A 144,179-nucleotide genomic window follows, 5' to 3' on the forward strand; every position below is an offset into this window, starting at 1 on the left:
TGGACATGCTCCAGCACCTCAATGTCTTTCTTGTAGCGAACGGCCCAACACTGAACACAGTATTCCAGGTGCGGCCTCACCAGTTCTGAGTACAGGGGGACAATCACCTCCCTGCTCCTGCTGGCCACACTATTCCTGATACAAGCCGGGATGCTGTTGGCCTTCTTGGCCACCTGGGCACACTGCTGGCTCATGTTCAGCCGGCTGTCTACCAACACCCCCAGATCCTTTTTGGCCAGGCAGCTTTCCAGCCACTCTTCCCCAAGCCTGTAGCGTTGCATGGGGTTGTTGTGCCCGAAGTGCAGGACCTGGCACTTGGCCTTGTTGAACCTCATACAGTTGGCCTTGGCCCGTCAATCCAGCCTGTCCAGATCCCTCTGCATGGCCTTCCTGCCCTCGAGCAGATCAACACTCCCACCCAATTTCACGTCATCTGCAAACTTACTGAGGGTGCACTCAATCCCCTCTCATTGATAAAGATATTAAACAAGACTTAGAATGAGGCTTGTAGCTTCTCAACAAACCTAGACCCCTCACCATGTTAAATTAAGTCCTTTTAATCAGACGCTAAAAGTTCTGAAAAGTTCCTGTAAATTTAATTGACATGAAAAAAGATGTTGCAAAATTGAGTTGTGGATGCTCCATCCCTGGAAACATTCAAGGTCAGGTTGGATGCAGCTTTGAGCAACCTGGTCTAATGAAGCATGTCCCTGCCTATGGCTGGTGGGCTGGACTAGATGACCTTTGAAGGTCCCTTCCAACCCAAATCATTCTGTGATTCTGTGATTAAACACAGAATACTTATACATTGGCCTTCCCTTGACACAAGTCTCCTCTATGTTGACTTATGCCAGCAGGGATATTAAAGATTCTATTTTTTAGAAGCAGAACAGCCCAAGCAACAAAAAATTTATTATTAACCCATTCTTTGCTGCCTCATACCTACAGGACAGTCACCCAGGCCCTCATAGTGTGACTGTCACAGATTTATAGCACTGGGTTCAGTTAAGGATGAATATATTTTGAATAACAAATCTGTTACTTTTTAAGAAACCAATTTTGGGGATTCCTTTTAAGCAGAGGTTGTTCAGATCAGCCTACCATAATACCAAATTACTGCTCAGAATAGATTATGTTGGTTTTGTTCTGTTTTGTTCTCCAGAACACCAATTTTACCCTGACCCTGGTCTTCTCAGACTTCATTGACCAAGCAGGCTTGTTCCAGTATGAGAGGTGGATGGCAGACTATGGCGCTAAGAAACACGTGGACCAGGATGTGGCACCATTTTATGTCACTGTGGTTATTCCTACCGGCAAGGCCACATGCCCTGGGATACGTGAAATTCCAGAAAAGATATAAATCTGAATGTTTTTGTCCGCAGAGTAATAGCCACATTTCAGACCGGATGATTATATTCTGCCTCCACCTCCATATCCTTTCAGCAGCTTGAAACACACAGAGTTCTCCCCTTTTAATACTAGACAGCTGCAAAAGTTGCTTCATGGTTTTACACATTTGGTGTGTTTTGATCCGTAACCGGCTGCCTTTTAGTGTAAGCGTTGACATAGCTAGAGTATGCAAACTACTTCAAATGAAAAAGATCATTTTCATCTGAAGTTGCCATTGCTATGATTGTTTCTTATATCCTCACACTGTTATTCTTGTGTTAAGTAGTCACAGGAAATAACCAGTCTTCTCCTGTCACAGCTGGGATAGAACAATATTATTTTGGTATTTGATGGTCTAAAATGGGGAGGCATTTAACTTCTCCCACCAATAAGCACATTTCTTCCCAGTAAAAAGGAAGTTCCAATCTGTAACCAAGAAAAAACATATTTTTCTGAAGGAGCTTTCCAATGTTCATAGCGGAAGAAGGATTTTTGATTTTTTTTTTTCTTTCTGTAGTGAGTTGACAGGTTTTACACCTGTGAAAAATATGAGTCACAGCTCATGAAGGCATGAGCATTTTTTTCTTATGTTACTGCTGTACAAGTTTTTCTTTCTGTCTCCCAAAGAGCTTTGGCTTCTGCTTGCAGATTGACAGCTCTGGCAATAGATTCTGTTTGTAAAAGCAGCAGCTGTAAAAAGAGGCTCTGCTTGATTTACCCATCCCTCTCTGATGCTCCTCCAGTTGTAAGGTGTCCACGAGTAAGTCCCTTACAACCCAGTCAGTCACTAGAACTTGCACAGTGAAGTGTCAACCCATCGTCTGTGGTGTTCTGGGTGAGGTACCTGTCCATACAGATACTTATACAACGGAGAAATCACTTACTGCCTACAAGCTGCCAGAGAGTATACTAGAGCTCTTGTTCATACCTTAATATTCTCATTGTGAATGCCAGAGTTGGAGATAGCCTGGAATCGTGTGGCCTTATAGCTGATTTCTGCAGTCAGGTGCTGGATGATTTTCTGCACCTCCTCCACTGCTTTGGAAACCAGATAATGTCGCCGTTCTACCTGTCAGTTCCAAGAAAGACACTTCATATTACAAGTAACTGCACTCTTTGTCTCCAGTGGAAAACAGACAATTGACTTAAAGCATCCTGAAACATTTGTGCCTGTGCTGCACTGGGAATAAAACTTATCATTCACTGTATGTTACAATCAGCTTACCATGAAGCAGAGCTCTTGCTTGTGAACACCAAAGGGCCAATGCTCAAGACTGTCGAGCATTAATTGATATTTCCATGCCAGCACCATTGGATGGAAGGGAAGGAGTTCATTTCATGGATAAATTTGATATCAACCAGCTACAGTCTCATTCTTTACCCATTTTGATGCAGAATACCCAGCTATTCCCCTGCATATACATGCCTTTCTCAGAGTCAGAATATGTTTCATTCAAAGAGCTGACAAGACTTTAAGAATTACAGATACCCTGTGCATTAGCGTTTAGATGCCTAGATAATACGTTGAAAGTCATACTGTCTTCATATCTGAAGTACAGATAAGAGTCCATTCCTAGATGGTTGGCAGGTATCTTTCCACAGGTAGTCCCACTGGGGACTTGGTGTTTGTGTGACTTGATGGATGGTCCTTCAATTCAAGCAGTAGAAGCATAATTATTTATTAAAAATTATTTCAGTGGAAGGTCTAGTCTTGGAAGGACTGAGATGAAGTATGGACAACTCAGAAAAATACAGATGAACCTGCACCTTCACATACTACTAAAAACCACTAAACCCCCTTATAAGGGGATGGTCAACATCTGAACAGGAAGATTCAACAGGAGGAACATGGAGGAACCATGTTAGTCAAGAACATTTAAATATTTCCCAAAGATCCTTACATATTTACAAAAGTGAGGAGGAAATTCAGCTACCATTAATGACATTCATGAAAATATTCCTCATTAGTTATTTGTCCAGGATTACCCATGTGGGTGAGATATGAAAACCGTTTACTGTGCTTTTTTGCATACTAATGCTTTATCTCATTTGGTTGAAATTCTTTCATTAACTGCTTCTTGTTTTTTCTTTTTCCTCATCATATTCTACTAAATCTCACTGTTTGGAGGCAAGAACAAAATTCAGAAACAGATGAGAGGTTTGAAAGGACTAGATCAGAAAATGAAAACCCACCTGAAGCTAGAACTAAAACCCCAGTTGGGCTACGTGCAGGCATGAAACAAGAGCATTTAGATCATTAACAGCATGGCTAAAATGAATCATTAAGCATAATTGCCACAGTCAAACATAATTGCTACAGTCTTTTGTTATTATCAAAGACCAAAGCGAAAGGAAGCAAAAGTGTAAGAAAAATTTTTTACAATGAGGGTGGTGAGACACTGGAACAGGTTACCCAGAGAAATTGTGGATGTCCCATCCCTGGAAGTATTCAAAGTCAGATTGGATGGGGCTCTGAGAAATGTGATCCAGTGAAAGATGTCCCTGCCCATGGCAGAGGGGTTGGACTAGGTGATCTTTAAAAGTCTCTTCCAACCCAAACCGTTCTGTGATTCTGTTCTAAAACTCCTGTGTCCTGCTTGCTTAGCATCTGCTTCAGCATCCAACCAACACTCTTCTCCCTTTTAGAAAATACCACTGACAAGCACTTCATTAAAAGTCTATTTGGACCCCTTTATGTCAAATGCTGAACTGTCAGACAAAACTCTCAAGTGTGTTGAAATGTGTCCCCAAGCCCTGGGAGGTGACAAATAGCTGCACTTCTTCACCACAACAGACCATACAATGGATTAAAAAGGACTAGTGCTTGCCTAAAATCAATTAGCCAACGAAGAGCAATTGACTACCACTGAACATGAAGATGAGCGGAGTTTGAATACCTCCCCCCAGCTAACAAAGTTAATGGTATTTTTACTAAGCCTGAATAGTTTCTGCAAATGGAAAATACATCAGACAGCAGTATCATATTCCCTTTGCTGGGCTCTCATCTACCTTTGACATCCTGATTCCTTGCTATGTTAACAACACATAGTTCCTTATGATATATATAATAGCCTTTAATATTCCTAGTAATTCACCCTCCTCCGCATTCCAATTCATCCTTGTTCTCCAAGACCAGTTTTAGCTAGCTTACATGTATCATGTACTTTTTTTTTTTTTAAAAGAAAATTTATACTGAAAAATTTTAGCCCACGTTCATTTTCACCTCCTCATCTCAACTTTTATTTATGGCACTTCTCCATCTGTAGCTATAGCTATTTTCTCTGCCATGCTTTTGCTCATCCAGAAGAATTCCTTAGAGCAGTCCAATAAGCTTGACTTGCTCAGCAAGACACCTAATGGTTTCTCAAACAAGCAAATGGTATGAGTGGTAGAGAAAGCTGTCCACCTGTAAGAGCTTTTAGACACAAACCCCAGACTTTTTCTGTTGAAATTATACAATCACTGTGGATCAGCTCAAATGGAGGTCTAAGAGTGCCCCTGTATGCATTGCTTATGCTATGTTGTCTCTAAGGGACACCTGCTAGAAACACTTTCTGCCATATCCAGTATCCTTGGAGAATCCATCCAACTCAGCCTGGCCTCACTGAATTGTGCCTTCATCACCTGCTGCCTAGGCTATAGCAGTTGTCATGAAATCTGTAAGAGTGTATAGACTCTCAAAAAAACTGTTAAGGGAGGTATCAACTAAACACCTCTTTCTGCATGTACTCCTCTCATCACTGGGGCAGGGATAAAAGAACAAAGGGCATGTGACAGATGGTGCTAACTGTGGCTAACCACAATGAGCTCCCTAATCATGCTATTGGTAGATATAACCTTCCTACAGAAGGGAAGGCATAAAAATCAGAAGATAGGACAGGAGCAAATGAATGCAGCTTCTGAAGAGCCAAGGCATTTATCTAAGATGCTTTTAGCACCAGCATGGACATGTTGTGAGAAGAGACAAAATAAGCTCTTTGTTGAACAGCCACTTCTACCACCTACTGGCATTCCCCTTACCAGGTCTTAACTTTGGAAATCAAGCCAAAACGAATGCACAAAAACAGAACAACAAGGTTGATTAAGGTTTTATTATGGAGGAAGGAAATAGGAATGAGATTTACTGAGGATTGTTAAGAACATCTAGGTTTGTTCTTATTTACCCAGTCACAGCCACTCCATATGCACTTGAGTTTTTCCTTTGCTGAGTAGCTTAAGGAAGAAATCTTTGGTATCACAGAGATTCATTGCACCAGGTGGTTGACCTCTTTTCAAAAACAGGCAGCATTTTACCAGCAGAACTGTGGCTGCCTGAAGGTTAGGCAGCCTCACTTGGACAGGAGACTCAGGAGCAAGCAGAAACTGGGAATCCATCAGAGCTGGAGGGCTGCTAAAAACCAGACTTCCAGTAGAACCTAAAATATTGGCAACTATGAGCCTCACTTAGCTACACTCTGCTGCTGTTCCCTGTACTTATGGCAGTCATATGAGCATCTTCCTGTGCATGGCTTCTCTCTGTTCCCTCCTTTGTAGCTCTTCTGCTTTATAAATCTTCAGACAAGTGTTCACTATTACAGCTCACTGAGCAGATTCTGATGGAATGATTTTCTGGTGCACAACACTGCATGGCTGAAAATGAAAGTTCTCACAGAAATACACCTTCTTGTCACCAAAATATTTCCATAGAGAAAACAAACCTTTCTTACCAGCCCCTTCATGGTACTAGAATATTTCATCCTTTACAGAAAAGAAAGCCTTACAGTTTTCATTTTGAAATGATTTTTCACTCTGGTGTCTTGCATTTTGTTGGGGAAAGCAGACTATAAAATAGGAACTAGCTAAGTACTGTGATGAAATACGTCAGCTTTAAAAAAGGTTATGGCTCACTCACAGTTACTTTTATTAAACAGTATTGTTTCATTGATGATTTTATTCTATTTTACTTCATAATGGGAAAAAAAACAGAGTGCTGGAATATCTCATAAAATAGAAAACATAGTTGCAGCCTGCATGTACTAATGAGGCATGTTATTTTAATCACGGTACATAGAGAAATATACTTAGCTGAGGTGACAGACCAATGGGTGAATTCTAACAATATCTCTGTGTGTCTCTAGTTCCTACATGCATCTTTCTTAGAGGCAACCCCTGGTGTGGTTTCGGTCTTGTTTCTGTCAAGCCAAGACCACTGGACAAGGAGAGAGGCAAGGACCTTTCCTTAGATTAAATGCTGGCAATTATAGCTAGCCTCACATATCTAGAATTCCAGATCGGGAGCAAAAATTCAGGACATCTGAAGAAGACAACAAGCACCTTGAAAAATTAGGCTACCAGCTGAGATCCCTGATAACATTCTGCAACAGAAACCTAGAAAACTCATTAGAAATACAGTTCTCATGAAACTTCACCCAGTCTTGTCTTAGAAATGAAGACAGCAGGCAAGCAACTAACTGTCAAGTTTGGCACCCTTCAGAATCAACACCTACTGTGGGAGAGAGAAAATCTGGACAGATAAAGCCTTACCTTGCTCTGGATGTAGATTTCTACATCTTCATCTGTGAATGGTTTCATGGCAAGATGGTCTTCGCTGCTCTCTAAAGTGTGAATTCGCTTTTCACTCATTCACCTGCCTCTGGAAGTAGAGGGACACTCAGAGCGAGTTGCTCAGAACCTTCTTGCCCTGTGAAGCTCAGGTCACCTAATTCCTCTGTGGATGAAGAAGAAGAGAGAGAAGCAAGGAAGTATGCCTATTTTTCCAAAATTATTTTCTGGTCTGAGTTACAATGGTGACATCCAGCTGCTTCGGAAAACTAGCTCCAATTATTATTTTCTAAGTTCAATCGCTATTATTCATCTTATTACTTTTAAATGGTGGGTCTTGCATACAGGCACACAAAAATATCCCAGCTACTGCTCTGTCTCAAGGCAGATCTGGAAGTGCCTTTCAGATTGCACTGCAGATTCAGTATGCTCATGCACAGCATTATTATTCTGTATGCCACAAGTACTTCCCTGCTTCACTAGCCCTTCACTAAACCACTTGTTAAACACTCTCAGCTATCCCTTGTTGACTTCAATCCACCCACTTTCTGTCTGAAACTGCATGGGTATTTTTAAACTCAGATCATTCATTTGGGTTGCAGTCTGCAGCCTCTGCTCTCCTCTCCTCCCCTCTCCTCATATCTCCTCTCTCCGGCTGTATTGACAGTAAATATCCTACAGCCTGTCCCCTCCTGTAGTTTGCTTTGCTTTCTTTACAGTAAACAGACAGAAAGCTGTCTCTCCTTTTCTGCCAGCAGCTCAGCTAACAACCCCATATGGATAATTCAGAGGGAAAAACAATTGATCAGGCCTCATTGATCCAGTGAGGATGGTGGCTTTTAGAAAAAAGGGTTCATCAGCACGTGGAAGGGAGTGACAGAGTATAGAGATGAGATCCTATGCTGCTAAGTGCCCCTTATTAAGGGAGGCACACTCCACTTTTGAGTAAAATCATTATTTCCCCCTGGAAACTGAACTTTGATGCCCCTTGACTGATTTATTACCTCTACAGTAGCTGGCAAAAGGCAGCACTAGGGTAGGCACTGGGTGCTACCTCATGGCAGGCACTGTTGCTAGTTATCCTTCATGATGTTCCTTATTAACAGTCAAATACTAAATACATTAATGGAGTACCAATACCTGCAGGACATCTGATTCCCCAGAATCTACAAATCAAACCTTTCTCTGTGCTTCCCAGGCATCTGCCTTCAACTTTTTGCTGAGGGATTTGGGGACTCCTTCACAAAGACATGTAGTCATTTACTTCCCAAACCAGCTTCCATGGGAGTTGGGCACTGAAAAAGATGAGCCCCCCAATTTTTAGGGAACCATACCTCATCCTTGCTCACTTCAAGACTTACTGGCTATCTTTCAGTGTATGCGAGCTGTGATGGGGAAGCCAGACCAAAGGCAGGATCTGAAAGAAGGTGAGTGGAACAATAGGTGACGAAGGACTTGTAGGGGGAGGTTGGATGGGATTAAGTCCAAGCAGAGTGTGCAAGGGAGGAGAATGAGCCTTTTGAATGGTCAGATTCTGTTAAAAGTGTGTTCCGAAAACATTAACTCCCTTGTGCCCCCTCAGGCAGCTAGCTGTACGTACAGAAGACAACTTCCTTAACACTACCATACATTAATACGCAGAACCTCAGACGCGTATTAGGAAGCAAGGAGAGGTTAAGGGTCTCACTTTCTTGTACCTGTAAGGTCTATCCTCATGACAGCTGTCCAGAGTCAAAGCTGCTGGCAGACAAATGAAGAATGTGGGTTTGGTAATTTTTCTTGTATACAATAACACACCTTATGTTTATAGCCCTTTTTTATTGGGAAGCACTTCTCCAAGAGGGTCTGGATGTCCCCGGCTCCCCCTCCTCATAATGAGGAAAGGTGGCATAAAGTCTTGGACGATGACTGTCTTTTTGGTTTATGTTCAAGCATATTTAAGTTCAAGTCCAAGTTTATACTGAAGTCCAAAGATCTGAGCAACACTTCCTGCCTGTTCCTGCCATCTGAAGAGAATAAATAACTCTCCCTTACCATCACTGTTAAGGACGTACTAGGGGAGATGGCTGAGGGAAAAGCAACAAGAAATCCAGTATCAAATGTAACATCAAACACAGGTTTTTCTCAACTCCAAAAGCTCCTTGCTCCAGCTGTAAGAAATTGCTGCTTCATAATTTCCTTGGACTTCAATGAATCCAAAGAAAGGAGAAGAGCAGTTACAAGCATTGGATGCAGGAGATCAAAGAAGATGAACAACTTGCACCAAGTGCCTGTGGATTTTATTACACTACTTATAGGATGAGAAGAGTGCTATTTGACTGACAGAAAATACTGCAACTGATAAAGGCCCTTACAGCAACAGCAAAATACAGTACAGGTTAGAGTAGCAATAGGCCCTTCTGTAAAGGGAAAAGCAGCATGGTGGTGTGGGAGACAGCAGCCAGTCTCGACCTCACTGAGGAAAACAGACATCACAACAACTCTCATTTGTTAACATGATGACCAGATAGCACAGAACACAGGAGAAAAGTAGAGGCAGATTGCCATGTGCGAAGAGGGAATATTACTGTGGGAAAAACCTGCATCAGAAGGGAGAAAGAGAAAGGGGAGTGCGGAAAGAAACATCTGCAGAGGACATAGACCCAAAGTGGGAAGAATCTGGGCTCCTCCAGTGAGATCTGAACTGATGCAGTGTTGTTGCAGCAAAACCTTCATCTGTCTTCAGCCAGTAGTCATGGCTTTTGCAGCTCACCCCTTCAAAACTCAGGATTTCTAGCTTGCCTTATTTTTTTTCCTCCAGTTAACCATCAAAACTACAGAAGCAAACCCATGCTTCCAGGCTGGTCCTTCTTAGGGAGCATCTATTGTGACAGTGCTTGTGGAAAGTAAGATTACAAACAGAGAAAACCTGAGATGGATCCAAGCTCCAAAGGCTAATGAACACAATCTCCTGAGAAAACAATTCCTCTGAACCTACAACAACTTAATGCCCCAGGCACACCAGCAAGAGGGAGTGAAGAAAGGCTATTTCTTGTTCCTTACTCTTCAAGAAGCACAGAAGGAAAGAACACCCCTCTTGTCACTTAGACTCTCCTCCTTTCTCCAGGACCAGGAAGGAGAATGCTTGTTAACTGTTGCTTTTTGAGCAGCTTACTCACTGCTAACACTCCCTGAGCAGGGGAGGCGATGGCCTGCCACAGAAATGTGTCTTCACAGAGTATCCGCCAGGACCACGTGTTCCCATCCAGCTCTCCCCAGTGTCAGCCTGACGGCTGAGCCAGCCATGGACTGAACGGACAGGAAAAGCTCACAACTGCTTCACAGAGATACAAAGCACCCCGCTGAAGCCAGGCAATGACGTGAAGATGCAAACAGAAAAGGCCTCTTCAGTTCTAGTTCACTCACAATCCATCAGACATCATGGACCTGAGCTCTGCAAAGAGCTTTTGAGCTTTGTTAATTTAATGAAGTAAATTTCTGAGTATACTTGTTTCTAAGGAGATTCCCATCTGCACTGAGAATGGCTACCTTTCTGGCACCTCTGAATCCCTTTCTTTTCTCTTTATTTTTGAAAGAGGCTTAAGCCCCCATTGGGGTCTGGGCATATTTCTGAGAGTGAGGCTCACCCTCAGACAGTTCTTGGTGAGGGCACTGCAACCTTCCCTCTTATGTATCCCTCAGGAGGTTATGAGCATCACTTACATAGCTAGCTGACCACAGACAGTCCCCAAAATTCTGCTTGATGAGCATCCTTTGATTTATCCAGCTGTTCTCAAGAATTTTCGAGCCATGCTTCAATATCTTGGTCTTCTCAAGTCATAGTTCCCTGCCTGCTGATCTGCACAAGTTCATCTGAAATGCATCAGCTATATTACATCCCCCCATTTCTTTTATTTCAGTGCTCACCTCACAGCAGCTTGCAATGGAGTTCAGTTGGTGGCTAATTTCCTTTGTACCTATATCTTCATTTGCTTATTGGTATTCTAAGAGGATTTAGGGATTTCCTAATATCTGCAAAAAACTGAATCTATGATATATCATCTTCATTCATGCCTTTGGCAATATCCAGAACGGAATATGATTGTGTATCTGTGAAACCCACATAAAAGTATTCTGTGAATATATACCTTGAATTGGCTCTTGTATCTTCTGAAGCTGCCAATTACTGATGCTTTCCATGCTTGCCTGGCTTGCCTTTCTTCACTCTTCAGTTTCACAGGTATGACAAATATATTTCAAACCTGCAATCAAAAATCATCTGAACTGTGAACTGTACAACAATAAAAAAATCTCCAGCATCATGTAAATAAGAGTAGTAGTATTAACCATATGGGGAAGTCCAATATCGTGGCATTTTCTGTTTGGCAACTATTTAGAAAAACTACTCGTACGGAACAGTAAGCATGTATTAAAAAGCCTCTACTAAATCACACAAATGAGTCAGTCCAATGTACCACTTGTGATTCACAGATGATCTGCAGTGGCAACAAATAAGCTGAGTTGAAGATGCTGCCTTCCAGATGAAATACAACCCTTAATTTGCAGTTGCTAAGGATGACCCATCACTTCTTGCTCTAATTACCAGAGGCATTAAGTCTGTTGCATTAGCTGAAGCATGTACTTGGGTCAAGAGAGACTATCAAAACAAATCATCCCAGTAGATTTAATAATCTCTGACAGTTCCCTTGCCTTCTTAAACTGTTGCCCCATTTCTCCCCATTAGTGGATTAAGTGACTGTACAAAATGAGTAATTGTAGCTTGAATCCCCTATAACATTTAAGCTGTAGCAGTCTTTAGCAGTGATGGTTCAGTACTGTTCAGAGTCTCCATTCAGAGATACCAGCATAACATAATCAGGCTTTTTTGGGGTCACAAGTTCTGTGAATTTATTCAGGTTTTTTCACTTTGTCTTTTAACAAATAGATACGGGCAAAGGGGATGGATGCTTCAATGATAAAAGCCTGGGATGGACTACAGGGAAAAGAAAGCACTGCTAATTCACTGTGACAGCATCAGAATCACATATGGATGCCAAATTGAAATGCTTCTCCACTCATTCCCACCCCTCACCGATCAATACTTGGCAGGCTCAAAAATGCTCCAAATACCTATGCTGCTTGTTCTCACTGCCACACGTTCTCACATTAGCCTTAGGTCTGCACTTCATATCAAGTAAGTTAAAGGTTTATATCCTTTCCAAACTAAGCATAGCATTGGATCACATCCAGTGGTTTATCAAGCCTGATACCTTCTTTCCATTTGTGGCCAGACCGGACATGTCAGAAAAAGGCAGATAGCTTTTGCTAGAAATGAGTTCTCTCAATCTGGGAAGAGTTTTGAAATCCAAAATTATTTATAACCCGAATCTTTTCAGGCTGCAGCGTAGCATTTTCAAAGAAAGCAATCACTCCATTATCACTAGCTGAGGATGCAGGAAATTCTGAAAAATGCTGAGATTATGAGGCTACTACCTACCACTGACTAGCTTCAACTAGCAAATTCACAAGAATCCAGTCAGTTTTGCAGCTGTTGTTAAGAAGCAAGCCACTGGATAGCAAACATAAATCATATAGCAGGGCTTCTAGTATTGCCAAGATCACTGGCACCCAGTGTAGTGAGCTATTCAGAGACCCTGGAAATTTCCAAGTTCGTAACGGTCAGCTGAGAGGGTGGCATGGGGGCAAGGAACCTGGGAGCCCTGGCTGCATCAGCTCTGAAGCTCCCAGGAGAGCTGTCTGAGATATTGGGCAGGAAAACTGGCATTTTGAGTTCTAAATCCATGTATTGTCCTCTGGAAGTTCACTGAAATAGTACAAATTCAATGCATCATGATTTGAACATAAAATACTTCATTAGACCATTTCCAAGCATCTGCAAAGTATATTTTTCCTCTATCACTATGTTTTATCCATCACTAAACTACAGCCACTGATCTATTGTTTCAATCAGGATATCCCACCATCTTGAAAAACTACCTGTGGCCAACATTCATAAAAACAAGAGCCTTCCAGCACTTTAATTTATATGCCTAGGCAAATGGCCTGAATGCCAAAAAGGAAATACTCAATACCAAGAAGCTCTCACTGATTTAAACACATGGTTAGAAGAACAGCATCTGGAGAAAACATGATGTTTGGCAGAGCACAGTGCAACTGGAAAAACATTTAGCACTGGAAGTCTTGGCAGGTGAGAAAAAGCTGCCTCATTTTTGATCTCAGCACAGGTTTGCTCAGCTCTTGGTAGACTGAATATTTTCAGCTGTCAAAAAAAGGACTTTAAATCTAGTCTTCTAAAAATAAGAAGCATGATAACTCTGGGCCAGACAGACCACAGCCGAGACTTAGAAGAGCCAAAACAAGGAGCATGCTTGCAATGATGCTCTGTATGAGGGGCTGAATCAGACTGGACCACAGCATTTCCAGGAGGTGGTATTTTTTTCCATGGCTGTCCTCCAGAACACAGACAATGTTAGCTTTTATTATTTTTACAGTTTGCTGTTGTGTCCAAATTGACCCAGTTCAGAACTTATTGCTTGAGTCTATGGCAGTTTGAAGCAAATTAAATAAATCACCAGTGCTAAGTGAGAATAGTCACTTCAATATAAACTCACTTGGGAGAGAGAGAAGACTCAGACTGGCATCCCTGTTTATGTGCTTCATCCAGTGACTGACTAGTAAAAAATGTACAAGTGTTCATTGGAGCCAGAACTAGAAACTAGGTCTCATATCTCACAGGCCAATGACAGCTACATACCCATAAGATCTATTGCTTTCTCCTGATGAAAATATAATTATTGTAGAACAAACAGGCTTCAGCAAGCAGTTGAGAAGGGCCTCCAGACCCAAAGAGCCTGGTCCTTGGGAGCTAGCTCTGAGTGCTGGGAGATATATTTTTATGGGAGGGGAGTGGGATTAAAAAAACCAAAAAAAAAACCAAAGTGAAGAGGTCTGGACAACCACATTCTGCAAGAGCCTGAACCACATTAAAGCAGCTGTGATTTTGTACAATCTTCGTTAGAGGTATGGCCAATCTACTGTAAAAGCTGTCTGATCAAACATCTCAGTTTGTGTCATCTCATGCACACAGGTAATAGGTTTCAAACTTAAAACTAATAGGTGATCCCTAGGATGTGTCAGCTTGGGTGCTGTGTTGTGTTCTGAGGCTAACAGGGCATTGAGGAGGGGATGGAAAGGAGAAGCTGAGGAAGCAATCAGGATAAAGGAAGATTTTGTCAGTATGTCTGTAGAAGCATCTGGAGAAAAGCACAGGGAAAGGGCCAGACAACTGCATGCTTTGGGCAGGAACAAAGGAGGGGAGGAGAGAATCATTGAGACTCTAGTGCAAGGGGCCTGGGGGAAGAAATTGCCACGAGGGAACAATTACTAACAGACGAGAATGAGAGCACCAGCAGAAGTGAGAAAAGAGATGCTCTTTATTAGAAGTATATGTACCACAAAGCAGATCAAGAGATTTAGCAGACAAACTAGTGAGAACCAGCCTTGTCTGAGACAGAATCTCAACAGAGGCTTCAGTCAAGTTTTTTTTCAGAGAATTTCTAGACAGATCAGATCATGACCTGCATTGCTACACACTCCAGCTTCAGTCACTGGAAAATGAGCTAACAGCCTCCAGTCCAAGCTGTGTCTGACAAATATGTATGCTATTCTTTTAGTCAGCAACTTCTAAAAACTTGTCATCATCAAGAGCAGGCAGCAGGAGAAAGGAGGAGGAATGCAATTACATTCTTCAAGCGAACACTTCCTCCTCTATCTTAGACCATAAAACTATACAGCTTCAAGCTAATCCCCATAATCAGCTGCCCAGCCCTTTCCACTTTATTGGGTGTTTTGTGCAGTCAAAGCCAAATTGCCGAAGGCAGAGGGTCAATCATTTGCGCTGCATCTGCTCCAGGCAGTGACAGGACACAGGATAGATATTTAGGGCTAGAACTAGTTAAATGCAGATTCAGGGCACTGAAAGCAGGAGCTGGGGAGGAGAAACAATCCCAGAATAAAAGCACTGGGAACATACAGAACAAGTCACTTGGCCAGGCTAGTGCATGAAAGGAGCAAGCCATCTCCTTGCTCCTTGGGCTTTCATGGAGGGACGGGAGGGCAGGCAGACGTGTGTGTGCACGCATATTTAGGAGGGGAAACAAGGTGAATAACGCTACCAGTTGTCTGGTAGGAGAGGGCAGGACTGCTTCTCTACCATGCTGAGTTTGGGTCAGAAGGGAAGAGGAAGCAGAACAGCATTCATAGGAGCACAGGGTCATTCAGTCCAGTTCCCGCTATCAGGGACAATAAAGATCTCATCTGAGTGAACTTCTACTTCATTCACTGCTCTGTAACAGACCAAAGGCTAGCAGAGAAAAAGACCAAATGGCCACAGCTGTAATTCAAAATTTTAGAGAAGATAACAGACCCTCAATTCAAACCCAGTATGCCTGAGAAAAGGCCACTATGCAAGTACTGCTTTCTCCTGCCCTTGGTGTATACTGTTTCTGAAAGCCACACCACCCCAAAAGCTCACCCTCCCTATGTACCATACAAGGAACATTAAAAATTAATTTCCTAGTGATTTTGTTTCTCTATGACATCTTCACACCAACTTTAAAAGATTTACACCCTTCACAGAATCATCATTATAAACACTAATGGAATATAACCTGTGATCTGGCAAACTCATGCTGGCTCCATTTTATAGATGGGAGTTGGGGTGAAGGGTTCAAGAAAGCAACAAACTTTGGTGAGAAAAAGGGACTTACCCAGAGCTAGTGCCAATTTCAGCTGTAGTATTCAAAGGTTCTGTCCTAATCACTGCATCAGTAGTGCATGCGTTGACAGGGCTTGCAGAGGCTTGAGAGGATTTTTCTCCACTTCCTTCAACAAGGTGTTAATCAAACATTTCAAAGTGAATATCAAACAAACCAGAAAGAGAGCTTAACCCAAACAGAATAGGGCCTGTGCAAGCACAAGGCTCCCACTACTATTTGAGAACAAATATACAGCAGGGTGGGCATTTGGTACCCACTGCAAATGTATCCATGGGTCAGGATATGCAACACAGCTAGTTTCATGCAGGTTTAAAATCACAGGGAAAAAAACCAGTATACGAAGTACAAGTAGCCACTTCCACTATTACAGAAAAACAAGGGTGACTGCAGAGCCGGAAACAAGCACCATAGAAGAAAGAAGGCAGCATTGCAGACTCAAGCTGGCAGGGCAGATCTTCACAAAGGGCACTTACAGGCATGCTGAAGGATGGAACCCTGCTGCCCTCCTGTCACACAAGGGAGCTCTGCACTCACCCGCATTTGGCTCCTTCATGTAACTGTAGACAGAATACTTCCTCTAACAGATTCTATTTTACTGGAGCCCAGAGTTTGGAAGATAGCACCTCATATTTGGGGCAGAGGGAGAAACTGTCAGTCAATTGCAAGGACTTGTGCAGAGCTGGTCTCTGCTATTTGGTGTACCCACCATCCAAAATGAGGTAGAGAGTTTCTACCAAATCCAAGTGCTACTAATAGCTTTGGGAGGTGACAAAGCTTTGCAGGGTCTCTTGGAAGAAGCAGCAGTTGATCAAGAGAGGAATTACCCTAACCTGAACAACCTCCTTTATCAGTAGCTTTTACTTGCACAGAGTGCCTGCATACTGTTTATGCTTGTTTCTCTGCTTATGTGAAGCAGACAGCTCCATCATGACATTAGTAAAGGCATCACCTTGCCCTGGCATGGCTGGTAAGCAGAGCAGCTGGAAGACAGGTCAGGGATCAGGAGTCTTATACTGCAAGATGCAGCATCTAAGAGCTAACAACAATCCTAAAAAAATAATAAATACCCCCCCACACACACATTAGAACACTCCAGCTCCGGTCCAGTCCATAGCTCAAACCATAGCTGAATCAAAATAAAGCTAAACTAGTTTTTTAATTGTTTCTGAACTTGCAAACTTCCAAGTGATCCCATCTGCACGGGTCAGTCAGCCTTCCCTTCAATGAGTCCTCACGACATTCCCCTTTGTAGTTTGGTCAAGCTACTGCATGGATTATACAAAGTGCAGAGGGATGAACAAAATCACCCACTTTCAGCTGCAGAACAAATTGCAGGATTGTCCTATCTTAGGTACCTTTCAGTTGCAGAAGTGCAGAAGGGAAAATGAGATCAAAAGGAATATTACAATTTTTCTGGTGCATATTACCTCCTCCCTCACCAAGACAGAGGTAAATCTGATCAGTTGCATCTTTGTCATCTTTACTAGAAAAAGAAATGGCAAGAATAAGTCACCCAAGAACCGCTTTTCCAAGTATGACATTATATTACCCACTGTTACCAAGTTTGATCAATAAGTTGAAGTTCCACTCTGCTCCCTGCAGCAAGGGCTGGTCATTGAAGGTGCTCTTAAGTAAGTAACAGATGAGGATCAGAGACCATTATTCACCAACAGAGAGAGAATTTGACCCTAAGTATTTGTGTTGTCTCTGTGTAACCAACAGATGCAAGATACAAGATGATAATGCCAGAAAAAAAGCAGAGTTGTGTCTCTCAGAAGTGCACTGCTTGGAAATAGTCTATGAGTCCAGTACAAGTAAGGTAACTTTAGTTAAATTTCAGCCTGGTGCAGTTTGGAAGAACCGAGTAATTTTGCCTAGTAGCTGCTTGGCAGCTAGTAGGCAATGCTTACTACTGCCATCTCAACACCAGTACTGGCTGTTATTGGCAAGCGACAAGCACATTTCTCAAAACGTCCCTGCTTTCCAGGGATGGCACTTTAGTTCCACACCTCCTGTTTGATGACTTCCAGAGGCATCTTCCTCTTGTCAGTGTGAAAAATTACTGACCACAGAAGCATCAACACAAAGCAAAGATTAGAGCTACACTGACCAAAAACAAAACAAAAGAATCACAGCCACATGAACCACAGTCCTTCCCATATGTAATTTGTGGCCCCTTCCCCCATTCTTGGTCTCTCATCCTGTTTTTCCTTATCTTGGCCCAACAGAGAGTACAACACAATGGCTTCGTAGTCAAACAGGCTCCAGTTACAGCAAGATGCAGCCAGTTCCCAGAGAAAGCATAGGCAAGCAAAGCTACATTTAAGAGCAGCCCAAGTTAAGGAAGTTTCGAAAGAAGGGTGTGTCAATGCAAATCAGCCCTTGGGTACAGCAGATCATACTGTCATACCCAGTGGCTGCTCACAGAAGTACTCCTTATCCTCACGTAGATGACAACCAACAAAGTCTTTCAGGCCCACAGTTCCCCACAGCATGCAGTTGAAACATATTAGAGAGGAGGGAACAACAAATTTGAATGGCTATGGGTGGAACTATGCTGAGCACATAACTAGAGACATCTGAAAAACTGGGCCTTCAATCATCACCTCCATGGTGAAACAGCAGCAAAAGTGAAAACAAAAGTAAAATCCTAAGTATCTCAAGTACCAGAAATAAGAGTAAGGCTCACAGGAATTGGAAATAACAAGGACAAAAGATGGCCTTTGTCTAGAACTTTAGATCAAGGGATGAACAATACAAGTGATTTTGGATGCTGGTGTATGCTTCATATATTCTAATTACTCATTCTAGAAAGGCTGCTGATGAAAACACTTGGAGTTCAAAAGACTTCAAAATACCTTGTTTAAAGCTTCAGGAGATTCTAGAAACCATATGATATTTAATCAGGAAAGATACTTAAGATGGTTGCATTTTTCTTTTGCAGTAAGCAACACAAGAGCAAAGGATGACTTTTGCAGTGGTCTGTGCCCAGGAAGCATGAATAGGGAGTCTGGCTGGATTATTGTTCTTAGCTCCATGTTGAGGAAGAGTAAAAAGCAACGTAACACAAGGTCTGGTAATACTACCTATCAAGTAGACCACCTGTCATCTTTAGTATGTATACTTTAAAATAATGATAGATGAGGTGCTTTGTTATCTGCTCAAGGGACCAGCTATGGAAGGAGAATCTTTTTTTTTTTTTAAGCATATACAGAGGTATGAAAGCTCTGGTGCAGTTTAAAATAGAGCACTGATCCCTATTTCCCACAGTCACTTTTTTTCAGATTCAGACAATATTTTCTTTGTCACTGGACAGGAAATGCAGTCAAGCTCTTTATCACCTCATTTCCAGGTAATGAAGGCAAATTCAAATTCTGCCATTCCCCACCAAGCTTTTAGGCACAGGGGCTATGTTTTTGTGCATTTGCATAGCACTTTAAAGAAGTGGTGTTAAGTGCCAACTAGTGTTCCTGGGAACTCCCCCAGTTCAAGTGTTAGTAACACCACCACAGACATTTTGCTATGCTAAAACCCCCCAAAGTGCTTCCAGTCTTTCAACATCAATCAGCACAACTGAAGCCAGTAGTAAATTGATTCTCACATTCTACTGGTGCCAGTTTTTGTTAGAAATGATTTGTGATAGATATGGTGGAATATATTGATTAGTACTGACAGTCCCAGTTTCCCAGGCGTTTTGTAGCACTGCCATTCCAAAATGACCTGCTTTCCACCTTGTCAATTTTCTTCTGCAGAGTCTGTTATAAATATCTATTCTATTCTGAGAGCTTCAGCCCCCTCCAGAAAAACAAAACAAAAGGGTCAGACAAGTAAAAAAAAAATCAGTACAATAAAATAGGTTTGTAGTGTTGCAAAAGAGCTTGTTTTTATTGAGAGATTTTCTGTCAGGGGAAGAAAAGGCACAAAATAAGTTACAAAGACATTATATGAACTGTATGAGTCAGAGGCAGTATCAGAGCTGTTACAAATCACCTAAAAGTTGGCTTACTAGATTAGCCTCTACACAAATCTTAAAAAGAAAAAAATATATTTCAAATGATCAAAATCATTCAGAAATTAAGTGAGAATGTAAAGACCACCAGTATTAACTTTTGACTGAATTCACTTGGGCTTACCACCATCATCCTCTCTTAGAAGACAGATATCACTGGAAAATATGTAGTATTTCAGAATTATTTTTATAACTAATTTACATTTTATAAATTCAGAACCTGATATTTACCTTTCATACCTCCAGTGAACTACAGTACATACAGGTAAGGCAGTATGCATAGGAAATACATTAAGAAAACAGAACAGATAAGTGCAATTATTCTGAATATTTCAACATTTGTTATGGTCCCTCACCTATGGCAAAGAACATCTTAAAAAGATGGATCCAACAGCTGTTCACAGAACATATGAATATACTACCATAAAAGGTCTATTGTGGAAAAACTTATGCTGTCTTTAGTTATGACTTCTCAGATCAAGTATTCTAAAAACAGACTTTTCAGCAGTACAACTCTGAGTTAACAGCACACTAATAGAGTTAAAGAAGAGAAAGTACTTCTGAAATATATCAGTCCTCATTTTAATGTGGGAAGGCTCATAACACTCAGTATTCAAGTAATCCAAATTAAATATTTAAAAATACACACACCAACTATATACAACTTTATTTTTGTTGGAAGCAGTGAATCTATTTCCCCTATTCCTACTTTTGTGTTACTCAACTCTAAACTGGCAAGGACTTTTGATTGTTGGTTCAAATTAAACTGGCATGAGGAAACAATACAAAGTCTACAGGATATAGAGACCATACAAACATTTGTTTTCATGATGATGATGGGTTGAGCAGAAAAAGTAGTTTACCCCTTTGGCTGCTCCTCTGGTCAAGTGGAGATCTAAGTTCTGTCTTCTGAAATCAGCAGGGATGCAAATGCAACCAGACACAGAACTTGGCTATAAATGTCTGATTATGTCCTTAGGAGTTTCATTTACTTGACCCAAGACAACAGTAACACAGAAAGGGCATACAGTACCAACTACCACTCACAAAAGACTGTCAGCCCAAACTGTAAGGACTTGATTTGCAAGAAAACCCTGTACAGTCATGTATTGAGCATAACTGTCAGGATTTTGGTAGTGAGGGGGCTGCAGGGTGTCTTGTGTGGAAAAAGGCCAGGGACTGCTCTGTGCTGGTCCCAGCCAGGTCAGCCACAGGCAGCACAGAAATCACAGAATGGCTGAGGTTGGAAGGGACCTCTCAAGGCCATCTGGTCCAATCCCCCTGCTCAAGCAGGACCACCTACTAAAGCAGGCTACCTAGGACAGTGTCCAGATGGCTTCTGAATATCTCCACACATGGAGACTCCACAACCTCTCCAGGCAACCTGTGCCAGTGCTTGGTCACCCTCACAATAGACAAGTTGCTTCCCTATGTTCAGACGGATCCTCCTGTGTTTCAGTGTCCATTGACTCTTGGGTGCAGTGGGCACCTACCCACTGCACTCCAACACTCCAGAGGAGCTTCTGGCACTTCTGCAAAAGCATGTTTAAGAAAGGGCAGTAAATGCCAAGAAAGAGAGAATACAGTGTTATAGCAGTAGGAGGGGAAAAAAGGATAAGACCATGCCAGCACAAGAGGAGCAGAAAGGAGACAGCTGAGCAGGAGAAATGCCAAAGGAAAATCATAGCCTAGCAGACAGAGGCTGAGAGTAGACTCAGAAGGAGCTACAACTCTGAAGGGACCGCGGCTGGTGAAGAAACCCACATGAGAGAAGTTGAGGAAGAAACAAGGAGCAGTGAAAGAACAGCAAGCACAACAGACTGATCCCAATCTCCTGTGCTGCCTGTTGCCTTGCTGAAGGGACTGAGCATAACACACAGGCAAGGAACTGGAGACCACCATGGGGTGGGGGATGGCATGGTGGGAGAGAGGGAAGAATGGTGTCTGGAAGAAAGCAGCAGTATTTTCCCTAAATGTTTTATTTATTTTTTTCTTTCAATACCAAACCCAGTAACTAAAAGCTCTTTAACTGGCAATAAATTAAATTTACTAAAACTCCAACTCAAAACTTTATTGCCCCCGAAAAGTCATGTCCTCAGCTGAGGTTAGTATAAAATTAAGGGCCTTCTGGCCCTTCTAAAAGCAAAGAATACACACAGGAGAACCCATGTTTTAAGTGTCATTATTCTGCTCCTTCAAAAGCTTAAGTCTTTTAACTAAATTTAAAAGGCCTTTAAGAAAAACTTGCAACACAAGGAGGACTTGTGGTCCTTAAGTCATACATTCCGACATAAATAAAAAAGGAAATATTTTGTAGTTTCCAAAAAAATCAATTAAATACACAATTGACAAAAAAGCTCAACATAAAGAGGTAGCTTAAAAAAATCAATTAGATTCAGGAAGGAAAGGTAGTGCAATAAAAGTATCCATATGATAAATATACTTCCAATTTCTACATGACTTAAATTTTACCAAGAACAAAATAAAACTTGCGTTAGATTTTGGGGAGTGACAAGGATCAAATACTCAAACCTGGTCTTTTAGAGGCATACTTGAAATCATAGCAAACACAATAAATTCTTTTATCACAAATCAGCCAGCAGTTGTCTGCTCTATAACAATTTTCATCACTATGCAACACTTTTTTTTCCTCCTACAAACCAACATCAGAAATGCCTGTCTCCCAATCAAGTCTGCATCATTTAGAAACATTTTGTTTGAACACAGATGTGCCAGATATATTTACTTAAAGATGTCCCATGAAAAGCAACTTTCAATATTGGCAAAGGTTTTCTTACTGCCATACTTTTTATCTGCCTCCTGATAATGCAGGTATAATATGAGCACCTCAGGCATGTTGGTGGGAAGCAGTAACATGCATGCTAAAGACCCATTTCCTCTACAAACCTTTTGTAAAGGAGGGTGGGCAAGTACTTTAAACATCTCCATTCTATAAGCTTGCTGTATACGAGAGGACCCTGACACTCCATGGTCCCACTTTATTCTGCATACACGCTGGAGAAAGCAGATTATTTCTTCTAAACCATTCTTCTGTGGGCAGCCAGCTCTTGCTGTAAACTTTTAGCCACCTGCCTATTTACTGACAAATAAGCAGCCATGACAGCACTGACTTGCAGCGAATTTTAGTTGCAATAGGGATTTAAACTCTAGACATTATTATCTAGCAATGCCTCAGACTGCATTTTATAGAAATCTGCTAGATCCTATGAAGCTCCAGGCAAGCTGTTATTAGTAATGCTGACTTGTAAGGCTGATGAACTAACAAATTCCAATGTGCGGCTTTTAACCGGGTTTTATCAGTCTTAGAGTAAGCTTTGACATTTGCAACTCAGAAGCGAACACACTGCAGATTTCTCTATAATGGCTACATGGTACAAATTCTGCACACTCTACAAAACCTACGCTTTATCTTAAATCCTTCATTTAATTTCTTTGGTTTCTCAGAAACAAAAGCTACTTAAGTGAACTGAGCAATGAAAGACAAGCCAACAAAGGTAACACTCTTTCTGTCCCCTAAAGCTCCAGAGTTGCTTGTAAATACCAGTTTTAGCAGGCTGCATGGAAAAAATTCCAAATGAATGCAGCTAGAACTAGTTTTGGACCATTGCTTTCCAGCAAAAACTGTCTTTGGCACTTACATAATCCAATTCTATGATGTTACTTTACACACAGTCCCATATCAAGTTGACTGAGGAAATTAAAGACGACTTTTATAAAACAGGCACTTCAGATTAGAACAGAAAAATCTGCTCCCCATTAGGCAATACAGGAGCTTTTTTCAGAATGACAGAAATGGCAAGTAGTACCAAAAATAAGATGAGAGAGTTCAGTAAATTCATACTGTCAAGGTGAAAGTTTTACCTAACCCTATTAAACAACAGTAGCACCTGGAATATCTGAAGGCTACAATAGACTGGATAACGCATTAAAAATACAGAGCATGCAAAAATTCTGTATAAATTTGTTCACCCTCTAATTCTACGTTTATATCTGTCACATAGGTTCTCTTATGTAGGTATCTTTCTTCCACTTAATACATCTTGTAGTAAGATACAAGCAATGAGACTCAAAATACAACTATGCCCTAAGTCTCCTGTCTGGTAAACAGCTAAATATAGACATTTCTGACACAGGCATTAAGTGTGTCAGGCCAGACTAACTTCCACCACCAAATGACAGCATTGCTCTTGGGCTTTTCTGACATATTTACTGGAAGGCTCACAACTTGCATGCACAGATGCTTAGATTCAGCTGTGCCAAAGAGCATGATCAAAGAAGCTCTAACAGGATGGGAAAAGGTATACATAGCACACCATCCTTCAGCTAAAACAAAATAATACTAACCAAATCTGCAGTCAGTGATTGTGCAGAAGACTCGGGAACAACAGTTTTAGCTGAAATGTTTCCATTAACACACTCCAGGAAAAGTAAGTTTCTTCCTCACTTTGCCCTTTTCCTCAGCACAACAAAAAGCATTCTCTTGCAAACTGCTTTTATATGCTCAGGTGAAATAGGCTGGAAAATGTACAGCTCAACTGCATTCCCCATGGTTCTGCAAAGGATATTCTGCTAACCTCAGTACATCCATGCAGTCTCAAAACCCTGGCATGCATTGTGCACTGTGAGCAGAGGAACATGTGGCTGCACTCCTGCAAAGCCTTGACCATAACAAAGGTGGCAACAAGCTACAACCTGCTCCATGTTAATTAGGTGTCTCTGGAGAGGTGTGGACATGGTCTTTGCTCAGCACCCTGACCTGAACACCAAGTCACCTGTGGCCCTCCTTTAACACAGAGCTTCTAAGCTTCTAGTGTGTCAGGGAGTCTCTGAACAGCACTTTTCCAATCCCTAAATGGAGAGCACTAGCTTTGTTTCCAGGGGACATAGTTTAAAAAATAAATTTGTCAAATCACTTCCCTATTCTATTCAGCCTATCAAAAATAGGCAGGTAGTAAAATCCTTTTAGAAGGCTGAAGGATCACTTCACAAAAAGTTGTGTGACAAAAATGCATCAAGTAATTCTAATCTTCCAATCTTTCTAAAGGCAGGCTGGCAAATTAAGCAATGACCAGTTATACAGCATTCTCCAAAAGAGGACTTTACAAGTTTTAATGATTTTAGTGACATGCCGTTTCATAGAAAAGCTGAGTCCAAAAGAAAACTGAAGCATGACACATTTTATATTGATCAAAAGAAATGTTTCATCACTAAAGTAGTAGTGCTGAACAAAGTTGATATCAAAAAGGAAATGATGGAACTGGAGTACCCAATAGGACATCCTGGAACCAATGCTAGCTCTAAAAGGAGAAGCTTCAAGTCAACACAAGGAGCAAGAAGGGTACTTCCACCCAATGACTACTATTTTGTGTTTTCACTTATCCTTGCCCTGAAGTATTTCTGTTGAAGCCTCTATTCTTTCAACTCCCTCCAGCTAATTCTCCTCCATGCTGTCTCACATGACCCATCACTCTCCTTCACTCCTAGCTGTATTAAAGTATCACTTGTGAGGTCTCCAGACAGCAGAATCCCAAATGTACCTCACCTGAGACAGTATTAAGATCTGACTAATCAGCACCATGGGAAAGCCCCTCTCATCTCCAGCACAATCCCACTAAGTGAGCTGGCTGAAAAAAAATGACAACTACAAAACCAAAGGAATCCAGCAAAGGAATTCCCATCTTGGGGGTAGGTATCCTAGTGCCTGCAAAACACAAAAAACAGTTAATAGTGCAGGCTGCTTAGTATACAAAACTACTCTAGCAAAAAGTGTCAGATAAGGTTTGTCATACTTCACTCAACTATAGCAAGGATATTGGGTCTCAGACTCTTAGCATTATAATATGTCATAAACTGTGATATAGCCAGTGCTGTATCAGCCTCTGCTCTCCAGTAGCTCCGCAGGGCAAACTTACTGCCCAAACACCAAGATTTATTAATTGGGCCTATGCAGACTGCTTACATATAACTTCAAAGTCACAAGTTCTCTCTGACCTTCTGACTTTGGCTTTCAAGTAACACAGTTGCGAGACCCATAACAGCAGGCACTGTTCAGCTGAAGAACTGCTTAGCAATAATGTTCCATCTAGATACACAAAATGCTGACCACACAGGCTACGAAACACTATGCAGCATCTCTCCCCAGTGAATGCTACATATAGCACAAGTATCTCAATATTATAAAGCATTACACTCTATGGGTAAGAAAAAAGTGATCCTACAGGTTTCTGTACCAGAGGACCAGTTCTTATAAAACAAACCTCTCTGAAAAGAAACTCAGTGCACCTAACAGATTTGGACTTCAGAACACAAAGGGGGAGAGCAAGTAATTGTAAGAAGTCTGATACTACATTGCTGAGCTCCTCCTGGAGGGATTCTCTCCTATAAAACTTCTGAATTAACTGGCCAGGGAAAGTAACAATAGAGAGTTCCTATGGTTGACAAAAAAACCAGATTGCTGCCCTTTATAATTCCAAAGGTGCAAACACGGGACAGATAGAAGATTAAAAGAAGAGCAGCAACTTTTATGGAAAAAATTGCTGATGTTTTCTTCACTATTGTTTTTGCAATTTTACGTATGTATACTCATGATTCTATGATATAAAAGTGCATGAGTGGAGAGGTAAGTTTAATTGTAAGTTGAGGACTGTCACAAAATCCAGCTCAGATCCTGCATAGTGATCTCCTCCACCTGAACCATCCTACTGTTCTAAGGACAATTATGTTGAGGTGTCCCATGGCATGAACAGGGTTTCCAGTAGCAGATAATGACAGTAAAACTATGGAGGGAGGAAGGCTAACAGTTCCTGTCTGCCTCAGGTGACTACTCCACCTGCCATCCAAAGAGGGACAAAGGCAGCAAACACCTAAAAACACCTGTTGGGTCTTGGCAGCCTGTTAATACCACCAGGCTTACCACTGTTTGCTTCTAAGTGAGCAGGTTTTACCCATCTAGAACCCATCAGCAACAAAAAAGTCATTTTTTCAGCTGTCCGTAATTCAAAGTGTGAATGCAAAACTAAATTCTTTGAGCAAAGATTCACCCTTTCCAAGTACCTTATTTGGCCCTTTTGTATGCAAGAAGATTGCTCCAAATACAGCAGAAAGACTATCCAGCTGGGTTTAAGAGTGCCCTGACACATCTACAACAACTGTTCAACAGTCTGGAAAAAACAAAGTGAAGACTGCAGGCTGGAATTCTTCTAGTGAAGCTCGTAACACAGGCAGAAAAATCACAACAGTACTGACACATTGTCCATAGGGACTGAAGTTCCCAACTTTGCTCACAGTCAATGCTTGGATCAAGTTCAGGCCAAGTGGGAGTACTGCATGCATGAATCTGCATTCTCTGGGCTGCCCTCTGCACCAACCAGGGTAGTTGAACTTTGCTCAGCATTACAGTTCCCAGTAAACAAAATTCAAGCAGCTAGCTGCAAACTTCAGATGCTGGTTACTTCTACTTCCTTTCAGAGTAAAGGAGCTTCCCAGTTTAACCAGAAAATATTCAGCAGTCAGCTTTTCAATTTTAATTCAATTTTTTTTTTTAGTCTAACATCCACAAAAATGGCTAGCAAGCCTGGCAATATATTTGCCACCATTGTGTGGCACTTTGCTAGGAACTCCAAGTATAAAGACCAACAAACATTTTATGGAAATCAATCAATAAATAGAAAGCCACAGGTTAGAGGATGAAGATGACAATGTAATCAAGAAAACAGAATCCTTGTAAAGCCTCATTTTTGTAGTCGGAACATTTCATATTTCAAGATTTCACATCCCTCTAATGAAGCATTTACAGAAAGTTCAGTGTAAACAGGAGAGTGAAGTTGTCTTCCTCAATAAGGTCAAGTAACCAAGTGCTTGAGCAAGCACCTGATTAAGAAACAACATCAAGTAACCAAACGCTGCCTCAAAGAGATTTGCCCCAATTTTTTTTTAAAATGAGAACTTTATCTACACACAAGAATTTTAAATAAATACTAGCAGCTTCCTGGTAATAATCCCCAAAATGTAACAGCAACCCATAGTTCCTCTTACCATTTCAGAGTTAAGTTTCTTCCAGAAAGACAGATAGAATATATAGCTTATTTTTGTGGACCTAACACACACCTCGCACACACAGTATGTGACAAATACCTCACCTATGTCCCACCCATGAGATTACACCCTTCACAGAATTATTTCACTGCACAGAGAAGTTGCTGAGCCTCACTATTTATGGCAAAGTGAGGACAAGGTAGAAGTAGGCAAAGCTATGAACAGCAGTGCTGAGATGTGGGGAACATGTAGCAAATGTATGCATTAGACAGCCCAAGAAAATTCTCAGTTGATGAAAAGAAGGAAAAAACCCAATCAGTAACATCCTTTTGGTCTGCAGGCTTTATGGTTGCTCTCTTCTGTAGTCCTTCCTCCTGGCCTTTCATTATCACTAAGTTAACACACAGCTCAACAGCTGCACCCTGTAACTCTATACAGGTGTCTGTGTGCAGAGAGAGAAACCTTATGTTCACAGTTGCTTCTCCCCCATTTAGTATGCAAAAGCCATTTTAACATACAATTTCAGGAATATGTTCCCATTGGAGTAGCACAGAGCACATTCTGTGACCACTTTCACTCTACAGAAAAACAAACAGTGGGTGTTTTCCAGTTTATCAATTTATACTGAATCAAAATCAACCGCCTTGAAAATAAAATACAAACATGTGCATTGATGATCTGTCTAAATCTGTCTAAGCCTAGGTATTTCTCAAGCCTAGGAAATTACATGATCCCACCCTTGCTGTCTCACCTAGCTTCAAATGTATTCCGTGCACTGTCATTCTGAACCACAAGAATTTGAATGGCTGTCTGTTATGGAGAGCATCAGTGGTGTAATTAGTCTGAACAGTACTCAAATCCCTCTCCTAGTCGGAAGAAACACAGGCACTTGCCCAATTACATTCCCTGACAGGTGAGGTCCCCAATACTAGTCTTACAGCTGGACTGACTGGACAAGTAAGAAAAGGCATAAAATAGGCTAGTGTTTCTTCTTTTCATTACTTGATCATATGAGTCTCTTCATCAGCGTCATAAAACTCCTCATCTTCACTTCCACTCCCTGCAGAACTGTCTTTGTCTCCAGACTAGAAACAGAAATGAAGTCACTGGTTAGTGCAGAAGCCACTAAATCAATCTCAAGATACATAAGCACAAACCATTACACCTCTGTTGGAACACTTGTGGAGAAAAAGTAAGAAAAGACAGGTCAAATCACTGTATTAAAACTTTGCAAAAAAACATTGTGTGAATTAAGATTTCTTTGTGTCCTTGGTGCTTCAAAGTCTGTTTAAAGAGATAAGCTTTTAGTGGATGTACACTAGAGAATACATGCAGGAGAGACTGGCTAGAAAGGTTCTGAAGTGATAATCTACTCAGCTTTCTTTAAATTAAGGCTAAGGTCCTCACTCTGTGGTGAGCTACTGGAAACAGGCTCAGAACACACAGATCACTTGAGTACGTAAAAGCCTCTCCATCCTGAATTATTACTCCTCCATGTGTAGCATGGACATTTTCCTATGCAAGTTTCATTAAAAAGATCTCCCTGCAATACCAACTAAATGTGTTACGGAAAAGGGAAAAAACATTACCACTTCATATGTTCAGGAAGAAAACTCCCTATTATAAGCATACCTACTCCAGCCAGAGTCCTTTTAACAACGTAATTTATATCATATACCAAAACTAAAGTCAGCTATGACACCTAATTGATTTTTACTTGGCCAGTGTAGCATTTTTCCATGGAATTCATACAAATTATTCCAGTTTAAAAGATATTCTCTTGCTAGTATAAACTCCATCTAGTTTGAGTACTTAGGATTTTTTTTTCCCAGTATGCTTGCATCCACCCTAAGACTTCTGCCTGCCTAGTCATATGCGAAGAAGGGAGAGACAGAGGGTAAAAAAACAGAGAAATGGAAATCATGTTCCTGACTGACAGTACCATGCAAGCAAAATCTGTAGCTTTAGATATGTCTTCAGAGGAGTTTTGCTACAGCAATGTGGGTTATAACTGCAAAGGAATTTCAAACAGTTTGAGCACTAAGACCTGTCAGAACATATAGAGGGAATCATGTTATGCTTTTTTCTGGATTTCTAAAATTATTTGAGGAAAGTCAGGCTATCACTGGATGCTGTCCAACTTGAATATCACATTCATATGTTAACAGGGACAAAACCTCCACTCTGGGCAACCAGAATGCATGTTATCCTGAAAGTGGTACAAAAGGACAATGGATTCCACAGGAGGAATTCAGGGTATGCCAAATAAATTCTACATCTTTCTTACAGCAGCTTCGTAAGACCTCTCCATGGCCTTGTCAAATAGGGTTAATGTTTAACAGCTTTCCATTTTGTCAGCACTTTCTTTGTGAGCTTTAAAATAGACCCTTAATGTATCACAGACATTCCAAATATAACTTCACTGAAGTTACAGGATTACTTAGGCCTGAACCAGTGACTTTTTTTTCATTTGGATTCAATAACTTTAATCCATCTGGGGGAAAGTATTGCCTTTTGTGGAACCTGTTCAGGTTGGGATTTTTAAGAAGCCTGCAGAAGTACAGGAAGGAAAAAAAACCTGAGAAGACTGCATGATATAAGTGAACCAAGTTGCGCAAATACTGATACAGACAATACTTGTCACCCCAAAGGGCAATACTGACATTACCTGGTTAGAAAGGAAAATAAAAACATGACTTTCCCCCCTCTAAGTTGTAACACCTGCAGTGTTTGCTAGAATTGTTTTTTGTTAGTAAGCCATCTGCACAGTTAAGATGTAATAATGACATAATTACCAAAATAACATATGATGGATTTGTGTAGCCAGCAAGAATGTGGTGCCATAACACATTATCCAGTATGGTTAAAAATGTTTATAAAATGTGCATGTAAAGTAGCTAATGTATAAAATTAATTGTTACAGGGCTGATTATTTCAAGCTTTCATGAAGGGTGCTTTTGTCACTAAACTGTGTTGCCCTGCCAAAAATAATTACAGCTAAAATTGGTAAACAAGGCAACATGTTGAAGCCTTTGAAAGGAAGCAACTGTTTCATTCTAGAAATAAATGTTACTCTGCCTCCTGATTTCTATAAGTTTATGACTACCTGTGAATCTCAGACTGCTTGGCCAAAAATTAATCAAACAAAAGTAAAGGTGTTACAAGGATCCTGTTTCATCTCAGCCTAATGGGACAACTAACATTTTTTGTTATGAGTTGCCCTTCAAGTCTTCTGACCACTTAGTCAATTGTTACTAGTGCATTGATACTTAAAATTTGGGACCAGAATTTAAACATTAAAATCTTACCCAAATTCAAACACCCGTTTCCAGCTTCCTAGCTACTTCTCTCTAATCCCACTCCATTCACAGAGGAGCAGCCGCATAAAAAAAAATCTCCACACAACTGGAAGATGTACACACCTCAAGAGATGTCCATGAATTTGACAAAATGAAGTATAAAGTGATATGAAAAAACAACATTTAAGGAAACCTCACTGAAAAACATCCTGCTGCCACATTTATTTATGCTTATGCCTGGCAGTTTTGTAGTTCCAATGTTTTCAACAAGTCTCATTTCCCATTCTGGGAAATGGGACAGATCTCAGAGGTTAGTCTAGCTTTAACCCACTTAAAGACTTTCTAGGATAGACCTAACAATTGACATTGCAGAACAGCCAGTGCAGGTGAGAGCAGAAGTACAGCGTGGCTGCCTTTGAGAAAAGCCTTTCACAAACAGGCTTCTGTTTTCTTTAATATCTAAGGCTTCCCAAACTTCAATGGCAAGCTTTGCATGAAGCATGCTGCAGCAATCCATCTTACAGATTAGAGAAGCACAGACACTACTGCATCCTTTATCCCAAAGGAAAAGATTGTAAGCTTTTGGCCTTGAAGGGATGAATTAACCCAGCTATGTTTCAGCCTGCATTTCCAGACAGCATTTCAGACATGATGGTAAGGTTAGTAAACTATCTTCTGTAACTGCTTGGGGCCTATCCTCCACAGCCCAAGAATCACTATCCTAATCTATTTAGAGTGGCATATTCAAGCTGACAGCTGAAATAAACACAACAGAAAAGTACTGGGAAAAAAGGAATATACCTGTGAGCCATCTAGGGCTTGCAGTGACATGGCTTCATCACCCAGCCTCCAGTACGAGCATACCTGCAGGTCTGAAATAGTTTCTAGCAAAGGGCTGTTTAAGGTCTCTGGCAACAATAAACTTAAGAGCCCAGACAAAAGACCAGTTGCTCCAAACACAATGTAAGGCAGAGACCACTGTACAGATTTCTGGGAAAAAAAAAAAACAGAAAGCATTAGGTTGAGATTGGTTCCACCTAGTTCATACTGCATATTAAAGCACTTAACCAACCATTCCATCTGGCAAGTGTTCTTATTCAGCATAAAAGTTACCAATCCTACTTTTTTTTTTTTTAAACCAATATTGACAATTGTATCTTAGCAATACTATTAGATCCACACAGATTTTGGAATGGACATTAAAAAAAAGCCTGCTGAATTTATATTCAATTTTTGTCCATAACATGTACTTTTTAACAAAGGCAACATCACTTTGTAGTAGGGAAGAAAGATCACAGACATGCTGGTTGGAAGAGATCTCCTGAGGTCATCTAGGCCAGTCGCCTACTCTAAGCACAACTACAGCTAACACTAGACCAGGTCAATCATAGCTTTGTGTAACCAAATATTGATAAAACTCCAGGGATGGAGATTCCCCCTCTGAGTAGACTGTTCCAGGGCTGCATTAAGCCTCTCAAAAAGAGTATTTTTCCAAATTTCTTATCTAACCCCCAAGCCAAAACTTCTGGCCAGTGACCCCTGCTGAACTGTTCCACACTGCTGGGAAGATCAAAGGTGCAATAGTCCCTCAAGCTTCATCAGAAGCCATGTGCTCCATGCCCCTGATGATCTTAGTTACCCTCCACTGGACCCACCCCATATTTTTCAATGTCCCTCTAGAACTGGGAGGGAACTTAACCTGTGTGACACATGCTGAATTGGGCCTGATGCAGCTCAGCATGAAGTTTGCCTGTTTGTGATGAGGACACTGCTAGCTCCCATTTAACTTGTCATCCATTATCATACCTGGGTCTCTTCTAGCAAGGCTGTTAGCCAGCCAGCTGGTTCCCAGCCTGTACTGACCATGTAATTAGTCCACACCAGAAATTTATTCTCCTTGTTGGCCTTTATGGATTTCTGTTGGTCCAAAAGGTCCCACTGGACTCAAGATCTACCATTTGGTGTGTCAATCACTCCTTATTTTGCACCCTCTAAAAATGAGGATATATTCTGTCTAACCCTCCACTTGTCACCAGCCACCAAATACTGAGCCTGTCACTATCCCTTTGAGCCTGGTGGTCCATGCAACATCCAAATCTAATTTTCATCCAGGACACTTCCTCAGCTTCCAAACAAGAATGCTGCGGGACAGTGTCAAATGCCTTACAAAAGCCTTTCCTGCTCTCCTCCTTTCCCTCATTCATATTACCTTCTGTGATGAAATGGCTGACTATCAAACCAAGCTGGCTGAGAATGAATTGTCCTTAGTAAATCCATGTTCACTGATCCCGATTACCTTCTTGGCCTTCACATGCTCAGAAACAGACTCTGAGAGGTCATGTCACATGATCTTCCCAGAGACCAAGTTTGAGCTGCTCAGCCGGTAACTCCCTGGATCCACTTTCTGATCTTAAAGATGCATACAGTATTAGCTTTTTTCCACCCCTCCACAGTTATCAGTGACCTTTCTCTACAACAATGGTTTATCACAGATGATGGACACTTGCCTCTCTATCACAGCCAGCTCTTTCATCACCTCTTAGGGAATCTTATCCCATGGAATGGAAAGCTTTCAGCTTTAAGTGTTCTTGAACCTATTGCTCCTCTTTTACTTTAGTTTACTGGCTCTCTGCTTCCTCAACTGTGCTGATATGCAGAGTCTTAGGGTCAAGCTTTGCCTATGAGGACTAAAGCAAAAGTGTTAAGTATTTCAGGTAATTCCATCTAATCCACAAATAGAATGCCCATCCCATTCAACAATGGGCTAAACATTTTCACTAAATTTCCTTTAGCTGATGGAATCCGTCTTTATGCTCCTTGCTAGTTTTAGCTTCAACTGAGCTTTGGCCTTCCTGTTATCACCCCTGACAACCTATGTTTATACTCTTCCTCTGATGCCTGTTCCTGTTTTTACATGGCTTGTTAGAAGCCAAACTACAGTGGGGAAAAGTGTGTGCAAAAATATGAGTCATCTACAATACAGCTCCAGAATGTGTACGTTCACTTTCAGACAACCAGTAAAGCAGGCTCATGTAAAAAAAGGCAAGAGTTTAGCTGTTTGTTTCAAAAACTCCCTTTGTATAATAAAGAACAATTCTAAATTGAGAAAACAACAGGCTGTGATCAAACACAAGAGCTACATTTCATCTCTTATCTCAGCAATTAACTTTTCCCATTCCCAACCTTATTATAAGATCCCCAGACAAAAGATACTGAGAATCCATTAAAATAGCTGAAGAAATTCCAAACCACAAAACTACTTAATTCTTTCCTCAAATCAATGTTCATTTGTTATTTAAAGAGCTATTTTCACTTTCATGGGACCCCTTCAAACACGATGATCCAAGATTTGTGTCTCCTGCAGTGCCAAATCTCTGCTAGATACAACATAATGGATACCCCAACTGCTACATAGAAGCTGCCTATTAAATCTACCTGGGAGACCTGCACCAGTCTCAGCTTTGCCTGTTGTACCCTGGAGGTGCTTGCCCTCTCACCTAGCCAATGTTTCATTCTGCAGATTAAAAGGCTCACTGTGCTCATCTGCCCTTTTGCTGGCCCTCTGCCTGACATAACAAGATGGCAAATAGCAGAGAGGAAAGTTATTCCAGATGAAATCTGTCACATAAAGGAATTGTCACTTGCCCTCAGCAAGCAGTTTGTGTGGAAAAACTGGCACACTTTTACCTGCATAAGACTATGAACACAGAGAAAAACAGTATCATCCCCATGTTTCATTCTTCAGAGTTGTTCTTTGTTGTGACAGACTGCTGTGAAGTTTGTGCTCAAAAGCCTCGCCTGTATATCAGGTCTCCACATCATCTTCATTCAGTGAAAGATAAACCACTTTGCTGATAATTATAATCCATGGGTATTCAATGAAGTGCACTGACAGTAAAACTAATTTATTCTCAGAAATATGAGTTATTGAGCCCATATACTTTATCTTGATGCAGTAGATCTTTTGGGTTTTTCCTATTGCTCGCTTAGGGTTTATAATTGGGTATCACCATCTTGGTATTCTGAAATTACTATATTGCTAAAGTCCACTAGTTAAGTCACAAAATTCTTACAGGGCTAAAATACACCTTCTGAACTAAATAATGTTGAGTTTTTGTCTAATTGCACAGATTATATCACAATGCCTTTGGCCTACCATGATACTGTTAAGACATGCAATTTACATATCTCAGTTTATATATATAAATTTATCCAAAATATTCCCACCTCTGTAAGCTTTGATACATCAGAGTCCCAAAACAAAAATATACATAATAGTGAGAAGTTCAGACAAACCAATGAAGGGACGAAAGGAGCAATGATTCCACCAACACGGGAAAACATGGAGCAGGCACCCATTCCAACATTCCTAAGAAAACAAGAATCATTAATCAGTGACATTTGCGTAGGAGAAATTATGACTTGAAAAGTGCCATTGAGCAAGGAAAAAAGTCTCAGTCATGATCCTGACCACATTAACTGGCAAGGAAAAGTCAAATGTAACTGAACACATCCCAAGACAGGAATTAAAACATATGCTTTGTGCTTAGAGAAGCAAAAATCCCCTGCACGTTCAGAATTCTAACATACATACACAGATAGGCAAAAAAGTGTGATTTCAGTTAATGCATCTTGTCTCTGACTGAAACTTTGGCTAAATTCCTTTAATCAAATCTTATTTATCAGCAGATTTGCCCACACATGAAAAACACCACAGTATAGTTTCACTGGTGGCTGATCATCAACAATAATACCTGGTTAAAATACCTACTAAAAATTGCACCCATATAACAGATGCCTTTGTCTGCTCTGTCAGCACAAGCACAGAGTACTTTTGCCTCTAGTGAGTGAGACCTTACTGTTGCTTACATGTGGCCTACGAAGCATCAAGTTACTTTTACAAAGCTTATTGACAAGTCATCTTCAGTGTTGCTGGTTAAGTATGAATGTTTTAAGAGTTGTCTTGTTTATAAAGCTCTGAAAAAGTTACAGATACCACTCATTAAAGAATTATCAGCAATACTATTGTTGTCTTCATTAGTGGAGAGAGGGCTGTGAGCATACTGAGCAGCCAAAAGGACTGTTGTAGTGTTATATAAAGAATACGGTTAATCTGAAGAGAACACTGCAAATTTGAGGGAAGACAAAGTGAGAAGAGTATAAGGGAAGAAGCTGAGCATATAAAACTACAGATAATCATTATATATAACTGAAAATCTCAAATGAAAAGCTATAGTTAATAGAAAAAAGTAATAGAGAAGTAAAAGGTGATCAGGTAAGAAAACCAGAAAAATGAAGACCTTAAAATTAACCTGTGTTACCTGATCACTGTGGGATAAAGTTCTGATGTGTAGATGTAGACAATGTTAAATGCAGCACTGATTGTCAGTTTCCCCAGCAAAGACAGAGAGCGACTATTCACCACCGCAAACACTCCAGTATCTGATAGAGAAAATGTGACCCTTGTAAGGCTTTCAAGCACTCAAATACATCTCCATAATCATTTCAGTCACACAACAGTATGGAGTGAAAAGGAATCTACTGAAGAATCTGCTATGACAGCCAAGCATTTTTCTATTAAAGGACAGTATTTGTCAGAGGTGATCTGCACCTTCATGAGAACTCTCAAAACCCAAGAGAATCTAAGGAGCCTTCTTTTAGGCAGCAATGGCAGAAATCATCCAACATAATTTATATTCTGTGTCTACAGATTTATTACCTTTATTTGTGCAATCAAATTTATACAAAGAAGAAAACTCTCCATGTAACATACTGAAAAAATAACTGAAAAAATGGATATTAAATTCATGGCAGACTTGCTACTAGCCCAAAATTGTTTCCACTCTGTTAAATATAATCCAATAGAAAAATACTGGGTTAAATGACTGAACAGTCCTAGACACTACAGTTTGGAACTATTGCCCAATACCAGAAAAAGGAGAAAATGAGTTTTCCTTTCCTTGTCTTCAGTGTTACAATAAGTGACATCTTTAAAGCATTAAAATCCTGCATTAATGCTCTACTAGTACATTCTTCACTGTGCAATTTTGTTTCTATCATTTTGAAAAACATCCAAAAGATGAAGAAACAAACATTAGTGTGTCTTTACAAAAAAGACATTTAATTTCACATTTCTTAAAGATCCTTTGCTTCAGAAGATTTTCAGAATGCTCTTTAAACTAACTCTTTAAGCTATATGGCCACATTACTAGTACCACAATCACACCAGTCTTGAACATTAGAACAGTGAGAAAAGATGGAAACTTGCTCCAAGATTTGATTCTTAGGATCTTCTGACATTGGCTTCTCACTTGGAGAGATACAAACATGTTGCATGGATACTACTTACACACTGACCTATCACTTGGCTGTGATAGATACCCCAAGAAACATCATTCTGGAAAGGAGTGACTGATGTGATCAGAAGGGCAGACTCCAAAGACAAAAGTTCAAATCCAAGCCTTTCTAACAAACTTTCCTTAAGGTCTTAGGAAGGTTGCTGCTTACCCTTTTTGCAAGTTAGCTTCTCTGGCTTCAAAAGTTGAGACTTGCATGTGGTATAAGCCTAATCTACTGGCAACCAAAGTCTTAGGCTGTAAGGATGCTGTGTTTACAGCTGCTTATTACATACTCCAGAAACAAAAGGAAATATTTACCTTTCTTTTTAGGAAGAAACATGACAATAAGACAAGCCAATCCACCCAGGAACAGAAATGCACTCAATGTTCGCTTCCGACCAAACCTGATGTGCAAGGATAACAAAGCTTTATTCTGTATTAGATCTGTAGTTTGCAGAGCAATGAGTCCTCTAAATTCATGTTGCCTCTTTATTTGCAGTTGAAAATTCTGAATGCCATCTCACAAACACTTCCTCTCATACTGTTTTTAAACAAGCTTCTACTGCACTCTTAACAAAATGAGCATCAAGTCTTTATGCAGTGGCTGACAATTTCTAGGATTTTGATTGGCTTCCCATTGTGTGTGCACATTTGCAAAACTCCTCAGGAGACATGTAGAGAAGAGACTGGGAGGTGAATTCTACAAAAAGTGAAAGACATCGTCCAGAGTGTCACGGCTCAGGAAAAGTCTAAATATCTGAATCAACAGCTCTGCTCACATACTAGTGCACACAGCAGCTATTACGTGAAACCACACAACAGCTTCGGTTGAGTTTAGTTGCAATAGCTTTAACACAACAGTGAGAACAGGGATTACAAGACAGAGGTGGGAAGAATGCCATCTTGTGTTAGCATGGAGTCAGCACAGCTACATTCAACTGATCTACAAGATCAGCCTCACCTCTGAGCTAAATTTAGACAGCACATTAATAAGTTAACTACTGAGAACAAGTTAAACTTAATTCAAATAAAGATATATTAATGGCACTTTCAAATAAAAATGCATTTCCCAGGAGAACATAATGAAGTAGTAACATTGAAGCAGGAAGCCCCATACAACAAATACAAGCTAGGAGATGCAATATACAGGAAATTTATATTTGAGAAAAAATTATAACAAAACCCCAAATGGGTTAGTAAGTTTCATACTTACCATTTTTGGTTAATCAAGTAAATACAGATTGGGTATGCTGGGATTTCTATCAACCCTGAAAGCGCTAAATTGGCATAAATACTTCCACCTAAGTCACCCACATTAAGGGTAAGACCATAGTAAACCAAGCTGCACACAAACCTGGAAAAGACAGAAAGAGTAAAATCAAAGCTGCTGTTTTGCCTGCCAAATCAAAGCACTGGTCTGGCACAATACAGTATAAACTATGTTTAGTGTTTCAGAAGATAGGTCTAAAATGTTTCTCTGCAACTGTATGATGCTTTCTAGGTAAAGAAATGATTTTGTCTCTGCACAGATCCAATTCCTGACTTATTACTCAGTTAAACTTAAGACTACACTTAAGAAGAATGTGCATAAACCACAATAAAGTTAAATATGATCATGATTATATCATTTGACTTGAGAAGTGTCTTTGTCCTTTTTGATCAGGTTTCACTTTAGTCCATACTTTCCCAATTGTGTGTCAACTCTCAAACAGTTCAGATGACACTTCTGCCTTAATTTCTACACCCTAATCCAGTTTTATTCACTCTCCAATTCGGATTTTTTTTTTTACTTTTCTTTTGTAACCCTGCCTGGCTGTCGTCTTTACAGAGAGGAAAGGAACAGGTCACTAATTCATTCTGCAAGAAATCAGCAATTCTCATTTAAGGCACAGAAAAATCAGCTGTTCTGCAGTAAGCATTTGGAAAATCAAAAGGAAAACAGCTCTGTGTTGTCTGCTGATAAAATAATGCAATTTGGTTTCCTCTTAATCAATACATCTTCCCCAAATATATGCATTATAAAAGCAACTGTATGAACAGTAACACCAGAGGACTCACATACCATGTCATACATAAGGTTTATTTCAAGGTGGCAGCAAAAGACCTCAGGGCTAGCAGAGCTATCAAACAAAATAGGCACTTTTGTAGAGTTAAATTTCTGCTAGTGACTAGAGGTAGCTCCTGCTCCTCACTACAGAAGCTGCTAGCACTGGCAGCCCTTTCTTTTAAGCAAATAAGCACTTATTAGACAAGGTAGGCCGCCCACCTGATAATGGGCTCCTTACACACAAAACAAAGACTAATCCATGTGCCTGAAAGTACTGACACATAGCACTGGGCCAAAGAGGAGGACAGCATGACTAATCTCAGCAGCCTTTGAGGGTCAGAAAGGAAGAAATAGTTCTCAACTACTTTGAGAATCAAAAAGCATGGCAGAAATGCAGAGATAAAACACCTAAGAACTAGACTGTAAAAACAGCTTCACATTAGAAATGTACTAAGGAAACACTATAGTACAAGGATCCTTTTTAGGTACAGTATCCCTAATAATACAGGCTGAGACTAAGTACAATCTGCAGTATAAGCCAATTCTCAGCAACATGTTCTCTCAAAGACTTAAAGAGGCAACAGTAGCACAGCTGGGCCTACAAAGTATTTCAAGTACCAGGTAAACATCATTATCAAGGTGCGTCCCAAGAGAATCTTATATCGGAACAGATCCAAGAAGCTGCCAGCCTCTCTGGAGCTCCTCTCTGCTGCCAGTTTTAATGAAAAAGTGCACTTTTGCTTGCGGTTCCTCTTCGCAATGAGGTAGAGGGCATCTTCTGCTTCATTCAGCCGTCCTTGTGAATAGAGCCAGCGAGGGGACTCTGGAATGAATCTGAAACACATACATACACACAGACAGCTTTAGGGCCTTTCTCTTCTACAGGGCTGGACTTGTCTATGGAACTAAGGCTGAAATAAGTTTCAGTATAACAAAGAATTTTTCAAACAACCCTTCAGGTATAGAATTGACTTACTCAAACAGAGACAAAGCATGTTGAAAGGAAAGGGAATACAAGTCATATGTAATTTAGATACCAAGAAATTACGTTGAGTATATACATATATACACACATACATATACACACAATACTACAAATTACAGTATCATTAGGACTCTTAGGAGAATTCAGAATTAAGGAGGCACCACATTACTACAAGTAACCACAGGGTATTTTTGTAACACTAACTAGTTGTCTTCTGTTCCTCATTTTCCAACTTTTTCCCAAATTCTCTCCTGTAGACAGGAAGGCAGAGGCTGTGCAAAGGTCATGCTCTTGGTCCCCATATGCACTGTTCACTTGATCGGTCTATAACTCCAACACAGCCTACAAACCAAATCTTCTATTACTTTCAGATTCCCAAAACTAATTTAAACTTTAGTCTTTTGCCAGAAGCTTTAAGATTTTCGCCTCTGACCAGAAGTGACATTTTTCCTTTAAGTTTAAATAAAAGTGATTCTGTGCTTTTACAGAAGAAAAGAGCTTAGAAAGGAACATGTTTTCTTCCCCGTGATAAAAAAACAGATCTAATAGCATTTTCTGCAGAGTAATTTTTAAGCAACGTCTGAGGGAGGCAGTATGAAATCTGGAATTAAAAATCCTTTCTTACAGTAAGATAGGCCTCTGAGCACAGCTTTGAAGTCCCAAGCATAAAGGCACTTCAAGAAGTCATGCATATCAATCTGAAAGTAATTTTTTTTTCCCCCCAAAGGCCCCAAACACCACTAAGTTTTGAAATATCAGAAGTGTCATCTCGGCTTTTTACCTCATGAACAGCCTCTAAGACCTTTCCTTGAGTTCTGATGCTTCCTTTGAAAGGGTATGTTGACTCTTTAGCAGAGAGCTTTATTCAAAGAGTTAGTTACTGAAGTTAAATATATGTTGGAAGGAAAAAAAGCCTTAAGTTTAAACAGTAGCTAAAGTTATTTTCTTCTTTCAGTTACTGAGATTTTGCTGTCAGGAGGTATATAAGAAGAGCACACTGCATCATATAGCTTTCAGTGCTGAAGTCCACAAACACAACCCCCCTACTATCTTAATAAAGAAGCCTTCTTCCTATTCTTCCCTAAACACATTTGAAAAATAAAAGGAAGCTGCCTATTTTTTTTTTTGCATGTCACCTTTAAGACTGTATGTGCAAGCTATTTTGATGTTGTTCCTTCTTGTGTAAGCACAATTGTAAGAGAAACATCATGTTATCTCAAAACCACAAAAACATTTCTGTATCTTTTAACATGTATATATAGTGTCTCATAGCATACCAGACATCTGGTTTAGATCATCTACATGTACCAGTTAAAGAATAGGATGTGCTTCTACACCACTCTAGAGACTGCTCCCATCTACAGTAACAATGCATACACAATACAATGTACACTTACATTTTCAAATACTGCAGCACTGCTATTTAAAATAAGCACAGAACACGGGGTAGTAGAGGTTGAGAGAAATACCTTAGTTACCCCATTTCATACCATCCTAGAAAAGCACCTTGACTTAGTAGTTTAGTTTGTTGGTTGGGTTTTTTGTTTGTTTTGTCTTGGTGCCCGCCCCCCCCCCCCCCCTTATTTTTGACATTGATGATGACATCTTGATGAAACTTAGTTTGAAAAATGACTTACAGAGATAGAAGAAAGACGACTGTTCCTTCCAGGTTAACCACAACAGCCAGAGTCCTCCAGGAACGAATGAAGTAGCCTAATAAAGCATACTGGGCAATTCCCACAGCAAAGAACAAGCCACCAATAGATCCTAATATACAATTGAAAACAAAACATTATCATTCCTTTAAGGAACATTATTAACTCTCAACACATGGGATCAGACAGAAACTAACACTTCATGAAGAAAAATTCACTCAGCAATACAGGCAAAACCACAGCTATTTGATCAAAGAACATTCTGTCCTTCACCCATGCAGGGCAGAAGTATTACATCTAATTGCAAAGATCAATACAACTCCAAAAAGCACTATTCTACATCCTCCTCACCCAAAAAAGCCCCATGAACAATTAAGTCTTGTAATTCCAAGTAAGTATGTTTCAGCTTTCTATGTGTAAAAATAAATACTACAAACCATTGGAAAACTGGTATTTTTAGGAATATATAGTATTCATTTGTGGCTCTCATGATTTGTAAGATATCTTGTTTTGAAACAGTCTCAGCATAGCATGTCTTTGGCACTTGTCACAGACTGGGTAAATCAGGCCCCAGAGCTGTAACAGTATGATTCATACACATCATATCTGAAGGACAGCTTCAACACTACCAACCAAGACAGTTAAGCACGTCTGCATCTTTTGTTCTAAGGTTGATTACCACATGGGACAACTTTCAACACATAAACAATAGTTGTCTCGTCTTCCCATTATATAAAAACACTTCTGACTTCTTTGAGAACTGCCAGGAATGAAAGAATTGATATTTAGCATACAAACACTAAGCTCTGTTTAGCAGAGTCCAAAATTCTGATGGATAGAGCTCAGCTATCACAAACCTTGGATGAGTATTTAGCTGTGTAACATTCACAGGGGATGTTTCAACTGGACCTTTCTCAACTTGAGTGATGCAGAAATCTGAATGGCCCCAAGTCATCTACTGTGTTTGTCTAAGCTTCACATTAAACAAAGCAGGGCTCAAGATCCTCAAGCAGAATTAAATTGCAACTGCTACAGTGTTAGCTTTGGTGTGTCTCAAGCGGTGTGCGAGACCGAAATCTCTAAATTCTGACAAAAAGACATTGACACTCAAACTTTACCTGCTAATGCCCAGTACGCAGTACCCACACACTCATTCAGTAGAACAAAGGCCACCAGTGACATCCCACCATTCATCATCCCTACCAAGAAGCGAGAGATGGCAAAGAATTCATATGAGGGTGAGAATCCATTTGCAATGGCAAACAAGATGTCCAGGGCAAAACCTGGAAAACAAGGCAAAAGGTTTTATTTCAGAAGAGTACCTAAAGAAAAAACAGAAGCGTTTGTCAGTATCTTTAGCTGATGTTCAGTGGCATCTGTCCTAAATAATCACAGTCAACAGCTATAACACACTGCTACATACCACAGGTTTGGGCAGAAATTTAAGTACCTAAAGTCAGTGTCATGAAAGGGGGGACACAAAAGGAGTGGTTTCTGATACGTAATTTGCAGTACTACACCTTCAAATTCACAGCAGACAATTTTTTCACATACTCAGAACTACTGTCCGGCTCCAGTTAAGATGGCTTGATATTTATCCCCATTCAGAAGCCACAGATTAAATAAATGACCAAATATCTCCCCTCATTCTTGGAAAGTAGTCCATACAAACTAAAGAGAAACATTACCAGGGGACAGTACGTAGGGAGTTTGCACTGCATAGCAGGCCCACCTTTATCTGCTTTGAATGAGGTTGTTCCTTTAGAAAAGATAATCCAATTTTTAATTTTACATGCTCATCCATTGATACAGAACTTTATAAATACATACACAAAACATGAAGTTCCAAATGTTGTTTGATCCGGGGACAGTAAAAAAGCTTATGAGCTTTAAAACACACTGAGGATCACAAATATATAAAAATTAAATAATGCAGACAGGAGATAAAAGGTGCAACAAATTCCTAGCAGATTATACATCTAAGAACATTGCTAACAAATTACTAGAAAGATTAATTGCAACTGTGCAGGTCCCATGAGCATGACATGCATGAGTGTAAGCCCTTCTGGTATGATTCCTAAATCCAGATTAAATCCTGATTTGACAGTCAGATATTAATTTCTTGCCCCTACTTACATTCCTGAAGTATACTGGAAGGACCAAAAAAAAAAGAAATCACAGCACATTATTCACTGCTCTGTATCAAGCTCTCAGCAGAAACTGGGCTCTTGTCACTGATCTTCAGAGACTGACATCTCTGCTTCATTCATTTTGTTAGGTGGCAGTGGTTACCTATGAGATAGACTTTCTTCCTCCCGAAGCGATCCGAGAGCTGGCCAAAGGAGATTGCTCCAACAAACACACCACTAAAGTAGAAAGAACTGGCAGCACTGACTTTGTACGATGTGTTGCCAATTAAAAACCACTGGATGGAAGGAAAAAAAAAAGAATTAATGAGAATTCAAGCAGTTCACCAACAGCTAATAGCTGGAGGGAGATGACACATATTTTAAGAAAGATTAAACTTTGCATAGATCTCCTAAGGATCACATTCAGTCAGTTATCAGATAGTCACCAAAACACAACTGCTGACTCCCAGACTCACCGGATGGTACTAACCAATTGCACAGTTCCCCCAAATCATATGCAGTCTTTGATTCTGAAATCAAGGACAGATCCCTCAGGATACTGTAATTCTTGCAGCATTCTCCCACTCCCCCTTTTATTGCCTTTTCTCACATAAATCTATTAACTTAAATAGACTCAGTCCTACCTCTTGACATATGTCACTGCAGTGTGTAGGCATACTATGCAAAAATAAAAATTGTGGTTTATGTCCAAAGATAATCCTGCATACACTCCTCCTTATGAACTGTCTTGTCACCAAGAAACACTTTGGTAGCATTACACAGGTTTTCTGGCATTGCAAATACTCGTCTTTTTTGCAGCCTACTTTATGTCATTTCCAATTCTTCTCAACTCCAAATACAAACCTGATCTTTGTATGTTTGATTCTTACAGACTTAATGTCTCAGGTTGAACCTGACAGGAAATTCTTTCTCCTGCAAAACTGCAGAATGAAAATATGCTGTGCTCTCACTGTTCAAAAGTTATTTCCTTTTGTATCCTAAAAACTCCACATCTTGTGTTCTTTTCTTTTTCTACTCTCCTTGCATCTTGAGATAATGTTTCTTCTTAGTGACACCCAACTTTTCTTCCTGTGCTGGTAAGCTGGTGATTATGCCATTATCCCTGCAATAACACTCTAATCTTCTCCTCATAATCTTCTCTTCCTCTACTAAAACCCCATTAGATATCCTTTCTAGCAAAGCTTATATTATTTCAAAGCTCAGTTATAAAGTACCTCACCATAAGAACAGAGCCATGCAATTAAACCTCACCAAGATTAGGGAGCTAACAAAAAAATCATTCAGAAGCTCCAAGAAAATAACTTGCTTACTCTCAGTATATGCTTCATTTTGAATTGTCACTTTAATGGTGAGGTGTTTACTGATATGGTAGGTAAAGTGCCCATAAAGCATCAAGACTGACAAAATTCAGTTTTGTGGTCCATGTGACCACAAATCAGCTTTTGAAGCTTCTCTAGAATTTAAAAACAATTCCCAGAAAAATACATTTGTATAATAGCATATGAGATTAATTTCATCTTGAAATAACATGGTCAGTTTGTTTTAAAAGAGCTACAAGAATCACGCCCTAACTTTTGGTACAAAAATTAAAAAAGCTGCCAGCACTGAAACTCAGTGACATTAGATGCTTTCTGAATCATTCAGGGGTGAAGGGATAATTTGGTTATGAAGAAAAATTCATTCTGCAAATTACTCTCAACAGCTAAGAAGCCCTTTAAAGGGCTTGCGGCTTTTCTCTTCTATATAAAGCATGCTACATATATATGCCTGATACTCATAAATCAAGTTTTTTTACATCAGAATATTTTTTGGTGTAAATTTGCAATGGTCATGCTATTAGTAAGTGATGCCACATGATAAGCATGAAAAACATCCTCCTTGAATGTAGAAAAAGCTTCTTTATGCATCTGTAATGAAATTAGATAGCAATTCCCCAAATAAGTGCAATATCACTAAAATCTTTGTATTTATCACATAACTTCAAATATATCACACATTCAGCTAGCAAATTTTGAAAAAACTGTATTTTAACAGTAGGAAACAGAAGAGGCAACAAGATTTATACACATGGGCCTTTACTGAGGAGTATGTTGCAGAACTTCAAAGCAGAATCTACACAAGTTGCCTTTTTTTTAATTTTGTATTTTTCAAGTAAACTTCATTCTTTACCTGCATTTCTTTTCTAGGCAGCTCAAATGCATAAGAATCTTTATAAAATTTATGTCCTAAAACACTGCTAGGCTCTACAAACATGTATGACTTGTCAAATTTAAGAGAATAAAAGATTCTTGGATAAATTAAAAAGCAAAACATGAAAGAGCCCAGAGATAGTTTGAAAACCTTACTGCGCTTTAAATAATGCTTAAAAAAAAACACCATCCATTAGGATTTCAATTTAAATAGTGGCATAAGTACTCATATCCTCTTTATTACTAGAATAAGAAGCCATGCTTATTGCACACAACTGCTTGGTACTATTCCAAAGCTGGCAGTTTTTATTAATATGCTCATAACCAATAAAGTTAAGTGCTTTACAGGACTAATTCAGATAGCATTAATGCCTCTGGACAACAGCCACAAATTATCAAGCGGTACTACACTTAACTGTATAGCTCTAATTTCAGGTCTTGGAACAGATGCACTCGGATAGGGCTCTTGCACTGAACGATTTGACAGTAACAGATACTGAAGGCCCCAGGAAGGGCAGGTGTTAACACACATCAGTGCAGAGTCTGGAATAATTTCTGTAGGGACTGTGGCTAGACCATGAAAGACAACACTTACAAAACAGAGAGGTTACACCAATAAAGCTAAAGCTTGTTTTGGGATGGAATGGGGGAGTTGCTTTATCCACCTGACTCCCCACTGCCCATGACTTCTCTCATATCTGGAGTTGCAAAGACTGCAGAAGCCACTTCCTCTCCAGTTCCTCCACTGCTTGCTAACTGCATGATGGATGCACTACAGGTATTTGACCTCAGCAAGGGAATTGCAAGAGATGGCCAGAAAGAGCTCAGGGTCTGTAAAGGGTTTTGAGCACATTAGTACAATGAATGACATGATTCCAGCTCAACTGTGGAACCAGGCTACAGGATCCAATACATAACTTCTACATGGAAAAGGTGGGAAGTTTTGGAGCAGAACTTTGGTCAAGATCTGCATACCAAAATAAAGCTAGTTCTTGTTGCCAGTAAAGATATGAATAGATCACCTGTTCTCTATCCAGAGGTAGCACCTGTTTCATTTGCTAATCAAGGCATGCATTAGTATGGAAGAAAGAAGCAGTACAACCAGCCCCCTGTGACTGACCCACTAAGATTTACTACTCATGCACGAGGCAGCAAAACACATTTCAGACTTACCTCAGAGACTATTGATGTGAAGCTGCTGCTGAAGTGTACGTGCTTATGCACCTCACTGCCATTGGCAGTCAGAAGCCATTCCCCAAAAGCTCTCTGCTCACTTGCTGAGTGGTTGCTATGGCTCTGATTAGCTGAGAGCTCTTGGAGATCCCAGTGGTAGGGAGGAGTTGCACCCACCAATGCAATGAGGATGGCTTCAGTGGCCACATAGAGCTGTCATGAAAGACAAAAAACATCAAAGATACTAAACATACATCCAAGCAATGCTCCCTCTGCAGCTGGTTCAAATCAGTATTAAAAAAATATTCCTATTTTATATTTGCCTTCTACCACTACAAGATGCCATGTATAGCCCCCATCTACCAAATATCACACACTAAAGAACTACAACTTCAACACAGTGGTTCTTACACTTTTTATCTGTTGATTATTTGAGGAAAAAAAGTTCCCCCCCCAACACCCTTCCCTCAGAGGGCCCCAACTCCCACACATAGCAAGTACACCTCCTGGATGCATGAAGAGTTGTTAGCAGCACTAAGGAGACAAAATAAAACCATTCTTTAATGCAAGTATATTACTTTACTATAGCTTTTCTTCCCATCTGTGTGGTTTGTTCCTCTAATTGAGGAGGAATAGATCTCTTCCTCACTGTTTCATATCTAATCTTTCCCAATTTTACCAAAATTTTTCTTTCCTATTTTTTAATCTTCTGTGAACCTGTTTTACTCTTAAAAAGAGAGCTAGAGGCACACATGTGAACATACATATGTATTTTTTTATATATCTACACATTTATACAGACACACAAGGTATAGTTATTAACAGCAGGCTTTGTTTAGGAAAGAATAAATAAAACTGTTGGAAACAGACATTTCAAACCTGGTCTAGAACTGCATCACTGCTGCTTGCACAGAACAACATTCACAGGCCACTGCTTTAACAGTCTACATTACAAATCCATCTTAAAAGCAAGTGGGTTTAGATGTATTTGAACATAGACTTGCCACAAGTTCTGCAACAGAAGACACATGATAAAGTCTTCCGAAAGACAAAAGGAGTTGCTGGTAACAGGCACCGCCCCCCCCCCCCCAATAAAACCGCCTCTTGTCTCAAGCCTGCACTAAGGAACAGTAACTTAGCACAGCAGCTCATGACAAAAAAAAAATCCCGTTGCTTCTCCTGCCTACTACTTCCTCTGTAAAAAACAAAAAAAACTCAGCCATGCCACTCCATTCCTCAAACCTCGCTTCAGCCACCTCCTGAATACAGTTCTTGCTCTGCTCCCAGTATCGCCTCTGTATGTTCTTGGGAAGAAGGTACCCACAGGAAGCGTGCTCTCTCAGAAGGCTGCCACACAAATAATTCTCAAAACTGAGAAGACCATAGATAGGCACAAAAAAAAAGAAGTATGAAGACCTCTGAATTCTGATGCAAGCAACACCAGGTAATCCTATTCTGTACAACAGCTGAGCAGTGAGTTATACCCAGATCCAAATAAGAATTACTACTGAATTAACACAGAGACCCCCAAGTTATTACCTGAAAGCATTTTCCTTCCATCAGCTCCTTTTTGCATTCTACATGACAAACTGCTACTGTAGTGGCAGGACATACATAAGTATTTTTTAAAAAATAATTCTTTCAATTTTTTAATATAAAATTATTAAATATCAAAAGGAATTTGGAAGAAAAAAACCACAATCTGTTAACTATGTTATTTAAGCTAAAGAACAACTTCTAGATAGACAATGATGAAAAGTAAAAGACCTCATCTGGGAAAGAAGGCAATGACTAAGATTACATGGGAAAAGAGGTGTTAAAAAGCTGAGTGGCCATGTTGCTAGGGATGTGTGGATACAGTATTCAAGAACAGTTTGAAACTACTGAGAAATGAGAATTATAGGTCATGATCTGTGGTGCATGCCTGTACTCTGACTCACTCAGACAATTCCGTGTCAGGACTAAGTGATAACACCCTTGCTTTTGCCTTGTGAAATAATAACCATATTTTAAAAGTAGTTCAGGAAATGAAATCCTCAAGGCATTTGGTTTACAGAAAGCATAACGCTTTTCATTTTTGCTCTAGGTGAAACCTGCCCCAGCTACAGAAAACCAAATCAAAAAATAAGTGATTGCAGGCACAAAAAGAAACAGTACAGACACGTTTTTCAATAAAAAAAAAATTCAGCCTTAAGCATCCTAGTGGCTACAGCAAGCAAGGATATAACAAAGAAACACTTTCAATTGATCTGTTGAATCAGAGAAATGTATGAAGATGGAGACATGTTTTGATATTATCAAATAGTATTGTTCTATATTCAAGTTCACTGGAGTCACTGCTGACACAAGACTGTTTTTCCTAGTGATCATCTGTCTTGTACTTTGGGAAACAGGTATGGTAAACCCTCTTCATTTCATTGCAGAAACAAAACCCACAAAACACCCCTCAAAATTAATTTACAATTCTGAAGACCAGAAGCATTTTCGAAGTGGTCTTAAAAAGATGACAAAGAAAACTAAACAAAGAAATTCAAAATACAGTTTTTATCATTCAAGTAAGAGGCAGGAGTTTGTTAATGAATTGGAGATTCTCCCCTTAAGAATTTGAAATGCTTGCACTTAGTAACATAGTTGTGTAGTAACATATATTGTGATCAACATAAAATGCTATCAAATCAAATAGAAATATTATATAACAAAATCATAAGGTATAAAACAGCTACATTACATGCACTGTGGCAAAGCAAGCCCTTCATTTTTCATTTGTTCTAACCCAAGTCAAGTCAATTTATGTCACTTAATGTACACCTTCTATTCATAAAACATTTTAATTGGCTCTATGTGGATGTTAACAGTTCCCTACCAAACTCCCTGCACTGATCTGTATTAATCAAGATGAATACCAAGCACAGTTGGAGGAGGCAGCAGCTCATAGTCACTGATGACGAAATGCTGGGAGTTTTGTTAGTTTGTTTTAAGTTTCTCCTGTTTGTTTACATTCTCTGTAGGTTAAAATTTTATAGTCTGTCTAGATTAGAAGTCTATGGTGTAAGGAGATTTATTAAAAGGCAACACCTTAATAATCTGTAAACTTCCACTTTCTCTGCTAAGTAGAAGGAATTTTAGTTAGCCATTTATACCTATTTCATTAACAGGTTTTAATATTAACTTCATAATAATTTCAAAACGTTAATTTTAACAGAAATGCCTGGAATGTCTTGACCAGCTTTCTTGGTGTTCATTTTCATAATAAATTACTTCCAAGAAAAATGTAGAATCTCAAATAAAACTAGCAAGGGAGGCGAAAAACTTAAATAGGCTCATTTGTGTATAATGAAAACACACACACACAAATAATTTAAGCAACTCTTAGACCTCACCATTTACCCATTATTAAGCACAAATGAAAAACGGAAGCAAGACTTAAATTCTACTAAGAAGTGCTTTTAACCTTTTTAATCAGCTCATCAGCAATTCACAACCAGCCTGGTCATTCTAGACAAGAATCAGCTGAAGCATTCACTGCTGAACAAAATAATGAGTAAGCCACTAACTTCTGACCTTTCAAATACAGAAACATTAAAACTGGACCTTGAAGAAAGACAGAAATTAAGGAAGAATAATGAATGACCTTGCTCTGGTAGAAGGCTATGATGAAGAGATGGTTACATTTTAGGATTAGAGCAGTTTCTCTTGAACCCATGACAAGCAGCTGAAAAGCTGGAGGGCCACCTTATTTTTGAAAGTCTGATGATCTCATCTGCTTCAAGTTATTTCAAAAGGGTGATTTGCCTTTAAATTCACATTCCCCCCCCCCAATAACTCCTTTATGTAGAAAAGCCCTAAAATGTCTTCCTACTGCAAAATTACTATCTGCTGCTGACAACACACTCTTCTACCAAAGTACCCTTCCCCTCTTGGTAGCACAATAAGAGAGAGAACACCATAAGACAGAAGGAAAGGCTATTGTAGTTACAAAGAGAAGAATCACCATGTGCAGAAGAACGTGATGTAATCTCTCAGACATGTAACAACCCCAACCCCACTCTGACTGGAAATATTCCCCATGAAGAATGTAACTGCTGTTGATTATTACCTGTGCCACAGGTCGACACATACGTGTCAACACATATTTTGCAGGAACTTAGGGTTTCTGTAAAGAAACTGAGAAAACCTACCCAATTTAGAGTTTTTCAACCTTAAAATGTAGGCGTCCAGAATCCACAGAAAACAAAAGTCCAAAGTCTGTCCAAACCCATACATAACTTTATTCCAGAAATCCTTCAAAATCTACATTGAAATCTAACACTGTACAGCAAACCACAACTCACAGAGCCTTTTCTCCTACAGCTTTGTGTACCCTTAGCTTCTCCTACTTCTCTGTTCCAAACATCCAAACACACACCTCAACTCTGCTTCATGCTCATTTTGGTGGGCAACGGCAGCGGTTGGGGTTTGGTGCTCTTTCTGCTCGGACTGCCAGCCAGCACACGTGCTGATCAGTAAGGTGACTGCTGCCACCAAACAGCACATGCAGAGACAAGGCCTGCTTTACTTCCCATCAGCACAGGCAAACATTTGAGTCTCAAGAGCAAATGACTTCATTGTACAAGTTTTCTGCAAAGACAGTCCAAGTAGTAGCCTACTACTGTGTATATACCTTTGCCTGACAGGGCCATGGGAACACTGCACACACCTTGTACCTGTACTCCTGCCTACCTAATAATGACACAACCGGTTATAGCATTGGTGATGGGACTGCAGGACACACACCTAGGCTCTCACCTCCTCAGCTCAAGTTGCTTTAATAATTATTTTGTAGCCTACCACAAGAAAACGAATCTACCCTTTTTCTGCCAACATGCAGAAGTGATCTTAACCAGCAAAATTTAGTGAAGTACTTTCAGCTCTGCACTTTTTTCACGAGTGCCATCCTAGAGCATAAATTGATGCCATTTGAGGTTTCTGAGTTACTGTCAATGAACCCAAGGCAGAGGGTATTTCAGTCTGCTTATAGCTGGAGAGCAAAACAGAGGGTGGAATGCAGACAGTGACAAAGGAAAGTCAAAACCAAGTTCCACAAAGGGTTCTCCAAGAACAAAACAATATTCCTCATATAAGATCACGAGTGACTAACTCCAAATATGCATACTTCATTAGATCATGCCAATAGCATTAGATTCTTCTACCTCTTCCACCACCCCATTCTTCCAAACACCACAATAAACAAATAAGAAAACTTACCATCAAGAGACAGGTTGCTATTACTTCCTGCAAGCTGGATTTCTCCACAGTGCTATAAATACATATAATGAATTTGCTGTTAAGAAGTCAGCTGTCAGTCTTGTACTGAAGCAAAATCTTGCAAGACAATTATCTATATGGTTTGCTCTGGGACAGATGAAACATCTTGCAGGACTGAAGAGAGCTCAGTAGGATTCCTCTACTGTGGTATATCAGTCTCTCAATTAAATTAACACCTATTGTGCTACCTACCACAGAAACATTAAAAGTGACCATAAATACATTTTTTTCTTCAAAACAATATAGGAGGTACAGGCAACCCACTTACTAGGGACCTAGAATGCAAAGCAGGTGCTACAATGCTTCTGGCATGTCACAAAGTACACCACCCTGAAAAAAACCTCACAGCCTTGCCCAACAAAGCATCAACTTCAGTGACAGAAGTTAACAGAAGTTTTACTATATATTTAAACAGTTAGCACGGCAGCTGACTGCATGCTGGTAGACTGAAAACATGAGTCCAGAACTGCTTCAGGCAGTATAGCCTAAAGCATTTACATTTTTGTAGTATGCTGGGCTATGTGCAACAACTCAAGAAAGGCCAACATACTTATCCAGCATGGACTCATATACTGCATCTCAAAGGGCTGGGACAGGACTTGCCACTGCTATGACTGGATTAGCCTGAGCAAGGGAAATAGTCACCCTCACATCATAGGTTGACAGACCTCTGAACATGAATAAGGAAGTTGGAAGTATTATTTTTCTGCCTTTAAAAACAAAAGGCAGAAAGAAAGCTTAGGTGCCTTATTAAAATATCTACATGTAAACTTCCGGTTCCTCTGCCAAAAATGCTCACACAGTGGTTGAGTTAGAGAACCAAGACAATAAACAAGAATCAAAATTATGAAAAGCACTGAATACTACCTCTGCTTGGACAGGAATATTTGAGAAAGTTAAGTTACATTAATATGCAAAGATGATGATGAGCCAAGACTCCTCAGTTGAACACCAGCTATGGAGTGTCATCAATACCACATCAGAAGTGCCCCTCCACTCTTCTGACGTAAAGAAGGACTTCTAGGAGAACGAAGCAAGAAAGTGCCAGAAGTTCTATTCCAGTTTATGAATATACTACAAACCAGCCCAGGATTGAACCATCTCAATGTCACTGTAGGATAACATGAAAAAAAAGTCAGCAACTGCTGGTAAAAAAAAAAAAGCAGAAATTGTGGGCTGACAAGTATCAGGCAGAGTTTAGTCCTGCTTCCACCACCATGATTATTCTTTTGTTTGCATTTCATCCTTGCTCCTCTTTCTCTCCATATCTTCCAGCCTGCTTTGGCTATCAACATATCTGAGTCACAGCCAGTATCATAAGAGATCAAAGTTTGCACCTTACCACACTGGTTTGGGACACTGCCAAAGGATATTGGGTGAGTATGGCCTTGCAGAGGGAGTTCTGCTAAGACTATGAGGAAAGAACATTCTCAGCTGTGCCTGGACTTCCTCACTACTAAATGACTAAAGCATTTAACTCTGTAAAAAGATGCAATAAAAAGCATACACCGATTACTTCAGAAGTTTCTGCTATTTAAGTATTCAGACTAAAAGACATTGCTGACATTTGTATAAACTGCTCTCATTCATTTATTCATTTTAAGGACTTGTCTGAGGATAAGCAATTGGATCTACTTGTGTTTTCTTGTTTGCTTTTTTTAAATAAAAAAAAACCTCTTGGATTTACTGCTATTTCAGAGCAACATGATTTTCAACTTACAACCTACAGGCCTCAGAAGTTCCTGAATTACTTCTTAAAGTTCTGGGAAAAATAATTAAGAAACACAAAGCTGTCAGCAGTCTTAAGTTTACTGTACAAGGGTTTAACATCTTCAGTGGTTCGTCTGTAGGGGGTCTGCAAATTGAAAGAGAAAGACCAGAGCTCTTCAATCTCCCTATGTTTTTAAGACACCAATAACTGAACAGCATGCCACAAACAGAAAGCTGGAATAAGCTATATGTATAACTCTTCAGCTTTCCTTACCTGAGGATCTCAAAAGCTTCATTGTGCCTTCCAAGGCAAATTCTTAACACACTTTCCCTGCAAGCCCACCAGGATTAGGAAAATGACCAGGTGAACACAAATACAATGTTTAACCAGGTTAAGTCCCAAACTTAGTCAGATCATATTGTAAACATACAAGACCTGAAAAACAGATGCTATTGCTCCAGAGGGACTCCAGTCCCAGTGGGCTGATACTTGCAAAAAGCAAGCAGAGGTTTTACTGGATGCAAACAATGCACATGGAGCACTACGTTACCTATAAATTGAAGTAGTTATATTAACTATGCCAGTTAAAATAAAGCATTTGAGAGCACAAAATTTTATTTGGGTCAGAAAAAGAGCAGCAATCATGTACAAGGTGGAAACAATTATTCCGAGTTCAATTACACACCTACCAGTTCTATCACCTGAGAGAAAAGGATATTAGAGTCTCTAAAATGGAGGAAGGGTCAGTGAGGAAAGTCCTGATGATGCAGCTTGCTAGTGGAAAAATACAGGTAATTTATTGCCTACAAAACATGGGAAGTTAGAGACTGTGTGTACACAGAGGCAGGGAAGAAGGAAAGGGAGATAATGTGTCATTAGACAAATATTTTTAATCCATAGTCTTTGCTATCCAGTAGAATTATGCCTGTTAACTCCCAGGCTCATCTTCTGAGGGTGCTCAGAGGACAGACTGGCTAGATGGATTGTTCCAGAGTTTGCCAGGCTGAAAGTCATCTTGATTAACAGTGGAAGATGTGATTGCTCCAACTCCCACTGAATCCAAATACCATCCCATTGCACAAAATATTCTATGTAACAACAACGTTATTGTTAATAATCTGAAAACATCTCCCCATATGTTTTACCCACACTCCATATAAAGATGCCAGTCACCACTGACAGTGCTTCCCAGGCACCTTCCATTCCCAGTTGTTAAAAAGACATTGCAAAAGCAAGGCATTCAGTCACAGTGAAAGAGCCCCAGAGAGAGTTCCTTCTGACACCTTCACTCTTTACACAGCATGTAGCCTATGCAGCCTCCACTTTTTAGAAAAGTTTCATCTGGGTTTTTTTTTTTATTTAAAGAGGCAGAACAATCTGCTTCCTTCCCTCTGTTGCTAGGCCTTCAGAGTGTCTACTTCTCTGTGCTTCTCGCTTTGCCCATCAGCAATAATTCTGTTAAGGTCTTTACAACAGCACATTGAACAGGCATCTTCTAGGACTGAATTGCACAGAAACTGAAGTCAGCCTTGTAAGTTAAATTGCAAAAGCTGACTAGATGTTTTTATATGGATACATACACACAGAACATGCAGTTTCAGTGTCAGAGTGAATGTAGTGATCATTAGAAGAGCAAGATCTAGCAACTGTGAAGGACACTTAGAACCACCTAAATATGAGCTCTATTACACATGCTTTGCAGTTCAGATGCAGCTGAAGAAGGGAAGGTCTCAAAGCTACAGCTCATGTTTCTTCTATACCTCCAGCTTGCTCCGACCATACATTTCCCCTGCATGCAAGTATAAATGTAAAGCTTAGCTGTGTGGATAATGCACTAGTTTGGATTAAGACACAACATAATTTTAAGGGAAGATGGAGATGTAGGCAGCTGATAAGGTATTCATGACTCCCCTCCACTTGGGATTATTTTTTGAAAAAATGATAGCAAGATAGCTATTTAAAATTAATCAGCAAGGAAGCACTTCTCAGAATTTAGACTTCTGCATTACATCTGAGCGTTAAGGACCCCACTGCTAATGAAGCATGTCACAACTCAGCATTGTTATTTCAGGTTTTCTGCAGAATACAGGCAATGTCTGCATCAGCTACATTCATGGTTTTAAGGTTATAACTATGATATCAGAAAAGGTAAGTGATTGTTTCTTTTAAGGAACAATTAAAGATCTGAGAGAAGTAACTACAGAAAGACAGATAACACTGGGCCTTGACTATATTACTGATTCTTCTGGCAGCTATGTTTTATTTACAGAAGGCCACTAAAGGACCAAAGAGTCTTGGTTAACATCTAAATCATTGAAATGAAGTGTAGCATGTGACCAAAGAACTACCTCTTTTTCCTCCACCTAACTGGAGCAAATGGTAGGATTGGTCTTCACTTAGAAGTTCCACCAACTTTCAGGTAGAAATATTCTTAGCTAAATGAGTAGCAGCATATCTTTGCATGATTAGTTTACATACTTACACCCATGTAGTTTATTTTTCTTCCTAAGCAGGAATAAGCTATTCCAGAACAAGAAATTCTATTCAGTGATGCAACTACTCTAAAAGCCTTCATCACTTCTACAAGGAAAGCAACACCATCTTTTAGCATAGGCATGTTCCAAGTAAGATACAACAGATGAAAAGGTGTGGGAATAAGAAGCTTACCTCAAGAAATAAAAATTTGGGCCCCTACTTTTTGTGTTTGTATTGATGCCACATTTGTAACCACCCCTCCAGCATAAGTGGCTGCACATTCTGTAACTGTTTTCTTGAGAATCCGAGGGACTTAAAACTTACTTCTCCCATAGACACAAACAAAAAAGCTAAACAGTAAGGTAATCAAAGTGAAGGAAGGTTACATGGCAATTCTGTAAATCCTTTTTATATCTGTCACCTTGCTTACATACCTTACAGATACTTTAGTTGAACTATGTCTAAGTTACAGTGCAAGTAACTTTGGGTAAACAGCATACCTGCCATGAAGCCCCTGGAACACCTTCAGCACCCTATACTAGTAATTGTAATGCAATTCATGTAATACCCATCTCTCCTTCATTTTAGATTGTTCATTACATCTCAGATTTGTTTTGCACTTTCTATTCAGATAAAGTCCTAATAGTGTACCTCATCAACGACTGGGAGTAAGCTGTCCAATTTATGATCCATTCTGGCTAGTTCAAAGAACAGCTTAATAGACTCAAGCAAACATAAGTATTAAAAGACAATTCACACTAATGAAGTATTTCATTACTGTCATTACCACTACAGAGTGATGATTCATGCCATTAGAGAGGTAAACTGTGTACGGGGGTAGATAAGAAATGTCAAGAAACAGAGTTAAAGAGAACTATGTATGGGACCACATCTGTATCCTATCTGAAGGGAGACACTACTGCTTTTGAATTATTTCTAAAGATTTGGGATGAGCTTGCCTTACTTAAGCCACATGTCCCAGAATCTGCTTTCCCTCAAAATATTTGTGCAGGTGGGCTGATTAAAGAGCAGGTTTCTGCATTGGGATATTCTAATGATAGAAGTCATACATGATCTTGCTGTTGGCAGCAAAGAGATGTTAGTAGCACCACTCATCACAGCTGCACTGCATGAAGAACACTTTTGCCTTAAAAAAACCTATTATTCAAGGAACTTGATGTTGCTTTTTTAACTGTTTTTCCATCTTCCCTTCAGTTAGTAATAAGTCCCTAAGATAGAGGGAAACACCACCCTTGGTAATTATCCATATTGCTGTGCAATGCACATTACCCAACTTTAGGCAAAGCCTTTTTCAGCTATGCAAACAACACCTCCCTTTTAAATCCTAACATGTTTCAAAAAGCCTTTTAATAGAGATATAGTAGGAGCACACTTCCATTCTCAGATTTCTGCAGGTTCAGTTTGGAGTTGTGCAGTCCTGTAGCTCAGATTCACTGGCAAAGGCAAACCTCTTTCAACTGCACATAGAGTCACAAGACACTGATAATTTTTTTTTTAATATGCATGTATGCTCTCAAGCATCTGATCAAGATGTGATTATTTTGTCTAATGTTGCTACACACACTAAGCAAACACCAAAAGACACCATTCTTTAATAATGCTTCAATATAATTTCAGTGGTGAGCACCCTTCTAGTAATCAACAGGTGTCAAGCAATTACTTTGAACTAAAAGTAAAGTCCCGTGTATTTTAAGAGTTATCAGCCCCCTTTATTCCTCCCCCACTCTCTTAAAGACACACTGGAAATGTAAGACTAATCCAGCCTCAAATTCACATCATTAGTCTATCCCACATTCTTCAGATAAGTTTGGTCTTTGGGTAATTCCACAGATTTAAAAAAAAAAAAAAAAAGATGCTTCTTTACATTAGCTGTTGTCACTCCATTATAAAGTTAGCAACCACTGCTACAGAACATCCCTAAAAATCTTCCAAAGTCCTACCAAGTTCCTAGTGAATGAGCCAGGCATACCTTAACAAGTAACAGCTCAACAAGTTAATGAGTAACAGCAGCAGGTAGCAGAGGAGTAATACAAGTCAGTGAAGAAGGTGAAAGCAGTAGCCCACAAGACTTAGATTTAATCTAGTTTTACACTGATGACATACAAAAACATTTTTCTGACTACAAGCAACCTGCACGTTTTTTGCCAGGGTGTCAGAAAGCTCATTCCACAGGTTGAGTACCAGCTCACTCAAGGCCATATGAAAATTGACTATCTTGTGGAAAGCCTAACCCATACAGACCTAAGTGTTTGGTACAGCTTGCCTCAAAGAAGTTCTGTGAGCTAAACTATGTAATTAGAATTCAGAAACCAGATACATTGGCATATCAGTAAGGCTACATTGTAGAAGTAGTTTACCATAGAAATTTATATCAGAAGAAAAACACTACAATGAGGGAAAATACCTACAAAGTATGAAACTCAAGAGATCAGAAACATGCAGAGATTAAAAAGCACAAAATCCTAGAAGGAAAGCAAGAACACCTGCTGGGAATCTCACAGGGCAGGGAAAGCAGAGAGTTTAAGCTCAGTGTATTAGCATTGGAGATGAAGGGACTTGACATAGCAAACACAAAAATAGTTTTCACCTCTGTGGTATTCTTATCTTTAAGAATGTAGAAATATTTTTTATACCAATAGGCCAAGGTGAAAATACAAGCCAACTGAGGGAGCACATGGGAAGGGACAGGGAAACAAGCAATAAAATGGAATAATCAGTCCATGGCAGTGACATAGACTAACAGTAGTTCTCACTCTGCAGCCAGATGCTGCATCTAATCCACTAAAGGAGCCCATGATTACCTAAATCTATGTCACACACACCAGATACATTACTTACCTTTGGGTCCATCCTCCAAAGCCTGACGATAAACCAGACAAAAGACTAACACCAATTGTGGCACCTGCCTTCAATCTTGCTCTTGCACATCGCAGTGACACATTATGTAACTTGGCACCAATAAAGGGACACAGAAAGCAACCAGCCACCCAAGCTGGAACCAGTTGTATAAGTCCAAATCTGTTCACGGACCAAAAGACAACAAGCTTCACATCTAAATCCCTTACAAACTCTTGCGCCTGCATGCTCTGAAGCAAAGAAAACATATTAGTCAGGGGATGATCCTCACTGGTAAAGTTCAAGAATTAAAGGTAACATGAGAAGAAAAAAACAGACCTGCAAACCAGCTACCTTTTTTCTTTAGTTATTCTGAATTCCAGGATTTGTAAAGATATTTCTGTTTACTTCTCCCATGAGAAATGCAAGTTAATCCATTAAAAAGAAAACAAACAAAAGCATTACAGAACAACTGACCAATGCTACTTAAAACTCTGGGAATACAGAACACTTGTCATGGTTGAAGTTCGTTCCAGAACATGACCAGCACTGGAAGAAAAAAATAACTATTGCTTCCTTAATCCCTAATCTTCAGCAAATGTACAAATTTTCTAGCCAGTCAGCCAGCAGAACAAGCTCCAAGCAATGTCTAATTTTAAAGGTATAATCAGCTAAATCAGTTAAAAAAAAAAAAAAGAGACAGACAGTACAAGGAAGCAGAAACCTACTGTTCATCATCATAGCTTTGCAACCAAGTACAAAGCTCCTAACTAACAGGACTGGGCATCTGAATTTTCTTTGGTCATCTTATAAAGCTTCTCAATACTTCTGTCAGTCCCCTACCCACCAGGACAAGACATCTTCAGTCTCACAGCTCATGACTGGAAGTTCTTGATTACTACAAAATATTAGTCAGCAGAGGCCAGGGGGATACATAAGCTCCCCTCTTCCCTCCTGCAGCTGGTAAGTTTCCACAGTAGCAGTAACCCAGCATTTGTCCACCTAGCTGAATTCACTACAACTAAAGTTTTGAAGAGTTAACATGGAGTAAACCAAACTTTTGTCAGACTCAAACTATACCTTATGCCTAGGCCTGACTGTGAAGGTGCACATTATCCTCATCTCCCCTCCCCACCCCTATGGGAACAGACACAAAGATGAAGCCAAGCAGGAAGCAAAGACAACAAACCCAGTTGCACAGCACATCACTTGGTCATACAACCTCTGAATGATGTTACAGCACTCCATTTTTGCTTTGGACTCCACTTTTATCACAAAACTTAAGAGAGTTCCAGTTTTGTGTCTCACAGAATACAAACCTGACTACCCAAAAATGCAGAGCCTCGTCCAAATACCTAATGCAGAGACACTCCCTCTACATTCTAAGAGTTAAGTCCAGACAAATCAAAGTACCACAAGCAGTCATAGCCTATCAGGTGATTAGATGAGGGCTTCTGCAGACAGAGGTATCGGTGACCCCCCGTAGCTTTTCAAACATTTCCACCACAAACAAGCCACATGCAACCTATAAACCACTGGCCTAGGCCATTAACTCTAGGTTTTGCAGGATCCCCAGCAAAGTCTGACAGAACTCACTGTCTTCCAGTCTCGCTCATGGAAATCTCCGTTTAATTTCACTTCAGCCAGCCCTTCACCTGACAAACCGCATACTCCCGGGATGCTCACCAAGCAACACAAGGCGTAACTCCTCAGGCAAGGTGACACAGATGGCACCAGCCATTTGCCCCAATTCACTCTGCAGAAGTTCACCCTGCCTTTGGACACAGGTCACCTTTGCCCCAGGAGCACGGCAAACTGCTGCAGGCGAACTCCAGAGCAGAACACCAGCTACTGCCACCAGCAGCCCTCAGCAGAAGACCTCCAGCACCGACCTTCACACCAGGCAGCACTCACCGGCGGCACATCCGCCCAACCACCCGAGAGGGGGGCGGCCCACAGCACCCACGCTGTGCGGGTGGGGGGCACCCCCCTCCCGCCACGGCCTCCCCCACGGCTGCTCTCACGCGAGTCAGGGCGCGGCACCCCCACCCCTGGGAACGGGGCGGGAGGGGAGGCGACCTCTCACCTGGAGGAGCACGGCCAGCAGGACGCACAGATACACCTGGTAGGGCCCCATCTGCCCCACCAGCGGGAACGCCTCCTCCACCTCCATCCCGCTCCCCGCAGCTCCTGCGAGCGGCCGCCGAGCAGCGCATCCCCGGCCCGGGGCGGGGCGGGGCGCGGAGCGACGGACGGGCCCTCGCGGAGGAGGAGGAAAGGGCGGGAGGCGCGAGGCGGCACTCACGCGCAGGCGCCGGGGAGCGCAGCCGGGGAGCGCAGCCGGGGAGCGGCGCGGCGCGGCCCGCCCCAGGACGCATGCGCAGCCTCCTCCCCGGCGCCCGCCAGGGAAGCGGAAGCGTAACGACCGCCGCGTAGCCGTTAGGAGCGTTAACGCACGCGCACGTTCCTCATTCAAAAGGGGGGGGGGGAGGCGGGGGGAAGGGAGGCTCGCGCGCTCCTCTGGCTGCTATTGGCCATCAGCGGGGAGAGAGGCGGGGAGGAGGGGAGAGGGGGGCGGGGGGTGTGTGGGGAAGTCGGGGGAGGGGGGGGGCGGGGCGGGGATTGTGCGAGGTGCCTGAGGGGGGTGTGACAGCACTGCCAGCGGTCTGCGGGACAGGGCTGTGAGGGGTCAGCGAGGGGGGCGTGAGGTGGGGTGGGGGTCTGCGAGGGGTCAGAAGGGGTTTGTGAGAGGACTGCGAGGGGTCTGGGAGGGTATGAGAGGGCTGCGAGGGGTCGGGGGGGTGTGAGAGGGCAACGAGGGGTCTGGGCGGGGGGGTGTGAGGACTGCGAGGGGTCTGGGGGTGTGTGAGAGGGCTGTGAGGTGTCTGAGGGGGTTTGTGAGAGGGCTGCGAGGTGTCTGAGGGGGTTTGTGAGAGGGCAACGAGGGGTCTGGGGGTGTGTGAGAGGACTGCGAGGGGTCTGGGGGTGTGTGTGAGAGGGCTGCGAGGGGGCTGGGGGGGTGTGAGAGAACTGCGAGGGGGTGTGTGAAAGGACTGGGAGTCTGCAAGAGGTTTGCAACGGGTGTCGGGGAGGCAGCATGGAGATGCCTTGAGCAGCTGGGTTGCTTGCAGCAAGCGGGCGCAGGGCTGGGGAGGTGGGTGCTAGGCGGAGGCGGGTGGTGTCCTCATGAGGTGGAGCAGGTCTGGTCATAGTTGTTTCGCAGGGGAGGGGTGAAGAAGCATTACCCTTGGACCCTTGGTTAGACCAAAGCAGCGCATTGGCCCTGCAGACTTGGCAAGAAGGCTGCTCTGGGTCCGTGCTAGCGAGGTGGTTCTGGGTTTTATGGCATTCTCTATGCAGCAGCTTAGCTCTGATCCAGTTTCATCATAAGAGCACAGCTGAGTTACAGTCTGCACTCAGTGGGTTTGCACCTTCTTTGAACAGTGTTAGCCCCCTGTCTGGGAAGCTGTACCCACATAGTGCATGCTTGCTTAAGTTCTGTAGATTCATGCGGGACCCCTAAATGCTGACATACCTCAACTGTGGAATATTCTGTAATTATACTTCATAGCATACCTGCTGGTAGCTGAAAAAAACCCAAATTTGGTGTGAGGCTATTATGTAGGTGCCACTAGAGTTCACTTCTGGACCTACACAAATCTTGCTGTTCTTGATTTAATCCCTAGTGAGGACATGCCTCTCTCTTTCACAGCTGTCTTCATAAAACTAATGCTTGTCATGTGTTTTATGAAAAGTATTTGCCATTTATTTACAGAGCCTTCATTGTGAATGTCTGCTAGAAGTTCTCGCTTAGAAGTAATGAGGCTGGTTTGTGAAGGAACGTGAACTCTACTGAGTGGGAAGAGAAGGGAGATAAATACATCCAAATAATAATATTCAACTTAGATTGTTGAGGCTTTTTTACCTGGTGCTACCAAAAAGCAGCAGCAACGTCTTTATGCTTCTGCCTTTTATTGTATGAACAAGAGCTGGAGAAAAAGGAAGAGAGTTGTGCCGTGAGATGTGACCTTTAGGACCATGCCAGGAGCCTGGGAAATAATACCATTTCCTTGCTGTAAAAATCTCAGCAAATTGACAAGTATCAAAGCAATTTGCTCTTAATATGAAAGTCACCTTTGCCCTAAGCACTTCTTTTCATATTTGAGGCTTAGTACAGATTGATTAAAGGCAAAACAGCAAAGGATTTCTGAAATGTCAGGACCTTTCTGGTGTTCACCCAACTGCGCTTGTCTCATTTTATTACTCGGCTAAGATGCAGAGGGGGTGTCCCGGTGCTCAGGATGCTCTGCGTTCCTCTGGCCTGCGCCCTTCCCGCCCTCCCAGTCAGTTGAGCCGTGCTCTAGGGCAACTGCAGCTTTATTCCAGCTTGCCCAGCACCAGGGAGGGCTGGTGCCTTTGCCGTCAACTCTCAGCCCCTCCTCGACGCTGGAGTCAAGCTGAGCAGCAGAGGTAGGGGAAGGTGGTGGTACTTGCTCCCCATCGGGAGGGTGCTGCCCCCCAAATAGCTGGGCTCCCTTCCACCTCCAGGCTCCACTTCTCTCCTCTCTCTCATTTGGGACCTCAGGCACCCCTGCCTGGGAGTTTTCCTTCCTATTTTACCCGCTTCCTTACAGCCACCCAAGCTACAGGCTCTGCCTGCTGCTTGGGCAGCAACTAGGACTGGCAGCTCTCTGCTGTATTCACCTCCGTGTGGTGCTGCCTTCCAGATGATGCTCTTGCTCTGCTCCTGCCACGGCTCTGCTGAGAGGACTAACGCCTCTGACTCCTGCAGCCTCCAGTCCTGGCCATGCCAAAGTTAGAGGTTGGCTTTAGGTATGGCCGTAGCATGCAGCAAAGCCCTGCTCCCAGAGAAAACGGCTATCGGGGAGCTGTCTGCTCTTGTGTGGGTGGTTCCCAAACACGAGTCCAGTGGAGGGCCGTGAAGACGGTTAAGGGGCTGGAGCAGCTATCAGGAGAGGAGAGGCTGAGAGAGCTGGAACTGTTCAGCCTGGAGCAGAGAAGGCTCAGGGAGGGATTTCCTGACATGTATAAATACTTGATGGGAGGGAACAAAGAGGAGGGGGGCAGGCTCTCCTGAGTGGTGCCTATTGACAGAAAAAGAGGCAATGGGCTCAAAATAAAAATAACCATTAAACTCAATCTGAATACAATAATTTTTAAATTTTTTGTTTGTTGGTTTCTAGCATTTTTCTTTTTTACTGTGAGGGTGATCAACTGGAGCAGGTTGCCCAGACAGGTTTACGGAGTCTCTGCCTGTGGAGATACTCAACACCCAGCTGGACATGGTCCTGGACAACCTGCTGCACCTGACACTACTTGAGCGGGGGGGCTGGACTAGGTGGTCTCCAGAGGTCACTTCCAACCTCAACCATTTTGTGATTCTGTAGCTAGCGTGTCCCAGCTGTGACTGAGCCTCTCATATTTCCACTTAATTCTAAACCTTACAGATTTTGGCCACACCACCAAAACCGCCTAATTTTAGTAGGGATTTGGCTTTTCATTTTTTTGCAGTAAAACCTGAGTGTTGGCAGAAAGGTGGTGTTCCAGGGTCAGCCTGAAGGATGGGACTTGGCAGGAATGGGTGGAAAGAGTATAGCTGTGGGACTCTGAGCAGAGGTATGAAGCAAGGAACCCAGGTGCAGTGTAGGGGGAGGAGAGGAAGAACTGGCTGGGTGAAGTAAAATACCCATTATCCATCACCCTAAACCCCAAACATGCAGGTCAGCTCATGTCACGTTCTGCAATGACCAGACGGTGAACTCGGAGGTAAGACAGGCTTTTTCATCCTCCTGATTTTCACTGACAATAAAAGGTGTCTGCCCCATGAGGCTGGTGGTTTTGGAAAGGATTGGATGCAATGTTCAGAGGTTTCAGCATTTTGTCGACATAATGATAGCACTGCACTCTACTTGGCCAATGATCTCTCGTCACTGGAGCCCTCACACCTTCCCAGAGCATTATTGTCTGTGAAGTTCATTAATGTGCAATTTGCTCCCTCCTCCTCCTCCTCATTAATAACCATGTCAAATAAGAATAGTCTTAACAATCCTGTCTGTGGGGAATTTTTCTTTTAATGAGAGTGATTCAGGCTTCTTACTCAGACATAAATACGGTATCTCCTAGTTTTCCCACATCGCTCCCAACCCCCCCTCTGTTACTACTGCTTCATGGTTTTGTTGCTCTTTAGAGGCTTACATGTCAAATGCACGTTAGCACCCCAAAACTGAGACAGCTGCATGGCTTCTTTTTCAGCCTTTCTGAAATAATAGTTCCATATATGTTCAGTCCCTTTCTGTCTGTATGTAATGATGACCCAGAGCATTCAAAGCACTAGATATGGTTAAATGCAAAGGGATAACCCTAAGCTAAGTTTCTCTCAAACAAAAAAAAAAAAGTTAGATCAGGTGTCTTAGAGCTAAAAACTCATTCTGGTTCATTGGCATTGTGTTTCCAGATTTGTTGTATTCATTTGTAGTAGATTCTGACACAGCTGTTAATTTTGCCTTGGAAACACAACCAATAACAGTTTGAAAAAAGATCTTAAAAGAATTAGTGAAGTTCCCACCTTCTAGGTGGGGATTTCTCACCCATTCAAAGGGTGGCCATGCAAATCGTTGGTTCAGCCCTTAGCACAGATGAGATCTAAAGATCTGTTCCTGATGGAGGAAGCTCCAGCTCATCCATCAGTGGATGTTGTGAGTAAGCTGTCAAACTCCTTAGCCCAGGCTGCTGTGGATGCCAGAAGCTCAAGTGGGTTCAAGTGAAGGCTGGACAAATACACAGAAGGAAAGTCCACTGAGGTTTATCACATGCAAAGAGGAAATGCCTCTGGCTCCAAAACGTCCCTGAGACACGAATTGTTCAAAGCTGCTATCTAGAGGAAATACTTAGCCTCTCTTCTTACACTCTTGCCTAGGCATTGGCTTTTGGCCACAACAGGAGATGGGATCTGGGGAAAAAAGGACATTTGCTCCCATGCCGCACAGCCACTTTTGTGATCTCACACTTCATCAGGTTCCCATCCCCTCATGACCTCCATCCCCTTACCTTGCAGGAGGTTTCCGCTGCATCAGCTGAGCTGAACGCTGAATGACTGAGCTCTGACTGAGGCAATGAGAACAGCAGCTGCAGGGAGAGGGAAACCTCTTCCATAAGAAAACAAAAGGGTTATGGTTCATAAAAACAGCTACTATTAAACAAGCCTAGGGCTAAAGGAGGGTCTCTCCTTTAGGACGAAAATAAAGCAGAGGTTCTCTTGCTCTCCTAGCTTCATCTGATCCACAGCAAGATGACAGGAGCAGTCAGAGGGGTTGATGGTACCTGCCAGAATGCTTGCCTTTGCTGGCCTCCTGTTACAGAAGATGAAGATTTTTCCAACCAGACTAATCAGCTGCACATTGCAGCTGGCTTACCCCATAATACTATGCAAAGCTAGCATATGGCTCATTACAATATACCCTGACTAAGTGTTCAGCCAAACAATCCACCAAGGCATTTTTGCTTCTCTGATGTGCCATTTGCACTTTTTGCAAACAAAGCAACAAACAATTCCTTTGGAGGCACTTTTCAATTTTAGATGAGGCTTGGGGATGCTGAATTTCCGGCTGTACTGTGAATGATGTTACAAGCTGATCCCCTATCCCTTGCTAGATGGACAGTTGTCTGTTGCAGACCAGTTCCAGTTCAGGTTCCTGAGAGATCTGAGCTTCCTCACATGACTCTGACAGTGGATAGTTGCTCTCAAGACGTCTCCCCTGGTCGTGTCCCAGGGTGCACATCTGCATCCAACAGCATCTTGGCCAATGGCATCTGTAACTACTGTCCTGATCCTGCTCAGTTTCCCATCACTTAGATGTTACCTGCAGTGTCCAGCCTGGGGTAGGAGCTCTGGTTTCACCACAAACACCTTCAGGGGTTTCAGGCTGAGCAAAGGAGTTTACAGACCATGCTTTTGTGCTTAAACATACTAAAAACTGAGACATAAAAGAAAAAGAATGTAGTCCTAGGAGGTAGGATTGGCCATTGTGGTACCCCAGCAGTGACTGAGACAGAGATAACCACGTTGAACACAAAGGTGAGCGCTTGTATCTCAAAATGGTTCTCTTGAACAGTTGTGCCGCACTGCCTTTGAGAGAACCCATGTGTTCTTCATAGGCTCTTTTCTTTCCAAGCAGTCATCATTTGGCTGGAGTAGTGCTCATAATCTTGACATTTACACCCTTCATTCTCTGCCTTATCACCAGCATACAGAAGACTTGTTTGGACCATGTCTGGCTCTGGAGACTGCTGAAGATCCCACAGAAGTACACAGAAGCACTTACAGGTGGTTTGTCTGGCAGAAGCAACAGCACTCTGGATTTGGAGGCAGAAGGGGGCACTTGGCAGGGGGTAGCTTCCTCACAATGCCCACAAAAAGGAAAAAGTCCTTAACAACGACAATTGCATGGATTTCAGCAGCTATTCACACCCTAGGTGTGCCATGTAACGCAGTACTGGTACTCTGCTCAGTACATTTGGCCCCCATTAAATTTCTTAATCACCACTGCTGCAGGTTATCACAGGAGTAACTTGTCCTTCAACAGCAACTCCAAACTGCAAAATAAGGCTTTTGTTCCTGTCCTGCCCTTGCAAAAGAAGTGAGACAAAGTAGGAAAACCTCTCAGAAATGAAGGTGTAAAGACAGCCAGACATCAGACAGGTGCTACTGAATGTCAGGTAGAATCATAGAATCGTTTAGCTTGGAAAAGACCTTTAAGATCATCCAGTCCAACCATTAACCTAACACTACCAAGTCCACCACTAAACCAATTAAGGGTAGAGTAATAATTTCATGTTTCCTGGCTTGGTTCCTTGGCTCTACAACCTCCTTTCAGGTAGTTGTAGAGAGTGATAAGGTCTCCCCTCAGCCTCCTCTTCTCCAGGCTAAACAACCCCAGTTCCCTCAGCCGCTCCTCAGAAGGCCTGTGCTCCAGACCCTTCACCAGCTTTGCTGCCCTTCTCTGGACACGCTCCGGCACCTCAATGTCCTTCTTGTAGCGAGGGGCCCAAAACTGGACACAGGATTCCAGGTGCGGCCTCACCAGTGCCGAGTACAGGAGCACGATCACCCCCCTGCTCCTGCTGGCCACACTATTCCTGATACAAGCCAGGATGCTGTTGGCTTTCTTGGCCACCTGGGCACACTGCTGGCTCATGTTCAGCTGGCTGTCAACCACCACCCCCAGGTCCTTTTCCACCGGGCAGCTTTCCAGCCACTCTTCCCCAAGCCTGTAGCGTTGCATGGGGTTGTTGTGCCCGAAGTGCAGGACCCGGCACTTGGCCTTGTTGAACCTCATACAGTTGGCCGTGGCCCATCGATCCAGCCTGTCCTGCAAACCACTGCAACAGGATGGACACCCAGCCAGGGTCAAAACATTCTGCTGGCAAAGAAACAACTTGGCTACGTATTGAATACGTCTGAATTTTGACCCATGAAGGTTGGATCTGTGCCGAGGCTGGCTGTCCCACTGCTCATAGTCTCAACATTAGTAGCTGTTTGGTGAGTCTGGGAAGGAACTTCTGGATTCAGAACGCTTCAGTCTCACCTCTTTATTATACAGTTACAACCAGCTTTAACACAAGCTTAAATCACCCAAAGTTGAGCATAACCATGGAAATAATTCCTAAGACAGGCCCAAGAACAGGGTTTTGCAACTCAGCTGGGCAGGACTGGTGTAATTTTTTGGACAGGGCACAGTTTCTCATGTTCCTGCTCAACACCCTCAGCAATTCGTGCTCCTGAAAAAAGAACTGGGTTGGCAGCAAGCAAAGCGTGCCCCACCGAGGTGGGGGCGAGGCTCCTTCTGAGCCCCAACGCTTGCCCGACGCAGATGAAGCAAAGGCGGGAGCAGGGAGTCCTTCCGCCAGCGGAAGAGGAACACAGCACAGAGGAACCGGGGAAGACGCCTAAATCACTTTTCGGGACGGGAAAAGAACACAAATGGACAAACTGCTGCGTGTGCTCCCCTCCGCGACGGGAACAAAGAGCGCCTGCGGCGCCGGGCGGGGCCAGCAGGGGGCGGCCGAGCGCTGCCGCGGGGCCGGGGCCGGGGCCGGGGCCGGGGCCGGGGCCGGGGCCGGGGCCGGGGCCGGGGCCGGGGCCGGGGCCGGGGCCGGGGCCGGGGCCGGGGCCGGGGCCGGGGCCGGGGCCGGGGCCGGGGCCGGGGCCGGGGCCGGGGCCGGGGCCGGGGCGCAGGTTTTTCTCCTTCATCCGGCACGTTTTCTGCGTGTGCTTGATTTCAGCCCTGAACTTGGGAAAATGCGGTGGGGAGCAAGGAGGAACTCCCAATTCCCCCTGCATTTTATTTAATCGCTGCAAAGTAGTTCTGCGGCCGCACGAGTACCGGTTGCAAACTGCTTACACACAGCGGTGTTCCAGCATCGGTCCTCTTGGCATGTCTCCTGAAGCGGGAGTCGCATAGCGCATTACAACAACTTTCATATCTTGCTGCTTAAACGCGCTATTTAAATATGACCGCGCTGGCACATCTGAAGTCTGGGTTTGAATGCTGTAGCCCGGGTTAATCTTTGTCAGAATACGAAGGCAGTCTCGTCAGATGTTTCTGGCAAAAGATACGCAAATTTGCCATTCAGACTTGTAAAGATCTAGTTCTTAATTGCTATTACTATCAGTCACTGTGCCCATCACTGTACCACGCTATACAGGCGTAGAGCACAACAGAAGCCAAAGAACTTCTTCTACCAGAGGTGAGAGAAGCAGCTGCTCTATAGAGGATTGACTTACTTGACATGACAATCTAAGTACTACGCTTACCAGCATATTGGTCACTTGGCCATGATGGTCACATTTTCCAGACTGCTGAGGAATATTAAATTACCATAACAGGTACAGAATAGCTGCAAAATTTATTTAGGAAGGCAAAACCTAGGAAAGGGGGAGGGAGGGAATGTGGCCATTCCAAGTCTAAATCACATAGTTGAATTCCTGGAGGTAAATGCATGCCATGTTTTTATACTTATTTAAGCCTCTGGGCTATCACGCAGCAGCAAATTTGTCGTCTTTGAGTTAACTTAGGCTGAACGGGAGAAATCCTTCCAGAAAACTGAAATGGGGGAATCTGTTCTCCGTAGGTCTGTTGAAAATGTGATGGTCTCTCCAAAAGTTGGTGTTCTGTGTAGATTTCAGTAAAAGTTCTTACACAGCCCCATGGGAGTGAGTTTGGATGACGTCCCCCTCAATCCAGAGCCAGAAGCCATGAATGCCTGCACTTCTGTTCCTGTGAATGCCTATGGCTGCAGGGACTCTACCCATGTTAGCCAGGGTGGGCTGACTCTGAAATTAACTCCTCCTAGGACCTACCTAGTCCTGTTCACTCTTACCAGTATCATTGGTATGTACTTCATATAAAAGTAGCCGTACTGCGTCTGACCAAAGATCAGAACTATCTCCACCACTGACCAGTTGCAGATATCAAGGGAAGAGGCAAAGCACATCCCAAGGCTTCCCAGCCCCTTTTCCCAGTCTTCTTGCAACGCGTGGCTGGTTCGGTCACAGCTGATGCCTCTATGCTTAGTAGGTCTGGACAGGTTTTCTTCCATTTCCCAATCCCCTTTAGAAGTTCTGCCAACTCTTTTGCTCACTGTGTCCTGTGGCAAGGATTTCCACTGTGTAACTGCATGTTCTATGAAAGAGGACCTCCTTTTGTTATCCTGGGACCTGCCACCTGCCAATGCCATGTTCTTTGTTTGGTGAAATGGAGGAGAGTTCACATCCTCCATGCCGCTTGTAGTTTTATAAACTTTGATGGGCACTGTTAGATCTCCCGCTATTCTTCTGGGACAGTGCACAGAGGAAGAACTTCCTGGGGAAAGCTCCTTAGCTGGAAACATAGGGAGAAAGTGTGTAAAAGGTTCTCAGATGTTCTGTGACCAGCTTTGCTCAGTCCAGAACTGGCCATTTGGAGCAATCTGATTTAGGACTGTTGCTATAAATGAAAGTTGGAAAGCACTTTTGCTGCCAGAGGTGGCGGTGGTGCTGAATTCAAGCTACACATCGCCTTCATATCGACAGACTTCTCAGTGAAGATTGCAGGCAGTGCTGCTGCTCCATTTCCTCCTTCTGGGAGCTCTGTATTATGACAATAGTCCATCCAACCGAGTTTGGTTTCCCAGTCTAATTCTATCTGATAGTAGCAAGCAGGCAGATAAGGTAGGATACACATTCCTCCCCCAAAAAATCTGGACATCCACAAGCTGTACTTGTCAGCTGGCCCCAGAGTCTGCAGGTCTTCCTGGGATTGCTCTGCCCATCCACCCCCAGACCTGTCTCCAGGAGACTTGTGGGGAGCCAAGGGAAGAATTCTCCTGAGCAAGAGACAGTTCACACAAGTGGCTCTATTGGATTCTAGTGGCAAGCAACATTAGTAGGAGCTGACATCAACTCCAAGCCCCAGTAGGGAGCAGCAGTAGAGAACTTCCCTTCTACTGTTTCCCCAATGCCACTCGGGGCCTGAGGCCTCTTGGAGACCAGGTCCATTCTTCATCACTTAGCTCCTCATTGACTCAAACTGCCAAAGAGGACATCTGGTAGCAAAGGGAGCTGGTGCTTTTTCTGAGGCAGAAAGACAGTATCTTTATTAGCAGCTGCATTTAGACTTCTAATTTCATCTAGGCCACTGAACAGTTGGAGGATGACAGCAACTCCACTGAGTTTTGAGGGTACAAGTGCACCTAAAGGCTTCAGCTGTATTAACATGTTTGGCTACTGTGTGACAGATCTGCTGTCGGGTATGAATTCAGGGATAGCACTCTAAGAGGAGCTGGCATTTTTGATCGGTTCATTGGTCATGACACCCGAGGCAGGAGTTTGCATAAGTCTCAGACCCTATTTCCAACGCCTTTAATGATTGCAGTCACTGAAGTGAGTTGTGTCGAGGGGGCAGACGTTCCATTGGGAGGGATAAAGGAAGCACAAGTGTGAACAGCTGCGTTACTCTTCACTGGGGCTGGGATATCCATCCTAACCCCAGGGTGGGCAAGAGAAAGGGCTCCAAGCTTCTCAGCAGAGATGAACTTCCTCACTGCCTCACATTTTTAAGATCCTCATGTGTAGGTACTGGGAACTGAATCGCACCCTAGATTACCAGATCTCCCAAGGGGTAGAGTGGAGCGAGAATTCAGAAATTGGTGTAGGAGGCTTAGGGAAATGGAGGCCACGAGCTCATCTAATTTCGTAAGCTTTACGAGATGCACAGGGAATCAGCAACAGTGCTGGAAGATGTTAAGAAGTCTTTTACCACATGTAGCTGTGAAGTGGACTACCACTATCCATGCTCTTGTTGCAAAGTGAGAGAGTGTAGCAAACAGAGGAACAGATATGATATTTGATGAGGAAGGACGAGAGCGTACCATGCTCTGGGCTCGCAACCTTCCTGCAGGAGGGGGGCCAACAGTAGAAAACACCCACTAAGGGTAGACCCAGTAGGACAACAGAGAACTAGGAGGATAAAGTAAGGTCTCTACAGGAATTTTGATTTTAAATAATTTGTGAGATGCACAGGAAGCCAGAAGGGTTTTAAACAGGGATTGTAGGGACAAGCTTGTTGCTCAAAAAGAATCCTGATCCAGTTGATGCCTCAGACACATGCCACATTTTTCTATACTGAGTGGAAAAAGAAACCCAACTTATTGGACTTGACTTGCTTTGCTTCCTGTGTAATGTGTTTCTAAGGGTCAGTTTGTGGAGCTGAAAGAGATGCATGGGACATGAATGGAACATGGTGCAGTGATGCTAACGCGTTTCCAATACCCTGAATCAAGTATTTCTGCATGGCACAGTGTGGACCTACCATCTCATTCAAAACCAATTTACAACTCTTAACCTTGACATCCACTTGTCTAGCAGACACAGCCAATCTGGGCTTGCTGAGAGCGACTTTGCTTGTTATTTCTTCACTGGACGTTTTTTCCTAGTCAAAAATGCCGTGTCAGTTTAGCCCTGTTCGTTTAAGTTACAGCGGTGGGAGAGGGAAAGCTACCAATGTTTGCTTTCTGTACCAAGAACAATAATGTTGGAAGCACTAATGAAGAGTAGGAAGGGTGTTTTCTAGGAAAACATGTTGCCTATGTTTCATCTGAGAATGCAAAAAAAACCCCTGTGGTTGCCAGCTCTAAACTTGACAGGTTGCTGCCAAAAACAGAAGCATTGCCAATAAAAGCAAGAAAAGATTTGCTAAGAAACAGGCAAAACTGCCTTTGCTCCTCATGAGTGGAGAATAGTTGTGAAGAGATTAGTCCACAGTGCCACTTAGAACAACTTTATCATATGTGCCATATGGACTGCAACCCAAACTTCTCTATACTTTAATACTTGCTAATAAAGGAAGAAGTTAAGTAAAAAAAAAATGCATACATATCTATGTAGACTGGAAGGGAAAAAGCCAAAGTGGAAATGGAGAGTCTTTTTTTGGCAGGGATGTGCTGCTAGACTTACAAGCAGACAGTCAAGAGGTTGGACCCCCAGATTTGACCATGAGGAGGACAGAAGAACTACACATCAGCCAGCACAGATGATACAGCTTCTGGGAAAGGGAATGCAACACTGGAGGTAGAACTGAACAGCTCCTTCTTCAAAACCTGCTGTGACTTTAGTAGTCCTATGTTCTCCTCTGGCATGTTCTGGCCCATCTTGACCAGTAGTTAAGTTATATTCCTTATACAAAAAGAGGAACCATACTCCATAATTCAGATGGGGATCTAGTTTTTCAGCTATTTGAAAGTCAATAGAGACTTGTCAATTGAGTCAACTGAAAGCTGTGATCATAGCTAGGTCAGTCCTATGCAGAAACCACAGCACCTGAGGAAGTCAGCTCCTAGGTTTTAGGTTGGGGGATCAGGCTTTTCCCTAAGCCAGGAAAAGATGGGGCCAGATTTGGATAGTCTAAGGTTATTTTCACCCCATGTGCCAGAATGTACCTGTTGCTACCCCATCCATCCATTTTTATTGCCTCTGAGCAAGACTGTTTTAAGTACCCTCATTAATTGCTGATTTCTTTGGAGTTCCAGTTGGGCTCATTGAATTAGTTTATATTCTATTTCCAATTATCTGTAAATAAAACATAACAGCTACACAGACACCAAAGGAGGGGGAAGGCAGAAATAGAATAGTCAAGGGAGCTTTTTGGATTCAATTAAAAGAAGTTTGTCCTTAATTCATGCTATACCAAATCCGCATGAGGCTTTGGGATTTTTTTAAATTGAAAAGTTTCTTGAAGCAATTTGAATTTTCACTTTGAAGTTTAGCCCATTTCACATCAACTGAACATCCTCACCCCATGGTCAGTACTTCCTAAAACATATGTGTTTACCTGGCGTTAGTCTCAGATTATCCAAGCAGCACCAGACAAGCCATTTCACCTCTGTGCCTCCATTTCCCCCCTCCATCCCCTGCAAAAGGGAATAGATTATTCTTCTTGCCTACATGCCAAGATTTTCCAGAACCTGCATATTTCCTTATTTTGGCACTGATCCAAAAGCTGCTTAAGGTCAATGCAAAGATTTCAACTGATTTACCTGGGCTTTACCTTAGTTAATAAATATACTCTGAAGTCTTTGGTCAATAGCACCATAGAAATGCACTGTGTTAGAACTAGTACATCTTAGAATCATAGAATTGTTCAGGTTGGAAAAGACCTTTAAGGTCATTGAGTCCAACTGTTAACCCAGCACTACCAAGTCCACCGCTAAACCATGTCCCTAAGTGCCACATCTACAGATCTTTTAAATACCTTCAGGGGTGGTGACTCAACCACTTCCCTGGGCAGCCAATTCCAATGCTTGACAACCCTTTCCATGAAGAAATTTTTCATGATATCCAACCTAAACCTCCCCTGGTGCAACTTGAGGCCATTTCCTCTCATCCTATCACTTGTTACTTGGGAAAAAGAGACCAAACACCCACCATCCTATGCCATCTTCAGTCAGTTCTTTGGCTGGTAATATTCCCACAGAAGACAGACTGAGCAAAAGCCAAATGTCGAGCTCCAGATTTCATCCATTGTCTTCTAAAACAACTGACTTGTAATGCAAGTTGTTCAGTTTTATTAGAAATGAAGCATAGCAACTCACCGAAAGTGTTTATTCCCAGGGACATTTCTTGATAGGCAAGATGCATTGCACCCAGGTGGTGGGACTAACACCCTGGGAAGTTTAATGGCCACAGGAGATCTAGCTTTTTGTTACACCTCAGGCAGTGCAAGTCTGGAGAGGGCTTCCCTGGTGAGAACTATCCTTATTTCCTAAGTAGGGAAGAGGAGGCAATGACAGTTTAAAGACAAGCTCCTGGCAGACAACAGGAAACCTCCCATTAGCCTCAGAAGTGCCCAGGTTTATCTAATGAATTAGTAGCACAGGCAGGGAACTGACCCAAACCTCACATGAATGACAGCAGCTCTGCAGATTGGCCCCATGACTCTGCTCCTTCTTTTAGCATTGTCTAAACTCCTTGCATTCATTTAGTCGTGTTGATGAATGGTTGTCGGCTTTGGCCATTCGTCAGTGTTGATACTGGGAAACAGTGTGGAGGCACTTCTGGCCTTTTAGGTCCCACTTGGTTTAACACTGATCTGCTGAGGTCTCTGTTTAGTGTTCAATACCCTGACAGGAGCCTTTCTGTGGTGAAGATCCAGCACTAGCTAAAACTGGAAAAGAGTCTTGCCAAATGGAAAAATCTGCAACGTTTCCTCAGTGTCTCCCAGGCTATAAGGGTTTACCTCTTAACAAGATTGCTGAGATGAACAGATGCGCCCTGACCTGAAAATTCTCAGCATTTTGATCAGTGTATTAACACGCAGCACTTGAATTGTCAAAATCATTTACACCTCCAAACACATTCCTTTTGCCAGGCGGTTGGAAGAAGCACATTGAATGTCTAAACAAAGGCACTGACCTGCATGTGAGACTCAACTAGCTCTTTGGATCATACACCCTGTAATGTTGCTTGTCAAAGCAGACAGAGGTATAGTCCTGGAGTCTGAATTGCCACTCTGGAGTCACACCAGCCATGACAGACATTTCTTTCTTTCTGGCCTAGAAGAGGTGCCACATGCAGAGAATCCCCTGTTAGCTTTCAGCGGTGCCGCTCGTGCAAGTGCACTGTGTCACATGGGTAGGCAGGGAAAGTCAATCCCACCGCTTCTCACAAGCTGCTTCCCAGGGCTGGGCAAGAGGAACAGCATTTATGGTCAGATAAAATTCAGGAATCAGTAGGTTTCAGGGCACATTTCTATGATCTGTTAATCAGCAAGTTCATCTTCAGATCCTGTTACAAAAGTGTGCTGCAGCATTCAACCTCAGGGTCCGTCTTTGAGGGACAGATATTGAAGAGTTCAGTTTCTGTAGCCTAGGACATCTTCAAGAAGCTGCTAACATCTTGTTTCTGTCTGTCAAGTAATATATCAAAGCCATCAGTTCATCTCAGAAAGGACCCAGGAAGCAAAGAAGGAATGGGTAACAATTTGTTATTAGACCTGGGCTGTTGACTCCTTCCACAGATGAATATTTTAATTATTGGGGATCAAAGACATTGCCTCCAACAGGAGGGATTTGCACACACATCTGCTTGGCACTAACAAAGTAACTGATAAACAAAGTGGAGCCTGTAGCTTTTGAAACCTACCCATCTATTGTTTGGAGCTTGGGGCTTACAGTTCCTTGGACCTCATTCACAGTGATTTTGAGGATCCAGCAAGAGGCGTATTTTCTGATGTAGAGGTCTGTGTCGGATTGGGAAGGAAATACTGGGGGAACTGGTAAGTCAGTCTACACAAGTGTATTTTAACGATGGCTTTTTACAACGATATCATTGTAAAAAGACATCTTCATCCCTAATGAGACTTCTTCTCTTTTATAGATGGAGCCCTTTCTGGTTCTTACCAAGTGAGCATGTGGCAATATGGAAGAGGATGACTGCCTGCAGTCCTGCGAGACCCACAGCAACAATGAGAATACATGGAAAGAAAGTAACTTGCAGACGTGGTGCAGGGATGCTGTACTTCCAGTCTCAAAACCATGTGCCCAAGCCTGCAAGGCAGTGTTCCTGCTTTGGCGTAAACACCGTTGGTCAAAGGGCATGTGGACACAAAAGTTAAAGCTACCCCTTTCACATCTCACTGGAGAAAAAGATGAAGTAGTGAGTGAGATACACTTGTGGATAAACACCCCCACACCCACATGATATAGGGAAGCCTGCAGTGTATTTGGTGAGTACAGTGACCCCAGGGAAATGAGAGTTCAGAGAGCTGCCTTTGTGGGAGTTACAATGTGTTGGTGCTTATACAAACATATAATGCAGAGGAAACATACACAGAAGAACGATATACTTAGAGAAACACCACCACCAGCATTGAGACTCACTAAAGATCCCTGTGAGTAATCCCACCTCTGAACTGAGAGAACTTCAATTTGTCCAGAGACACAGACCCAGGCCTCGGGAAAGAGTAGCAAGGGCTGCTGAACTGAACCAAAGACAGCATCAAAAAAATGGCTGCTACAGGGGAACAAGTATATTTGCCAGAGCTAACAGTTTTCATGAAGCAGGAAAGCCAACTAATAAATCATAGTCCAGTGCACACCCTACAGAAACAATTCAAGAGACAAGGAAGATAACATACAGGTCATAAACAGGTGTGGAAGATGTTGGAGAAACAGCACCATTTCACCTCCCAGTGGGTTATCTTCTGCAGAAGGAAAGCACAGCTGTGTAATGGATGGTAAGGTGCACGACACAGACTTCCAGTGAAGATGGTATCTGTAGCATGATAACAGAGCCAGGGAGATTCACACATGCTAGGCACATCTCTGAAGACTGCTAGACATTGTAGTAACTCTCCTCTAAGATCGATGACCAATTTGATTTCTGCTGGACTGCAGACCCAGCTGCTGTGTAATACTAACAAAAATGATAAGCAGGAAAATGAGCTGGGAGAAGTACATCCGTGTGCTAATGATATGCATTGGCCAGTGCAGGGAAAATGCAATTCATAGTAGGAAACGCATTATTCTGTACAAGAAATGGCAACCTATTAAGTGCTTGAAACAGTAAAACCCATACTGCTCTTAGGAAGGATTCAAAGGAAGCCACAACCATGCCTCAGAAAAGTCAGGAGCAAAACCACAATAGTGGGAAGAATTTCAGTACTGATGTGTGCGGTATACTAAACCAAGCTTATCTTGGTGCCAGCGTCTCCCTGAAGGTTATAGGCATGATGACTTCCTTGCCTCTCTGGATCTATCACAGCAACGTTCAGCCATTTCTCCCAACAAGAACTAGAAAGTTGGCTGCCTTTTATTGCCATGGAGTTGACCAAGCAGGACATGTCTGACAGTACCAACATGACACCCGTCCGGGAGCAGCATGATAAGGGCTACTCTGCAAGGGAGGGCCAGCAGGGAGCTGAGGGTGACCTCAGCCCAGGCAGGGCAGCGCCTTCACCAACACAGCACAAGTCCCATGGTACCTGAGCAGGGCAGAGCGGTGACAGTCCCAAATGAGGTGAAGTGATGGGTCAGGTCAGGGAGCCCAATCAGGAGCAACAGGAGACAGGGTCAGAGCCAGGGCTTGGAACAAAGCTGCTTACAACACAGGTCTGACGCCCGGCCTTCAAAACCAGCCAGTAAGGGAGGACAAGACAGAGGTACACCTAGGACACAGCTCAGGATATATCTAGGCACCTGTGCCCTGAGTTTATATAGAGTCCCTGTGCCTATGGGCAGAGGGTGTGTTGGTGGAGAGCCTAATAAGGGCTGAGCAGGACAATTAAATTTAATTGGTGCTCTTAGGCTCCTAATAGCACACAGAAACACCCTTTTCAAATAGTGAGTATTTCAAACTTTTAGTTTGAAAACCTCAGGAAACAAGAGATGCTATTGTTTAGTTTATGATGTAGGACCATGGAGGAATGCTAGAACATCCTCACCACGTGTAAGGCTGAACAGGTTACTGTCAATCTTATTCAGCACTGTAGCAAAATATTTCAAGAAGGTGAAAGCCCTGCGAGGCTAAGATAAAGTTAGATATTGACCCCTTTGTGCTACCTGCGAGACTACTGAAGTATAGAGTTCTGCTGGCCTTGACTATCAAGCCAGCAAACAATGAAGAACAGATTCACATCTATAGCCATCTGTAGATTTTTTATGCCAACATGAAGAGGAAAAGCCAGTGGCAAGACAAGCCCTGGTCATATAGTGAAAATGGAGTATGTGGTCTGCCACAGACATGCCTAGAGTTCATGACCATACACAGTATTAAAAATTATAATTTCCATGAATGACTGGACCCTTAGAAATCGAGTATCGTGGTTTAACCCCAGCCAGCAACTAAGCACCACGCAGCTGCTCACTCACTCCCCCTGCCCCGGTGGGTTGGGGGAGAGAATCAGAAGAGTAGGAGTGAAAAACACTCCTGGGTTGAGATAAGAACAGTTTAATAATTGAAATATGATAAAGTAAAATAGTAGTAGGAATAATAACAATATAATAATAAGAGTAATAATAATATACAAAGCAAGTGATGCACAATGCAATTGCTCACCACCCGCCAACCGATACCCAGACAGTTCCCGAGCAGTGATCGCTGCTCCCCGGCCAACCCCCCCCAGTTTCTATACTGAGCATGACATCATATGGTATGGAATAGCCTTTTGGTCAGTTTGGATCAACTATTCTGGCTGTGCCCCCTCCCAGTTTCTTGTGCACCTGGCAGAGCATGGGAAGCTGAAAAGTCCTTGACTAGCATAAGCAATACTTAACAACAACTAAAACATCAGTGTGTTATCAACATTATTCTCATACTAAATCCAAAACACAGCACTGTGCCTGCTACTAGGAAGAAAATTAACTCTATCTCAGCCAAAACCAGGACACTGAGATACATTAAGGATGTGATGGGAATCCAGGAACTTATGAGAAGAGATTAATAGATTCTGCCTACACCACTGAGAAGTGTACAAGCCCCTGAATCGGGCCACACACCATGGGTAAATCTACTATATTTCAAGTGCAAATCTGGATATACACTTAAAATGAAACTTACCCCATGTCATCAGCACGCACCTAAGCAGCATCTGCCTTCAGTGTGGGCAATGGGAGACACACTGTTTCCAGCCTGAGGCTGCCACTACGATTCCTATGTACCATCACAGTGATACCATATGGACAGTGTTGGGCAGATAAGACCTCTGTTTGGTCCTTACAGTGCCACATACCACAAGGGCCCCTGGGATTCGTAGGTGGCCCAAGGTTGGAACATCCTTATAGCAGGATGATCAGAGGAGTCACAGGCTGGTGGTGTATGTGCATGGAGCATGGTGAGGGGAATGCACCACAGTTTTTCCTTATTTCCTGAAAGTACATAGACATAACCAGTGAAATGGCGTGAGAATAGCCAGGGAGTTGCAAAAAGAGTTTTGGAAGGAAATCACGTGGGAGGAATCAAACTTGAAATGCTACAATTTCTGGGACTGTTATTTAAGAGATTCCTGAACTAGTGATGCTGGAAATGGTCCTCTCTGTTTGTCTTGGTTTTTACATTCTTCCCTAGCCAGCTGCTGCTGGCCACTGCTGGAGGTAGGACACTGGGCTTGGAGTACATTTCATCTGATCCAGGATAGCCGTGTTTGTGTGATGTGTGAACTGAGTGAAGAGTGTAACACATAATAACAGAAAGAGGCTCTACGTAGATGTAAAAAAAAAATGTGAAGATGTAAAAAACCCAACCTATCTCTAGAAGGGGCCAGAGGGGCTGTTCACTGTTCAGTGACAGGATCATGAGAAGTTACTCAAGCAAGGACTGTGATCAGGAAGCTGACAGTAAGTTTTGTAAGGGGTGGCATACCAGACCCACCTTACTCACACAAAGGATCAGAAGGCACTGCAGGACGTGACTAATTAGCACTAATTGGGAACCTCTGCTCCAGATCCTGTCCCTTTTGAACATAGCAAACTTTGGGAAGGTAGAGTCAGTAGTGAAGGCAGCCAAGCAACAGATGACAAAAGCAAAGGGAGTAGAAGGGAATGCATGCCAAGCCAGACCATCACAGGACAACCTCGCCACATAACAGAATCACCCAGTGTGAAGACTTAGTGGCCAGAAAAGCAGCAGTTCTTCACCTGAAAAATAGCCTCCTGCAACCCATGGCAGCAATGATGTGTGGGATGTAGAAGTGTTGATAGGGCTATCAAGATAGGCAGGCCAGCGTTACAGCAAAAGAGTCTGAGACTGTGCTCAGGAGTAGGTCTGCTTCAGCTATCAAGTAGTCACACAAGGAGTGTGTGGCAGGCAACAATTTGAGCTATAGTGAGATGTAAGTGCTGAGGTAGCTGTAGTCTCAGGACAGAGGGGTAACCAAAGGCAATGGCAGAGAAGCAGCAGACAGCACACCCAAAGAAACAAGAGCCATGTCCAGAAACAGGAGCACTTTAAGTAGCCTCTGCCGTCAGCTTGCTTGGCATAGGAGAGTTGGGAAGAAAAAGCTGTGGGAGCATCAAGAAGGATCAGCAAAGTGGATGCAGCAAGAGGAAGGAAATTGTGCCCCTGAGAACAGTAACAGTGCAAAAAATGGGTAAGAGAGGGATTCAAAGTCTGGCAAACTTGAAAGGCAGTAATAAATGTTCTTTCTAGATGGGGCTGTGCACTGGTAACCACAGGGTATGGCAAGTCAGCAAACATTCAAACAAAACAGAGCAACAAAAGCAGTTAAAAGGGAGATAATAGCAAGCTGCATGGGCCATGGAGCAGTGAGCACAGGCTTGGAGGAGGCTAGAGATTGGAGGATGCCCGGGGAAGTCAGTCTAGCCACATGCAGGTACAATGCCTGCTGTAGCTGCAATGCCTCTAAACAGCTGTTGCCAGTGAAGCGGAGGTTTAGTCTTAGAAACATTGCACTGTTTGTTGCTGTGTGTCCTACTAAGCAGTGCATGAAATCATCTCAAAAGCTGTACTTCAGGTTGAATTCACTGCCAGTGACCCCAGAGAGATTTAAGGCTCTCCTCCTGCCTCAAACTGCATCAGCTCCAGGACAGGGCAGGTTTCTAGAAGAACCTCAGGTCCAAACCATACCCAGACCCCTGATTCTATGATTTACCAATTAAATTGGATTTTGGGGTGCTGAGGGTGAGCAAAGCTGTGCAATAAGACACACTGGAACGCCTGACCCGAAGCCCCTGTCTCCAGTTCTTTCAAAACAAATAGCGTGTAAAAAAGAGCAGGTTTTAACCAGCCTTGGTTTGCAGCCAACATGGGCACATGGTTAGCTTTAGCAGGACTGGACAGCATATGGCACAGCGACCTGGCTTGTTGTGAATAATGGAGTATAATAAAACCTGTCAAACTGCTATTGGCAGCAAGGGTGAGGAAAAACTCTCTGTGCACAGACAGTTTGAGAAAACCTACTTGTCACTGCCATGCAAAATATTTTCCGGCAGTAAATATACATTCATGGAGTGCCTCTCAGCCTAAGGTGTTTTATCCTCAGTTCCTGAATTTCTACAGGAATCCTGCACTACTGCAGAGATGGCAAAATGGGGTATGCTAACAGCTGAGAGGAACAAAAGACAGGTGCATGGGGAGGGGAAGGAGAGGGAAAAAGAGCCAAGGAGCAGGTCCAGAAGCAAGAACAGCAGGAGGAGCTAGAAGGGGTGGTAGGAGGACAGAAGAAAGTCATGGCCACCAACAGGTGTGTTGGCTGAGAAGCACACGAGGGGGCTGCCTGGTGGCCAGGATGGAAGAGGGGGCAATGGTGTGTCCTCAGGCAGGCAAAAGGAGGAGGAGGCAGGGTGCTGTTGGAGAGGCTAGCGCTGGCTGGCTCTGTGATTGAGGAGGTCTTTGTGGGTGATGGGAGAGCTGCATTCTGAGTGCTAAAGCTTGAAGACAAGGAAACAACAGAGGAGTTTCTTTGTAATCCATCTACCCAGCCAGTGCTGGCAGGGAAATGAGGACTAGGGGAAGTGCAGCTCTTTACCTATGAAGGTTCAGCCAGTGCCTGGCCTCCGTGACATCTCTGCAGAGCACGTGGGGCCGTGAGGTGGACTTGCAAGTGCAGCTCTGGCCGACATGTAGGGGACTCCAAATCCCAGTTCCACCCCCAGCCTGGGAAGGATGAACAGAGCTCTGCCAGAGCAACACAGGTCAGAATTAACCATGAATTTTCATGTCTTGAGTCATCAGGCTGAGCTTTGATTTTAGGCTGCATTTCTGGACAAAAGCAAGTACCATAAGGCTTAAGGGCAGCTCAGGCTGGGCTTGTTTGTGCCCTGCAATGTTCTTCTCCCTCTGGCCTTGGATTTGACTAGTTTCTGCAGTTGTCCTGCTCCCCGAGAGCATCACAGGGAAGCAGGAGCACTGCTTAGTCATTACATCCTGCCATTTCAAGCATCAGTCCAGTTTTTTTTTGAAGAAAATGCTGAAAGTACCTCCCTTATAGCCTCAAATGCCTTAAAATATTGCTAGTGCTGCTTGGGGTGGCTGGTTTGTAATATCAATGGCCTGCCTTAACTGTGCTAAATGCACTTACATGGGAGCAATAGCAACAATCTGGAATTCAGAAAGTCTACAAACAGGCAGCCCCGTTTTAATTAGTTGAGTACAGAGACGAATTAATATGCAAATGAGGAGCTTACCAATATTAATCATCTCTTTTACTAGGCTGCTTTACTAAAGAGTTTCTAACGAATTTGCAGATGAAGTTTCCATGACATTAAAAATCAGCTAAACACTTATCTGAGAAATACTCTCCACTTAATATAAGGCAAAGAGAGAAGGGGAGAGTGGGGCTTTGGTTTTTTGGAAGGAAAACAGCAGCGACTAAGACTAATTTTGTCTTTGGCAAGTGTCACATAGGCTGACTGAGTCAACCTTTTCCAAACCCTAATTGAAAGCATTTCAGCAAGCTAGACACCAGAAAGCTCTTGGACCAGTAGCCACGCATGCGCATCTGTGTGTGTGTGTGTGCATAGGTGCTTGTGAAGCACATATTGACTAAAAAATTGCATGATTGGCTAAAAGCACGATTGACTAAAAAATAACTATCTACCTTTGACATCTATCAATGGCTTTCAACACTGTGGAACATAAGCCCCAGGTAAAATCACGCTGGGGTGTATCTTCTGTGATTTTCCTGGCTCTATTCCTGTTACTAATGCCTTAAAACACGGTAACTGAAATCCTGCCCCTGAGCTACGCCACTCTTTACTCTGCTAGGTTTACATTTTGCACTTCGCTGAGCTTCTAGGTGAGTTTAGAGAAGCTTCTTGTCAAATTCACTCTCTGATTCTTATACATTACTTCAATGCAATTGCATATGGGCTCCCCTCACTGCCCCAGGGAACGCAGAAATCAAATAAAGAATGTTTTCATTTCTAACAAATCTGCCAAAGCATTTCTGTACCTCCTGGTTTTCTTCTCATATCCCTTTACCCCCATGTTCCCTCTATTAAAAGCAGAGCCTAAATTCTTGGTGTGATGTCTCCCTTTAAATGACTGAAAAAGTGAGAATGAGATTTGCAAGTCTCTTCTTGAGTCACAGGTGGGACCAAAAATCCGCCAGCAAGATACTTCAAAAAATTAAAGACAGCCTTAAAAATGAATCCAAAAACACTGGCTGATCTTCAGCACCAGTGAATGGAGCTTGGCGGGTGGTTTGGATTAAAGAGGTTCCTGAGGTTGCAGAGCTGGAAAATGGAAATAGCTCAGCAGCACCTGCCATCACTCCTGAGATAGGCTTCTCCCTCCCAGCTGACCACGTGGAAGATACACATTTCATTTATTCAGAACCAAGACCTGGGCTGAGGCTGCCCTTGCTCCTCATTCACCTGCACTTAAGTGACAGCCAGGGTGTGTTTCCTTCCCGAGCTGGGGGTGCTGAGATGAAAAGGATAGCTGAGCCCCATGCTCACTTCCAACATCCCCTGAAAAATCCTGCTGCTGCTAACTGGTAACCAATTTTCCCATAGCTGTCTGTAACATGGAAAACCGCTTTAATTTTAGTTTTTGCATTTAATGCAGGAGCATTGCTCATTCTTCCTCCCAGCACTGTCTCTTTTCATCACTTCTTCCATGATGCTTTTAGCTCCCAGCCTCAGGAGCTCTTGGGGTGGTGCAGTAGTGCCAGGGGAGCAACCAGGGATGGGGGGTCACACTGAGGTGCTTGCAGGACATTGTGGGGGACAGAGCAGCGGCAAAAAGGGAAAGGATGGGCTGTGGATGCATGTCTGAAAGATCTTGATGTTCCTGGGAGTAAAGAAGGGAAGCAAAGGTGGGGAAGTGAGGACTGGGAGATGTCACGGTAGCGTGGGAGGGTCTACAGGTTTTGAGTCCACCTTGGGAATAGGGTTTAATACCGACTACCCCACTGTTGTGAGTGCTTGAGCTCTGGATATTCCTCATCATCCTAATGAATCCAAATCTGGCTTTCATGGGAAGAGCTGAGGTGTGCTCTTGAACCAAGGACGCTTCCCGGGATGTTCCAGCTCTTTCAGAGAGGCTGGGGTATTAGGCGGGTGTGTAGTCTCTCCCTCCATACTCCATGCAGTACAAAGGGCTTTGCTTTCTTCTCTTTCTTCTTTCAAAATGTTTCCAGGTAAGGCTTCTCTTGTTTGCTCCTGTCCCAACATCACTTGAAGAAGACCCTCTTCCTGACGGCAGGAGCGTGCTGGAGGGATTGTGCCCCTCTCCCCTAGCAGCCTACCCTGTCCCACCTTACACAACCCTTCCCCCTTGGTCCATGCCTTCCCCACGCTCCTGTGACAACCCCATCCTGTCCCCATCCCCATGCTCCCACACACCTCCCACATGCATGAAGATCTGAGCCTCATCCCTTTGGCTACTTGTGGCACGTCCCATCTCCCTGTCTTCTAATTGCGGAGCTAGAAATACCAATCCTGGCACCCACCAAGTCCTGAGCCGCAGCGTGGGGATGGAGCAAGCCGGGGGACAGAAGGCTGGCAAGCTCCCCACATCAGTTAAGGGTTCTCTTCTCCCTGAAGGATGTCTTCCTGCTACCTCTCAGCCTCGTCCCCCGAGGCGATAGAAATATCTCCTTCTACAGAACTGCTGAATGGCTTGGGCTTGCCTTTCCCAGATAAATCCACCTTTGAGTGGTCACAAGGAACTGGAAGTTTGCAGTCCCCAGGATGAACATTTTAGAACATTATGACTGGCTGAAAATTGGCAAACGGAACAAAAATGTTTAGCTGGCTTTAGCTGTAGCTGTCGCTAGCACGACACCCACATCAGCAGGCAGAAAGAAGGCGAGCGCAAGAGAAGGGGAGGTGCGATAAATACAGCCAAATAGTCTCAAAAGCCAAGAGCTACCATTTTGCTAATACAGGCAAGTAAAAGTAGCCTCAAAATTAGGGCCTGTGAAACAAGCTCTTTCTAAGCTTAAGATTAATATCGATATTCCCATGGGGGGAAAAAGACCCCATTGATTGGAGAGATTGGAGAGATTTTTAACAGGGAGATGTTTTCTCTCAGTATTAGCAATGCAAATAACAGCACGGTGCTAGAGTTTGGTAATGGAAGGGTGAAATCGTGTTAGAAACCGACTGAGGAAAAACCAGAAAGCATGTCATTTTTTGCTTTTTTCCATGGAAAGGTAAGCAGAACTGAATGAGATGAAAAAAATCAGGCAGGATGTTTCAGGCTATTTTATACAGGAAATTTCCATTGTGTCACTAGCCAGACTTCTGGAGTAATTTTGTTTTGGTTTTTTTTTTATTAAGGAAAATTTGCAATTTTTAATATGGCTTTATTATTTTTGCCACATGTTAAAAGTTTTGGGGGAAAATGATGAGCAATCTTGTTCTTTGAAGGAAGCACAAGGATAGGAGAAAAGACAGAAAGAAAAGAGCAAGTATGGATAAACAGAAACAGTAATGTGTCTCATCTCTGATACAGAATCCAAGAAAAAAGACCATTGAAATGGTCTTTCCAAGCCCTGGTGTCATGTCTCTGTATAATATCTTCAAAATAGTGTAAGCCTCACTGATTATTAATATATTTTTGATTGTTTATATGAATCTTGAGGGGGAATGGAAGCTTCTGCCATTTTAATTCCTTTGTTAATGTCTTTATGAATGCAATTAGCACTTCATTCACGCTTCTTTGTTTCTGGATCCCATTACGATATGGCTTATGCCAACTTCTCTCTCCCAGGAGAGGTGAGGCATCACGCAGCAGTCCACTCAGCTGTGTGGATGAGCACTGACAAACTCAATTTACTGGAGGAGAGCCTGAGATGACACCATGCAGTTGCTGTTGCTGTGATATGGACAAATGGCCTCTCTCGTTCCAAACAAGACATCACGTATCCTTGGGAAACATGTCTGTACATAGGGAAGTGAAAGAAAAACAAGGTTGATTTACCTGATAAGAAAGTAACCTACCGCAGCTGGTCTTAAAACTGAAATATCAGATTATTCAGTCCCTTTTTTTACCATTGTACCTTGCCTGTTTACAAGATACCCGTTCAGTTGCTTTTCATTTCTAAACATGATGATAAAGTCTCTTATAACCCCATCAGTCTCTACAGTCCTAAACCAGGGATGGATTTGGCCCCTCAAATTTTTTTCCATCTGCTCCAAATGGCTTTGATATGAGCTGAATGCCACAAGCTCCAGCTCCGAGGTTGCACAGCTGGAAGCTGGACCTTCACATTACCAGGGGCTTGGGCTCACTGGGGTCTTATCCTGACCTCATGGTCCATTTGTGTAAGTTAGGAGGAAGCCCAGTGAGGTGAGTGGGCTTGCAGTAGTGTAAAACTGAAGTCAGAAGGAGCTTAAGCCTATTAGTCTGCGAGGGCAACTTTTCAGCACTATGTGGACATTTACAGATGCAGGGACTGTAAGCATCAGGTGCTTGAGTGCTGTAGCACCTGTGGGCAGTGAGGAGCCCGGGTGTTTCTGAGTAACCCACCAGGTACCAGTTCACACCTAAATACTTTTGGAAATCTGGCTCTGAACTCCTCTGAGGCTGGAAGCCAAGGACCAGCCCTGATTCAGGAGTGCTAACTGTGCACAGCCAGGAAAATCCGGAGAGATTTGAGCCTGTTGGAGCCCAGCAATGCTCCCAAATGCAGGGTGATGAGTTTTTGAGTTTTTTGCCACCTCTATCAGGGCAGATGATGGAGGTAGATGCAGTTTACCCGCAGGACCGATTTCTTTAAAATGACAACAAATATTCTACGAAGGGTGAAGACTTCTCTCCCCAGACAGTGGGATGAAGGCAGTGAAGCCATAAGCTGTTCCTCCTGCCAAAAACTTCTGGGGAGGGGGACTGGGGGAAGCTGGTTTACAGTGTTGTAGACCCTTTCTCCCTCTTTTTATGCTGCTCCCATGCACTCTTTGCCTTCCCTAGCGCATCCTGGTACACAAAGCAGCCACTGAAGTCCAGACACTCCCTGTGGGCTCCAGATCCCCTCTTGCACTGCCCGCTCATCCCTGAGGAACCCACTGCCAGGTAAAGACGATCGTTGTTTCCATCACAAAATAGAAGGGAGGGAAAAACTGTGGGCAAAAAGCCCAAGGAAAAGAGACAGGAATTCTTTATCGCTTATTAAATGTGCAATTCAAAACCTGGTGAATAGGGAGATGAAAAGCTCCTGCTGAGAAATGGAGAGAGAAATTGCATTTTGGCCTCAGGGAAACCTGTGCCTATAATATTAAAGATGTGCAAATAAATAAATAAAGGCAATAGCTAGATTTACGTGTCTAATACCCTTGCATGCTGTGATCAATGTCGATATTTTACTTTTTTATGAGGTTCTCCAAAAATCTATGGCCCTTTCCTTTATTAATTGTAGATCGTCATTGCAAAGGTCTTTTGCATGTCTCCAGCAACTAGGTCTTAGCTGTCAACTCCATTAAATTCTATTATAATATGGCATGATTGAATGCTCCAGTGGGATTGGCCAGCCAGTGTGTATTAATATATTATGGAGCACACAGAGGCAGGCACCAGCACCTTGCTGCATTCACAAAGATGCTGTTGTGTTTACATTTTTTTTTTCCTCTCCGTGTGCACGTCTGCTGTTTCAGGGGAAACCAGCTTTACCGTAAATTATCCCTTGCAAAAAGAGCAAGGTAAACTGTGAGGGAGCTTTCCCTGAGACATGGAAGCCAGTGGTTGTCCCTCAAGTGAACAGATTCTCATTCTCTGCCTGGGATGTATTTGTATGGCTTTAATTAGTTTGTGTTTGTACAGTATGAAAATCTAGGAGGCCCATGGTATTTAACGTTAGGGAATATTGAAGAGCAGAGGATTTCCCACCCTGCTGGTCAGAAACAGGGATGTTATGCTGCTGGGAGGGAGTAGAATCAGAATTCAAATAGACGGGATCACAGGTTTTTTTTTTTTTTAAGGTAGGATACACTGAAACATCACTCCTGACCGCCTACAGATGAGGAAATATTTCTAATCAAGACAGTTTTTACTGGGGCAGAGGGGGATTGTGTGACATATTTTTCAACAAATGGGGAGAGGACTTTTTTGGTACAAACACCACATCCTTCCACACCAAAAGCTCTGTTTGCTGTCCCTGTGGGAGGAAGAAGTACCTGATATGGCTACAAAGCCTCTCCTCACAATCCCTTGCTTCTCTCAGAGCCTAAGCAGCCAGCTAGTGCAGAGCTCTGAGCTGGTGTGAACAGAAGCAGCCCCCTGCAAGCTGGTCCCCTCTCCAAAGGTGAGGAGAGTCCCTGACATGTCACCCTCCCTCCTCCTGCCCCATCATATTTCCTGCTTCATCATCTCACACCCAGCCTCACTCTTCCTTGCATGGGGTGGAAGTGGTTGAATCTTTGCACCTCTTGGATATTTGCACCAATTCACACTGACATTTTGCTCCAAGAGTCAGTATGGGGCTCAGCTGCATGCATGTCTAGTGGTCTTTTAAACCCCTATAGCATTCAAAGGGGTCTGGCAGATCATACATATGGGCAGTGGAAGACCTGTTTCTTTTTGGGGCAGTGCGTGTAGGGTGGATAGGATGTCACCTGCAATGACACCATTTAGACAATTTAATCCCATCCTCAGTGCATATTTGCAGCCTGAAATGAGCAGCCCAGCTTGGTCACCTTCTGCTTTTACTAGGAAAGCAAAAGAGCAAAACAAGACCACAGGCTTTGACTGAAAGTCAGTTTAATTCAGAACTGGGGAAGAGAAAAGACATGTGAAGGTGTATCCAGCTCTCAAACCATGTGTAGCTCCATGAGATCTCTACTTGTCCAGGGGTGCTCTGATCTGATGAACTTCTTAGTGGCTGTAAGTCAGCACTTCCAGGTCTCTGGAGAGCTCTGCTGCGTCACCAGCCTCTCAGCCCATCGCAGCCATGCGCATCGGTGCTATTAGCTCCCTTTGCCTGTGTTTACACTTGACATTTCCAAAGCCCTGTGTGCTACCATGAGCAGGAACGCGGCCAGGGCAGCACCAGCCACAGCACTACAATGGATGAGCTTTGATGAGCATTAACACTGTGGCTGCAGCCAGAAAACAGAAGATGTAGCCTGATTGCCTTTTGGGGGCCACGCTGAGGTCAAACCAAAGACTAATTCATGTCTGCCCAGCCAGGATACGGCTGGCAGGGGATCAGGCAGGGCTCTGTGTACCTGGGTGGTGCACTGTAGGCAAACCTTGTGAAATTCCTGGGTTAATGGGGGGGGGGGGAGGCTGCCACAATGATATTGTCTGAAAGGCAGCCTCCTCCTCCTCCTCCCTCAATTCATGCGGGATCATATTCTGCACTGCGTGGTTTCAGTTCCTGTGCTCCTGACACACTAATTGCCTTGGTCAGAGATGTTGCCTTGCCCAACTCAATCTGCTTTTAAAAACGAAAAACTCACCTAATTCCATAATGCATCCTTAGCATCACACTCCACTTGCTTCCAAACAGGAATCATAGACAGGTTGATTGATCTGTCACAACGAGGGCTAAAGATGGTCTAGTATTAGGGGCTGAAGCCAGGGAGAAAAAGGTGCTGCTCATGCTAATAGATTGCAATTCTTTTCCCAGATGATATCATTGCCTTTAGCCAATTCAAGAGACTAACCATCCAATTTAGAAGAATAAAAATAATCATTATGGTTACAACAGTGACCAGGGGGAAAAAGAAAAAAGTACAAAATCAAACCTTTCTGAGAAGCAAAAGGGGAAGGGGGTTCTTCTCCTGCTTTCCCAAAGATGTGCTTCACCTTTGTGCCTGCGCTGCACAGAGAAGAAAACCAGTTTGCTTTGTTCCTCCTGGAGCCAAGTCAAGGGGCAACAGTGTAAAACAGAAGCACCAGCTACGTTTTCCTAGATCCAAGGAAGATGTAAATGCGTAAAATGTGATGGAAGAGTTTGGATTTTTTTTTTTTCCTTTCTTTTTTTATTATTTCTCTCTCAGGAATGGTCTGACAGCCCCAGGCTGGAGTATGTGTCTCTCCCAACTACTCTGTCACCCGGGTAACCATGGAGACCATGACGATCGATTAGATGCCATCTGATCTCAACCTCATAAAAAAAACCCCACGTGCACCCGCGCGCGCGCATACGTGCACGCACTCACAAAAAAACCCAGGCAGCAGATGGCAACCAGGCCACTAGACCTGTCTCCAGAGAGAGCGAGCCAGGGAGAGGGACTGAGAGACGCAGGCGGAGAGAGATCATGAGGGAAAGGGAAAAAAAAGACAAAGAAAGATAAGGTGGGGAGGGGGGAGACAAAGAAGCAAAGAGATCGGGAGAGAAAGGAAAGAGGGAGAGATGGGAGCAGGTCCTCAGCTGGTGCGATTTCTGGGGGACCCGTTTGGTTGGAGCAGCGATCATTTACTCTATCTGCAAGTCTGTCTTGCTTTGAGGGTGGAGAGTGAGGCTGAGAGAGATCAGGGAAGAGGAGTAAAGTATAAAAATACCAGGTACAATCCAAGGGAAAGCCATGGAAGTGCAATAAATGCCCCTTTGTGCACTTCTGCCCCTGCAACAGCTAAGCCCTTCTGGAACTGATCAGGCCAAACAAGGTCTCTCTCTAAGGATGTGAGAAGGGGTCCAAATGGAGATCAGAGCTCTCCACCCCACCAAGGCCAGAGCAGGTATAATCTGAGAGCTCCTGCACCAGCTCCATGCCACCAAGAGGACTGCTGCTATGCTCTGGTCACCCCACTTGGGATCTGCACACTGTGAGGGATGGAGCTAGAGGAGCCGCCTCACCTGCACCTCACCTCTGAGGACCCATGGGTGGTCTGACCAGACACACTCTCACTAGCCTGGAGGTGACTGGCAGGAGTAAAACTGCCTGAAATCCTTCACTGCAGGAACTCCTATGTCTGTACACCACCTACAACATCTGGGTCCCCCCACCTGCTGGAGGCTCTTGTGGAAATGCCAAATAACCAAATAAATCATAAAGGGATCTTGGAATTGCAGGACAAGTGATTGGACTGAGATCCCAACAGCGTCTGGGGAAAAAAATAGGGTTTCAACCATCACTCTGTGGGGAGATACCAAAATGAGACAGGTTAGAGCCCCTCCGAAGTCTCACAGCAAGGGTCCTGGGGTCCATTTTTCTGCTGCTGTTAGTTGGAGAAGAAGTGGAAATGCTTTTTTAATATGAACTGATTTGAAAATGAGCAGGCCGAGAGCAGAGAAGTGAGGGTGCAAGGAGCAGAAGCTCAGCTGAGGACAGACCTACATATGTGACTGCATGGGCCTCTTCTGGAAGCCAGGGCTGGGATTTATGTGATCAGTACTGAGCGTCTCCATCTACGATCATCAGTCTGGGCTCCCTTTAATGGGGAGAAACGGGTCCTTCTGGTGGGTACTTCACCTCACCCTGCCACAAATGTCTAAAATAGGCTAGATGGGTCACACCATCATAGTGCCTCCTTTTCTCCAGTGGGTGTAAAGGGAGCCAGGAGGAACTATCTCAGATGAATTGGGGACATGAGAAGTTAACTGAGAGAAATCCCACTCCAGGTGTGTCAATGGCACCAAGACTGCTGCTAAATTACTCATCTTCTTCCTTACCATCATCCATTTACAGACGCATATGCAATCACATCTCAGCAGACAGGAGTTGGTCCCTAGGGATACCTTCCCAGGATGCTTTCAAGAATGGTGGGCACTGTGTGGATGATACCTTCACTGGGACGATATTGCCAGGTGAGGAAAATCATTCATGTTCAAAATATGTTGACTCAGGTGAGTTTGAAAATTGCTCTCAGGAACAGTGGACACCTTGAAAATTCAGTATCTGACAGCACCTATTCACTAAAGTTAACCATATCTCATTTAAATGGGGAAATGAGGATTGTCCTCTCCTGAAGATGGTACCTGTCTGGTGTTGGGCATGGTGTGGAGGGCAGGGGGCTGATGATTGTCTGAAGTGGGTCTTTTTTGAGACCAGCTCTCAAGAAGGTGCTAATTCACCTGCACTTTAAGGAGTGGGTGAAGAAGACCAGATCTGTATTCATGCTGCGTAGATATTGGTCATATGCATGTTCTCCCTTTCCTGGGTTTCCTGAAAACATTCAAAACAGGATATTACCTACACTGATATCTAAGGTTGCTTCTTAGATTGATGTTTACCCTACTTGAGAGAGCAATCCAAACTTGAGTGAAGAACACTAACCATGAACATTAATGAATTGAAAGAATAGTTCTGCAGATCCCCAGGATGGCCTATATCCCAAATCCTTATTTTCAGAATTGTCAATTTTCCTGTTTTCTTCTCTGAATCACTGCTATTAAAAGAAAGCCTCATCTACCTATCCCCAAGTAAGCATAGAAGGGAAATGAATCAGAAAGCCAAGAAGAGGTTGCTGGTTGTGAACTGCACACACGAAAGCATTTTTCCCTAGATGCCTTCAAGGAAGATGAAGGCACGAAGTCATCTTCTGTTCTCAGCTGCCCCTCTGAAAAGTCACATTGAATATGTCTGCAGCCAAAAAGTTACTATTGGTTTGCAATGAAGAAACTGAAAAGGTAGCATGATAAGTCATCTTGCAGCAGTCTGATCAAGTCTAATGTAAGCAACCTGACCACACTGGTTATTCCACTCAACCTTAGTCTGTCATCAGGAAAGTGTCCTGCACTCCTGTGAGTGTAACCCAGTGACACTGGATTAGTGTCACTAACTGAAGGATGAAATTGCTCTAAGAAGGCTAAGAGTCTAGCTATCACGTGTGTGATTCATGAAATGAATGGGAAACGGATTAGGCATCCAGAAAGGGCTGAGTTCCAGGACTGCTAGAGCAGCATTACTTCTAAAGATCAGTGCTGTTTCAGCTAAAATTTTTTTAATTAAATAGAGTACTAGATTAAAATCAGGAAGAGCCAAGAAATGATCTATGACCTATGATCTGTATCACACAGGACAAAAAACCCAAAACATCAGTGTCCCAGTCCACTTCTCAACCTGGGGGTAAAATTCTGCTCCCTTCAAATCAAAAGCAAGTTGTTCTGTGGTTCAGATTTTCCTCCCTGGATTTTCATAGCAGATGGGTAATGGGGAAATAAGGGGTATGGCCCATGTTATCCAGAAATGCATGGCACTGACCCAGCCTGTCTTGAGGCACTTGTCTTCCTGTTCTCTGGCAGAGGGGAGCAGTTGATTAGTGTTTGGTGGTTCAAGCAACTTCAGTATTCATGACCAGCTCCTGTGACTTTTTTTCTGGGATGACAGCCCCAAAACCTCCTAAGTAATTTCTGGCTTCACAGAGAGATGACAGAATTGATGGTTGTGGTTCTATTAAGAGTCCACCAGGGGCTTATACCAAACTTCCCTGCCCTCCACAGTGTTTCCCAGGTTGTACCAATTGATGGAGCCTAAGAGGGGGACCACAGCTTTACCAACATTAATCACCCAGTAAGAGATGCTTCAGGGAACCTCAGCAGCAGCAAGGATAGATGTATGCCCTAGTGAGAAGGATTTTTTTTTTAAGTTGACATCAAGTTGGGTATAGGTTGGCAGGGTGGAAGCATGTTCAAACATTTGCTAATTACTAATGCATCTATCTCCCAGCAGAACTGAGTATTCATTATCCTCAGGGTCAGAGGGCAACATTATTGCTGCAGTGTTTTGTCACCAGGCTACCATGTCGAGAGGTGGCAGCATGTGATACGGTATTTTTAAGCAAATTATTTGAAATCCCATCTGATTAGTAAACAAATACAAATATGGGCTCAATTCCACCTCAGAGATACTACAAGAGGAACAGGAACTGGACAATGGGATGAATTTGGGCTGTTGAGGTGGCAGGGTTTTGCTTGACAAGCAAGCTGTGTCTCTTTCTCCTGCCTGCCAAAAGATGACTGGAATGCCCAGTTTGGAGCAAATCACCGGAGTGTTACCCAGGGAATTTTCTGAAATACACAATAACGGAAATCAATATCCCATAACGATGTAACACAGGAGTACAAGAAAACTGGCATGTTTAGTGTCCGTGACAAAATCTGAGTGGTTGTTTTCTCTGTTTTGGCTTAATTGCTGTGGATTACATGACCATATCCTTAGGAATAGAGTGCAGAACATTTTGGTTTGGGTGACCATAGTTAAGTTCCCAAAAGTCAAGAGGCACTGAAACAAATATGGCCTCATATTCAGAGCTCCTGGACACCCACAAGCCCTCTAACTTTAGCTGCAGTGGAAAATAAAAGAAATTTCTATTTAGATGGTAGGATCTGAGAGATTAATTTTATTCACTCAGGTATAAGAACATAAGCCACTGTGCTTGCATAGGCAATTAACAGTGCTTTTGGGGATTCCTCTTGAAATGACACCCATGATGGACTGTCATCAAACAGAGCTCACTGTTCTTGCTCTTTAGATAATGGTTCTTTTCCCACTGGCTTAACTGGGAGAGGAAGCAGATTTGTCTCACAAGAAAGTACTTCCCTACAGCCTGTTTTCACCTGTCTTCATTTCCAAGAGCCCTACCGACCAGTCTGTGAGCCGTAAGGCTTCAGCAGTAATGTGGAATGTGCCCTCCACCTTTCTTTTTTCTTTTTCTGTTTTAATCCAAACTCGATGTTTTCTCATGGCTCTGCCTCCTCATCCTGCACCTTATTTTCCACCTGCACACTTAGCCCAGCTATCCCAAAAGACTGTGACCATTCCAGCCTTCTCTATGTTAAAAGCCACTCCTCTTTCAAATAATTTCTCAGAGGTTTTCCAAGTCATATTTAACCAACAAGGCAAGAAAAATATTCTTACTTCAACCCCAGGCTCTCAAACTCAACTGCATCAGCTCACAAAGCAGGACAAGGACAGATTCAATTTAAAGATCTCCAAAATGGCCTTTTTGCCTAGTGAACTCATTGTAAATACCCAATTGCCGCAGAGACGAGAACAAACTATAAGGGAGAAACTGAAGAGCAATAGCAATAACCCTAGACTGGGGCAAGAGGGGTTTATTTTGAGGAAAGAATATGCGTGAGAAGGGTACCTAGCTTGGTTAGGCAGCAACCAAGAGAGAGCACAGCCTGCAATTATTCACAAATACAAGGAAAGTATTGTGGGGATGCAATAAGGAACAAAACAAAAAAGCATACACAACATAACAGTAGAAAATCTGACCTGGACTCTTAAAGATAGAGGTTGCCAACAAGTGCGTGGCCAGGCACACAGACCTGAATCACCATGCACAAGAGTGGTGGGCACAGCCTGATGTCAGTGGAGGATCCTGGTGGTCCACATAGCGTGGTGGCAGAGTGTTAGCAATGAAAGGTGTAAAAATCCATTAGCTTCCCAGGAAAACCACTCCTGCTAGCACTCCCTGAAACAAAATAATCATCTGAATCAAATGGAACAGTACTGAAATGCTTCTGAGTGTTTGAGTGATGCTATGGCCTTTTATTGGGCTGATATAGCTCAAGTAGTAAGAAAACAGACAAGCTTTCGAGCATGTATGCCCTCTTCAGGTCTGACATGGGATGGGGTGCTGGAGAAGATTTCATGAGGCACCTGTCTGCAATTCTGGGTTTTGAGGGTGTTGAGAGGCACTGTTTGATGGAGAAGCCTCCCATGGAGCATGGAAGTCTGTCTGGCTAGAGTATTTAAAACTAGGCAAAACACTAGTAAAGGTACTTTAGTTTATAAGCATATGCCAGGAGAAAAAGGGAACAGATGGGACCCCATAAATCTTTTCCATCTCCAGTTCTCATGAGCCCCTTTTATATTTTGCATTGCCCCATGCCTGCATGCTATATACATAAGCAGAAGGATGACCCTACCGATATTTGTAAAATGTCACTTACGCCTACATCCAGTTAAAGAAATAATGACACCAATAATAGTAATAGTGTGAAATGGGGGCTCTGAGGAGACCCGAGTTTTGGGTCAGAAGAAGCAGGGCTTGGGAAACCCACTGTGAGCAAGGTTCTTCAGCCTGGGCTGTCCTTCTGAAAGGGGAAGGACAACAGACACCAGAGCCTGAGTTTTGCTTTTGGGTCTCGATGATTTTATGTCTTTGTTAAGAAACCAGTAAGGGTTTTACCAGATCTCTGTACTTGCTCAGCCATCCTGTTTTTATGACAGAGGGACTTAGGCTAAAGAGCGAGAGGGTCACTTACTCCCAGCAGCCTAGGATGGGCCAAATTCACTAATTTCAAGCCCTTCTAGGTTCGTTTGCTGATTGGCTGGCCACAATCATTGAGAACAGCCATGAAAGTCATCTTTAGATCCTTACATTTCAAAACCACAAGTCCCGAGTTTTGCTTCCATCTCAAGTCAAAAATCATGCAGAATTCCTTCTTTTTCCTACCTTTTCCCTTCTTCCTTCCTTGCAGTACACTGTCATCTACCCTTGCCCTTAGTGCAAAGCCCTGTTTTATCTCAACAGAGCAGAATTCAGACAAGATGACCTGGAGTGGGTGCTCACGGCTCCCAGACCTCTTTCAGACAGCGCTTAGCCCAACAACTCTCTTCCTCATGCAGCTTTTTGTCAAGGCTTGCTCTGGATTTGATTCCTCACAGCCTTTAGGACTGCATCCCGCCAGTTTGATATAGTGCAATGCCAATTATTTCAGCTGTGACATGTGAGGATAAAGTTGTGGGGGAGGAGGCTGAATAAGTCCCTGAGAAATCACACTGGCCAGATCTTCAGAAGCACTGAAGAAACTAATTCCCTTCAAAATCAATACTGCAATGCCGTTGAGGAATCAAAGCAATGTACTTGAGCGAGAGCAGAGCTGAATATACCTGCGAACAAGTGTCCTGATCACGTACACCATGGTGCCTGATCCCCGCTCTCTTGCAGTATTACAAGTCACGAGGAAATTAATTGCAGTCCACAGGGCAGTGCAATCATAAAGCATGGGTAGATGAGTGGAGAATCAGGGCCAATAAAAATACACTCATGGTGATCGAAACACTCTTTGCAGCCCATTTTTTTCCTCTTCTATTTTTTGTCTTCTCCTCTTCATGCTTAACTTCACTTCTCAGACTTCCTAGCACTATAATTGTTATTATTGCTATTATTATTATCATTGTTGCTTTGTGGGCTGAGAGTTGCAGATCTCAAGAATAAAGCAGATGTCAGCAGCTCCGAAGGATCCTATTCTATTACACAGCAGAACAAATGAGTATGTCAAGGAAGGGCTCTCCAATCTAACAAGAAAACAGCACAAACAGACGCAAAATAAATAAAGAAAGAAACCCTGCGGGGACAGGCAGGCTAGTTCTGATTAGATATTATGCTAACATGATGCCTACTTTCTACGCTAACGGTGTTTTAATACATTTAAATGATACTGGGGAAATAAGTCATGAAATAGGAGAAGAAGCCTTCATGTCAGAAACGATTAAGATTATCCAAGGGGGCCAGACTGCCTCTCTCATGGAAACGCGGCTCATGGTGTGGGATTATGATTGTAGCCCAAACGGTATTTACATAGTGCACCCGACGCCATCTCATTACCTTTGCCAATGATTGCTTTTCCTGGCTGCTGGAAGAGCAGTCTGGCTGGCAAAGACGAGGCCAGCACCAACGACTGCACCACGGCAAAGTCTCAGCCTCTACTGAGGCTCCAGGAGACCCCTGGGTTTTGCAGGGAGATGTCACAGGGGAGAGGCCTGAGAAGCTGTAAGAGGGGCTGGAGCCAGCTGCCACATTGGTGCCCGCACTTGATGTTTGCAGAGGGTGCATGCCCACCTCTGGCTTTCCGGCAGAGGGGCCGTGAGCAAAGCTGCACTCTTTGGAAATGCACATTTCCAGAGTAAGGCCATTCTCGCAGTCCTTAGAGTATTCTCCCTCCAAACTTTCTGAGAAGGGAGAAAACGAAGTCTTGCCTGACTCAGCCTGTAGCCTTTCATCTTCCTCTTCTCCCCAGCTGCTTCCCCATGCTCCCCCATCCCACAGACAGGAAGATCTCTTTTCTCTCGAAGGACTTGCATAAAAACCTGAATACACTGGCCAAGCTCCATGCAGCGATGTTAATGTTGCTTGTGAAACTGCGGCCTTGGGAGACCCTCCATCTCCCGAGTCTTTGCAGCCCTGGTAGATGGCCATATATTAGCTGCAGCCCATAATTTCCTTCCTCCTGTGACCCATCCTGTAATTTTCCTTGAGATGACAAGTTATGAATGAAAAGTGTACTCATTCTCCAGCTATAGCATATAAAATATGGATATGAGCATGAAACCCTGAATCCATCAAGAAAGCAGAGACTTCTCCTTTTAGGACCTAAAGCTCTAGGACCCAAAGCTCTAGGACCCAAAGCTCTAGGACCCAGGGCTGGGCTGAAGCCTCCAACCCAGGAGAGCTGGAGTCTGCTCAGGCACAGAGCAATGAAACCGATCCCAATTACCAGTAACTTGATTCACCCAAGTGCTCTGACAGATGAGCTTTGATGAACCCCACAGCAGTAGTTTAAGAACTTCCTGGTGACCCTCCTCCCATTACTCCCTTTGCAGATTTGGCAGATGGGAATGTGTGTCCTCCTGTGGCTCTGCCATGGTGGAGTCTGGCGCATTAGCTTAAAAGCACTGAGGCACCAGATGATGAACTGGAGCTGCTGAGACTTTCTGTCACAGGGGCAATAACTTGTGGCTGATGGACGAGGCAGACAGCTGGATATGAAAGTAGCCTAAACTGCCACAGAAAGACTTGCCAGCTCATCTGTCAACCCTAAGTGAGCGGTGAATCAAACTGCATTAGCTTCTGCTCAATACTGCAGAGCAGCAGTTGTCAGAAGATCATACCCAGTGCACACAGGGGGGCAACTTACAACTCAGTCCTCATTTTAAGAGACTATGGAGAAAGTGAGCAGAGGAGAGACCGTACGTGAGAAAACAAGAAGAGGACTTCAAGATGGCCTAACATACAACTTTATTTCTTTAAACCTAGACCCTCAATACAAACAAACCGTGGCCAATAGCAAGTTACAATCATTGCAGTCTAAAACCAACTCAGAGGTTTGATTTTGTGGAGGTGAGGACTTGGGAATGCTGTGCTGCATAAATGCCCCTACAGAGACTACGGCTACCACCAGTCTGTGGATGAATTCCCTTGGGAATGTTCCCCAAACACAGAGGCCAGTGAATGCTGGCATCGGTGAACCTGGGATTATGATGTCATTTGGCTTAGCAGAGCACCAATAGTTATCGCTCTATCTTAAGACAGCTCATGGAGGTAGGCAGGGGCCTGTTCTCCTCCTGGATACAAACTCTTCACATCTGACCCTTGGCGAAGAGAGGATTGGATCATGTTCCCCTCTGTCCTCTACCAGGAGGGCTCACCCATACCCCATCTTCCCTTGCCCATGAAGCAAGACCAGTGAAACTACTCACCTTTTAAAAACATTTTGAGAGCAATGGGTAGAAATCTTCTCTGTGAATAGGTGGTATTATACTGAAGTCATTCAAAAGAGTTTCTTGGGGCAATGAGTGCAGCCCTGACAGAGATAAGAAAGGTAGCTGAAGTGGAGCTATGCAGAGCTGAACATTTAACTACAATCTGCAGAAATGGAAACATCTTCTCCCCCTCAGCATTCAACATCAGGCACTCTTCATCACCTGGAAATGCGTACACTTACTAAGCCATGTGGGCTTTCAAGGGCTTTACAGGGTCCTACTACCACTTCTAGTCTTAATAAAAATCTTGTGAGTAACTGTGCACAATGAAATTAGACCCCATCAAAATGATGCAAGATAATTCATATCTCATGGAATTTTGACTTCAGGACACTGCATATACATTCAGACTTCTCTGCATCTAACACTCTCCAGACATATTTTCAAATTCATCTGAAAAAGAAGAGGGCTAGAAGCACTTTTTAAAGGAAATGCTGTAATTTTACATAATCATGAGTCCAGAAGAACTCCAGACTCCCTAATGAGACATAAGGCTTGTCCTAACCCTGCAGAAATGAACACATAGGCAACAGAAGAACGAGTAAATGAGAATGTGAATTATAACACGCAATTTCATAGACATGCAATTTTTCTGCTTTTCCCCCTCTTCTTTAAATGTAGCCCTAAAGTGGAGTTTTCTTGAGAAGACAATCAGAAAAACTGGAACCTGAGAGGAGTCTAAAGAAGCAGCCTTACAAATATGCCTATCTGAATACATATGTATAAAGAGTTACTGCCCTAGGAGGCTTCAGCAGAGTTCCTATAATGTCAAGCGTTGTCCTAGATACAAATAGGAATGGTCTGAGTTCATGAGGAAATCCTGAAAAGATAATGGAGGTTGGTTTATCCTACACGGAGACTGTGTTCTCAGCCTGGACTGAGCCCTGACCAGCCAGTCTTCTTGGTAAGTCTTCTTCCCTTCAGACAATGCACCTCCCAGCTGAGGGGTTTGAGAATCATTTGTGATGAACAGTAACAAACAACAGCATGCGGAAACAAAGGAGAAAACAGGGGCTGCAAGGCAGGAAAGATAACGGTGGGCAACTGACAGATTCAATATTGAGAAAGATACGAGGAAACACGTTCAAGAAGAGGGTGCAAAAACAACTCTAGAGCCTAAAGCAGGAGACAGAGGTCAAAATTATGGGAATAGAAAGAGAGGAACACCCAGCAGTTTGTCACACAGCTGGTTTAAGTTCAAAGATCTCAAAAATCAGGAGGGCAGTGCTACGTAGCCTGAGTGGGATGTGGGAAGGTGGTCAATGGAGATGACTGAGAATGCAGAAGACCCAACACCGCCTTCCATACGCTCAGGACTAGAGAGCCAGAGGTCTGGAGGTTGAGGGAGAAACAGCTGCTGGAGTACAGAGGAGATTAAAGCCTGCATAGAGATGGAGCCTAGGAGATGGTGTGAACCCTTATGGGAAGGGAATGGCTTTTTAGACACCTGATTGTATTCCCTGGAAATATTTTGTTAGGAAAAACAAACTGTTAGGCCTGAGTGACTTCCTGGAGTAAATTAATTTGCCTCCTTTGCCAGGAATGACCATACAACTCACAGGAGCGAGTGTAAAGCTGGTTACAGCCAGCCTGACCTATACAAGTGGAAATAAGTTGGTCGGCCTGCACCCCTGAATGCTCTGCACTCTAGCGATACCCTTGCTGCTTGTTCCAGGAATTAGTGTTGTTTGAATTTTCATTATGATTTTTCTTTATTAATCTGTTAGTTTTAGTCCCTGTTTACAAGGGAGTGAGAACACAGGGAGCACAACAACCCAGGGAAGGATGCGAGGAAGAGTGTTACAACTTTCTCTGTGCAAACATAATTAGGGCTGATCCTCATTAACACTGGCCTTCCCTTTCCTGGCAACATTCATCCAGGGATCTCAGACACACTCACCTTGCTTCATACTCTTTCTTCTGCGTTAGGTTAGGAAACTCCTGGGGACTGAGCTGAGGCATGGAGAGGTGAAATTGTTTGCTTGAGACCACTTTCTGACTCAGTTGTGGGTCTGGGCTTAGACTAAAGAAGTCCTGGCTTCCTCTTCATCCAGTATCACCCCCAGACACCTCTGGACCTCTCATCCAGGCATAAAACTACTGGGAAGGAAGGGTGAACAAGCAGCCACTTTGGGAGCTGACTGTGCCAAGCATGGAAAGAAAGGGGATATATGACATAACCAGAAGCACCGTTGTCACTGTATGAATCTCTGATGTGTCCAGATCTTGAAGTGTACATTCTGGTCCTATCCCCACCCCAAATGACATAGCAGAACTTGTCGCAGTAAAGGAAGGGCAACAAAGATGGACAAAGGTATGCAGCTGCTTGCGTGCAAGTTAATACATGCATAAAGTAGCAAGTAACTACATAGAATTGGGAATTTTGTGTCTGGAAGAGACTGCTAGGGAGAAATATATGATAGAGGTGTACCAAAGCAGGAAGAGTGGAAGAGCTAATGCATGGGAAGAGAAGAGTAGAGAATGGTTGTTCATTGTTCCTAGAAATCAAGAAGTAGGAGGCAGATGAAATAGAGCATTTTCAGAACAAACAAAAGGAAGGGGGTGTGTGTGTGATTTAAAAAAAAAAAAAAAATTGAACAAATTAATGGAAAACAAATCCTTCAGGGATTGTTAACCCCCCCCGCCCCAATCACTTCTGACCCCAGGAAGTAACCAAGTCACAGTTTCCTAGAAGACAGGAGACCATGCTTGGTGATGTTACTCACCTTGTTCTCACCCTCCTCCTCTAAGCCTCTGTTACAAAGCAGTGTCAATATGGGGCAAGAGAGCCCTTTGACATGGCACAACAGAGCCACTCAGGTGTCTTTAGGCTAGCGAGTAGCTGTTCTTCCACCTGCCTGTCTGAGTAAACTGCTCCTGAAGAGCGCTTACCTAGTTGCCATAGGCCACTTGCGGTATGAGGTAAAGCTTAAAATGACATTTATGACTGTCTGGTTGCTAGGTGCCCATTGTGTCACTCCTACAGACATGCTCTTAACCTTTGAACTCCGTTTCGTATGGGCACATCCTATTTTCAGGTTGCAACGCTAGACATTTGCATCAGCATCTTCCAGAGGGCTTGGTGCACCCGCCTGTCAGATGCCCAATACTGGCCATGGCTGGGGAATGGATGCGGACTGGGCAGAGCACCTAGATCCTTCAGTGAGGCAGTCCTTACACTGCATATATCAGATGGCAGGGTTTTTTCTTCCCTGGTCAGCTGGCCTAAGCTGTCCAGTTATGATAACTGGGTTTTGTTTTACAAGTTATACTTCTTCCAAGTGAAGAAAGGAGACCTGGGGGCTGGGGTGCACGGCATCAATGGAGGGAGAAATATCTGCTTATGGAATGCAGGTGGCTTCAAAATCTCCTTCTTTTTCCTCCTTTTTCACAAGAAAGAGCATTCCCCATGGCTACACACACAGACATCAGATTTAAAAATAGCCAAGTTCCACCTCGACTGTGGGGGAGTGAAAGACAGAAGACAGATGCATTGGCTGCCAGCTAGGCTTGACATCCACTTTTTCTTTCCTCACCCTGGCAGCCAGCAGTTGCACACATGTGCACAGGTAAGGTCCTCAGTGGCGAAGCACACTGTTCTGCCTCCCCCTCAATTCACTAACTGCTGCACCCCAGCCATGTGTGTTTTGGAGCTGCATAAGCCCACACACCCTATTTAGTACACCAGGCATTTATCAAAATCACCATGTTCCCCCTGTTTGTCCTGCTTAATTCACAAACTACTCACTAGTCATTTGTGTGTGTGACTTGTTAGCACATTGCAAAGGTTACCATTCACATCTTTGCTTCTGGCTTGTTTTGTTAACTGCTTTAGTGCCTGCTCCACACAGCCACTTTCTGCGGGTCCATGCTATATAACAAATGTGTGTGCATGTGCATGATTGGTCTAATTGCAGACCCTGGCCCAGGTCAATGTAAGGTGATCAGCTGCTTTCCGGGAGCCAGGCCTTGGTTTTGCTACTTTCCCCTCACTCAGGCAGTAGGAGATTCCTCCTCTTTTCCCTAACTGGCTCTGGCTATAATCCACCCACTATTTATGCTTTCAACCAAATGCATTCATTGAAAACATAAGGCACTACTGCCCACATACTCAACACCACTCTTCATGTATTCAGCAGCAGCAGAAGCCACAGTAATACAGCAAACTTGCCTAATTTATTTGCAAACATGTTTAAAAGCATCTCTTTATGCATTTACTTAAATTGCATGGCTCACTGAGAACTCCTTGCCATGGGAAATTATGGATGCTGAAAGTTTACATGAATTCAAAAAGCAGCTTGACAAATTCATAGAAGAAAAGTTCATCCAGTGCAGTAAACTGCAATTAACTGGATGTCAGGAGAATATTTGGGGGAAATATCACTGTAGGTTTATGTTATTCTCACAGGTTTCCCAGGCATGCTCTTTTGGTCACTGTTAAAAACAAGATACCTTTGGTTTAACCCACTGTGGCCCTTCTTGGCTTCTTATATCTGTTTTCTGTGATTTTAGTATGATACGATTTCTAATACACCTGTCCCAGGAGCATCCAGGCTGCATTAGAATCTTACAGACCCATTGAAAAGCATGATATGTGTTTCTTGTTCTGTATTCAGAGCTTGGCATGCTAAGCATCTCATTTCTGGGCTAGGATTATGGACAGGAAGAATGGGAAATATCCCAGAGCAGAACCACCTTAAAAATAAAGCAGACGTAGTCGCTTCTGCATGATGACAAGGCATTCAAACCTGTTCGGTTTAACGAAAAGAAGCCTGCAGAATTGATATGGCCACTACTAATGAATACTGACCTAGGAAGGACTGACAGATGTCTGGGTTTACTCAGGCATGTCTCCTCTTTCTGCTGGAAATGTTTGCCCAGGTGGAATTTTCCCATTTGTCCAAAATTTCCAGACGCCTGACCAGGGCAGCAGCAATAGCTGTAGCTAGGCTCTGCATGACTGGGAAGCCCAAGCTAATAACTGGTTCACGCAGGCATATCAGCTGTACAGCACACATGCATAGACACCTATTTACAAAATCCCTACCTAAATCTGATAATATGATAACAGACAACTCTTAATCCAGGGGGCCAAGATATTACAAAATCCCACTGCTGGATGCTGAAGGTGCGCATGCTCATTTTCCATATCAGTGTTTTCAACAGTGGGGAGAAATGGCTGGTGGAGTAACTTACCAAGGATCATAGTGTCTTCCACCAACAACGTTTAGACCAAGCACAAATATTACTTCTGAAAAATGCACGCTCACTCATACAGGGAACAAATAGGGAAATACTGTGGCCTTCAACCTGCAGAGAGATGCTCACAGTGGTCCCTTCTGCCTTTAAAAACTCCGCATCATCCTTCATCTGCCAAGACACCCTACCCTCAAGAGAGCTGCGAATATTAGTTAACGTTGCAAGGATGATCTTCAGACATGTCAAAACAATATGGCAGTGAAGGGTCCTGAACACCCTGATGATGGCACCTGGCTCTTTACAGTAGCAGGTAGAGCTTGATCTTAATGTCATGGCTCGTCTAGTCCAACAGGCAAAGGAAAAGACTGGAACCAAAATAGAAACCAAGGGACAAGAGCCAAAGGCTGCAACTAGGTAGAAAGAATCATGATTTTGTCCAAAAGCCGTAGATTTCAGCCATTAGCTAGCCTGGAGACTACCTGTTTAAAGATAGCAGCCAGTCCCAGAGACAGTCACACACTTGCAAGGAAGCAACTGAGAGGGCTTGCCTGTCCAGCAAATGCTCGCAGACCTCAGCCAGGGTGGCCTCGCATCCAGACCTGCTAGCCCTGGTCCAGTTCACGGCCCAGAAAGAAAACTATTTTTTCACCTTCCCCGGTTGCAGGCTGTTCCTGCCAGCAGCCTCAAAGCTCCCAACCCGTTATTAAAACAGCCTCAATCCCACTGCCTACAGAAAGCAAACATGACTGGTAGAAAACAAAAAATATCACCCAAACGTCCAAGGAATCCACAACCGGAGGCACTGAGCTATATCCAGCACAGATTTTTCAAAAGGACAAGGATTTTCATGGCTCAGCGTTCTAATTTGTTTGACCGTTTATTTCCAAGGAACACATCCAAGAGTGACAAGCTCCATTTATTTCAATGGGCAGCATATGCCAGCAACGTGAATGGTGTATGCTATAAAAGAGAATGGATGTTCTCAAGCATCCTGGAAAGCTGTCCTTTCGACAGATAGAGGACGTGTTGGTAATGGAAGTGCAGCTCTGCTCTGACAAGCAACGCCATAAAAGCGGCATTGTGGGTTCCCGTGTTTGATGTCTCCCCATGGCGACCCTGCAAGATTTGCTCAGGCTGCACGTGAAAAACGATTTTCTTAAAACCTGGCCCGGCACTGGAGAGCCCAGCTGGGTTCTTTCATTCTTCTGCTTTGCCAGGCCAGAAGAACATCTCCTCGGGCAAATGGCTACTCCAGGGTGTTAGTGCTGCACCCTTGCAGACTTTTAGCAGGTGCATGCCAACCCAGGCTATTCGCACAAATGACATTACCTTCAAATGATCACGTGACATGAATCTGAGATGTTCACACAAGCAAGTGCCCCCTTTCCATAAAATGCCACCACGTGGCAGCGCTGTTTTCAATCTTGTCTCTTCTGACTACTACCCTGAAGACAATCCTCTTCTGAATCTTGCCTTTCCAAAGCCCCATCCCACTGGCTCCTGAAAAATCCTGGGTAGTGAGTGTTGGTCGCAGATTCAGCACCACCTATCACTTGATATCATTTGGTGGCCTGTGACGCTTTGCTGTAAGTCTCATAGCAGTGGGTGGCTTTTATTAGCTATCATTAATGAATTAACTAATATTAGTTCCACGCTAGGTTATCTAGTGAGCAGTTCTGGATCATAAGGTTTTATTGGCTTGTCAGCGAGCCCTGGAAGTCAAAATAGAGTGATTTTCTTCTTGCCTTTCAGTGAGATGGTCCCTACAAAGGTGGGATGTGGGCTTTTTGATACTGAATCTTTCTCTGGCCACCCTTCATTCTCATTAAACTTATGAGGTTTCTGGGAAGGAGATGGGAGTTGTGTGAGCTGCAATGCCATTCACAAGCAATCAGCTCCACTTCTCCTATGCCTTCAGCCCTGGGAGCAATGTCTCAAGCCAGGAAAAGAAGAATAGATGCTCATGGCTCCCTTACAGCCCTCCAGCGTGGCAAAACGTAATCCAAGATTCTCCTCCAGGAGATGTCTGTCCACTTGTGCTTCAAGACTGGCTGTCATTGATTTAGTCTGCAGTAAAGCCACAGCCATATGATGCCCCTGGAATCCACTGTACAAACTGGAGACTCTTGTTATGCCTCAGGTTTTCCTATTTGTTTCCCCTTCATCAGGTGCACCTCAGACACTGGTTTCACCTTTTATGGAGAAGCCAAACCAATGCTATTCATACCACTGAGGTCAGCTTTGATACCATTTGGGAATTTCAGCTAGTCTTGATGCCATCAAGGTACTTGCTTAGTGAAGAGACCAACCATAGGCTTACACTGGCCATGACTGTATTTGGAGATACAAGTCATAAGGTGGCCTTGCACCTATGCAGCTTCCTTTGGGACCATACCATTCCCAACATGCAGGTCTCCACTTGCATCAGGCTATATTCTAACAAAAAAACCAGAGAGCTTAAGGAAGAGCTTTAGTCATGCCTCCTTTGCCAAAATGGAACTGTTTTAGTTTCCATCAACTGCATTTTTGCCACAGAATTTCTGATCATATCTGACGACCTCCACGTCTGGGCCAGTCGCCCCCAGGAATGTTGAGCTCTGGAAATCAGACTCTTCCTCCAAGTGTGAGTGGTGGGAGGCAGGAGAGATCTCTGCTGGGAGAATGTAGCCCTGCCTCTGGGCTTTGTGGCTTTGTCTGCTCACAGAAGAGCCAGACAGTCAGCTCCAGCATTCTGACTGGCTTCTTAGGGCTAAAGATACAGAAGCTACACCCTGGCTCTTGCAGTTGACGTCAGACGATTGGTGGTATCGCAGCAGGGCTGTTCGGGTAAATGCCGCAGGCCTGGCATGCTCAGGGCAGGGCAGGAACCTCTAGAATTAACACATCTGGGAGCAGAGCAGTGGGGTGATTGGATCACAGTGGCAGTGAAGAGCGCTTTATGAGGTGTCAGAAATGTCCACTCATAGCCGAAGGGCATCAAGAAGCAACTTCTTGGTCTTTTCCTGCAAATTAAAAATAAAAAGCAAGCCATGTGATGACAGCATCTGCAGCGGAGAGCAGGGTGGCTTGCATGAATTAGCAGCTTGCTGGCTGTTATCTATGGCAGCCTTAGCCATCTACTTGTTCCACCACCTGCAGCTTCTGTGGGCTGAGGCCTCAGACTTAAACCTTGGGGAGTACTGCAAGCCAAAGCCCCCAGCCCTGAGCCACAGACAAGTAAGATGTGGAGAAGGTTTCCTTCACAGCTTGCTCCTTGAAGTGTGGGACAGTGGTCATTAGGTGGAATGGAACCTTGGGTCTTGCGATATGGAGCACAGTGACCTTGAACTGCTCAGATCCTGATCTCCAAAGAGCACCTGTGAAGGTTAATGGAGAGCTGAACTGAATGAGGATGTGCTACAGCCTCGGTGATTTGCACCTGAATCTTCCTGCCAGGGTAGCAGAGATTTTAGTTACTTCTCTTCATTGCGGCAAAGGGGTTTGCTGAGTGCTGGTGCCTAGGAGCTCAAACACCCCCCCCAAGCACCAGTGTAACCCCCTTTTCCATGCAAACCAGGTACCTCACAGCAATGCCCGCCCCCCCCCAAGCTCAGAAGGAGGCTTTCTGCAGATCTAGGAAGCCCCTTGTCAGGACTGGCAGAGAGGTGGGCTGAGGGCACATACATTTCAGACCTCCCCAGCCAGAGGCTGCACTGCATTTCTACACTCTGCCTTCCATGGTGGGTCTTGGACAGGCATGTCCTGACAGCCAACGATTGGGTAGCCAAGCGTCTCCAGAAGCTGTATTGGATATCCATGAATCCAGCGCTGGTGTGTGGAGTCAGAGCACCTAAACAAGTGACAGCCTCCTGCTGCCTTGGAGACGTGTTGTGGGCAGGGGAAGGGAAAGAAATTCCCAAATTTCCCTGGAAGAAATGTCCATGAGGATCCTCTTGCAGGCATTTCTTTTGCTAGTGGGCCAGGTGACATGCAGGGAGATTGTATTCTTTGCCAGAGTAGCTATAATTTTCAAAAAATTTTACAAAACCCAGAATTATTTAGGCATGTTACTCATTCTTGTTAAGGTCCTGTGAATCATACCAAGAGCAGAACCTCTCCCATTCAGAGGTCTCCCAGCCTGTTGCATATGTTACTGGATGAGCCATGGGGACCCCTGCAAGTGTTTTCCAGCCACGTCACCCCCACCCATCCTACTGATGGGACCCGGGGAGAAAGGCCAAGCATCCACAGAGCTGCCAGTGAGCAGCAGAACCAGCTCTGCTCTGTGCAGGAGACCACTACCTCACCCACCCCTCCCACTGCCCCTTTTTGGGGGCTCCGGAGGGAGCCCATCAGCACAGGCTGCTGGGAGGAAGATGACTACACTGAGAAAAGTGGCTATGACCCCCATTTGATGTGATCTGCAGGGAGGGAGATGGGGAAAAGGGGATCAGAGCAGAGAAGAGGCTGCCAGGTGGGAGGGGGCTGGGGCAAGGTGGCAGCGAGAAGAGTCACCTCGGTCACGGGCATCCCCTGGCTCCAGTGCCAAGGGGCCTGGCTGCCTCCAGCTTCTTTTGCGGAGAAAAGCCACAGACCCATGGCCAGCTCCCTCGCCTCATTGTCTGTGTGCCGGAGTGGGGAGGCGGGGAGCAGAGGGACCGGGGGGCCCTCTGTGCCCCCGTTGCTCCTGCAGGGCTGTGCCTGCTGTGCACCGGGATTGGGGGTGGGTGGGAGACAGGGCAGGGGGACCACAAAAATAAATGCACTGGAACAACAGTCTGACGATTCTCCCCATGCTCTTTGTACATGATGCAAATTGATGTTTAAAGCTTATTTATTAGCTAGCATGTGAAATGCCAGCGGTGTTTTTCTAGATCAGTGGGTATCCGATATTTTGGGGGGGGGGGGGGGGGTGGACATGGCAGTGGGAGTGAGAGCGTGGCTAGAGACTGTATATCCAGAGGCTAGGGCTTATATCACGGGCTGCTCTCAACTGTTATAATTTGTGGCACAGATTCAGCGAGAATCTGATCTGCTGAAAATATTTGGGCTGTGAAAACTCCCACACTGTGACAGATGTCAAGTCCAATTAAGTGACTCGTGTCCAGGTTTCTGTCCAATAGGCTTTCCCATTAAATATCAATTTAAGAGGGAAAAAATGCCGTCCCCTTTTCTCCCAGCCTTTATCTCTTCCGACCATCTCTAGGCTAAAGCCTTTGGTACCAGGAGCGAATCCCCACGCATCTCAGCTCCGTCTGTCTGTCTGTCTCGCCCCTGCCACCTTCCGCACCCCTCCTTGGCTTCTTTGCCACCCCGGGAGGGGTGGGAGGAGGAACTGCACTTTCTTTTTGTGCGTGTGAGCGTACCTTTTCCTGCACCGACGTTCTCTCTCGCAGCCGCTCCGAACCCGCGCCGAGATTTTCGGGTTTGGTTTTGTTTTGTTTTTCTTTTCAGCGTCCGCATTTCCTTCTTTATTCTCACTCGAGACATGCAGGAGGAGTTAGGAAGCTCAGGGACGGATGGGGGTTTCGTTTATCCTTTTTTATCCCCCTTCGCCAGCTCTTGAAGGACCAGAAGAAAAACTAAACCCAACATTTATTTTCCGACGGCGTCTCCCCATCTCCGCCGGACCGGTGCATTAACAAAACCGCACGTTGCACCACCACCACCACCACCCCCCCCCCAAAAAAAAAAAAAAAAAAAAAAAAAAAAGGAAAGAAATAGTAGAGAAGAAAGGAGGGAGCGACGCATTGTTACCCCCGGGCGGCGGCGGAACAAAGGCGGCGGGGCCGCGCCGGGCTCCGCGCAGCGCGCAGCGGGCGCCGGGCTCCGCACCCCGGGCTCCGCGGCCGGGCCGGGCCGGGAGCGGCGGGGCTGCGGGGGGCGGGCGGCGGCTCGGCGGGCCGCCGCGGAGAGGAGAGGCCGGGGGGGCGGGGGAGAGGGAAGAGTCCCGGCTGGTGCTATCGCCGCAGCCCTTTTGTTATTTATCGCGACCGGGGAAGAGGAGGAAGACGAGCGGGGGAGACGGCACTTTCCAGCGCAATTCCCCACCCCACAGCCCCCCCCCCCCCCCCCCGACCCCCCCCGCACCCCCCAAAACCGACTCGCAGCAGCTGCCGGCGCGTTGCAGCCCGCTGCCCCGAATTAACGGGCGGAGGCAGACTTGGATGGGGGAAACGCTTTTTCTCCCCTGATGCATCGTAACTAACTTAAGTTGTTATTTATACTCCGCAAACAAACACGGCGATAACATCTCCCATCTCTGGAGCGCTGGAGGCCGCGGCGAGGGATGAGATCTGCCTTTCCCCGTCCGAGCAGGACACTTCTCCGCTCGTAATTCATTTGATTTGATTTTGATTTTTTAATTTTTCCATGCTCCGCTCCCGGAGGGTCATTTGAACTGTAAAGGAATCGCCGAGGGGGCGAGGGGACCTGGAGAGAGAGGCTGTCCAAACGACTCCACCGAGGTAAGCAGCCTTAACAATATATCCCTTTTCCAGGTAGCACGGGCATGGGTTTACCGAAATGAAAAAGAGGAAAAGAGGGGAGGAAAAAAAAAAAAAAAAAAAAGCCTCTTTCCGGCTCGGCTCGCTATAAACCCGCCATCTGGATAAACCCAAAGCAAACGGGAAAATTCAACACACACGGCAGCGAAACCTTTAAGCAACTTTCTCGAGGAACCACCTCTGTAATTGCCCGTTTTCGTACAGCCGCCCTGCAAATCCTCCGTTAGTGTGCTTTCGCATAAACCCCCTCGCTTGGATCTCAGCTGCAAGGTGGTTTTACACCTTGCCTTTTTTATTTTTCCCCGAGAAATCGCTGATACCTGACCTGCGCGCTGGCCGGGTTTATTCCCTACCCCTTGCCTTGTGGGCCTGATTAACGCTCCTTAGTAAAAAGGGAAGAGGAAGCGTTTCCGATGGCCCTGGCAAGCGGCGGCCCTTTCCCAGGGAAGCAAGAGCTCTCCTCTCCTCTCCTCTCCTCTCCTCTCCTCTCCTCTCCTCTCCTCTCCTCTCCTCTCCTCTCCTCTCCTCTCCTCTCCTCTCCTCTCCTCTCCTCTCCTCTCCTCTCCTCTCCTCTCCTCTCCTCTCCTCTCCTCTCCTCTCCTCTCCTCTCCTCTCCTCTCCTCTCCTCTCCTCTCCTCTCCTCTCCTCTCCTCTCCTCTCCTCTCCTCTCCTCTCCTCTCCTCTCCTCTCCTCTCCTCTCCTCTCCTCTCCTCTCCTCTCCTCTCCTCTCCTCTCCTCTCCTCTCCTCTCCTCTCCTCTCCTCTCTCTCCTCTCCTCTCCTCTCCTCCTGCCCCGCCACGCGTGCCCTGCGTCTCTCCCCGTGGGGGGAGGCTTGGCTCTAGCCCTGCCTACGAAGTATTCCTCCTGCCCGTCGTTTAATGTCGTCGTCTTCTTCTTCTTCTTCTTCTTCTTCTTCTTCTTCTTCTTCTTCTTCTTCTTCTTCTTCTTCTTCTTCCTATCATTATTATTATTACTATTGGTATTATTATTATTGCTTGGCATTTCTTCTATTTTTATCCCAGCCGGGTCTGAGACCCGAGGGGCACTTTGCCTGCAAACTTTCCGTGGAAATACTTGGCAATCTGAATTCGGGGGAAGGGAGGACGTGATGCACCCTCCTCCCTCAGGCTCGCTCCCCACCCCGCCCGACACCCCAGCCGTGCACGCACACACACATTTATGTCCAAGGTTATTCACCAGTTGCCTGATGTATTGTTTTATTACATGCCGGCATGTCCACGGACGCGCTCGGATTTGTATTGCTGTCTACATGACAGATGGTGCTCTGTGAGGCCGCAAGAAGATACGATTCAATTTTCTTTTGAAAGGCACGTCCGCGTTTAGTTATTTATTTAGCCCCCCCCCCCTTTCGCGCAGGGAGGGGAGAGGAGGGAAAATTTAAAGGAACGGAAAAGTTCGGCCGCTGCTTTGGGGTTTTGTTTCGTTTTGAATCCCACGCTTAAAAACCGGCGACTCTCCAAACATCCCCATTTGATGGCTGGCAAGTCGCTATCCGCACAATTAGCCGCAGGAAAGAAAAAAAATGAAGAAAAAAGAAAAAAGAAGGAGCGCAGAGAAAAGAGTGGGGGGGTGGGGGAGGTGGGGGGAGAGCCCAGCATATACATCAGATCCCGTAGTTTTGATTGGGGAAATACATTTTCCCACCGGCCTTGTTATGTTTGGGCAGCCTTGAGCTGTATGTTTAAAAGCATCGTGTCTGTAGCCCGCATCCCGTAGAGCGTTACCGAAAGAGAAATGGTTAAGCGGAGATCGGCAGGGGAAGAAATACGATATTAAAATCGGGGGTGGGGGGTGTTGAACCAAAACAAACCCGACCTGATACTGAGCCAGTGGATATTAGCTTGTTTGAAAAAAAAAAAAAAAATATATATTCTTTTATTGCTTTCCGGGCCTGTTCCTACACCCAAGCGAGCACGGGGAATAATGGGAGGAAGTCTATTCCGTGGAAGCCGCCGTCAAACGCTGGGAGCGGGACGGTGAATGACGGGGCACCCTTTACCGCCGGCGTTGCTCTCGCCAAGGCTCCCTGACGGAGCCGCGGTCCGCCCGCTGCCGCCCCGGCCCTCCCGCAGCCCCGGCCGGGCGGAGCGGGGCCACCGGCGGCGGGGGCGGGGTGCGGGGAGCGGCGCGGCCCTCCTCCCCCTGCCCCCGTTCCTGCCCCCGCCCGCCGCCTCGCCCCCGCAGCCGCCCCCCGCTGCCGGCGGTGGCGGGGCCGGGGCGCTGACCCCGCTCTCTCTGCTTCTCTGTCCCGGGAAGGCTCCTCCGCCCCCTCCAAGATGATGCTCAGCCCGGACCAAGCTGCCGACTCCGACCACCCCTCCTCGGCGCCCTCCGACCCGGAGTCCCTGGGCGGCGCGGACGCCCAGGCGCTCAGCTGCTGCGTCTCCGACCCGGAGCCCGCCGAGGGCGGCGGCGGCGGGGAGGGCCGGGGCGGCGGCGAGGGCCGGGGCGGCGGCGGCGGCGGCGGCGGCGGCGGCGGCGGGGAGGGCCGGGGCGGGGGCCGGCCCGGGCTGCACCCGCCGCCGCTGAGCCGGGAGGAGAAGCGACGGCGGCGACGCGCCACGGCCAAGTACCGCTCGGCCCACGCCACGCGTGAGCGCATCCGCGTCGAGGCCTTCAACCTGGCCTTCGCCGAGCTGCGCAAGCTGCTGCCCACCCTGCCCCCCGACAAGAAGCTCTCCAAGATCGAGATCCTGCGCCTCGCCATCTGCTACATCTCCTATCTCAACCACGTCCTGGACGTGTAGCGCCCGGCCGCCCCCACGGAGCCCCGGCGCCCCCCGCTGCCCCCCACCCCCGCCGCCCCGGGGCCGGCCGCGGGGGCAGCGGCGGGCAGGGGCGAGCAGGGACGGGCAGGGGCGAGCAGGGACGGGCAGGGGCGAGCAGCGGCAGCGGGCAGGGGCGGGCAGGGACCGGCAGCGGCGGCGGGCAGCGGCAGCGGGCAGCGCCTTCCCGGGGGCGGGGGCGGCGGGGGGGTGCCCCCCCCAGCCTGTCCTCTCTCCCCGGGGGTTCTCCCGCACGGCGGCGGCGCGGCCGGCGGAGAGCCCGTTTCTTTTTTTTTTTTTTTTTCTTTTTTTTTCGGAAGGAAAGCGTCAAACCGGATTGTTTCTTCAGGCTGTCAAGTGCCCCTTTATATATATCCAAAAACATCTACTTGTGACCTTAAACGTGTGTTAAACGTGTGACCCATGGGTGCAGTTAAAAATAACTATTTTTTATTTATGGTAGAAGGAGGTGACAATTTATTTTTTTCGAGATTTATTTATTTTTCAGAGTGGTGGCAATTTTACTTTGGATACTTTGTGCCAATTGGTTTCTATAGTCGGGTGTTTACACTTTCTCCTGTGGAATATTACGTTTGACTTTATCAGTGTTTGTTGGGATCAACACAGTGTTCCTTTATCCTTTTTTAAAAAAAAAATTATTTTTTCCTCCCATTATATTGCACTTGTGCACGACAAACCTCCCCTTCCTCCCTGTTTATGAGTATATTTTATATATATCAAGACGTTTGTTCTTGACCTTTTTTCTTTCTTTCTTTTTTTTTTTTTTCGTGTGGGATCGACAACCACTAGCACTTAACTAGGAGAGTTTTTTTAAAACTTGTTGTTATTCTAATCTATAGTTATGTCTGAAAAGTACTTTGCAAATCGTTTATAAGGGAAGTAGTTTCTTTGTGGGTGTATATGTGCGTGTGTGTATACATGCATGTGTGTGGGAGTGAGCGTGGGGGTGTATGTGTGTGGTATATTTTTAGGAAAGGACATTTTTCCTAAAAAAAAAAAAAAAAAAAAGAAAGAAAAGTAAATCCAGGACTGCTTTCCTTTGTGACAACCAAAAAAATTCTATAACCTGAAAATGTTTCATGTTCTTTGCTGTGAATCTCTTAAAACAAGAAGCGCATTTTAGGGACGAAAGAGAAAAAGAAAAAAACCACATCTGCTATCCAAAGATTTTAGTCTTTTTCAGGGTTTTTTTGTGTGTCTCTGTTGCTTTATATAATGCAATATTTTGTAGTGAAAATAGATAAATCTGGTTTCTATCTGATGCGTTTTTCATATCTCTCATGGATGGTGAGCTGTTTTGCATATAAATAAAAGTATCAAATAAATGCTGTTTTTTCCTAATTATTTTTCCCTGTTGGTCTTTCTATACGATGGAGTATGCGATGCCCTTACGAACAAGGATTGCAAAGCCTTCGCAAGTCGTGCGTGCGAAAGCTTCAACAGGTTACCTGGGGAGACGCAGACTGCAGTCCCTCCACCCCAGCTCCCTGCTCCAGCTGCTCTCAGCTGGCTGCAGCGCCCAAATGCGTAGGGGGCACAGGACCGCCACTTTCATTTTCTCCCGGTCATGACTGGCATCTGGTGGCACGTTTCAAAGTTCAGGCTGTAAAATCAAATCCCATGCTTGCAAGCACCTGTTTTGCCACATCGCTCTTCGATACGTCCGACTTTGCAAGCAAAATGTATGTGGTTCATCCTGCCTGAGCAGTGCGCTGGATTTTCTTTCTCTTGTTGAAATGCGGGTTTGAGCCCCCTCTGGCCAGGTCCAATTCTACTGAAACTGAGTGAAAATCTCGGGCCCTTTCCCTATTTTTGAAAACCTCAACTGTGCTCCTTTATATAAGGCTTCACTGCCAAAGCTTGTCATTTGAAACACGGCACAGATGCAGAGTCAGTAACAGACAGGTTAACGTGAGTAACGTGAAACCTCTGTGCCATCTCATTTATTAAATCCTTTTCTTGTTTACCACAAGAGGTTAATTTTACTTATAATTTGAATATCGCCATTGACTCGGGAGGCTGCGTTGTGACCATTGTTACTTGCTGGAGAGATAAAACCCTCCCCCCCTCCCATTTTTATGGCTGACACTTTGCACAGTGCTTTAATTAAGTGTGGGCTTGACCAGCTGAAAAGCTCCATGCAGAAAACCTGTCAGAGAGGCTGTTAATTCCACTTTCTGCCAATGCACGCTTCCCACGTCCCAAGGGACCACATGCAGGTTGGTAGTTCGATGCACAGTTTTCAAATCCTGCATCTTTCGGGGCTGAAATCATTCCACCAACTTTGGAGCTGCTTTTGTTTGGGACAGGATTGTTTCTTAGCTTGTGTCAACATCTGGACAGTGGGTCAAGTCTGATGCTAATTGCCTGAGCGATATTATAAAACCTGCCATCCAGCAAGCCTTTGTGCTACCGACATTTGGGACAACTTAGTTAAGAAGAAGATTAACATATTATTTCCTTCTCAAATGTGGAAGGCACTTTTTAGGGAAGAGAGTGCTCTGCATTACCTTACTGTAAAGTACGGTGTCTGCAGTCACTGGTGGTTGATTCAAGCACACAGAGTATAGGATAAGGAGGTGTGAACCTGGTGTCCCCCCTGGCCACAGGTTGAGGGACGCTCAAGCTAGGTCCCTGCAGGGAACTTTGCTGTGGACCCAGCAGTGGTTATTAGCCCAGGGTCTCGAGGCCCTAGCCAGGGGACCCTGTGCCCAAGTGATGAGCCAGTGAGCCCCCTGCGTTGTGAGCACAGGAGAGCGTAGTGTGGAGATGTCTGGGAACAGCGTAGGCTTGGAAGTAAGAATATTCCCTGGGTTGTCGCTTTCCAACCATCCCCTGGGACATCGGAGAGCCTGCTTGCACTCAGAGAGAGGGCAGGAAGGGCTTTGCTTTTGGTGGTATCCACAGGGTCGAGTCTCAAGTTTAACCTGCAGAAGGGTCAGGGCACTTAACGTGAAGGTGTGTCCTTCTCTTCCAAAGGTTTATCTGATGGAAGACATTGCTTCTCCCTACAAGCCCTGCCTCACTTCCATCCACTCACCACCTTGCTTACATCCTCTCAGCACCGTGACATCAGCCCAACCACTTCTAATTTTCCTGCTGGCTTCAAGAAGGAAACACATTCTTATCTAGCAGTTGATGACTGCTGGAAACAAAATGTAGGTTTTGCTCCCCCATCCCACCCCTTTTTTTATTCTTGAGAAAGATCTGAGCAGTATGTACAAGCTACAAGGCCAATGCAATAAAAATGGCTGCATGGATAAATGCTCAAAAGTCTGGATTTATGAAGAACGGGTAAACAACTTTAACTCCATCTCATTGCAAGTCTGCGTTAGATAGCAATAAAGTCTAATTATATAATCAAAGCTACTTTGCCTACGTCTATGTTCCTTCAGCGATACAGGAACCAATGACCTTGAATGACAACATTATAGGAGGAATGGCGTGGAACTGCTCAATGGAAGCTTATATCATGCGTGGCCAATCCAACAATTGGCAGGGAAGAAACACAGAGTTAATATATTCCTGTTTTTTTAGAGACTAAAGCTAAGATTAAAGCTACATTCAGATACCTTTCTTTCACATTCAAAGAGGAGCTCATCCTACAAACCATGAAAGAAAGTGTATTCACTGACAGGGAAGGCAGAGCACTACCTCTGAATCTTTAGCTGAGGCTAAAAGAGGTGCTTTTAGCCTGACTCAATCCAATAGATAGGACATGGCATGGAAACCTCCAGCATTCAGAGAGAGGAAGTACTGCCGATGGATAGATCTAGAATATCCCAGCACAAGGGATATCCAGCACACCCTTAGCATAAGGTGATAACACCTATTATGACATATTTGTAGACCTATATGAACATAGAGTCATAGAATTGTTTAGATTGGAAAAGACCCTTAAGATCATCAAGTCCAACCGTTAGCCTAGCACTGTCAAGTCCACCACTAAACCATGTCCCTAAGTGCCACATCTACATGTCTTTTAAACACCTCCAGGGATGGGGACTCAACCACTTCCCTGGGCAGCCTGTTCCAGTGCTTGACAACCCTTTCCGTGAAGAAATTTTTCCTAATATCCAACCTAAACCTCCCCTGGTGCAACTTGAGGCCATTTCCCCTCATCCTATCACTTGTTACTTGGGAGAGGAGACCGACACCCACCTCGCTGCAACATACACGGAAATGGGGCACAATACTCATTCACACCGGTGTCATTGGGAAACAGAGCATCTAATGCATTCGTCTGAACCCTAAAAACAGATCCTGACCCTGATACAGCAAATGAGGACAGACAGCAAGACAAAAACAACTTCTACAAATAAACGCACTGATTTCCACAGGACTGTACAGCCAGGGGGAAACTGTTTCTATGAGTATCATATACTTTCCTAAGAGATTAAAGGATCTAGAGCACATAATATTCCAAAATATAGACTTGCACTTACGCTGCTATTAGATACGCATGTAGAAAAGGAAGGATTTCTAGACATAGACCATCACTCACCAGCAAAGTGCATGGTATGTATGCTTTCAGGATCACACTACTCACCAGCCACAAAGTAGTGCCTTATTATTTGCGTTAGAAAGGGAGTGAGCCAGGCAGGATATTACAACTGATACTTACAGCAGAGAAATTCTGAGGGTCTTGGATGTGATTTGATCTCTTTGGTGTATTTCTAGCAAAGAGTGTGTGTGCATATGAGAGAGAAATTGGGAGGGGGAGCTGAAGAGGATGCTGTATATGAAATTCAACAAAGAAATGGATCTTTTCCATTATATAGCCATGAAGAAATACCAGCGACATTCTATCTATCTATTCACATATCTATCCATCTAGCAAGCCTCTAACCCAATTAACCCAGTCCTTTTTTAGGGTGAATAAATGTGTTCTAATATCAGCCATTATTTTTCAGTACTCTCAGTTTATTCTCCAGGGTGGGACAGATCAATAACCACAATAGCAACCGACCCAAAAGGAAAAGGCAATCTCCTGGCACTTCTTCTTTATTTCTTCAGAGGCGATTTTGTTTTTCCTGCCTCTTCCCCTGGTGACGGATTTTGCCTTTCCTGCCCAGAATGGCCGTGTTGTTTTATCTTGGGCTCTATTTGCATGTGGGCTTCAGATTCATCTTTGGCTCCTTGCACGGTTTGGGATGAGACCCTCCTGTCCCCAGAGAGGGGGGCAGGTGTTGCTCCAGTCGAGCGAATGGAACCAAATTACAGGACCGTCTGTCGCCTCCTCTGGGAGCCGGCGGAGGGAGGGGAAGAAGGGGAGGGGAGCGGGATGCCGTATGACAGAAAAGAAAAGCAGAACATCATACTGATGCCGATAAGAGCTTGAAAACATGAGTCACCCCAGCCCACAGCCCCACCCAAAACCAGGCAGCAGCCACCTGAAAGAGAAATGTCAGGAGCAGAGACAGAAATAAATTGAGTCACTGGGCTGGAATAACTCGGGCTTAAAATGAAAGAGAGCTCAGACCCCGTCCACTTTCAGACACACAAGCGCAGGCACAAAGTTGGGCCAGCTAACGCCACTTTTTTCTCAGCTCCCTGCTGCGTGCTTTGATGCCCTCCCCTCTGTCCCTCCAGAGCAGGCTCCTTCCTCTGCCCACCACCGCTCTCCACCAGCTCCTCGCAGCCCAGCTCTGCAAGCAGCTCCTCGCCTCCCCTCCTGCCTCCCCCTCCCTCCAGCCGCTCCTCCTGGCCTCCCCATACCCACCGTGCCCTTCGAGGTCCCCGAGAGTTGCACAACTGCACAGAGGTCCTGCTCCTCCACCACCGCCAGCCCATGCCCTGCAGTGCAGCCTGTCCCTGCACCTGCGGGGAGCTGCTTGGTGCTCCAGCTCAGGGGCAGAGTGACAGGGCTGGTCTCTGGCTTCCTCTCTAATCTGTGCAGACTTTTACCCAATCAGCCTGAGAGAGCAGGTGATGTTACAGAAGTTACCCACCCGGCTGCTTCAGGCATTCTTAGCAATTTAATACAAATCCCCCCTCTTGTTTTCAGTGTTTTTTCCTCCCAAGCTTTCCTACACACACATATTTGTGTGTGCAATGATAGCTCTTGGAGAGGCAGGGCACAGAGTCACTTGGAAAGCAACAGGTGACAGTTGTTCTGCTGTTCCTCACCGAAAAGTGAAGATGATCAGAGAAGAAGCTGCTCTGCGGAGAATTCAGAGGAGACCTGGGAGAAGGGATGAAAAAAGGTGTCATTAGAAGCGCTTAAATCAAAGCAAAAGCAGCGCAGGGTGAAAGAGAGAAAGGCAGAAGCAGCCAGGTCACATAGGTGGAGGGGCCACATCAGAGACTGGGTATAATGTGAGGGATTTTGCATGAGGATGGTGGGGTGTACAAGTGAACCTGGGGCACGTACAGGTGGAGCAATGAGGAAAAAAGCACATGAAAAGGCAGGCAACAAACATGAGAAAAGATGGCAGCAGAAGGTGTGAGGAAGGGGAAGGATATGAGCGGCTGGGTAGAGCTGCTAGTATGGGAGGATGGGGAGAAGATGCTCAGGTGAGCCAGAGGTAGCAGCTCGCTTGGGGGGTTAGAAGCGAGTTCAATCCAGGAACAGACAGACACCAGGCAGGGAGGAAACTGGAAGAAGTCATTAATTAGACATTCAAGACTACTGAAGAAAGATCATCACAACTTTAATCATGGCCAGAGGGATGGACTGGCCCAGGAACATTTTTTCAAGGACAAGGGGTTTGTCATATAACATCTATCCTCCAGAGAAGTTCTCTGTCTTTCTCCTTGCTCAAAACTATTCTGTGCATGGAAGTGGCAGAAAGATTTGCAAACCCCAGGGCTAGAGCTCATCACAGGCTCACAGACAAGATAAACACAAAGAAAGAAAAAAAAAAGCAGAGAAGAGCAAGAGAGCGCAGAATTCAACTGGGTGCAGACACAACATTCAGAGACAACTCTTTCCTACATCTCAGACTCAATATTCCCAACATCAAGGGTCTTCTGCACATTTAAGCAATTTCAAGATTTAAGACAGGCTTTAAGACTTTCCCAGAAATGACCCCTATAGGATAGAGCTGCAAACCTGTATTGGACTTTTGTTATTCCAGATAATAAAGACAAGGACTGACCATGAAAAATTGCAGAAGGACTGTGCAAGACTGATAAAATAGCACAAGAAATTCAGTCTAAATAAAGTGATAAGGTGATGCACGCAGGGAAGAACATTTCTAACTTCACATATAACTGATAGGTCCTGAGCCAACCATAGAAACAAGATCTTGTAGTTATGATATATTGTTTCAGATAATATCAGCTTGGTTCTTGGTGGAGTGGAAAAAGAAAATGAAATGTTAGATACTATTATCTTTGTAGTGAGAACAGAACGGGTAGAGAACAAGGCAGAAAGCATCATTATGCCATTGCATAAAACCAAAGTCAGTCTGTATCCTGAATACCACATGCAGCTCTGGTCCTCCAGTCTTTTAGTAAGAATACAGTAAAAGTCCAAAAGCATCTGAGAATGGCAGCGAGGATAACCTGAAGCATGGAGTAGCTTCCGTACAAGAAATGACTAAGTGAAAAGGACTGAGTCAGTGGTGATTTTACAGAAAGCCATTGCATCCCAGTTAAGAAGGGGATGGTGGAAAGGGATCAGTTGTTCCCTGTCTCTTCCAATATAATTTCATAGCAGAAGGCACCAAATGAAACAGTCAGATGCCAGGTTCAAAACAAACAACAGGACGTGTCTCGTCACACTGTGTGCAGTAAAACTGTGGAGCTCCTTCCTCAGGATGTTGTGAAAGCAAAAATGTTATAGAAGTTCAAGAAGCTCACAGAAGAGAAATCTGCTGAGGATTTTTAAAAGTGTTGAAGTTGCTTCCAACACAGGCTCTCCTCAAGCCATAAATGGCTGAAGGCCAGCAGACTTCTAGCAGGAAGTATTATATATACCTCCACTATTGTGATATTCCCCAGACATCTGTGTTTGGTCCCCATTTGAACTTGGATGCTGGGCTAGATGGATGTTCAGTCTGGTTCAGTGCAACTGCTCTTACGTACATCTTCATGATTTGAAGGGAATGGATCTTTGACAGATGCTGACTTCTTCCAAGCCTCAGTCTCTTTGGACCCGAACACAAAAGCTCTCTGTATGGTAAGTCCCCAGTGGGCCAATGTGACAAGATAAATACGGTATTTTAGATAGGGAGAGAGGAGGACTTGTTGCTTGGGGCAATAAGCAAACAAATGCCATTTTCCTGAAAGCCAAAGGGTTGGAGTTTGATGTCAGACACATAAAGGTAAACCTACAGCTGTTCCACTGATCTCAATGGAGTTGCTTATGATTGTCAGCAGAACAACAATCCTAAGAGGGATCCTGAAGATAATCATGGTAGAGTAGGATGGTCAAATGCAGGATGGGGTCCTGCCTTGAATTTGGTCCAAATCTTCTCATCTTGACATTTTTTTCAGTCCTCACTTGGACAGGACTACCTTCTGAACCTACCAGGTCCTATTAGTCAAGGTCACAAGTTCTTACCTTGCTTGAATTGCCCCAAGCAAACCTAAGCTCAGGAGACCTTAAATAAAATTAATCTAGCAAAGTGTTTAAAAGAAGAAAGGACTGATGAGAAACTTGAGAGTTTAGATTCAGCCATCCTGGTCATCAAAACCTACTAAAATTTTACATACTTTAGATTCAAGCTGCAGAAAGGACAAAGAAGCAAGGAAGAGGAAAAGGAAGGGGAGGTTAAAATGGACACATAAAAAGGAGGAGTGAGAACACGGGAGTACATGAACTGTGGGAGGAATGGTCGATCATCTTCTAAGCTCATCCCATTGGGGCTTCTTAGGTATTCAAAGGTATCTCAGATAGACAAGCAGTCTCAGACACCATATGTAATTATTCAGACAATCCCAGTATAAACAGACTAGCCTAAATTTTGTGGCCAGAAGCCATCTCCAGTATGAGCCAGGTCTTGCTGGTCAGCTTGGTGTGGAGTGTCCAAAACTTTGGGGACAGTCATCCCTGATTTCTTGGTGGGGAAACAGAACATAAAAAGGATCCAGAGATTCAGAAATTATCTTTAAAGGCAAAAATCACTTTCCTGTACATAGTCATATGACTGTCTCAAAGTCTACACTCTCTAGTTCAGCCTATATCAGAGAAAGTATGGCTTTCAAAGAAAGTATCTTAAAAAAACTGCGGAGCAGATCCTCTGGCTCTCCCAGTCCAGGGTTCCCCACACAAATCTCATCAATGGCAAAGGATTTCTTGAGAAGAACTACCAGATTTCTTGACCCATGAAGTAGCTTCAAACAATGTACAAAGTAAATCAGTGCTAGACTTCCCTACTCTATTCACCCTGTAACAGTAGCCAAGATTTGAACCTTACTCTGCAAAGGTGAATTTACCTCACTTGACCTTTTCCTGAATCACTCTTAAAGCAGCTCTCAATGGTGGGTTTACAGTGCATGCTTGACATACAGACACTCATAATACCTCCTCTGTATCATTTCAAGACATACAGATCTTGCTACCAAACAACTTGCTTCTCAGTAGCATCCAAAAGGTGAAAGTATTACATGAAATAGGATTCAGAGTACAGATTCACAAGCTCCCAGAGTGCACAATGTTATGAGGGGCCAAGGCCAGGGTCAAGTCCTGTCAGGGATTCTAGCACAAGGCTGCATTGTAGCCAAAGGGTAGAACCAACTCCCTTGTAACCTTTCTAACCATGCGGATGGTGTCAGTAGTCTCTTAAATATTTCCATCAGAAATAGAGGTTCAGGTGAGACCCAGCACAGTACGAGCTATTGAGGCAGATCCTAGTGGGATGAATATTTCAAAGTCTCAGAATCTGAAACCCAAGGGGCATTCATCAGCAATCTCAGAAGACGGCCCAAGGACTAAATGCACAGTGAAGTTTGCATATGGCCTAAAACGCAGTCTCTCTAGGGTAGGGTTAAGCCACACTGGTGGGGTGGCACAGAGAAACTTGCATTGCTTGCTGGCATAAACAAGCCGTAATAGCATTCATTGCCTTTCTACTCAGACAAACCGCATTTAATTACCGTGCGTCCAAGTTGCAGTAATCTGGATGCAGATAGATCTGAAGTAAATTGAAAGGAAATGGATTTTACGTGACAATGTAGAAAGGAAAAGCACATTAAGATAAAGATGATTAGGTGGATTGGAAGAACCTTGTAAAAGATAATTGCATTCAAAACAATAGCATCTTCAGCAGGGGAATTTCTATCAAGTGAAAGTTATACCACTGTCACACTCACAAAAGTGTCCACACCAGATTGGCTCCTTCTTGCTTTGCATGGTGGCTCCTTGAGTTTCTCTAAGAGTTGCAGCTTCTGGCTTGACTGACACCAGCAAAGCCATTTCTCTGAATCTCTGAATCTCACAGCCAGTCTGGTATTTCTCGGTGTCTCACATCCTCCTGGGAGACAACATATGCTTCCCTTTTCCACCCTTTACGTGTTTAGACTGCAAACGCTCTGTCAGCAGTATAAGGACCTGACCCACCCAGCGGGAGAATTCGCAACCTGCCCAATCCCACGCTGTCTCTGAAGCTGACAAGTCCCACCTAGCTTCATCCTACCGTGAGAGGTATATAAACCCTTGGCTAACACAGGTGCTTGCTCAGTCCCATGAGGTGACTGAGCTACACTGGTATGAGCCTCTGGAGAAACAAGAACTGGCTCTTGCTGTTTGAGAGTAGTTGCATGGGGATCTAATCACTGTTTCTAGCAGTGACATCTGAAGCAGAGAAAGGGAGCTGAGCAGGACTGTGTTTGCCCATCTGTAGTCAGCCAGCTTGTTAAGGCATTATTAGATCCATCCACCATACTGGGAGACAGCTTTCAAGCAGTTCAACATCCCAGGCTGTTTTGATCCAGAGCTGTGGGTTTTACGAGAGCAGAAACTCTGATTACTGAGTGCGAGTAAAAGGTTGCACCCTTCAGCAAGTACTCAGAAGCAACGAGGTCATCATCATCCACTCCTGGAGTGGATGGTACGGTATGACGTGAGTCTCCATACATGATGCACCACAGCTGTTCTTGCCTGCTTGTCCCAAAAGCCAGTTACTGATACAGTTCACCATATAACAGGATCCTCGCTTGATATCCCTGCAGCACAGAACTTTGAATAAATACCTACAAAAAGTAGAAATATCCAGATAGTCTCTGGATTAGCTGGTCCAACAATGCTGAGTCTATTGTATCATAATGTCTCCTTTGAGAGAGCAACAGCATGGCTGGCAAGCAGCAGTAAGTCTGCTCATTGTGGTCATGTTACGTCAACTGTCTCATCACGATTCTGCTGTCTTTGTCTGAGGCCCTTCCAAAAAAGATGGCTACCTCACTGAAGCTTCATTTTTACTGGTGTTTTGAGAAGGTGCTCCTTATTTCTTCACTGTATGCATCTATCTGATAAGTCTATTTTACAACAGTCTTCCGTGGTGGTAGGGCTAATCCCACCTTTTGCAACTCATAAGGATGCATAATAGCAACTCCCGGGTCCCTGAATCACATATTATTTGTTTTATCTTGGCTTTTTGGTACGTTAGAGTCCCCAGGAACTCTGATGCCCAGCATTTCTGTCAGGATTTTTCTTGTTCTTCAGTTTCCTATTGACTATGTGACAACCCACACTGTTGTGGTACCACTCTGAACTGTAACAGTGCTGAGCATCTGTCTGAATCTGGGTCTGTATCATTCTTTGGTAAGTACTTTAGTAGCCAATCCAATAGATTGGGGAGTACAGATATTTTGGTGTCAGGTATATTGCATCCAGGAAAAATTGCTTCCATGTGTATGGAATCCTCTTGATTGCTGACAATTAATTGTTTTTGGAATGGGTGCTTTATACCTTTCCAGAGTCAGCAGTATTTACAGAATGAGTTCTTGCTTCAAAGTCTTGTTCACTTCAGCCTCCATAAACCTTAGGCATGGTTGGCACCCAACACCTCTGATTTCTCATTTTGAGCATCTCATAGTTATTTGCCTGCCTTCCTTTTGGGATAACAGGAAGATCAACAGCACATTCAATGTGCTGTAACCTTGCTGCCATCCTTCTCTTTATGAGAGCCCATACCTGCTGAGAAGATGTCTGTGCTGGGGCCCTGTTGACGTCTAGGCCTGACATAAACAGCATCTTCCTCAATGTCTGCAAGTTTGATTGCTGTCAGTCATACCCTTGATGCTGAATATAGACCAGCCTTTCAACCCTTGCTCTATTTTTTCTCCTTGTGGTTTCACACAGACCCATATTTCTGTTCATATTTCATTTACGGTAATCTTACTATTTCACTCATGGTAACCCTACTATTTCTGTTACTTATCTCTAGATATTTGACAAGTTTCATCAGCTTCATCAGCTTCCTTGATGCCACTGGCCTTCTGATGCCAACACAAAACACCTTTGGCTCTTCTCTTTGATTTTTTCAGTTCCTAATACCTTTGATGTATCCCTTTACACATATTTTTCTTGCCTACCTGGCTGTGTTAACTTCTCTTTCAGGCACATAATTTCCATCATAAGAAATATAAAGTTTTGCTTGTTCATCTGGAAACTCCAGCTTTTTCCAAAGTTGCTCCAAGCCACCAGTCATGCTATTCATCTGTTCTTCCCCATATCCAAAGATCACCTCTGCAGACATAAGTATCTTTATACCACCAGCCTTGCTGCTATTTTCCTGGGAGGGGGGTAAGATGTGAAACACAGCCTGAATAACAGTCAAAGGAAGGGATGTTTCCTAGAAAGGGTGTTGAACACATGCCAAGGAGCACTCTGTTTTTCCAAAGGCTTGTGCCGGAAGCCTGCTGATATGCCATGTTCAGCTAATATATTTGGGGATCGCAAAAAATATCTCTGATGGCCTGCGGTGAAAAATATCCCCTTTAGTTTATTTGTTTCACATCAGGACCCAAAGGAAGAATTCTATCTATTTCACCTATGACAGCAAATATCCACTTAATTGACTTTTCTCCTTGCTCAGTGACTCCTCATGCTGTAAGTGTATCCAGCTACACTTTTGGCCATTGGTGAAATGCAAAAGAAACTTTCCTGTGTGCGCCTCTCAGCTGTATTCCCACAATCTGTGCTTCATGCTCTCTCCTGTGGTACCTAGCACCAAAGCAGCCCCACATGGTTAAGCACATTGCAAGGAAAACACAGCTCAGGGCTGCACACTCCTTTGCTCCGTAGGGATGGGTCACACACAGTGGTCATGCATGCCAAAGATGGACAGTTTGGCTGTTAAACTCTGACAAAGCTCTATTGGGCAAGTGCAAATGAGATTTACTCTGGTTTTCTTTGGAGGCCCACAATCTGGCCAAACTGGGACAGTTTTTCAGGATATGACAGAAGTCATATCCCCCGCAGTGGAGGCCCTTTCAAGCCAAATTTCTAGTGTCTCCTCCACAGAAGCTTTAGATCTTCTCAGAGAAAGGCACTGTGAGTCAATTTTAAACTACAGATACATCTGTTTCTTTTTCTTTAGCCTCATTCTGAGAAACTGCTTTTGAACTGCTTCAGATTAAAGTCAGCTCCCCCAATCCAAACCACCAGAGACAGCCACCACGGCGGATCTCAACCTCAAGGGTTACATTTGGCTAGGTTGTAAGATATTTGGAACAAATTCTTATAATGCAACCAGCCTTGTAGAAAGCATTGTCAAAACCTGCGTTTCCTGTTTTCTACAAATAGCTGTGGCAGAAAGCAGAGGAGCTGAAAGCAATCACCTATTGATCTGTACCTATCTGCAATGCTAAGGGCCCTATTTCTGCCATGTTCATTTTTCTGTCTTTTCAGTAAACCAGCTACTGCCATGATCCCTTCTCCTTTCAACCTCTGCATACACCCACCAGCACATTAATCCCTAGAAATCACCTCTTGTGGTTGCTTGATGGATGAATTCAGCAGAGGCACGTCCTGCTAATATATCAGTAGTGCACTGTTAGGCCAGGCTCAAGGGGTCTGCTTTTGAATGATAGACAAGAGAGCGGCCATAGCGTGCGCTCTACGTGTGAGATGGATCCCCTGTGAGAAGAGGTGTAGAGAGGAGAGGGGATGTGCTGCTCATGCAAATTTTCTACATTAGATAAGCCCCCAGCATCGACGCACAGAAGCAGGTTGCTCCTGATTGCTAGGATTCAAAAGGAAAGGGACACAAAGGAGCAGTGCTGGCCGGTCCTATGATCCCCACACCTTGTTTAATCCTGCCCTGGAGAAGAATAACTGATGACTGCTGGAACTGAACAACTCCTGCCTGAAAGGAGCACGTACCTGCCTCGCTTGGAGCGGGAGATGCCAGCCAAGGGAGGATTTCATCCATAAGGGAACAGCTCCACCTGTGTGATTGAAACAAGATGTGAGACACTTAGAAAGATTTCTAAAGCTTACATAAGCATAACCACTGCTTGCACTTACTGCTCTTTAAGTGTATGTATTTGCATTTCTATTGGCACGAACAGGTCAGCTTCAGCTTGTTCACCGTTTTTGATCTGTTTCATTTTTTCTGGCTCCCTCTCTTCGAGTCAGTGGGAGTTAGGCACCCCACAGTTAGGCACCCATACGCACGTCAATAACCTTGCTGGATTGGTAAGGGATGATGGACGCATTCAGTGGGATCTGTTGTGTGTCACTTCTGAAGACGAGGCAGAGCCACTAACACAGAAATCTCACTTGAAATTACTGTTGCTGAAAATTTTGTCCGGGACCAGATTCTGTGTTTTGCAAAACTCTCTTCTCCTCCCCAAGACTGATTCTATGACTTTCCTGGGTTTATTACAACCTGGGTGTGTCGGTTCTCATGGCGAATATCCCTTTAACAGTCCTGCATTGATTACTCGTGTGCTACCTGCACAATGGAAAAGAATCAGTGAATCTCATTTCTTCACTCGCCAAAGATTCCCCTGCCTCCCTTTCCATCGTTACATTTCTGGAAGCTCTTTTCCTCCTTTTTATTTTAGTCCTGGGTGTCCCCTGAGCTCCATGATTGCATTTAAAACAGACACAACGACATTATGAAGCATTAAACTAATGGCATTTGAGACCATTTTTCTCCCGTAAACCATTACAACGTCCCTGGAACGGCTGGCAGAGGGCTGAGCACCAGCGCCGCCATCCAGGGCTGCATCCCTCTCTGCCGCTCGGTACCCACTCTGGGATTCGAGGTGCCATCTCTCGTGCTGCTCTTGCTGTAACAGTCCCCGAGAAAGCTGTTTTGATCTTCAGATGAGTTGTTTGGCACGACCATAATGACAAATACGTGAATGGGGGGTTAACCATGAATTGCAAAGTACCCATCAAATCCCCAAGGTGGAGAGGAATATATCTTCCTTCACACCCTTTTGATGTATAGTTAATTACACGAATCTGGAACTGTTACCATGTGCAAACACAGTGAAAATTGACTTTCTAAGCCACCCCTGGCCCCTCTGCATATGTCGCTCGCTCTAGCCCAATACCATGCTCTGTCTGTACACACACAAATATATAATCAGTGCTGTTTCAGACTCTTTTTTGATAATCCAGCTTTATGAAACGTTAGAGGGATAGAACGGAATGTAGCATCCTTCAGGCCTGATGCAGCTTTTTTAAAAAGAAGAAAAAAACCCTTATTTTATATTGGTTGTTCTTTCTCTTGCCTAAATAAAAGCTTTAGCACAGCTTGAAAGGGTTGCATGTGTTGAAATGTAGCCCAAGGATATGTGTTATTATCCATCCCCTCTTGACCAGCAGGGTCTCGGCTCTCTCTCCCTTTCAGCCTTTTGTTTGAACAGATGGGATTGGAGAACGAAGGGAAAGAAAGGCAGTCTGTTCTCATTAACTCTCCCAGTACACAAACACAAACCTGAGCACAGGGGACCTACAGAACAGGACTGCTTCCACTCCATACACATCCACTGAGACCATATGTACCCTCACACAAAGGCAGACAGAAGACCCACATCGAGCCAGCTACTAGGCATTTACCAAGGATGACTCCTCACCAACTAATTAAAAATTTTTTTTTTCAAAAGCCCTCATAGGTCATTTCCTTTTTATTCAGCTGCACAATTTAAAAAATAACCTTCAACCGATGTGGTGTTGAGGCTGTTTTAAAAGAAAGATTGTCATCAAATCAGCTTAAAACCTGAGCTGGGAGCATTTGTTGTGTCTTGGTCTGACATGAGCTATATGAAGAGGTTTCAGGCTGAACCTGCCAGACCAGGGATGAGGTTCATCCTGTCCAGCCTCCTGGCAAAGGCCAAGGCTGCTGCTTCTGGAAAAGGTGCTCAAAAACCTGATGTCGCCCATGATGGACTACCTGTCCTTTGAGAACATCTCCTCACAAACTCTGTGGCCAGGTTCGGCTGAAACACTTCAAAGCTGAGTTCTTCTGTTTCCATCATGGCTCTTGCATATTCTTCCATATACCGACAGAGCTCATGGAAGCACCATTTAAATAAATATTTGATGCCTTTTTTGAATCATGCATGGTTGTTGGCCTCAGTGATCTCCTGTGGAAGCAAATGCCTGCATGGGCAGCATGGGGGTAAACACCTCCTTCCAGCAAAGCTCAACTCCTCACTTTGGCAAGTGAGCTCCAAGCTCTGCAGCCAGGTGGCTCACCACCCTGCGGCAGCAGAGCAGAGGTGACCACCCGCAGCCCATGACAAACCCAAAGCCACTTGAACTAGCTTGGCTTGCAAAGACAGAGAGGTGAGGCAGGTTCCTCAGCACCCCGCGGCACACCATACATCCATCACGGGTGAGGGGCACACACAGATGGCTACCGTGGCACGGCTGTCACATGGCAACTCATTAAGCTGCTGCACCGCAGCTGCATGCTGGGCTCAGACAACGTTCAGAGCCATGGCAGAGCGGGTCTCTGCCCGAGCACAGCAAGCCCCTCCAGATACAGAGTTTCTCTTGCTTCCCTTCCCAGGTGGCGACCCTCACTGCAGCTCTGAAAAGGTTTTTGGACAACTTGGGTCTTGCCGCTTCCTCCTTCCTCTCCAGGTCAGCTCCTGGCTCCATTTGTGCTCACCTGCCCTCCCCAGCTCTAACGGGGTCAGGCTGGAAGGGAAAGCATGCCAGACATCTGCAGATACCTAACAAGGAGTCCCCAGATCAGAAGCATGAGGGGCACTTTGCGGCTCTGAAACAAGCACCGGCAAAAACAAGTAGAGTCAGGAACCAATTCCCCAAGTAGGCTCCGTGGTTAAAGCCCCCGATTGATCTCTGTATTTGATCACATTTCCCCAGAAGTCTTGCTATACCCTAATGAATATCATGTCTTTATTTAGCTGTCAGGTAACAGGGTGAGCGAAGCTTGGGAGTAGCTCTAGGCTGCTGTGAGCTGGAGACATGGCAGGCTTTTTCCTCAAGTGTATAAGGAAACACCCGTGTATTATGTCCAGCATCAGGTAGATCTATATTTCATTACAGCCCCGGGCATTTGACATGTAGTCTCAAGAAAAGAGAGCTGTCATTTTTTTTCCTCAGGTATTGTGAGCGCAGGGAACAGAGACCAGAAAATGAAGTGGTTCTACCCGCAGGGCTGTTTGCAGAAAGATCACGGGGCGGGGGGGTGGGGGGGGACGCATGGTGGAGAAGCATTAGTGCCTCTGCTCACAAGCTCTCACGTGCTCTCTGGGCATGCAGAGGAAGGTTTCCATAGCCGCACACCTCCTTTGAACATCATCGCACTGACACGTGCGCTTCAGGTTATCGCCAGCAGACGAGTGGCTAGCAAAGCACCCTCTGCCGACTTGTTTCTGTGCACGGTTGCCCAGTTTCCACAAATAAGAGCAGCAGGGGCACAGCCCAAATGCAGCTCCCCTGCTACCCAACTTGCACGGAGTGAGCTAAAGGCTTACAGGCAGCTCTGTGGGCGGTGGGTCCAGGTTGCACGTCAGCTATACCATGAAGGTGGAGGCCCCCGCGCTACCTCCATGGCAAGCCACCTCAGGCCCAACTGCTCTTATTAGCTGAAGCACAGCTTGTGTCCTGAAGCAGCACAGTCACTTCAGCATGGTGCAGAGCACAGCTAATAAACCTTGATGGGCCCAAACCGGCAGCAAGCAGGCGCAGCACAGCCCTCCTCGGATCACTGTCAGTGAAGGCAGTGCAAGTAGCATGGCGAAAGGAGCCAGGGCCAGGACACATCACTTGGTACAAAACAATGTCCAGGAGAAACCCCTGCCTGACTCTGCAGCACACCTCCCAGTGCTCCCAGCCCAGGACTGGGGCGGCAGCGCACCAATACCTGCAGTTAGCAACATTCCCCCTAAGGTCTGTCCGCACATTGCAAGCAACAAACATCAGCTTTAATTGCACAGCACTTTAGACAGGCAACGTTAGCAGAAGAGAGCAAACCACCAGCCACCATTTTCAGCAGCCTGTAAGAACAACGTCGTTATCACTAGGCTGACGCTTTGCCCATTAGCACATCTGCATGGCACCAGAAAGAGAAAACAGATCCTGCTCTTAAAACCCCAGTCAGCTAACCAAGGAACACAGGCCCCCAAGCTTTCTGAAGCAAAACACTTGAAGTTTGGGCTCAGCGAATCTGATATGGCTCAGCAGCTTTCACTCTTTCCTGTGAAGAATGGCAATACTTTCAGCCAGACCATTACAACCTGTTTACAAGGGAAGAAAATTTTGAAACCTGAACAATCCAGAAAATCAAAACTTATCAGTCAGAAGGTGACCAAGGGTCAGCTGAAGTCTAGGAGTATCAAGGTTCCATAGTTTTCCTCTGTCTTTTTGGCAAAGGCAGTTCTACCTGTTCAACCTTTGCTTTTACCCCATACCAGAAAAGCAGCCTGGAATTTGAAGTTTCACATCTAACAAAAACCCTTTGCAAAGAAACGAGTTTCAGATCAATGAAAATATTTTGCTTCACCTCAAAAAAAAATGCTTAAGTGACAACCTGCTTGAAAATGAAATATTGAAACAGAGCATTCCAGCAATTTGGAGATGTTCCACCTTTAAATTACCTGTGGGGGGAACAGCGCCTGTGTACTACCGAAAGGAGCTCACAGTGCAGCTGCAAAGACAGCAAACAGCTCAGGCTGGGAGTCGTCCTGCTTCAGTTATGCTGTGTCATAGGAAGATTGATCAAACTCCTCTCTGTGGGTATTTCCAAGATGTCTCAAAGCTATAAAGGTGAGCTTGATAAGTACAAAGCAATCCTACTCCTGGTACCTATACCCTTTCCCTATGCAGCTGCTACTAGCCAAGCTTGGAAGCAGGATGCTGAAGGACAGCTCTTTGGTCCAATAAAGTTGTCACAAAACTGCACATGATGTTTTACAAGAGTCTCTTTCAGACCATCTGTGCCTCAGAGCACAGGATAGCACTGTGCTACCTGAGCGTGCAGTGCCACGGGAGAGATCAGGCTGTGCCAGACTGTGTCCTGGTGCCACCAGACAACCATTGCTTGAGCTACATCCTCTGCCACTTGTTTGGGTTGACAGCTGTTAGCAGCTGGATGAGCCCTGACATACCCCAGCTCTCACATAATTTCAGATGCCTTGAACAGAAAATGCACAAACACCCAGGGTACTGCCACCAGTGGGGCTCAGGGGGCCAAATCCCAAATGCCAGCTAGCAGTGGGGGGCCCACCAATGCCACCAGGAGCGCTCCTGGGGCCCGCATGATCTGTCAGTGTGGATATACCTGTTTATACCCAGCTGAAAAGGACGCAGGGGTTACACATGGAGGCCAAGCAGAGTGCCCACATTGCAAATAATGCCATCCACATTCTGGACTACATTAGGAGGAAGATGGCCAGCAGATCTAGAGAAGTAATTATCCCAGTCTGCTCAGTGCTGGTCAGGCTGCGCCTAGATATTTTGTCCTGTTCGGAGCCCTCCAGTTCCAAAGGGATGTCAAAAAAACTGGCAGTGTCAACTGAGATGGAGAGGGGCCTGGAGCACATAATCTACGAGAAAAGGTTATAGGAGATGGGCTTGTACTCTGGTGAAGAGAGACTACTAGGCAACATAATAGTAGCCTACACTTGCTTCAAAGGGAGCTCCAAAGATGGTGGAGGCAAACTCTCTTACAGCCCTGGTCACCCACAGGCTGGGGAGACAATGCGGAGAGGCTGGAGGGAGAGTTCAGTGTGACAGCTCCTAAAAACAGGTGGAGCCATTCAGGAGCCAGAGCCGCTGCAGGCAGAACGCGACTGCCCTCTCTCCTAAGTTTTCCTGGGATCAATAGCCAGAGGTCCCAGTTCAAGTCAAGGGTCAAGTGTTTTCATTGAGCTTCAGAAGTTGAGATAACTCCTCTGTGCAACAGAGGCTGCTCCAGAAATATCTCAGCTGTGCAGGGATGCTTTTAAACTGGTCCTGGCTCTAGTTTTGCATTATCTCCCTCCATGTCCCTGCATAATTCCTCTCCAAATGAATGTGGCACCATGACCATCCTAATTCATCCACAGTTTTTAAACTTGGATCACAGCTAATACAAGGAGGCTGGAGACAGCAAGTAAAACACCATATGTTAATTAGCTTTGAAAATTGCACAAGTCCAAAGCAGCCAAAACTTCCCTTCATCTGAACACTGCAGAACTGCTGATATGAATGGAGATCTGAATCTTGTGTCTGGCTGATCCACGTGCTCCTAAGTGGCAATCCCCTGTTGATGGAAGAGGATGGGCTGGCTGCTGGACTACAACTGCTAGCTGCTGCCAGTTCCCAGTACTTCAGCTGTGCCCAGCCTGCCACTTGCCCTGTTGTCACTGAAATAGCTGAAGCTGAGATGTTCAATTTGAATGGACCTTCAGCTTTGCTACTTGAACCAGTTTCTACCTGACAGTTCACTCTTGCTTCCAGTTACACGGAAAATCAAGGCACCCAGTGTAGCTCTGACACGGACTGGCATAGACTGAGGCTTAGGTGCCAAACTGTGAAAGAAAGGGGAAACTGGGGTGGGTAAGGAAGGCCAGACGAAAATGGGGTCCACCTTGCTCCTTGCTCCCAGGCCCAGCTCCATGTCATCAGTAGTCACAAGTGCTCAGTTCCCCAGCAGCTGCCTCTACAGCTGCATGTTCAGGCCTTGAGTGTGCATGTGATTTAGGGTCCTCAAGAAAAACTTGGTCCTTTGGTCTCAGATGGTGGGTGCACAGGGAGGACAGCAGAGAGAACAAGTAGCCCATGTTGTCAAGCAAGAAGGCTAGGCAGTGGCAGCACTGGCAGGAGGAGCAGCAGCCCCTCCATGCTGTCTGGACTATTTCCCAGAAGGGACAGCAAGGCCTGCCTAATCAGGCTCAGCTGGTAATCAGGCAAAGTCCAAACTAGCATAAAGACTAAATTATCCCTTAGTCCTTCCAGCTCAGGGGAAAGGATATTGATAGTGGAGGCGAGGATGGCTGCTGGACTGCAGCTGCCAGCAGCAGCCCACGCAGACACAAAAACATCTTTCCACCTAACCTACCCCTCACCCCATTGTCATTCAAATAGCTGGCGCCTGGCGTGCAAAGGGCACATGCAAATCCCAAGCGCCCTGCTCAGCTGCACACCAGCATAGCTGCGGGCACCCTGCGGCCCTCGGGGGGAAATAACGCCATCTGCGCCTGCAAGCGCTCACGGAGAGCTGCCTGAAGACCCCGACTTTTTCCTTTCTCCAGTCCTCTGTCTACAAAAAGGGGGAGTGATGCCCAGCTGTCTGAGTTGGCATGAAATGTGGGCCCAAGCAGACCAGGCTAAACATGAGTCCAACTGGCTGAGTAACCTTGTTTCCATCAGTGCTGGAAGAGTGTGCTATTGCACACTCTGGGAAAGTGGGAAAGGTAACGGTCTGCCTTGCTGCTGGGTTCAACCTTGGGAGAAGGGTTTATCACACCTTTAAACCCCATTAGACCCATCCCTACCCGTTCAAAAATCATAGCCCTCAAAGTTACACGATCGTCTTTCAATCACAAGATGCAAATTAAACAAATAGATTTTTGTGGGTGTTTTTGGTTGGGGCGGAGGCAACCTTTTTTATACTCTGGTTTCTGAACCTTTGAAACCCTGCCACAGATCACGACTTCAGGCTGCCCTCTGCCCCTGCTGGGGCTGGGGGAAGCCCTAGGTTTTAAAAATGGAAATCCAAGATCCGAATTTCACACTAGTGGTCACGTCCAAGGCCCTCTCAGCCACTCCTTCTCACATTGCAGGCCAGACGAAAATGGGGTCCACCTTGCTCCTTGCTCCCAGGCCCAGCTCCATGTCATCAGTAGTCACAAGTGCTCAGTTCCCCAGCAGCTGCCTCTACAGCTGCATGTTCAGGCCTTGAGTGTGCATGTGATTTAGGGTCCTCAAGAAAAACTTGTGTCCTTTGTTGGCTGTGCAAATGCTGTTTGTGGGGACCACACTGGAGCCCAGCCCTCTGAAAAGGTTCTGGTTAAAACACCACCCAAGGCACCAAAGAGAAAGGTCCTTCCTGAACCGGGCCCGTTCTCCGATCTGGATGGTGGTTTAGCCCCATGAGAAGCTGCCAGCGCAGCCGGGGCAGCGGCCGTCACACAAGCGGTGTTACGGCTCAGGAAGCTCCCAGCTGGCAAGGCAGGCGAGGAAGAAAATGGCAGGCCCCATGCGGCGTCGCCGCTACTTCTCCCAGGCACGGGTTTACCTGTTGGCCCTCCGCACGCCTAAACACGCGGCGGGGTCATATTTATCCGGCGGGCAGCGCCACGCGCGGGCCGGCGGCGCCACCTGGCGGCCGGCGGTGGCAGCGCGGGGCTTCCGTGCCCGGAATTGGGGGGGGGGGGGGTGTCCCGCAGCCGCGGGCGGGGGATGCTCCGCAGGCGGAGGTGGGGGTTTGCAAGGACACAGCGGGGGACAGGAGCGGCGGGTCAAGGCCCTTACACTGCCGGAAAGGAGGGAGGAAACGAAAAAAAAAAAAAAAACCCAAAACATTGATGGCGTCTCTTTGTTTAGCAGCGGTTTCCTAAGAAAAGGCGTGTTTGTATTGCTGCGTGGGTAACAGCTCCCTGCGTGGATGCCCGAGTAACTTTTGAATCGTTGGGCAATTTTATGAAACGTGGAGGGCCCCAGAAACGTGAAATAATGCCTGCAGGCGTCGTGAGGAAAGGTGGACGGGCAGAGGTAGAAGCTGTGTTATTGCCTGTGTTACCGAGCTGGTCTTGCGAGCTCAGCCCTTAATTGAGGTGCTGTAGTCTGCTCAGAAATGTACCTCTAGATGGACATCTTCACGAAGCAGGGATTTGTCTACCTTACCACATGAGAAATCAGTGTCTATGTGTATGCTGACCAGGAGCACCACTGCTGGGTCCTCATCTGTGTCCCTCGCCATTTACTGTGGCTACTGAGTAAGGCAGCAACTCTCTCTGTCCCGTGCCTGTGCAGCACCGAGTGCTGCAGATGTCTGCTCTCTCACCTGGGCTTCTCGGTGTTCTGGGAATGCAAGTGGGGCAAATTTGTTTGCTGTTTTCCTGTTTAAGGAAGAAAACCCTATGGGTGACTTTAGGAACAGCCCAAGGGCAGAGAAGTCAAAGACAGTGGGCTGCAGGGAGCAACCGGGCAACCTCACTTGGAGGACATGGTCATCCCATCACCTACATTGCTGTGTCAGAGCAGATGGAGAGATCAGCCCCTGTCTCCTGCGGTGGCAGGCACACCACCATGCAGGTGACACAGGGGACTATATTCCACCACCTAGGGCACTGGAGAGCCACCAGCTTCTGACAACTGAAGCAGAGTCACTTTTGAGCTTCAGAGTTTGGGTCCTAATTTAGACCTCTGCGAGTGGGTCCTGGGTCTGTGAGAAGGTACAGCCTCGATCAGCTACAAAAAAGGCACCCCAGAAGAGACTTCATTAATTAGAAATTGCCAGTGTGTATACAGCTGTAGTTTGCAAAAAGCTGTTGATGACTGGATGTTTACTTCTGACCAGCCCAGCCTACCCATCACAAATCAGCCACTAATATAAAAGAGAGCAGAATTCCATTACATTAATTGCACTGTATCATTTGACAAGCTCTATCTAGCTAAATCTTGAAGGACCTTCAGGAGTTGGGCTCTGATCCAGGAAAACAGTGACCCACATGCTTAACCTCTAGCACAAGGGCAGACCTAACGGGATGCAAAATTAAGCACAGGCCTAAGTGTTTTCTCTGGGTTCAGGGCTATACAAGCTAACACTTCAGAGAAGGTCAACATCTCGCAGCATGTCAGCATCAGCAGGGAGACGGATGGAGTGCTGCTGCTTAATTTTACTTATGCTAATAAATTCCCCACCTGTATCCAGTAATTTACAGGCAAAAAAAGCCAACCTACTGTCACTGGGTAGCTATAGATAGTAGCTGGTGATCGTGTTTGGTTCACTAGAGTTCAATAAGCAAAGTCTCTCAGGGCCTGAGGACCGTGGGCAGGTTCGCACGCTCCTGCACCCTTTCGCTGGGTACCTGGCTCGCCGGGTTTCCTTCACAATGTTCCCAGTGGATGGGGGGATTAGGGCCTGATACTCAAGCAGTGGTCTCCCAGCTCTCATCTGAGACACAGATTAAGTACAGAAAGGCAATTTTGGAGAAAAATAAAAATATTGCAATCACCAATGTCAAAAGAAATATTTTCACTGTTTTATCTGAACAGTTCTGTCAAATTAAATCATAATTGTAAAGTCCTTTATGTTACAGGATTTGTGCTTTCTGCCACTGGAGAGTTTTAGCCGGATATTTTTCAACCAGTGCTTGAATTAATGTCATTGAAGGTCTGCCTGAGATGATTCTTAGGTAGTCTTCCCCTTTTTGGGATATGCAGTTATGTGGGTTCACGCTGTCAGTGTAAATAATGCTGTTCAGCCACACACTTCTGTGTATGTTCACAATACATGGAAGTCAAGAGGGCTTACTTAAGTTTTAAGTACTTGTGGTCTTCAGGAGATTTGAAAAATGTTAAATGAATCATTGAATCAGGCTCTGTCCTGAGTCATTTAGCTGCCTAAATCTCTGCTTTGTGGATCTAATCTGGATAAACAGTAATCAGAACAAACTGTAGGAGCAACAAAAAAATAAAAGTCTCTCTTCTTCACAAGACTAGCCTTAAATATCTAACTGCCGGTTTAAACCCTGAAAATCTGCTACTTGCAAATGAAATAGTGATCCAGAAATGACTGCAGCCTGAAATTGGTCTTTAAAAGGGCATTGTGTTCATAAATCTGCAGGCTTTAACTCAAACAAAATAGTAATGTGAGTACTCCAGAAAATGTCACTTTATGGCAAGGCAGGCATTTTCATTTTTGTCAAAACGTCCCAGACAGCATAAGGAAAGCTCCATAATCCTCCTGGGAATATTTCCCTCTGTACTAGATTGAAATGGAAAGAAAGGGGAAAAAAAAAACCAAACCCACACACAGAAAAAAAGGACGGAAAAAAAAAAAAAGACAAGAAAAAGATCTTGACCAGGGAAGAATGGTTATATTTACTAATTTAAAGCTACCTTTGTTTCTTGCTACTGGCTGGTAAGAACTGAACACAAACTGCTGCGCTAGATCATTTTAGATACTCTTTTCACATATGACATTTGCCTAACTGCAGTAACTAACAGTGACTCCAGCTCAAATTACTCCGTCCCTGCCCTGTATATCTGTACCTGCTAATCTGGGGAGCTTTGTAGGAGCTTAGTTGCAGCTTTCAGCATGCGGATGCTACACACAGCCCTGACGTGCAGCTCCCGAGAGGCGGAAGAGCCGAGTTTGCAGTGCTGGGTCCTGACACCGTGCACGTGCTGAGAGACAGAAGAGGACAAAGAACACCATCAATGTACAACCTCACTTCTTACCTAAAACCTGTCACATCCTCTGAGCTGACTTGCATCTCCTGCCCACCAAAATACCTCCCATTCAGGGGTCTCCAGCCTTCACTAGGGCCACAGCACTCAGTAAGGAACCTCTGAGAGCAACGTCGTAGTTTGGTCTCCCTGTCAAACCATGAGGAATATCTGAACGTTGGCCACAGGCTGGCATCCGGTGGTCTAATCTTCTCTCTGGTACAACTCTGCTTGGAGTACCATGTTATTCAGATGGCAGCTGAACAAGTAAGTCCAAAGTCATCTTTGATTAACTTAGAGGAGAAGGGTCCAAGCCATATTCAGTACAGGAGCCATGCCCTAGTTTTTGAGATCCTCCTTACCAGCAGTGCCAACTAAAATGCACCTGAAAAGAAGAAAATTCTTCACCTGCCTGGAGACAGCCTGTCTCCCACAGGTATGTAGTGGCTCACACTTTCCCCGCACCACTAGAGAAAGCCACACACCTCCCAGAGCTTACACTAGAAAACAGGCACCGTATCTCCTACACACCCTTTTTGCCCCATCCCCTTTCCCCCCCCGGACCTTTCTGCTGTGCCCCCTACCCGGCCACCCCCAGGTCCCATCAGTGGGTGGGAGGCCCCTTGGCATGCAGGGATGGAAACAGGAGCACACACTGTGGAATGACTCCCCGCGCCTGGGGGACAGCTGACCTCTGCAAGCTGGCACGCCGCAGCGGGGGCAAGCGTTATAAATACGAGCGAACCCAGCAGCCCTTTATGGAAGCCACAGCCCAGGCTGCAGCCCGGGGGTGCTGCTGGGTGGTGCTTAGCTAGAAATCTCAGGTTAGAAAGGAAAGCAAAGCCGTGCTCTGGCACAACACCCTGCTGGCCCCAGGCTTGGAGAGGCACAGCTACTGCCTTTTCTCCAGGAAAGCGCTGGCTGCGTGTTTTTGGGTGTGTTGTGCTTTTTTTCTTTGTGTCCCAGGACAGGGCTGGTGCAGGAGGCTGCTGCTGGGGTCTCTTCCTTCCAGGAGGGCTCCTCTGAGCATTCAGCCTCACCAGGTGGGGCCTCAGCCTCCACTTCCCAGCCTCCCACCATGAGGCTCAGAAGTGCTCTGTCCCAGGACGAGGAGACTCTTCAGCAACACAGGCCAGTGTCTTTTCAAGCATGGGTGACAGTTTCTAAGGAGAGGTGCAAAAAGATTCAAAAGGAGCTGCGAAATGTTTCCGCTGGCCAAAAAGCTGCTAGCCACCCTTAATTGTGGGTAGCAGCTCATTTTCAGTAAGGCAGAGACATGCGTCTTTGCACTGTCAGCTGCAACACCGGTTTTCAGCCATCCCTAAGGAGCAAGGCGAGGTCTCCATCTTTTTGCTAACTTCCACCATATCATCATATAGTTTGTGATTTTCAGGTCCTTCTGTGGCTCTTGACAGCAGGTTTCAAGCTGTCACTCAAGCATTTCAGGTAAAAGCTTAAGCACAGGCACCCAGAAGCTGCCATGCTGGGGAAAAATATCACAAGCAAGACACTTCTCAGATCTCCTGGCTTCTAGGCTGCCTTAGTGATCTGAGGGAAGGGGATACCTGAGTCATTACTTCTGAATGCTTGGGAATGCTGTGTAACTGTACTCCAGCTACATACCAATATCTATGGTGGGTTTGTTCACATAGAAGAATTTGAATTTAAAAATTGCCTGACATTAAATAAACAACAGCATGCCCAAAGCATGCATAAAGGACTGCCTGTAGGACATTGGTACTGCCTGGAAAGCTATTTGCCCTAGAAATGCGTGTGCCCGATGGGTGCCAACAGACTTTTTAGAGAGATTCAGGGCCAGCCCAGACTGTACAAAGTCCTGGTACAGAAGAGGGAGGTCAAAATGGAGCAGAAATTCAAGAGCAGCAAATCCTTTCTGTCCCCTTACAAAATTAAGGATCATGCTAAGCTTGTCCAGCTCATCATCCGAAAGGAATGAGATTCCTGGTGGCACAGTGAGCTCACCCCAGCGCTTCCCGGCCCTGCCAGCTGCGCCCTGGCAGGCATCACGGTCCGGGGCCACTGCGGGCAGAAGGGGGGAAGGTTTTGAGAGGCAGCGCAGGAGG

The 144,179-nt window shown here is 44.4% G+C and overlaps 3 protein-coding genes across 3 annotated transcripts in view; 1 reads left to right on the forward strand and 2 right to left on the reverse strand.

Annotated features, from left to right (window-relative positions):
• The window catches only part of MAB21L3 (mab-21 like 3), an 18,009-nt gene extending 11,049 nt beyond the window's left edge, over positions 1–6,960 (reverse strand). The window contains exons 1-2 of the mRNA XM_075706355.1: positions 6,913–6,960; positions 2,318–2,458 (exon numbers count right to left, since the gene is read on the reverse strand). Coding sequence (XP_075562470.1) covers positions 2,318–2,458; positions 6,913–6,960 — 189 coding nt within the window. The remainder of the gene's footprint in view (positions 1–2,317; positions 2,459–6,912) is intronic.
• Positions 6,961–28,769: 21,809 nt separating this feature from the next.
• SLC22A15 (solute carrier family 22 member 15) lies at positions 28,770–62,126 on the reverse strand. Its single transcript, XM_075721650.1, has 12 exons — positions 62,040–62,126; positions 47,608–47,820; positions 44,388–44,520; positions 43,214–43,378; positions 42,078–42,207; positions 40,074–40,289; positions 38,622–38,762; positions 37,727–37,812; positions 36,392–36,512; positions 35,367–35,439; positions 31,872–32,060; positions 28,770–28,856 (listed from the first exon to the last, which is right to left on the reverse strand). Exons 1-12 carry the CDS (start codon positions 62,124–62,126, stop codon positions 28,770–28,772), a joined length of 1,641 nt encoding a protein of 546 aa, XP_075577765.1.
• A 53,703-nt stretch (positions 62,127–115,829) lies between these two features.
• On the forward strand, positions 115,830–116,300 carry NHLH2 (nescient helix-loop-helix 2). The gene has a single exon (XM_075727640.1). The coding sequence runs from the start codon at positions 115,830–115,832 to the stop codon at positions 116,298–116,300; it is 471 nt and encodes a 156-aa protein (XP_075583755.1).
• The last annotated feature ends 27,879 nt before the right edge of the window (positions 116,301–144,179 follow it).

Source organism: Pelecanus crispus, chromosome 1 (assembly GCF_030463565.1).
Source record: "Pelecanus crispus isolate bPelCri1 chromosome 1, bPelCri1.pri, whole genome shotgun sequence".
NCBI lineage: Eukaryota > Metazoa > Chordata > Aves > Pelecaniformes > Pelecanidae > Pelecanus > Pelecanus crispus.

Coding starts and splice junctions, on each gene's coding strand:
- SLC22A15 (XM_075721650.1), bottom strand. CDS start 62,126: ATGGAGGTGGAGGAGGCGTTCCCGCTGGTGGGGCAGATGGGGCCCTAC. Junction 36,513..37,726: donor GTTTCTTCCTAAAAAGAAAG/GTAAATATTTCC, acceptor TTTCTCTATCAG/ATACTGGAGTGTTTGCGGTG. Junction 28,857..31,871: donor AAGCCCTAGATGGCTCACAG/GTATATTCCTTT, acceptor TTCTGTTTCTAG/TCTGGAGACAAAGACAGTTC.
- NHLH2 (XM_075727640.1), top strand. CDS start 115,830: ATGATGCTCAGCCCGGACCAAGCTGCCGACTCCGACCACCCCTCCTCG.